Here is a 141,923-nt window from a genome sequence, read left to right as displayed (position 1 = left end):
AAACAAATACCGTATGCTAACACATATATATGGAATCTAAAAAAAAGAAAAAATGGTTATGAAGAACCTAGGGGCAGGAGAGGAATAAAGACACAGATGTAGAGAATGGACTTGAGGACATGGGGAGGGGGAGGGGTAAGCTGGGACGAAGTGAGAGAGTGGCATGGACTTATATATACAGCCAAATATAAAATAGGTAGCTAGTGGGAAGCAGCTGCAGAGCACAGGGAGATCAGTTCAGTGCTTTGTGACCACCTAGAGGAGTGGGATATGGAGGGTGGGAGGGAGAGGCAAGAGGGAGGAGATATGGGGATATATGTATATGTATAGCTGATTCACTTTGTTATAAAGCAGAAACTAACACACCATTGTAAAGCAATTATACTCCGATTAAGATGTTAAAAAAATAAAAACTTAATAGATGCCTGTGGAATACAGAATTAATGAAACTTTAAAAACACCATTACGTGTCAAAAAATGGTCCACTTAGACCAGTATTCTATCTCGGAGAAGAGCATTTTTTTTTTCCTTTTATGATGGTAGTCTCAAAAGCCAAGGGAGGTACCACTTCATCTACAATTCCCAAGATTTCCCTATAATGACCCTCTTAACAGAATGTGCATATAAATTTGGTTATTGACTGGATCATACATAATTTTCCAAATATAATTGGAAGACAGTTTTTTTAAAAGCTGTCATAGAGGGGTTTGATTTGTGGTAAAATAATTTAGCTATCTTGGGGATGTTCACCTTCTAGGCAAGCTTCTTAGTTGTACTCATATTGATTTGGCGACCTTTTGCTTGAAGGCAGTACTTATATCCTACTGTATGAACTGAAGGAGATATGTCTCCTTTCTCTTTTCATACCAGTAAAATCAGATGGTAAAGCTAAGACACAGGCCTGGCCAACAGGTATTATCTTGTAGGACTTTGAATCTTGAGAATGTGATAGCACAATATGACTGTTAACGTTGTGTGACCTTCCCTGGTTATCTTCTGCGTAGCCCTCCAGAACTCACTTGGTACCTGTCAAGTTTTCAAGCCTGTTCCTCCAATCTTCTAATATCATTCCAATATATTCTCTTTCTGCTTCAGATTATTATGTAATTTTCTATTGTTTGCAACCACATGCAACAGATGATATAGTGTTGTTAAAGATGTAAGAAAACATGTTACTCTTTATCCTCATTCAAAACTGATTGTTTTAAAGAAGTACAAATATTAATATAAAGTGGAATTTTGACCCAAAGGAAAAAAAAAAAACTACCATACGACCCAGCAATCCCACTCCTGGGCATATACCCTGAGAAAACCATAACTCAAAAACAGTCATGTACCACAATGTTCATTGCAGCTCTATTTACAATAGCCAGGACATTGAACCAACCTAAGTGTCCATTGACAGATGAATGGATAAAGAAGATGTGGCACATATATGCAATGGAATATTACTCAGCCATAAAAAGAAACAAAATTGAGTTATTTGTAGAGACGTGGATGGGTCTAGAGACTGTCATACAGAGTGAAGTAAGCCAGAAAGAGAAAAACAAATATCGTATATTAACGCATATATGTGGAACCTAGAAAAATGTTACAGATGAACCAGTTTGCAGGGCAGAAATAGAGACACAGATGTAGAGAACAAACGTATGGACACCAAGGGGGAAAAGTGGTGGGGGTGGGGTGGGGGGGTGGTGGGATGAATTGGGAGATTGGGATTGACATGTATACACTGATGTGTATAAAATTGATAAAAAATAAGAACCTGCTGTATAAAAAAATAAATAAAATTCAAAAATTCAATTAAAAAAAAGGGAGGAGAGGGCTTCCCTGGTGGCACAGTGGCTAAGAATCTGCCTGCCAATGCAAGGGACACAGGTTCGAGCCCTGGCCTGGGAAGATCCCACATGCCGCAGAGCAACTAAGCCCGTGCACCACAACTACTGAGGCTGAGCTCTAGAGCCCGCAAGCCACAACTACTGAGCCCACGTGCCACAACTACTGAAGCCTGCGTGCCTAGAGCCCGTGCTCTGCAACAAGAGAAGCCACGACAACGAGAAGCCCGCGCACCACAACGAAGAGTAGCCCCCGCTCACCGCAACTAGAGAAAGCCAGTGCGCAGCAACGAAGACCCAACGCAGCCAAAAATAAATTAATTAATTAATTTAAAAAAAAAAAAAAGGGAGGAGATATGGGGACATATGTATATGTATAGCTGATTCACTTTGTTATAAAGCAGAAACTAGCACACCATTGTAAAGCAATTATACTCCAATAAAGATGTTAAAAAAAATTTTTTTAAACAGGCAAAATTAAACAATTATAATATTTAGAAATGCATTTATAGATGGTAAAGCTATTTAATTTAAACCATGGGGTGATTGACACAAAATTTGGGATAGCGCTTACCTCTTGTTGGGGAGAAAAATGGGGGTGAAATTAGGGAGAGGCACACAGGAGCCTTCTTAGGTCATGCTATTCAAGATGTAATTTGTGGACCACCACCTTCTGCGTCACCTGGGAGATGGTTAGAAACGCAGAATCTCAGGCTCTTCCCCAAACCTACTGAATCAGAATCTGCATTTTAACATGATCCCCAGGTGATTCATAAGCACATTAAAGATACTTGTAAAGTTCTATTTTTAAGGTAGATAGTGCATACCTAGGTGTTTATTTTAGCAATATTCTTTAAATGCTGTAGATTTTATACACTTTTGCGTGTGTATTTTGTAATTAATAACATTTTTAAATATATAGTTTGAATAAAGTTTTAAAATATTTTTAAGTATACATATAGAAACAAAGACAAAAAGGAAGACCACAAAGATGGCAAAGAACTGAAACCAAACCCAGATATTTAGACTCAAAATCCAATGCTATTTCCACTCTTCCATGCCTTTGCCCCAAGGCAATAAATGAACTGACTCCAAGGAATTGATCCATTTCCAAATCATGCTGCAACTGGATGAGCCAAAGGCCATGATAAAAATAGAAAACTCTTGGAAACTTTGGTGACTCGATCATTTTTATTTAGATATTCTGGGATGGGATAGGAAAGTTATTTTTGTATTCAGATAATCCCTGCCTCTCCTGGAAATACTTTCCTGAAAAATGTTTTGGAGAGTGGAACGCCTGAAATTTGAACCTTGTACTTATATGCTTTATATGTCTGGAAGGAAAGGAAGGAGAGAAGGGATACAATTCAGAGAGTTAATAAAATTATGAAGTCTCAAATATGATATAAACGCTTAATTTGATTTCGTACCTGAATGTTATACACTGTATACGTGAATATTTAAATTATTAACAATAGATTATACTTTAAATACTAACAATCAAATTTAATTTTTCTTCCTTTTTTTTTTTTTTTGGCCGGGCTGAGGCTTGCAGGATCTTAGTTCCCCAACCAGGGATCGAAGCCAGACCCCTGTCAGTTAAAGCGCCAGGTTGTAACCACTGGACCACCAGGGGACTCCCTCAAATTTTATCTTCTGCTGTAACTTTGCAATTCAAAAATCCTTATTCATTTGGTTTATTTGAAAGGAGATTTAATTTCATTGTTGAATACAAAGATCTGCTAATAGTAATTATGCAAATGATGGAGTTAGAAATCGTGTAACTATGAAAATGACTTATCAATGCTCTTTTAAATTTTGTAAAGAGAAGGGACTTCCCTGGTGGCACAGTGGTTAAGAATCCGCCTGCTAATGCAGGGGTCACGGGTTCGATCCCTGGTCCAGGAAGATCCCACATGCGGTAGAGCAACTAAGCCCATGCACTACAACTACTGAGCCTGCGCTCTAGAGCCCACGAGCCACAACTACTGAGCCCATGTGCCACAACTACTGAAGTCCATGCTCCATAGCAAGAGAAGCCACCACAGTGAGAAGCCTGTGCAACAAAGAGTAGCCCCCACTCGCCACAACTAGAGAAAGCCCGTGTGCAGCAATGAAGACCCAAAGCAGCCATAAAATTAATTTTAAAAAATTAAATTAAATTAAAATTAAAGAAAAAATGTGTAAAGAGAAAATGTGACACTGATCGTCTTTCTCCCTTCATAAAGAAGACTGCAACAAACTAAATCATGGTCCACAGCTTTGTGGACTGTGAACTTCCCTCTGTGAAGTGTTAGCTGATGCTGATTCTCAGTTCCTCTAGAATAGGTGCTTATCCAATGCTCCAAACTCACCTGTACGAAATGTATGACTTAATTTTTTTCTTGGCAAGGTCTTTTGAGTTCCTCTTCTGCCAGATGGCAAAAACATTCTCTCTGTCAATTCTGGGCAATCACAGTCAGTTTAACAGGACCCCCTGACCTTTGCCCAACACCCACCCATACACACACTCCTTCCCTTTCCCAGGGCTGAGAGTACCAAGGAGTAAGGATGGGATAGATAGAGATATTGCCTGGTCCTCTGTCATTGTCTCTCCATGCTGGTATTTACTGTGACATCCTATTCCCACCTGGTTTCCAATTGCCAGACCATGAAGTCATGGTCATAACTCTATGTCCAAAAGGAAAGCCACTCTAGACTCTCCACTACTCCTTGTACCCTCTCAGAGGGGATCGGATGCATTCACCCTCTCCCACACCACGCCGGGTCTCTGGCCGGCCTGCCATACAGGCATTTCTTTCCATTGCTCCTACACCTCAAGAGGTACGGAAGCTCTGGAGACTGGCTCACAGGATTCCTTCCGGATTCACCAGCCTCTAAGCTCACTACTGCTCTTTCTTCACCTTACAAGTCTAGGGAATTTTTATTTGGTCTTGGAGAAAAAGAAAGGCACTGGAAAAAGCTGGCTCTGACTGAGCACCTATTCTTATATGCCTGTGGTTTAAGGCATGAGTTTATGCCCTGGGTTATTGATGACTCTAGCTTTTGGAGTTCAAAACCTTTTAATCACAAAAGTTTTATCTCTGCCTTGAGTTTACAAAACAGATTTTAAGCCTCAAAGGCCAGGGATTGACTTTTTTGGTATCTGCACTATGTTGCACCAACACTACACCAAGATGTGTCTGCCAAGAGGTCTAGTGTGAAGGGGGAAGGATCAGCGATTTTTTTTTAATTATTTTTTAAAAATCACGTGTATCAAAATAAGATTCCACTACATCTAATTGTAAAGATCCACACATTTGCTCCACCACTACAACTTACCTTTTAGCAACAAACTTTGCAAATGTATGTACAGCCTTTTGTACATGTGTTTTAAATTTTGTTGTTCTCCTTATTGAAACAGTCGTCAGACTTGCTTAAATTCAATAAGCATGAAATTTACTGTTTTTGGCGTACCAAATGATATCTTCCTTTGTCTCAATTGTAAAATCATTAACATCATCATTTTATTTTTCCATTTTCCACTCTACTTTTATAAAGAAGGGCAAATACGCAATAAAACGTTCAAGTAGTTATACAAACATTGCCATATTTAGATGACAACACTGCTAAAATGAAACTATTAGCTGGCAGACAGCAGTACTCTGAGGTAACATAAAATGGTTATTTGTCTACTGAAATAGAAAAGTCAAATTTGGTAGAAGAAGGTTGTTTAGAGGTGTGGCTATATAACATATGAAAGGGCCACTTGTTCAAAAGTTAATGATTACCTGAATTTTGATTCATTAAATTTTTGCTCACCCTTACCTATCTTCACATCTCTAAGTGGAAACAATGAAAACAATTTTACTTATAACGACTTTATCAAGATATAATTCCCATACCCTACAATTCATCCAAGTAAGAAAAAACCCACACCTCTCATATTCCTTTGCCTCTCCTTTACCCTCACACTACCACCACACTCACAAAACTTCTGATACCAGATGTTTGGGGTTTTCCCCCCACACCAAGCAATTCTCTGTGATACCAGCAAGGTGTTCTACAATTCAGTTCAATCTGACAGTAACCAAAGTTAGCACAGACCCCACAGGTAAGGGTTCAGTCCCACAAGACTGCTCCCCACTTCAGACACCAAACCAAGCAGTAGGTCCCTAGGTTATCACAACTGCAGTCTGACTTGGCTGCAAATTGGAGGTTCCACGACCACCATCACCTCACTATTGGATTCAGTTATTTGCTAGAACAGCTCATAGAACTCAGGGAAACACTTACCAACATTTATCAGTTTATCATAAAATGAAAGGTATGATAAAGGTTACAGATGAACAGCCAAAGGAAGAGATACATAAGGCAAAATCCAGCAGGGTGCCAAGTACAGGAGCGTCAATCCCCGTAGAGTTGGGGTATACTACCCTCCCAGGATGTAGATGTGTTTACCAACCCAGAAGCTCTCCAAACCCCATATTATTGAAATTTTTATGGCGGTTTCATCATGTAGGCATGATCAATTATTCATTCAATTTCCAGCCCGTCTCCCCTCTTGGAGTATTGGGCAGTGGAGTATGGGCATTCCTTTTCATGGCTGAATAATATTCCATTGGATCTACAACATTTTATTTATCCATTCATCAGTTAATAGACATTTGGATTGTTTCCACCTTTTAACTATTATGAATAATGCTGCTAGGAACATTCACGTACAAGTTTTGTATGAACACATATTTGCAATTCTCTAGGAATAGAATTGCTGGGTTATACAGAAGCTCTATGTTTAATCTTTTGAGGAACTACCAGAATGTTTTCCAAAGTGTCTGCATCATTTTACGTTCCCACCAGCAGTATATGAGGATTCCAGTTTCCTCCTGTCCTCACTAATACTTGTTAATATCCATCTTTTATCATTAAAAACATCTTAGTGAATGTGAAGTGGTATATCTCACTGCAGTTTTGATTTGCATTTTCCTGATGACCAAAAATGTCAAACATCTTTTCATGTGCTTATTGACCACTTGTATATCTTTTTTGGAGAAAATGTGTATTTAGACTGAGTGCCCATTATTAATTGGGTTATTTTTGTTTTTATTATTGAGTTTATGTGTTCTTTATATATTCTAGATACAAGTCCTTTAGCAGATAATATGATTTGTAAGCATTTCTTCCATTCAATAAGTTGTCTTTTCCTTCTTTTGATAGTGTCTTTTGATGCATCAAAAGACACTTTTTTAAATTTTTATGAAGTCTAATTTATCTATTGATATGGACTGATTTTTTTGTCACCCCTACCGCCTCTCAGAAAATTTATATGTTGAAGCCCTAACCCTTAATATGATAGTATTAGGAGATGGGGTCTTTAGGAGATAATTAGATCTAGGTGAGGTCATGAGAGAAGGGCCCTCATGGTGAGATTAATGTGCTTGTAAGAAGAAACACCAGAGAGTTTTCTTCCTTCCTTCCTTCCTTCCCTCCTTCCTCCCTCCCTCCCTCTCTCTCTCTCTCTCTCTCTCTCTCTCTCTCTCTCTCTTTCTTTCTTTCTTTCTTTCTTTCCTTCTTTCTTTCTTTCTTTCTTTCTTTCTTTCTTTCTTCCTTTCACTGTGCTGGCACTGTGATCTCAGACTTCCAGCCTCCAGAACTGTGAGAAATAAATTTCTATTGTTGAAACCACCCAGTCCATGGTATTTTGTTATGGCAGCCTGAGCTAAGAAATTTATTTTTTCTTTTGTTGTGCATACTTGTGGTGTCTTATCTAAGAATCCATGACCAAATCCAAGGTCATGAAGTTTTACCTCTGTGTTTTCTTCTAACAGTTTTTAGGTTTTAGCTCTTACATTTGGATCTTTGATCCATTTTTGGTCCATTTTGTATATGGCGTGAGGTAGGGATCGAACTTCATTCTTTTGGATGTGGATATCCATTTGTCTCAGCACCATTTATTGAAGAGACTGTTCTCTCTCTATTAAATGCTCTTGGTACTCTTGTCAAAAATCAATTGGTCAGGGGCTTCCTTGGTGGTGCAGTGGTTAAGAATCTGCCACAAATTCAGGGGACACGGGTTCAAGCCCTGGTACAGGAAGATCCCACATGCCACAGAGCAACTAAGCCCATGTGCCACACTACTGAGCCTGTGCTCTAGAGGCCACGAGCCACAACTACCGAAGCCCGCATGCCTAGAGCCCATGCTCTGCAACAAGAGAAGCCACCGCAATGAGAAGCCTGTGCACAGCAATGAAGAGTAGCCCCAGCTCACCACAACTAGAGAAAGCCCGTGTACAGCAACAAAGACCCAACACAGCCAAAAATAAATTAAATAAAATAAATTAATTTTTTTTAAAAAAAGCTCTTTTAAAAGTTGTGAGAGCAGACATACTTTTCTCTTTCCTTATTCTAGGGGAAAATCATTTAGTCTTTCACCATTAAGTATTGTGTTAACCATGAGTTTTTCTTAGATACCCTTTATCAGATTGAGGAAATTTCCTTCTATTCCTAATTTGTTGAATGTTTTTATAAAGAAAGTGTGTTGGATTTTTCTCACATGTTTCTTTCTGCATCTATTTATTTATATTATGTCAGTAATAATGTCCCCTCTCTTATTCTTGATTATAGTAATATGAGTCTTCTCTCCTTTTTTCTTGGTCAGTCTAGCTAACAGGTTTGTCAATTTTGTTGATCTTTTCAAGGAGCCAACTTTTGGTTTGTTTATTTTTCTCTGTAGTTTTTCTATTCTGAGTTTAATTTCCACTTTAATCTTTATTATTTCCTTTCTTTTGCTTGCTTTAGTTTTGGTTTGCTCTTCTTTTTCCTCAAATATCATAAGGTGGAAGGTTAGGTTATTGATTTGAGATCATTCTTCTTTTATAATACAGGTGCTGATAGCTATAAATTTCCCTCAGATCACTGTTTTAGCTGTCGCCCATAAATTTTGTTATATTGTGTCTTCAATTTTTCTCTTTTCTCTTGTGATTTCTTCTTTGACTCACTGATTATTGAGTGTGTTAATTCCACCTATCTGTTAATTTCCAAAATTTCTTTCAGTTATTGATTTCTAATTTCATTTCATTGCAGCTGAAGAACACTGAATAATTTCAATCCTTCCAAATCTATTGAATAAACAGTTTTCCATATATTTATTAATTCTATAACCTTTCTAATGGTTAATTTGCTCAAGTCTTCTGACCATATATTGTATGAACTTTTTGTATAAGAAACACATTAACCATTTGTCATCTTTGCTGTATTTTTCACATTTTGCGTGTATCTCATTTTATCTTGGTTACTTATGTAGAGAAATTTTAAATGTCTGTGTAGTCGAATATGTGTTTTCCTTTTTTAATTTATTCTATTACTTAAAAGTTTGTAAGTTAAAAAAAGATTAAGACAGGCCACAGACTGAAAGAAAATATTTGCAAGACACTTATCTGAAGAAAGATTATTATCCAAACTATATGAAGAAATCTTAAACCTCAACAATAAGAAAACAAACAGCCCAATTTAACAATGGGCGAAAAATCTGATCAGACACCTTACAAAGAAGTTATACAAGTGGCAGATAAGGATATGAAAAGATAAGCATTTAAGGAATTACAACTTAAAACAACAGTGAGATACCACTACACAGCTGTTAGAATGAGTAAAATCCAAAAGACTGATAACACCAAATGGTGGTGAGGACGTGGAACAACAGGAACTCTCTCACTCATTGTGATGGTAATGCAAAATGGTACAGAGACTTTGGAAGGCAGTTTGGCAGTTTTTTACAAAACTAAACATACTCTTACCATACGTTTCAATAAACACACTCTTTGGTATTTACCCAAATGACTTGAAAACTTATGTCTACATAAAACTTGCATGAACGTTTATAGCAGCTTTATTCGGAATTGTTAAAACTTGAAAGCAACTAGAACAAATAATTCTAAAATTTGTATGGAAACATAAAAGACCCCGAATAGCCAAAGCAATCTTGAGAAAGAAGAACAAACCTGGAGGTATCATGTGTTCTGATTTCAACTGTACAACAAAACCATAGTAATCTAAACAGTATTGTACTGGCACAAAAGCAGACACATAGATCAATGGATCAGAATAGAGAGCCCAGAAAGAAACCATATACAAAAGTAAACTCAAAATGGATTAAAGACTTAAATGTAAGACCTGAAATCATAAAACTCCTAGAAGAATACATAGTCAGTACACTCTTTGACAATGGTCTTAGCAATTTGGGGTGGGGGGGTGGGGGTTGGTTCTGTCTCCTCAGGAAGGGAAACAAAAGTGAAAATAAATAAATGGAACTACATCAAACTAAAAAGTTTTCACAGCAAAGAAAACTATCAAAACAAAAAGGCAGCCTACTGAATGGGAGAAGATATTTGCAAATTATATATCCAATAAGAGGTTAATATCCAAAATATACAAAGAACTCATAAAACTCAACATCAGGGAATTCCCTGGTGGTCCAATGGTTAGGACTCTGTGCTTTCACTTCTGAGGGCCCGGGTTTGATCCCTGGTCAGGGAACTAAGATCCCACAAGCTGCAAGGTGTGGCCAGAAAAACAAAAAATCAAAAAAAACCTCAACATCAAAAAAAAACTGATTTTAAAATGGGCAGGGGTCCTGAATAGACATTTCTCCAAAGAAGACATACAGATGGCCAAAGACACATGAAAAGATGCTCAACATGACTAATCATCAGGGGAATGAAAATCAAAACGACGTGAGATAACACCTCACACTTGTCAGAATGGCTATCATCAAAAGGACAACAACTAGTGAGTGTTGGTGAGCACGTAGAGAAGAGGGAACCCTCATGCACTGTTGGTGGGATTGTAAATTGGTACAGCCAGTATGGAAAACAGTTTGAAGATTCCTCAAAAAATTAAAAAGAGCCGCCATTTGATCCAGCAATTTCACTTCTGGATATTTTCCCAAGAAAAGAAAAAACGAATTTGAAAGTTATATACACACCAATATTCATTGCAGCATTATTTACAGTAGCCAAGATATGGAAGCAACTTAAGTGTCCATGGATAGATGAATGGAAAAAGAAGATGTGAAATATTACTCAGTCACCAAAAAAAAAAAAAAAAACTTGCCATTTTCAACAACATGGATGGATCTAGAGGGCATTATGCTAAGTGAAATAAGTCAGAGAAAGAAAAATACTGCATGATGTCACTTGTATGTGGAATCTAAAAAAACAAAACAAACAAAAGAAAATAAAAACAGATGCATAGATACAAAGAACAAATGGGTAGTTGCCAGAGGGGAAGGGGATGGGGTGGGGCAAAATAGGTGAAGGGGACTGAGAGGTATGAACCTCCAGTTGTACAATAAATGAGCCACAGGGTTGTAATATACAGCATAAGGCATATGGGCAATAATATTTTACTAACTTTGCATGGGAACACATGGCTACTAGACTTGCCACACTGACCATTTCATAATGTATGCAAATGTCAAATCACTATGTAGTACACTGGAAACTAACATAATATTGTATGTCAACCATATGTCAATTTTTTAAAAAGGCTTATAATCTATCTGTACTTTTTAAATGTGTAAAATTATTAGAGACTAATGTGAAAGTACAGTTGACGCTTAAACAACATGGGTTTGAACTGAGCCAGTCCACTTTTTTTTTTCACTTCTTAATCTATATTTTACTTATTTATTTTTTGGCTGCACCGTAAGGCTTGTGGGATTTTAGATCCCTGACCAGGGATCTAACTCAGGCCCAAGACAGTGAGAGCACCGAGTCCTAACCACTGGACTGCCAGGGAATTCCCAGCTGGTCCACTTCTAAGCAATTTTTTTCTGACAAAGCACAGGTGAGATTGTTTCAAGATGGCAGAGTAGAAGGACGTGTTCTCACTTCCTCTTGTGAGAGCACTGGAATCACAAGTAACTGCTCAACAATCATCAACAGGAAGACACTGGAACTCACCAAAAAAGATACCTCACATCCAAAGACAAAGGAGAAGCCACAATGAGACAGTAGGAGGGGTGCAATCACAACAAAATCAAATCCCATAACTGCTGGGTGGGTGACTCACAAACTGGAGAACACTTATACCACAGAAGTCCACCCACTGGAGTGAAGGTTCTGAGCCCCATGTCAGGCTTCCCAACCTGGGGGTCTGGCAACGGGAGGAGGAATTCCTAGAGAATCAGAATTTGAAGGCTAGCGGGATTTGACTGCAGGACTTCTACAGGACTGGGAGAAACGAGACTCCAATCTTTGAGGGCACACACAAAGTAGTGTGCGCATCGGGACCCAGGGGAAGGAGCAGTGACCCCATAGGAGACTGAACCAGACCTACCTGCCAGTGTTGGAGGGTCTCCTGCAGAGGCGGGAGGTGGCTGTGTCTCACCGTGAGGACAAGGACACTGACCGCAGAAGTTCTGGGAAGTACTCCTTGGCGTGAGCCCTCCCAGAGTCCGCCATTAGACCCACCAAAGAGCCTGGGTAGGCTCCAGTGTTGCGTTGCCTCAGGCCACATAACCAACAAGGAGGGAACCCAGCCCCACCCATCAGCAGACAAGCAGATTAAAGTTTTACTGAGCTCTGCCACCAGAGCAACAGTCAGCTCTACCCACCACCAGTCCCTCCCATCAGGAAACTTGCACAAGCTTCTTAGATAGCCTCATCCACCAGAGGGCAGACAGCAGAAGCAAGAAGAACTACAGTCCTGCAGCCTGTGGAACAAAAACCACATTCACAGAAAGATAGACAAGATGAAAAGGCAGGGGGCTATGTACCACATGAAGGAACAAGATAAAACCCCAGAAAAACAACTAAATGAAGTGGAGATAGGCAACCTTCCAGAAAAAGAATTCAGAATAATGATAGTGAAGATGATCCAGGACCTCGGAAAAAGAATGGAGGCAAAGATAGAGAAGATGCAAGAAATGTTTAACAAAGACCTAGAAGAATTAAACAACAAACAAACAGAGATGAACAATACAATAACTGAAATGAAAACTACACTAGAAGGAATCAATAACAGAATAACTGAGGCAGAAGAACGGATAAGTGACCTGGAAGACAGAATGGTGGAATTCACAGCTGCGGAACAGAATAAAGAAAAAAGAATGAAAAGAAATGAAGACAGCCTAAGAGACCTCTGTGACAACATTAAACGCACTAACATTCACATTATAGGGGTCCCAGAAGGAGAAGAGAGAGAGAAAGGACCCAAGAAAATATTTGAAGAGATTATAGTTAAAAACTTCCCTAACATGGGAAAGGAATAGCCACCCAAGTCCAGGAAGTGCAGAGAGTCCCATACAGGATAAACCCAAGGAGAAAAATGCCGAGACACATAATAATCAAATTGGCAAAAATTAAAGACAAAGAAAAATTATTGAAAGCAGCAAGGGAAAAACGACAAATAACATACAAGGGAACTCTCATAAGGTTAACAGCTGATTTCTCAGCAGAAACTCTACAAGCCAGAAGTGAGTGGCATGACATATTTCAAGTGATGAAAGGGAAGAACCTACAACTAAGATTACTCTACCCGGCAAGGAGCTCATTCAGATTCGATGGAGAACTCAAAAGCTTTACAGACAAAAAGCTAAGAGAATTCAGCACCACCAAACCAGCTCTACAACAAATGCTAAAGGAACTTCTCTAAGTGGGAAACACAAGAGAAGAAAAGGACCTACAAAAACAAACCCAAAACAATTAAGAAAATGGTCATAGGAACATACATATCGACAATTACCTTAAACGTGAATGGATTAAATGCTCCAACCAAAAGACACAGACTTGCTGAATGGATACAAAAACAAGACCCATCTATATGCTGTCTACAAGAGACCCACTTCAGACCTAGGGAAACATACAGACTGAAAGTGAGGGGATGGAAAAAGATATTCCACGCAAATGGAAATCAAAAGAAAGCTGGAGTAGCAATACTCATATCAGATAAAATAGACTTTAAAATAAAGAATGTTACAAGAGACAAGGAAGGACACTACATAATGATCAAGGGATCAATCCAAGAAGAAGATATAACAATTATAAATATATATTCACCCAACATAGGAGCACCTCAAAACATAAGGCACCTGCTAACAGCTATGAAAGAGGAAGTCGACAGTAACACAATCATAGTGGGGGAGTTTAACACCTCACTTACATCAATGGACAGATCATCCAGACAGAAAATTAATAAGGAAACACAAGCTTTAAATGACACAAGAGACCAGATAGATTTAATTGATATTTCTAGGACAGTCCATCCAAAAACAGCAGATTATATTTTCTTCTCAAGTGCACACAGAACATTCTCCAGGATAGATCACATCTTGGGGCAGAAATCAAGCCTCAGTAAATTTAAGAAAATTGAAATCATATCAAGCATCTGTTCTGACCACAGCACTGTGATATTAGAAATCAATTACAGGGGAAAAAATGTAAAAAACACAAACAAATGGAGGCTAAACAATACGTTACTAAATAACCAAGAAATCACTGAAGAAATCAAAGAGGAAATCAGAAAATACTTAGAGACAAATGACAATGAAAACATGACGATCCAAAACCTGTGGGATGCAGGAAAAATAGTTCAAAGAGGGAAGCTTATAGCAATACAAGCCTACCTCAAGAAACAAGAAAAATCTCAAATAAACAATCCAACCTTACACCTAAAGGAACTAGAGAAAGAAGAACAAACAAAACCCAAAGTTAGCAGAAGGAAAGAAATCATAAAGATCAGAGCAGAAATAAATGAAAATAGAAACAAAGAAAACAGTAGCAAATATCAATAAAACTAAAAGCTGGTTCTTTGAGAAAATAAACAAAATTGATAAACCATTAGCCAGATTCATCAAGAAAATGAGGGAGAGGACTCAAAACAATAAAATTAGAAGTGAAAAAGGAGAAGTTACAACAGACACTGCAGAAATACAAAGCATCCTAAGAGACTACTACAAGCAACTCTATGTCAATAAAATGGACAACCTGGAAGAAATGGACACATTCTTAGAAAGGTATAACCTTCCAAGACTGAACCAGGAAGAAATAGATAATATAAACAGACCAATCACAAGTAATGAAATTGAAACTGTGATTAAAAATCTTCCAACAAACAAAAGTCCAGGACCAGATGGCTTCACAGGTGAATTCTATCAAACGTTTAGAAAAGAGCTAACACCCATCCTTCTCAAACTCTTCCAAAAACTTGCAGAGGAAGGCACACTCCCAAACTCATTCTACGAGGCCACCATCACCCTGATACCAAAACCAGACAAAGATACTACAAAAAAAGAAAACTACAGACCAATATCACTGATGAACATAGATGCAAAAATCCTCAACAAAATACTCGCAAACAGAATCCAGCAACACATTAAAAGGATCATACACCATGATCAAGTGGGATTTATCCCAGGAATGCAAGGATTCTTCAATATACGCAAATCAATCAATGTGATACACCATATTAACAAATTGAAGAATAAAAGCCATATGATCATCTCAATAGATGCAGAAAAAACTTTTGACAAAATTCAACACCGATTTATGATAAAAACTCTCCAGAAAGTGGGCATAGAGGGAACCTACCTCAACTTAATAAAGACCATATACAACAAAGCCACAGCAAACATCATTCTCAATGGTGAAAAATTGAAAGCATTTCCTCTAAGATCAGGAACAAGACAAGGATGTCCACCCTCACCACTATTATTCAACATAGTTTTGGAAGTCCTAGCCACAGCAATCAGAGAAGACAAAGAAATAAAAGGAATACAAATTGGAAAAGAAGAAGTAAAGCTGTCACTGTTTGCAGATGACATGATACTATACATAGAGAATCCTAAAGATGCCACCAGAAAACTACTAGAGCTAATCAATGAATTTGGTAAAGTTTCAGGATACAAAATTAATGCACAGAAATCTCTTGCATTCCTATACACTAATGATGAAAAATCTGAAAAAGAAATTAAGGAAACACTCCCATTTACCATTGCAACAAAAAGAATAAAATACCTAGGAATAAACCTACCTAGCGAGACAAAAGACCTGTATGCAGAAAACTATAAGACACTGATGAAAGAAATTAAAGACGATACAAACAGATGGAGAGGTATACCATGTTCTTGGATTGGAAGAATCGGCACTGTGAAAATGACTATACTACCCAAAGCAATCTACAGATTCAGTGCAATCCCTATCAAATTACCAATGGCATTTTTTACAGAACTAGAAGAAAAAATCTAAAATTTGCATGGAGACACAGAAGACCCCGAATAACCAAAGTAGTCTTGAGGGAAAAAAATGGAGCTGGAGGAATCAGACTCCCTGACTTCAGACTATACTACAAAGCTACAGTAATCAAGACAATATGGTACTGGCACAAAAGCAGAAACATAGATAAATGGAACAAGATAGAAAGCCCAGAGATAAACCCACGCACCTATGGTCAACTAATCTATGACAAACGAGGCAAGGATATACAATGGAGAAAAGACAGTCTCTTCAATAAGTGGTGCTGTGAAAACTGGACAGCTAAATGTAAAAGAATGAAATTAGAACACTCCCTAACACCATACACAAAAATAAACTCAAAAGGGATTAGAGACCCAAATGTAAGACCAGACATCATAAAACTCTTAGAGGAAAACATAGGAAGAACACTCTTTGACATAAATCACAGCAAGATCTTTTTTGATCCACCTCCTAGAGTAATGGAAATAAAAGCAAAAATAAACAAATGGGACCTAATGAAACTTAAAATCTTTTGCACAGCAAAGGAAACCATAAACAAGATGAAAAGACAACCCTGAGAATGGAAGAAAATATTTGCAAACGAATCAATGGACAAAGGATTAATCTCCAAAATATATAAACAGCTCATGCAGCTCAATATTAAAAAAAAACAAACAACCCAATCCAAAAATGGCCAGAAGACCTAAATAGACATTTATCCAAAGAAGACATACAGATGGCCAAGAAGCACATGAAAATCTGCTCAACATCACTAAATATTAGAGAAATGCAAATCAAAACTACAATGAGGTATCACCTCACACCAGTTAGAATGGGCTTCATCAGAAAATCTACAAACAACAAATGCTGGAGAGGGTGTGGAGAAAAGGGAACCCTCTTACACTGTTGGTGGGAATGTAAATTGATACAGCCACTATGGAGAACAGTATGGAGGTTCCTTAAAAAACTAAAAATAGAATTACCATATGATCCAGCAATCCCACTACTGGGCATATACCAGAGAAAACCATAATTCAAAAAGACACATGCACCCCAATGTTCACTGCAGCACTATTTACAATAGCCAGGTCATGGAAGCAACCTAAATGCCCATCGACAGACAAATGGATAAAGAAGATGTGGTACATATATACAATGGAATATTACTCAGCCATAAAAAGGAATGAAATTCGGTCATTTGTTGAGATGTTGATGGATCTAGAGACTGTCATACAGAGTGAAGTAAGTCAGAAAGAGAAAAACAAATATCGTATATTAATGCATATGTGTGGAACCTAGAAAAATGGTGCAGATGAACTGGTTTTCAGGGTGGAAGTTGAGACACAGATGTAGAGAACAAACGTATGGACACCAAGGGAGGAAAGCGGCGGAGGGGTGGGGGTGGTGTTGTGATGAATTGGGCGATTGGGATTGACATGGATGTGTATAAAATTGATGACTAATAAGAACCTGCTGTATAAAAAAATAAATAAAATTAAATTAAAAACAAAACAAAACAAAAAAAATAAAATCTTATTCAGTAATATTTTTTTTTTTAAACATCTTTATTGAAGTATAATTGCCTTACAATGGTGTGTTAGCTTCTGCTTTATAACAAAGTTAATCAGTTATACATATACAATATGTTCCCATATCTCTTCCCTCTTGCATCTCCCTCCCTCCCACCCTCCCCATCCCACCCCTCTAGGTGGTCACAAAGCACCGAGCTGATCTCCCTGTGCTATGCGGCTGCTTCCCACTAGCTATCTATTTTACATTTGGTAGTGTATATATGTCCATGACACTCTCTCACCCTGTCACATCTCACCCCACCCCCTCCCCATATCCTCAAGTCCATTCTCTAGTAGGTCTGTGTCTTTATTCCCATCTTGCCACTAGGTTCTTCATGGCTTTTTTTTTTCCTTAGATTCCGTATATATGTGTTAGCATACTGTATTTGTTTTTCTCTTTCTGACTTACTTCACTCTGTATGACAGACTCTAACTCCATCCACCTCATTACAAATACCTCCATTTCATTTCTTTTTATGGCTGAGTAATATTCCATTGTATATATGTGCCACATCTTCTTTATCCATTCATCTGTCGATGGACATTTAGGTTGCTTCCATGTCCTGGCTATTGTAAATAGAGCTGCAATGAACATTTTGGTACATGACTCTTTTTGAACTATGGTTTTCTCAGGGTTTGATAGAATTCACCTGTGAAGCCATCTGGTCCTGGGCTTTTGTTTGTTGGAAGGTTTTTAATCACAGTTTCAATTTCAGTGCTTGTGATTGGTCTGTTCATATTTTCTATTTCTTCCTGGTTCAGTCTCGGCAGTTTGTGCATTTCTAAGAATCTGTCCATTTCTTCCAGGTTGTCCATTTTATTGGCGTAGAGTTGCTTGTAGTAATCTCTCATGATCTTTTGTATTTCTGCAGTGTCAGTGGTAACTTCTCCTTTTTCATTTCTAATTCTATTGATTTGAGTCTTCTCCCTTTTTCTCTTGATGATCTTATTCAGTAATATTTTTAAAAAAGCTATCAAGCCATTAAAAGACATGAAGGAACCTTAAATGCATATTGCTAAGCGAAATAAGACAATCTGAAAAAGTTACATTAATGTATGATTCCAACTATAAACATTCTGAAAGAGGCAAAATTATGGAGACATTAAAAAAAAAACAGGGGTTAGGAAGGAGGAAGGGATTAATTAGAGGAAGACAGAAGATTTTTAAAGTAGTGAAACCATTCTGTATGACACTGTAATGGTGGAAACATTACACATTTTTCAAAACCCACAGAAAGAGAAACTCACACAAAGAGTGATCCCTAATGTAAACTATGGATGTCAATTAATAACAATGTATCAACCAATGTTGGCTCACAAATACACCATATCAATAACAGGGGAACTGGTTCGGGGGTGGTTAGGGAGACACTAAGTAAGGGGATATATGGAAACTCTCTGTACTTTCCACTCAATTTTTTTGTAACTGCACCAAAAAAATATAACTTTTTTCAAAGAGTTTGCAAGCTCTTCTCCCTAAAACCTAATATTCACTTGTTTTTCTCCCCCTTTTAAATATAATTTTTAAAATCTAAATAAATGTAGTATGTGGTATGGGAGGAAAAAAATCTTCTTAGATTTTTCTTTTCCTACTTGTTAACTCCATCATCCCAACACCATCTACCGACTTTTCTTCCCTCTTTGATTTGTGATGCTTTATCATAGTCTTATGTAGAAGGACCTATTTCTGTGCTAACCCATATAACATTTTGAATTACAAATGATCTACTCATCACCCAATAAGTTTATCTTTATTCTTAGCTTTCTGTGTCTCTTGTTTCTGCAGTGAACTTTAAAAAAACAACTCTATTTCCTTTCAGATCATAGACTATCAGAGTTGACAGAAACCTAAATATGACAATACCCAAATGACTCATTTTATAGATGAGGAAATTGGGGCCCAGAGAGTACATAGACTACCCTGTGGTCATGCAACTGGTTAAAGGAAGAAATAGGACTAGTACCCAAGTGTTTTTCACCTATGTCAGAAGATAATCTAAATCTAATCTTCCCATTTTTCAAATGGTTTAACGTTAGAAAATTTCAGAGATGTGTTCATTTATTAACTGGGGAAGGGGGACCCAGTGTGCAAGTGAACCTCAGGAAATCTAGGATAAGACAGAACACTGGAGCTCTATTTGCATGAGATGCTTCCCCAGCCCAGTCTCTGGGGAACATGTTTCAAGTTCTTGAATGGAGGGAACTGTAAGAAATTGAAAGAGTGGGTAAAGCCACTCTTGAGCAGGGGTGGGAGGGTGGCGGGTGGTCACTAGAGCTGAGGATCCAGAGCTGGCCCACAAGGACTTCTACTTATCAAAGGAAGAAAGTTTTGTTCCAATTTCAAGGCAGGAACAGCACAGGAAAAAGACAGCAGTAGTCTTAGCAGAGGCGCCAAAGGGGAAATAACAGTAGCCACAGCAGAAAGAACAAGAACAAAGGAGGCAAATCTCCTGAGAGTTTAGAATACCAATGGCAAACTGGGTTGGGGTTCATAGTCCAAAACTCTGTCATAATATTTACTCAAGCCTGAAGTCTCTGAGAGGATGTGGTACAGGATTTTGCTCTAGTATTAACAAAACAGACCTCCTCCTCCTCAGGGGAGAAAAGGAGTCGCTTCCATTGACCCTCTCCTCTCAATCCTATTTACCCACACTTCATTGTAATAGCTTGCTTGTGTGCAAACCCTTTGAAGTACTTTTGTTATGTAGTGCAACTTCTACATGTGGTAAGACATTCCCATTGAGCTAACCTTTCTTGAAAATAGTTCGGTACAGTATATCAAAAGCCTCAAAAATGTTCTTAAAAAAAAAATGTTCTTAACTTTTGACCTCTTCTAAGGAAATAATTCAGATGACAAAGATTTATGCACAAAGATGTTTATTACAGCATATTTATAATACCATACATAAGTAGTATACCTAAGTATCCAACAACTGAGCAAAAGTTAAATAAATAATGTTATATCCATTTGATTAAATATCATGCAGCCATGAAAAAAAAATTATGGTCTTGAAGAATTAACTGGGAAATGTTATAAACCAATGTTAGAAAAGAGAAGCAGGTAACTATGTTGTTTGTATTGTATAAGCTCTATTATGTTTTTTTTTTAATAGGAAAATACTAGATGGAAGGATGCCAAAATGTTACTAGTAGTTGCCTCTGGATGACAGGACCCAGGATTATAATTGACTTATCTTCTGCTTTAAAAAAAACAAACAAAAAAACTGTACTTCTGTACTTGCTAAGTTGTTTTCAGTTATTACATCTAAAAAAATGCTTATAGCCAGTAAAAAGAATCAATTAAAAAGAAGTTACTCAGTGACCTTCTCTACTCTGTCATCAGTTTGGAACCTCAAGGATGTACCTGGACCTGTTAGCATTTAGATTTAACCCCACAAACCTGTTTACTGTATCCTTCTATCCCAATTACAAGGCCCTCTAACTCTGAACCACTGGCTATCCACAGGACTAATACACGTGAGATGAGGCAAACATGCAGAAGCACAAGACATCTTGCTTTGGGTGGGAATCTGTGTCTCCAGTAGGAGGGAGTTTCCACTCTGGATTGGGGAAAGTGAATACATAAAGAATGGATGCAGGATGGATCAAAGGAAGGGGGGAAATGTGGCTCTCTTAGACATGACTTGGCTCTCTAAATTTAGAACTATGCCTGGAAATGAAAGAGACCTAACCCCATTGTCAGACTCTAGAGTTTCTCCAACAGGGGGCTTCACTATAGCCCTAGAGGACCAGGACTCCAGAGTTTGAACCATAGTTAAGTGGCTGGGAGGGGAAGATGAGATAGACTGCGAAGATAAACTGAGTCTTTATAGCACCCTTTCTTAAATTTTAGTGTACTTATAAATCAACCAGGGAGATTGTTTACATTGTTGATTCCGAGGCTCTACCGCCAGAAATTCTGATTTAATAGGTCTGGGGTAGAGCCAAAGAACATTGCGCTTTTATCAAGCAATCCCACCATCACCACCAAAAGGCTTCCTGATGCATTGAGCACAGCTTTAAAAATCTAGAGACTTTGAAATTATAGGCAAAATACTGTGTGTGTGTGCTTTTCTGGAGAAAGTCCATTACTATCATCAGATTCTCAAGGAGTTCCATAATTCAAGACGGCTAAGAACGGTCTTGATGAGCACAAAGAGAACTAGAGAAGCTTCACTCAAGCAACGAGTCAGGGGGGCAGGGGCAAGGTTTTCAAAGAACAAAAACCTACAACTTCTGAGAAACCAAGCAGAACCAAGGCAGAGTGAAGTGAAAGCCAGTAAGGTGGAGAACCCTGAGGAGGTACCTAAATCATTTTCACCTATAAGTCTAGAATGTTAATAGCTTATTTTTATTAGCCACAGGAACTTGGTGGATGGATGCGTGGCTTAAAGGCACAGGGGTCAGGGAGACATCAGCTCCAGGGGACAGTAATAGGAGCGAAGGTCAGTGGATTTTCCTAGGCAGATAGACTCCAAGGTTGTGGAGGTAAGGGAAGAAATGGTGGTTAACTGTTGGGTTTTACAATCTGGAGTTCAGCTGCTATAAGAATCTAGAGTACTGTTAGGTAGATGTGGTGGGGCATACCTGAGGCAGCTGTAGTTGAGATGGGGCAGTGATGATAGAAGTGGTCACCATTCCCTACCTCCCTATACGATCAGTCATGGTGCACAGGAGGACAAGAATAGAGACTGTGATCAAAGATGCTGAGACTGCAGCAAGGAGGACGAGTTCTCCTGGTGTTCTGCTAAGAATGGGGTAGGAGACGGAGCTGGCTTCCAGCCCGTACTCTACTAAGTGCTCAGAGAGACTGACTTTGTTAGAAGAGTGAGCCTATTTCCACACCCTCTTTGTTGTCCTTTGTGGACTGGGAAACAACTATTACAAATATTATCATAGGGACTTCCCTTGTGGCGCAGTGTTTAAGAATCTGCCTGCCAATGCAGGGGACACAGGTTGGAGCCCTGGTCCGGGAAGATCCCACATGCCGCGGAGCAACTAAGCCCGTGCGCCACAACTACTGAGCCTGGGCTCTAGAGGCCGTGAGCCACAACTACTGAGCCCACGTGCCACAACTACTGAAGCCCGTGCACCCTACAGCCCATGCTCTGCAACAAGAGAAGCCACCGCATTGAGAAGCCCGCGCACCACAACGAAGAGTAGCCCCCGCTCGCTGCAACTAGAGAAAGCCCGCGCACAGCAACGAAGACACAACGCAGCCAAAAAAAAAAAAAAAACCAAACATTTTCATAAAAGGTTTACCTCCTAGACCAAATGTTCATTAGCTACATTCTCCTCAAAACAAACTTCTCATTCGTTTGTGATATCACAACAGTCTCTTAGCTGATTTCCCTGCCTCCAATCTTCTGGACAACAGCTCAAGGGATAGTCTTTAAAATATTCAGTTGTTCCCCTAATAGTTAGTGAAAATTTTTAAAGCTTCAGAATCCTGTTTTTAAATGAAATATCACTGAGAAGTCCAGTTTAATAAAAGTTAGAAGCCAAGCTGTTCTTATTAAAATGTGTAGGCGAGCTACACAGTAGCTGTCCCCTCTGTTCAGCACCCCTCTCCCATCCTTGTGGCTGCTCTGGGGGCAACACCACGGAGCTCTAGGTGTCCTTGGTGGTTTGAATCCCACTGGCCTGCTTACGGCAGTACAAGTACTTATAACCCAAGCATTATAGTTGCTGCCACCACCCCCCTTCCTAGTCCCATACCTGGAACAATTAGCTCCCAAATTGTTTTTCACCATTTTTCAAAACTTTTGACTATGGGGAATTCCAAATATACATAAAAATCAAATCAAATATAATAATAAACCTCCATATACCCATAACCCAGCTTTAATGATTATTAGCTCACAGCCAATCTTGTTTCATTTATACCTCTCTAACCTCTCTTACCCCACACTACTTAGAAGCAAATTTCCTTATAACATTCCATCCACTAGAATTTCATCACATTGCTCAGTCTGACAAGGAATTAATTATAACCAACAATACCAGTGTCACATCTAAAATATAATAATCCCTTAGTAAAATCAAGTATCCAGTGTTCAAATTTCCAATTTTCTCATAAAATGTTATGTTTATATCAGGAACCAAATAAGACTCATGCATTGTGATTGGTTGGTGTCTTTTAATCTGTAGAGATTGACTGATATCTTTCAGTCTATAAGTATCCTTCCATCTTTTTTCTTCTTGCAATTAATTTATTTTAAAAATTAGGTCATTTGTTTTGTAATTCTTGTCCTATTTTGCTAACTGCATCCCCATAGTGTACTTTAACATTTTCCACATTCTCTGTATTTCCTATAAAATAGTAATTGGATATAGAGGTTTGATCAGACTCAGGTTTGATTTTTTTTTTTTTTTTGAAAAACCGCTTTGTAGGTGGCATCTGATTGTCTCCTTTTGTGATGTTAGCAGCTGTTGATGCTCAGTGCCTAAGATCTATTTATTAAGGATGGCAAAATGGTGATATTTCAATCACTCCATTTATTAGATGAAACGTTTTTATAAAATAAACTTCCCCTCACCTATGAGGATACCCACACCTCAATATTTTTCACATTATGCCATCTGTCCTGCATGACACATCTTCTCCAATTGATGAAATGCTAGCTATCCTTTCAAACCAACCAAAATATTACCTCTCAGTGAAGTCTTGCCCTCACTCCAAGCAGACTTCACCCTTCTTCTAATGCTAGAAACATATCATTATAATAACGCTTATCTCATTGACTCATAAATTTAATGCCTCTATCCCTGGGGCTCAAAAACAGAAATGGCCTTTGGTCCTAGCACCTGTATAAAGTATTTATTGAACAAATATGTGTAGGATTTCACTTTAGAAAAGTCAGTATCACTTAAGTGACATTATGTAAAATACAAGTTACAAAGCAACTCGCAATGAGGTAACCATCACTAGAAGAAGAGTTACCAGAATTCAAGACACTTTACAAGATGGAGTAGAGCTGAGTTACCAAGTGTCCACCATCAGACTTTAACCAGACTGAGAAGAGAGCCTGGGGCCTGACTTTTCAAAAATACAGAGAAGACATGGTGAGAATCAGGTTGAACCCGGGTCCTTCATAGGAATTCCATGAGTAAAAAGTCAGAAGCAGGCTAGATTTGAACCCTGGTGGTACATCAGTATTTAAGAAGGGAAAGGAGGTCCTGAAAAAGGGTACTAAAAGGAGGAGAGAATTTTTTTCCTAGAATGTTGGTGATGTCCCTAGGGGCATGAAACTAGAGAACTCTCTGGCTTGGGAGCAGTTTTTGTTTGTTTGTTTGTTTTGTTTTGAAGAAGCTGCATGGGGCTTCCCTGGTGGCGCAGTGGTTAAGAATCCGCCTGCCAAGGCAGGGGACATGGGTTCGAGCCCTGGTCCGGGAAGATACCACATGCCGCGAAGCAACGAAGCCCGTGCACCACAACTACTGAGCCTGCGCTCTAGAGCCCGTGAGCCACAACTACTGCGCCCGCGTGCCACAACTACTGAAGCCCACGCACCTAGAGCCCACACTCCACAACAAGAGGAGCCACCGCATGAGAAGCCCGCGCACTGCAATGCAGAGCAGCCCCCGCTCGCTGCAGCCAGAGGAAAGCCCGCGTGCAGCAACAAAGACCCAACACAGCCAAAAATAAAATAAATAAAAAATTAAATTAAAAATAAAAGGTGCATGGTTTCCTAGTGCAAAGAGAAGTAACTAGCAGCAAAGAGAGTAGGGTTTGCTTTGATGTTTCATGTTTGGATTTTTTTCTCATCTTCCTATAGTGTTTATTTGGATCTTGGTCTGGGGTCTGGGGTCTGGAAACATAGAGGGCATGGATTCAATTTTCATTTAACTCTTCTTCCTCTGATATAAAACTAAGGTTCCATATCCTGAAGGACTCCAGGAGTCAGCAATTCAGTGGGCAAGATATGAAAATATTCTGTCCTAACCTCCTATCTTTAAGTCAGGCTGACCAATTCACACACAACCCAGCAAATAATTTTTATTTAAATTTTAACTTTGCTTTAATGGAAACTATCTTGGACCTGTTCTCTCTGCCCCCTCCTACACTTCACTCACTGTTCTTTTTCTGCACACACTATGTCCCAGTACTGTGATATACAGGTAGGCTCCTCACCACTTCCTATAACTGGTACCCTGGGAGCTTAGATTGTTCTGTCAGAGGTAGTACCAGATCTGATCCCCCCCCCATCCTCCTCTTGCCTTCTTCCCTCTCTACTTGTTTGAAGGTGATATGCTCTGTTCTCTAGTGGTTATTCTAATAGGTACAGTTTCACAAAAGTCTTAAGCTAATCAATACATTCATTTTCCTCCTGAATATAAGAACATGAAAATTAGTGTTCTAGTCACCCCAAGTTACATGCTATTGTTGTCCAGTATTTTAATTCTAGCTCATATTTCCCTCCCACAAATTACAGTTTTTACACTTAATGCTTACCTACTCTTACCAACATTATTTACCAGTATCTTTGTTCAGTGTTCCTTCTTGCATCAGATTTTCCATTTAAGACCATTTTCCTTCTGCCTCAGGAATCCTGACTTACCTGTGGCAAACTCTGCTTTTGGCTGAAAATGTTTCTAATTAGCCCTCTTTCTTAAAAAAGTTTTACCAAGTGTCAATTTCCATGATAACTTCTTTTGTTAACGGGATGCAGCGAAAGAATTCCACGGTTTTCTGGCTTTCATTGTTGATGCTGACAGGTCATCCATCTAGGCTGTTTTCTAATGTTTGTCTGCATTTTATCTCTAGCTGCTCAAGATAGAGAGCATTTTACCTCAGTGTCTCTAGATATGAGTTGCTTTTTATCTTGCTTGGCGAACTCATTGGGATTCCTAAATCTGAGGTTTAGTGCCTTTCATCAAATCTGAAAATTTATCGGTGGTTACCTCCTTGGATAATGTCTCTTCCTATTGTCTCCTCCTGGAGTTGCAGATAACTTAGTACATTAGATCTTCTCATTCTCTTGTCCTCTATTGTCTGCTTCTCAACATCTTTGCCATTTTCCATTCTTCCTTTCATTCTCTTTGGACTGCATTCTGTATAATTTCTTGAGATCTTCCAATTCACTAGAACCCCTTCAATTTCTCCAATCAATTTAATCTGAGTTTTTATTTCAAATTTGTATTTTTCATTTCTAATTCAGAAAGGCTTTTTTTTCCCAAAAAAATCTACTGGGTTGTTTTTTTGTCACCTCTTAGCTTCAAACTTGTATTAGCTCATTAATCAAAAAGTTATTTCATCAGTCTGTGTGACAATGCTATCATCTGAAGTATTTAAGGATCAGCTTCTGTGACTTTTTGGCCCCTTTTCCATTTGTGGCATCTTATTTCTTTGTGCATCTTATAATTTTTAAGCAGGATTTGCTTTGGGAGTTTATATATAGGAATTGAGGCCTTCAAGGGATTGCATTTGCTTCTGGAAATCACCTGAAGGCATGACCAACTGTAAGCAGATAGAGTAGGGGGCCCAGAAAAGAACCAGATATAGCTTTCTGACGTAAGAGAAGCCGTTTTAGGCCTAAGCCATTTTATGATCTAAGCCTGGCCACAATGCCTGCCCTTGAACAGGTCTCAGTAATAATGATCTTAAGGGAACAAAAGAACAAATTGTTACTGGCCAAGAGAAGTAACAATAGCAAGGCTAATAAATGAGTTGTAGAGACTCCCAGTTCTGTTTTAACGGTAAAGATTAGTCTGAAGCACTTTCTTGAGCTGTTTTTCAGAATTTAAACACCCCCTTGGGCACTCAACCACCAGATCAACTGGAACCTAAAGATGATGATGTTGACCTTTTCTGGCTTCAATCAACTAGAGCTTGGACTCTGTCAACCTTAGCCCCAATTCTATGGTGAATTCTCCTCAGCCCAAGCTCCTTCATGAATATGCATGTAGCCTTAGCTTAAAACTTCCCCCATTTTGCTGATCTGGAGAGACACTGCTTTGGCAAAGATCCCTGGTGTTCTCCTTACTTGTTGCAAGTAATAAATCTTTCTTTCTCCTGATCTTTGGCTTGGCTGTGTCTTTGGCTTGACACCCACCAAGAGGTGAGCCCAGTTTTTGGGTAATATCAAGGTTGAGACAAAAAATTCCTTGCTGCCCTCTTCCATAGAGTTTATTTCTTGTTCACCTTTACACTGAGGGTATCCTGGCTTTACTTGGAGTCACCTTCATTTTGTTCCCCATACCCTGCATAGTCACTAAAATAGATGCTGAAAGCCTGCTGAGTTTGGCAAAAGCTGAGTAAAAGCTAGCTCTAGCAGTTGCTTACTTCCTACAATTCCAGTTTTCACTTCATTTTTGAAGATCTATGGATGCCTTACTTTTGTGCTTGTTCAGCAATATGTTTGTAACTATTTTTTAAATAAATACATTTTACCCAGCATCTTGTTTCTGCTGAAAGTACTTTTCAGAGTATCCAATCCACCACAATGCCAAAAAACAGAAGTCTGAATTAGTTCCAACTATACACACTACACTCCCCCCACCCTTGATTCTAACAGACTGGGTTGTAAAAAGGCCCAGAGTGCAAAGTTTGCAAAAGCCCAATGCTAACTTTGCCTTAAGGATGGAGCAAAAAAGAATTGAAGACAAGAGCAGTGTAAGTGCCTGGCACCTTACCGTGAATATCTCGTATTTTTTTCTTTTCCTCAGGCACAAATGCCTTATGGCATTCAGACTATTTGTCCATTAGCACTACAAATACCTGGGCAAAGACAGCAAGATAGTAATCCCTTCTGTATCCTAAATAAAAGTGGAAGAACCTGTCCTTTTCAACAATATAGAAATGTATACAGTGAGAAGCATAGCTCTTTCTCCTCAGCTAAAAATAAAACAAAATAGCTAGTTGCCACATGCTTACAATAATATTTATGGCTCCTACAATTACACTAACAGGTATAATGCTCTTGACTCAATCCATCCATGGCTACATTTCATACTACATAAAAAGCGAAAAAATATTGTCAGGATGTAATACAGACAGACCAAAATGACTATTTTCACTTATGCTTTCCCTACCTCATTTCCTCCAGCTTCCTCTCCATCCACGTCTGCCCCTAAATTCTGGGTGGATCAGCTGAAGAACTAACGCTTTAAGTGATATAGACAACAGCAAAGTCAAGAGGTCATAGGTTGGGACTTCCCTGGCAGTCCAGTGGTTAAGACTCCGTGCTTTCACTGCAGAGTGCGAGGGTTCGCTCCCTGGTCAGGGAGTTAAGATCCCACATGCTGCGCACCAAGGTCAAAAAAAAAAAAAAAAAAAAAAAAAAAGTCATAAATTTACATGAAAAAGAAATTTGCGGAGTTCCCTGGTGGCCTAGTGGTTAGGATTCCGGGCTTTCACTGCCATGGCCCAGCTTCAATCCCTGGGTGGGGAACTGAGATCCCACAATAAAAATAAATAAATTAGCTCCTACAATGTCGTGTGTGTGGGCACGCGCAGGCGCGTGCTTTCTTGGTATAGGCTGTCCCTCAGGAGTGATTTAAATTTCGACACACCTCCTTGGCTTTGGCCAATGGGGCCACTTGCCTCCCAGCTGAGGTACCCTTTGTAGCCAGAAGTGACACTTTAGTTAGAGCCATCGGCTCAAGGGAATTCTCTATTGCCCTAGAGGGCCCCATATCAAGGGCTAAGTTCACGTCTCATCAGCTTGGGCATTATATAGATGACATGATTTACAAAAGAAGTTTCTCCAACCTACATGCTACATATCAGCCTGTCACTATCATCTCAGATTCTACAGTAATCATTCATTCCTTTGAGATAAACAGTTTCCTATATGAACACTCCTTTATTGTGGTTATCACCACACCCACCATGAAACTAGTATCACTGCCAGCGGAGTTGAAGCCAGTCATCCTGGATTCTAGTTTGAGGCTGAATTCTTAAGCAAGTCTTTAGTGTCTCAAGTTGCAATTAACTCACCACAGGCATTTGAATAACCTAGGTTACGTAAGATTTCAAATTCCTGAGTCCCACGTATTTAAGCAATTTTTGGAAACTTAGCACGGAAATCTGCATTTTCAACAAGCTTCCCAGGTAATTCCTGTGTACTTGCTCAGATCTATAAGGCTGCGTGTAGTTGGTCTGTAACTCTATCTATGAAAATACCAAGATAAACCTTTACTATCCTGTACTTCAGATATAAAGACAGACAAAATGAAAAATAACGATCTAGAATAACTGGTCCTTAGTTCTTCCTGGGTGAGATACTTCTACTCTGTAACAAAGTGCATTAGTTCAGCAAGAAAGAACAAGTGGCCAAGTGAGGTCATAGCTCTGAGCTGTCAGAAAGTATGTCACAGCAAGACTCATTGCAGCTATTGCACAAACATGTTCACAAAAAAGGCTCACTGAGGCAGAAGAGTGGTTGAGCATAATCTATAACCGCCTCCAGGAAAAAAAAAAAACCAAAAAACTCAGGCTCTAAAGGATCAGGGAACAAATGGGCAAATCTTGACAAAATACACAGGATTCCTAAAGTTGGTATTAAGAGATACCAAGAGCCTTCAAAAGCATTACTAAATCAGTGTCAAGAAACGAGATACAGGGACTTTACAGATCATTCTTTTTAACACCTTGTTTTAGTTAAGGGCAGAAAAATGTTTTTAAAAGACCACAGATCTCAGCTGCATAGAATTCTCATGGATTGCATATGAGAAAGGGTCCATCTGTTTCATTCTCTAATCTAAACCTAACATACACAACAATGCCTGGCATATGGAAGATGCTGGGGAAATATTTATTGAATGAGATAAAACAAATGGACCAATCCAGAGAGAAGAGTAAGGTTTCTATGAAGCTCAATGCCCGTGCATAATTAAGAATATGACAGAAATAAACAGAAATAAAGGCTATTCACCAGTAGCCAGGTTTTTCTACATTAAAAAAAAAAAAAGTCTCAAGCAGGTCTACCAAACCTCTTTGTAAAGCAAACTCTAACAGCTTTTTGGCTCTGTGCTTCATCCTTCTAAAACTACAACTGTCAGACACAGATCAAGCTCTAAAAGGTTATCAGCTACAATGCTTAGATTTCTTGGTCTTACAAGCCCAAGAAAGTTTTCATACCCAAGACCTAGTTCAACAAAATTGAGACATGAGCATCACCAGAAGCAGCTATATATTTTTAATCTAAAGATTGGGCATACAGAAAGCATTTTACATAAATTCTCGAGTCTTAATAATGTAACAGGAAATATGGGCCCCAGAGAAATAAGCCCCTTTCTGTAGGTCTTAATCCTTGGCCTCTACAGTAAAGACAACCCCTGGTAATCCAATGAGTATTTGCTACCCACCCACATATTACTTGGGAGGACACAGAGGAAGCTAGCTATAGGCCTGCCCCTTAACATCTTTATTAAAATATTGCAGATAGCCTGAGAAGCAACATTACGGCCTAGTGAGTCTTATAATTCTACATTTTCATACTTATTAGGATGATAGCTGGAGCTGGTAGTTTCTAATCTTCTACCCATAAACGTTCAAGAGGGTCATGTATTGCAATGAGCTTTATTCAACGTTAGTTTTGTCAAATGTCGCAAAAGAATCCCAGTGACTTATTCTTTATACTTCAGTTTCCTATCTCTAAGTTAGCAATAAGCTTCCCGTGCTCTACTTAGCCACATTTAATTTTTAAGAATCTTCAGAGGAAAAACGTTTCATATATAATTAAAAAGAATGTTCCTTGTTAAGAGTTGGGATTGAGCTCAAAATAAATCAGTCCTGGTACAATCCCCTTCTAGTTGCTCTGCAGAGAAAAAGGACACTGATACATAAGAAAGTAACCAAGATGAAAAGGAGAGAAGAGATACAGCTTAAAGTGAAGAAATGACACAGACCCCCCACATACACACTTTAAAAACTTTATTTATATAAAAAAACTCATTTGTTTTTAAAAGCATTAACAAGAGAGAAAGAAAAACAGAAAAGGTATGGAGCAGAAGACATGCCCCTTAGTAGTGTTCGGTGGGAAGGTGGGATTTTTGGTTCTCTGAAATTGAACGTTTAGTGTTTTTATAAATGAAAAGGAAAAAACAAACAGTTAAAGGTCCCCAAAAGCCCATGGCTGTTCTATTACCCACACCCCACCGACAAAAAGAGCACCAGGAAAAGAGCAGAAGAAGACAAGAGAAACCAAGAGTGGAGCCACATCTGGATGGGGGCGATTTCCCCTGTGCAGTATGCTTTTAGGGTCACAGAGAGGAAAAGGCTCCTTTTTGCCAGAAAAGGAGTGGGACGAAATGTGAAGGGGAAAAGGGGTAAATAAGGAATTTTAATGCAGAGGGGAAGGGGGGTGGTGGGTTGTGCACTTTTCTCCTACCCCAAAGCCTCAATATATAAAGGAAGGGGGAGAGAGGAGGATAAAGATTTCCAGTTGCATTAAACAGAGCTTTTAGATTAAGGGGAGGAGTAAAAGGCAAGTAAGGGAAAGGGTTAAAAAAAAAAAAAAATCAACCGCATAGCAGCTGATTCCTCTAGCCCAACCTGCTAATATAGACTAAACTGAAAGGAGGAGGTATGGGGGTGGTGGGGGGTCGGGGAGGGGGATATGGACACGACTTCCCTATAACCCCTTCAGAGACGACAATCATTCTGGGCAACTAAGGAGTAAGAGCCACACCACTCACTCCTCCCACCAATCTCATTTGGAGGTTCATCAGAACAGGATTTTTGCAAAATCCCAACATACACAGTTGAGAAAAACCTTCTATGGCTAATATTAGAGGCTATTCCAATTCCCAGTGGAGAGACTGAGGTTCTCTAGGTCACCTCTCCTCTTCTTTCTGCTATTTAGGGCCAAGAAGTAGGTAAGAAAGCAACAAAATATAATTTGCAAAATCATGAGAAATGAGACTGCAGAGGCAAAGAAAGGCACATGGAAGGGAAGGAGGAGATGCACCCCAGGCCAAAGGCACAAAGAAGAGGCAAAGCCAGGGGCGAACCCCACCTTTTTAAGGGTAAAGGGGGCAGGAGTATGTACATCAAGTCCTTTAGTCAGCCAACCAATCCAGGGAGGAAGCAGGGGAGGATGGGGCTATAAGGGTGAGAAAAAGGAGAAATAAGGGCAGGGGGAAGCCAGCTTTGTAGCTTCCTGCCAGTTTCAGACTAAATGATTCATGTACATTCCTACTAGCTCCTCCTAGAGGCTCTTCTCCTCCCCGGAAGACATCTTTCTGCTCCTTCTCACCCAAAAAGTCTTCCTTGACATATTCTCCTCCTTCTACAGCCTCTTGCAAACGGCCAGGCCAAGTCAGCAGACATTATCACAGGATGGGAGAGGAGGGTTAAGGACAGCCTCAGTAAGGGGCAGCAGCTGCAGCCCAGGGCTGGCATGAGGCGTGGAGAAGAGATGGAGTCTGTAGGTCCTTGATGGTCCCTGCCCTGGAGATGAGGAGGGCAAGGTTTCTTAATCTCAGCTCTAGGAAACCTTCACTTTCTCAAGGGCCCTTGCCAAGTGGTATGTGCCAATGTTGCCGGCCTTCTTTGCTTCAAAAATAGTCATTAGAAATAAAGGAAGAGCTCACGCCCTCCATTCTCCAAAAATGTAAAGGTCCCTTCCCCACCAAGAGAAAAAAAATCTTGCTTAAGAATCATCGGTTTATCAGATTGCTGGACACTGCATATATAGCATATAACTTCCAATTCTTCCCATGGCTTCCAGTGAGGATTCCCACTCTCTCCCTCCCTCCACACAAGGTCAAGAGTTCCAGGGAGAGCTGGCAAAAAGAGCTAATCTGCAGCAGTTTCTCAAGATATGCATATAACCGAGTCAGGCTTCTTGGGAGTAATTGCAGGGGATCTGGAGGGGGGGAGGAGGGACAATTAAGCTTCACTGGAAGAAGTTAGGGAGTTGATGGAAAGAAGGCAGCCACTTAGGGCTACGAGGGCAGGAGGCAGTGTGGCAGTGGGCACAACAGTCCAGCGAAGAAAGGGAAAAATCATCAGTCCATTTCACCACCAAAAAATAAAAGTACATATATTATAAGCCCAGATGTAGCGGAGAGAGTGGTGCTAAATCTTCTGCTGTAGGGAAAAAAGAGAAAGAGATGTTAATAGGGTTGGGAATAAGGAGGACCAAAAGAGAGTTGAGCAAATCTGAAGGGAAGAAAGTAGCACATAATGGAGAATCAGATCACCAGTGGCATGTCCCAGCCTCTTAAGAGGTAACAATCACAGAAGCAGCACCCCCACGCCCCGTGTGGCTGAGACGGATCAGATCAGCATGATTGGCAAACTGCTGGCACACAGAGACCTCCTTCCACAAGGATGATCTTGGGGGTGGCTGAAGGACATACCATGGGGGCGGTAAGACATTTGGTCCCCCTCATCATCCAAAACCAACACATCCACCTCTTCCTCCAGAGATTCCTGCCCCTCGTCCTGCTGTGAACACATGCAATGTGTTAGTATGAGAGTAAGAAAATAGGAACCTCATGAATGCATGCCAGATCTAGGGAAAATCCCCAAATTTGTAAACTCAAACAAAACAAGGTAATAGTAAGTGAAGGGCAAGATATTCAAAAAAAGGCAGGAACAGAAAGAGAGTAATGTGAGAATAGATCAGTTGGTGTTAGTCACATAAGCAACACATTTATAGCCTTCTTTCTCCCATCTCAACCATCACAGAATAATGGCACAAGAAATCCCAACATGAATCAAAACTCCTACTTTTTCCCTGAAAACCCCTACAAGAAAAGGTGCTGTCTTTCAGTATGTACTTTTTTCCTATTTCACAGAACATGCAGGCTTCAAAACAGAACTAGCCTTAGAAGGACAGTAGTATATAAAGAGAATTTACCATCAGGGGCGTTCCCTTCAATGGCTCCATTTCGCCTAGATCCCCAGATCGATCCAGTGTTCTATTGTGGTCTCCTCTCTCATTCAGTGTGGAATAGTTGTTATCTAGTTTAAAACAAACAAAAAAAGAAGTACAGAGACATGATGTTCCCCTCTAGTGTAAAATATGTATTAGGCAGATAAATGTGATTTAGGCACCTCTTTGGTGAAGCATTTGAGCTTTACCAAAGGCATTAAGGGGTCAGGTGGTCCTTGACATAAAAAAACTTACATCTAACTGGGAAGGCAATATATATCATATATGATAATAAAGCTAAACTGAAGAGATCTATGAAGGGTACTGGAATTAGGAGAAGATAGTGAGGTGAGCTGCCATAGTTAGGAAGGACCTAACAAAGTAGACAGGACTTCAGCCAAGCCTTTGGGGATGAAGACCATTTACAAAGCAATTGGGAAGGACATTCCAATAGGAGGTATTACAAGAGCAAAATAAAAAAGTATAGACTGAAGAGAGGATAGCAAGTAGACTAGGTGGGCTCAAACAGAGGATATGGAGAGTAAGACAGAGCGAACCTGGCGTCAGACTGTGAAAGGCTGTGGGCAACAGTTTAGGGACACACACTTGACTCTGTATTAACGGGGGAGGCATATGAAGATTTTTTTTTTAACCTCTGAGCATTTGGGAATGTGGGAAAAGGTAGATAGATCAGGTTTTACTACATTTCCTTGAATCCTTCCAAATGGGATGTCCAGCCAGTGTTCTTCCAGGAGGTAAATAGTGCGGGTGCTGGAAAGAGCTGCAGAGCCAGATGGTTCTCCTCATCCCACATAATAATACGGATTACTCCATATCCTTAGGCAGGAATTCATCACCTACCTAATGATTTTGTGTTTGAGCCCATACTGCTCATCTGAATTTCTTCCCGATCAGGTTTCTTATCTACAGGGAGTCAGAAAGTTATCCAGGTCAAAAACCAACTCTTCAAAATCTAAACTCATAAAAATTGCTTTCTAGTCTGTCCTCCCTTCCCCCTCCCTCCCATCAAATTTTTACTAAGCACCCACCACAAGTGCTAGGCTCTAGACAAAGCCCTCAAGGGACTCAAAGAGATCCCTTTCCTACAGACTCTAACATAAGAAACGATTCACTCTAAGCCAGCAGGTTTCAAATTATCTGGTCTCAGGGCCCCTTTATATTCTTAGAAGTTATGAGGATCCAAAGAATGTTCACTGGTGTAATTACATGTATTAATAGCTACAGTGCTTTTAAATATTTATTTCATTTAAAATTTCTTTTAAATATTTATTTCATTAAAAAAAAACAATAAACTTATTCCGTTAACATAAATAATACTTTTAATTTTTTTTAAAAAAAGCATTGTTTTACATTTTTGCACATCTTTAAAGTTTGGTTTAAGAGAAGATAGCTAGATTCCCATATCTGCCTCTGTATTCAATCTGTTGTGATGTTATTTTGGATGAACATAAATGACTCACTTTGCTGTACAGCAGAAACTGACACAGCATTGTAAATCAACTATACTCCAATAAAAAAAAAAAGGATAAAAATGATTAAAAATGTTTTTTTCTCACCAGAAAAAAAAAAAAAAAAAAAAAAGAATCAAACTGATTCTTATTTAGTAGCATCACAGTGGATAGTGTACCAAATTGTTCAAGATGGCTTTATAAAACATACACACTTATTAAAAAAATAAAAAGCATTGTTTTACATTTTTGCACATCTTTAAAGAGAAGATAGCTAGATTCCCGTATCTGCCTCTGTATTCAAGCTGTTGTGATGTTATTTTGGATGAATTATATAAAGAAAATCCAGCATCACACAGATAAGAAGTTGGAAAAGGGAGGAGATCTTTATTAGTCTTTTCAGATAATTGTGGATATTCTTTGATAGTATACTAATACTCGACAAGTAGAGTTTCTTTAAGGTTAGCGCAATAAGGAATCTGAATCCAAACTAATGCTCTCTTCACAGTCTGTTAAATTAATATCTATTGGTCTGTCTTACACTTTGAATGGATCAGTTACTCATGCATGATTTTGAAAATCATGCACTGGTCACTTGGAAAATACTGGTTCACAGAGTTACGCCGATTTTCTAAATGTTAACACATTTCATGATATAATATCAAAAAAATCACATTCATTAACATCGCCACTGATTTCATTTAAAAGTATATTAACGGGGCTTCCTTGGTGGCGCAGTGGTTGAGAATCTGCCTGCCAATGCAGGGGACACGGGTTCGAGCCCTGGTCTGGGAAGATCCCACATGCCGCAGAGCAGCTGGGCCCGTGAGCCACAATTACTGAGCCTGCGCGTCTGGAGCCTGTGCTCCGCAACAAGAGAGGCCGCGATAGTGAGAGGCCCGTGCACCGCGATTAAGAGTGGCCCCCACTTGCCACAACTAGAGGAAGCCCTCGCACAGAAACGAAGACCCAACACAGCCATAAATAAATAAATTAATTAAAAAAAAAATGTATATTAACTATTGGGATGTTACCAGGCTCACAGTGACAGATACAAGTCTTCCAAAATTAAAATTTTCACTTGAAAATTCAGGCAAGTACTGTCAGTTATTTTTCCTCAAACTGACAAGCTCACTGCGTTCATTTTCAAGAAAATGTCTGCTGTTTTTTTAAGTAAAAATAGTGTTCCAAAAAAAAGTGGTTAGTGTACCTAGTAACTCCAACAACAGCACAAGTGCATTTCCTCAAGATAACCATCATGCTTTGGTATGCTACAGGGTGCTTTATGAGTACTCCCTATATCACCAACACAGGATATTAAAAAGCTGTGTACTCAAGAGCAGAAACAATAAAATTAATATTGTTACAGTTCCATCAAGTACATTCTTAAGTGAAATTGGCTCCTTCTTTTCCCCCTACCCCCCCCGAAACTGGCCCTTCTTATAACTGCAAGTACATGGCAATGAAGACTACAACAACTAGTTTGGTTTGGCGTCATCGCCCTGGTTTACACTCAGCCCCCAGCAATAAAGCACCACTGCTGCTTTTGCACCATCAGCACAAACGTCAACAGATTTGGCGATCCTCAGACTACACTTTAAGGACCCGGACTGAGGCAAAACCCAAGTGTCATTAAGATAATAAGGGTTATAATGAGCACTTAATATATGATTTGTCTTTTGAAGAAAAATGTATTTGCTCACATGGCAGTGTTTAAAAGATACAGAATAGCAGTGGTTATCTCTGGATAACAGAAGTAAGTGACTTTTTTTGTTGTCATTTTTCTGGTTTGTCTGTATTTTCTAATTTTTCAACAGTAAACACATACTACTTGGTATTATATGAAAATATAAAAGGGAAAAATAATCATTTTGCAATATACAGATCTTCCTCGGACTTACAATGGGGTTACATCCTGATAAATCTATCATACGTTGAAAATATAAGTTGAAAATGCCTCTTAATACACCTAACCCACCAATCATAGCTTAGCCCAGCCTACCTTAAACGTGCTCACAATACTTACATCAGCCTACACCTGGACAAAAACATCTAACACATCGCCTACTTTATAATCAAGTGTTGAATATCTCATAATATAATTTATTGAATACTGTACTAAAAGCGAAAAACAGAACGGTTGTAAGTGTATCGGCTGTCCACCCTCATGACTGCACGGCTAACTGGGAGCTGCAGCCGATGCCGCTGCTGCCCAGCGTGAGACACTGTCCCACCATGTATCGCTAGCCAGGGAAAAAAGCAAAACTCAGAATGTGAAATACAGTTTCTACTGAATGCATATCACTTTTGCAATACCACAAAGTCAAAAAATCATAAGCCAAACCATCATTAAGTCAGGCACTATCTATATACATATGTCAAATCATTATGTTGTACATCTTAAATTTATACAATGTTATGTGCCAACTATATCTTAAATAGAGAAAACAGAGTAGGGTTCACTCCCTGGTCATTTTAAGTCCACAAGCAAAGATGGGGGAATCACACGCAGGCTAACTGCCTGTCTTATTTTCTAATGCTCAGGTCTACCAGCTTCTGGGTTATAATCCTGAGGTGAAGTACTACTCTTCCTCCACCAAAAGACAAGCTCATTCAGAAATAAATATATATCCTATTTCATTAGATGGTAAGCCATCTAACGAAAGAATAGCAGAAGAAGAGCAGAAGTGGAATAAAAGCAGAGGGGTATGTCCCCCAGTTACTGTACCTGATTTCTGGTTCCGGTCAATGAGAGGGAGAGTGCTATCATCATATGAATGAGTGCTCTGGCTTCGAGAAGCATTGTTTAGATTCACCTGGAGGCAAACATAAAACACAATAATGTCACAGAGTACTGAATTCACCCTTATCTTATTCCTTAATGGGCTCAGACTTTTAGGTCCTTATTCTCAAATACAATTCTTACCAAAAGGTAACTCGTAAGGGTTAAATAAACACCTATATAGTGAAACAGAACTAGGATATTAGGCTTCTATTTGTGTTCTGAACAGATTACAAAGGTATCAAACACTCACGCTATCAAGGAGATACAGTCTCAGAAAATGACAGTCTCAGAAAATGGCAAACTCCTTCAAAGGGCTAAGGCAGATTTGGAGAAAAGTCAAAAAGGCCATCATCCTTCATTACCACTGGTATTTATTTACACTATGCTATGACACAGAGGAAGACCAGAGCTATTTTAGCAGCAAATGAACTACAGGCACCATTTTGGGGGAAAAGTTAATAAATGATTTCTTTACACACAGAGACTTGGGGCAAAAGTAGACTCAGGGGAAGTTCTCTGGTGGCCTAGTGGTTAGGATTCAGCGTTTTCACTGCAGAGGCCCAGGTTCAATCCCTGGTTGGGGAACCATCCCACATGCCGCCAAAAGAAAAAAAAAGAAAAAAGTAGACTCAGTGTGACAGTGAAATAGAAGAAACAAAGACAAAAGCATTACCTGAGACCAAGGGGAAAAAAAGGTGAAAGTCGTGGTCCCAAGAGTTATTCTACCTGAAAGTCTGACTTCTTCCATCCTTCTTTTTCCAGTGGCTTCCGCAGTTCCTTATATCCCCAGATTGTCTGTAATACAAGCGCTGCTGCTCGAACTTCTTTTTCTGAGCGGTTCCTTTTGAGAAAGTAACACCAGATGGAATTTGGATGTAGGACGAGGGAAGAAGCTGAGAACTTGTACTCTCTAATGTAATGTAACGTAAGAATATAAATCCCAAAACGGGCAAGATCAAGTATTCACCAAGTCCCATATTTTAACTCAAACGGTGACACAAAAAAATGTTTGATGTAAGAGTCTTATCAATTTATGGATCAACATTAAGACAGAAAAAAGAGCAATACCTCTTCATACTTTCCATGTAAGTAAGGGAAAATAACCTTAAAGAGCAAAAGGGGAAAGCCCCTTCCCAGCAACCCCTCTCTCATATTCAAATTTTTCCAGTTGTAATTTTAAGTGTTAATCTCACCCTGATTTGTTGATCAAAACCAGCTTCTCAATACCCTGTGTCTCTCGAAGCTTTTTGGCAGCCTCCAAGTTCTCAGCAATAACTTCATTGATGGTATTCAAAACAGAGACCACAGTGTCCTCAGAGAAATTCTGGGAAGAGCTCTGTTGCCCTCCTGGCAGATTCTTTACCAAGTTAGGAATAGCATGTTTACCTATAGCGGTAAGACAGGAGCAATGTGTGCAGGGAGAACAAGCTGAGTCAGGTTCTGAGGAGCCTAACACTACACTTAGTCGCGCTGATCATATCAAGTATAGATACTACCCATATGAATCAACTTCATTCTCCTGTAGGATTATCATTTCAAAAGAGCAAAGGACCTGGAATAGCCATGGATGTATTGTCCTTCCTGTTCTTTTATTTATTCTTTCAGTCACATTAAAACAATCTGAATACTTTATATCAAATATGCTACACAGTCCATTCAGATAGTCTAATGAAAATAGTACACTGAATACTATACTACTGAATATTATACTACTATTATAGCTTAATAGAACAGTCATTGTGAATTTAAAAAAAAACAAAAACTGGGCTCTGTCACTTATGAGCTATATTAACTCTGGACAAATTACTTAACTTCCCTGACCCTCAGTTTACTTATTCTAATAAAAAATTTTTTAAAAATTTTAAAAAAAGACCCTTGTAAAGTGGTGACATTTAAATGAGAATATACAGACATGCTTAACAATCCCTAGTAACAAAGTACATGCTCAATAAATAGATATTATTCGATTTTTGAAGAGTCAGCACCTCTTGTCTTTCCAAGAACCATTAAACTATAACCTTCTCCAACCCCCAGATTCACAAACTATGGAGGACTAGGATTCTTCCTCAGCCCTTTCAACAAATAAATTATTTAGCACCTGCTGGATTAAAGGTGCTGTACTAGATGCTAAGGTAACGGCTAACATCCAGCTCCTCACCAATTAATTCTTTGTTGCGAGCATCCACAGCCAGATTTCTCAGTGCTCCAGAGGCAGCTTTCACGACCCGCTCATGTTCATTGGTCAGGAGGTCAGCAATGGCAGAAAGAGCCTTCTCTTGACGCAGAGCTGAGCGGATATATCGACCATACTACAAGTAGCACATGGAAAGAAGTAAACAGATTACAAATGGTAGCAAACTAGTGAGGTAAGTCCTCCCATCTCCAAATCCATTTTGTAAAAGGTACTCACCGTCCAGCGCCCAGCACACAGGTTCTGGATGGCCCCAGCTGAGGCTTCTAGGATGGCAGGATTCTTGCTCTCCTTGAGGAGTGAGATGTATATCCGAACCACCTCTGGCTGAAATAAGAGTTCGTAGCCTGCACGAGGAAGGACAAGAAAGCAGAGGATGCTGATCAGCACCTACAAACCAGGCTCTGGCTGGCTGAAGTCCAGCGTTAGTACTCTGGATTCATGGGCTTATGCTCCTATACCAGTAGACTCTCTAAACCCTCCCACCCACCCAACAGCAAACTCAAGAGATCTGACTACTACATCTGATACAGTCAGATGTAGCCTTAAGAATGTAGCCTTAAGAATAAATCAACCGGGGCTTCCCTGGTGGCACAGTGGTTGAGAATCTGCCTGCTAATGCAGGGGACACGGGTTCGAGCCCTGGTCTGGGAAGATCCCACATGCCGCGGAGCGGCTGGGCCCGTGAGCCACAACTACTGAGCCTGCGCGTCTGGAGCCTGTGCCCCGCAACGGGAGGGGCCGCGATAGTGAAAGGCCCGCGCACCGCGATGAAGAGCGGTCCCCGCACCGCGATGAAGAGTGGCCCCCACTTGCCTCAACTAGAGAAAGCCCTCGCATGAACCGAAGACCCAACACAGCCAAAAATAAAATAAAATAAATAAATAAAGTAGCTATAAAAAAGTTCCACAGGTTGGAAGAAAATTTGAAAAAAAAAAAAAAAAAAAAAAAAAAAAAAAAAAAAAAAAAGAATAAATCAACCATGGCAAGAACAAAACAGATATCAACTCATATGCAACTCCTGTCTCTCCCTCCTCCTAGCCTCTTCTCTCCCACAGTTTACTTTGACCTTGCTTGGCACTCAAGGGATTCATTTACTCATTGATAGCACTCAGAGTTAAAGATTCCTCATCTCAAATGAATTATTTCTAACTTAATTGAGTCATTCTGCCCACCTGAACTATGATTAAGTGAAAGGGGCTCTCACAGATTTAATAACATCTGAATTTTTATATCCACGGAGAGCTGTGAATTTTGGACTCACCATATTGATGAATATAAAGATCCAAACTGTGATAAAGAGACTTCTTATAACAAGTAAAGTTTGAGTCCCAAGAACTAGTGGCTACTTAGGGTACTTAAGTTTCTGGTCTAGACTACCATCAGGTCCTTATCCTCAAGTAATCTGAATAGTTGCCATAACAAGAAGTCCTTTGAAAGTTACTGTTATTAGTTTCCAAATACTTTTGTCATCACTTCAAATCCTTAAGTCCGAGAAGACAGAACAGTGAACATACTGTATAGCCTGTTAGGCTGCCAAACACCTATCTGTGGACTATGGAGCCTGAGAAGAAAAAGATAACTTACCTCGAGCAGGACTAGTTCTTTTAGGGAAATCCACTGTATCATTTGTTGGATCCTCTGTGGGTTTTTTCCCTTTGGAAATTAAAAAAAGGGGGAAGGGGTAAAAAGTTTAAGAAAGGGAAGAGTCCACCCAGTATATTTTTTTATTCTTCAGTCAAAATCTTTGGATCAGAGATGCATCAAGAGGGGCGTAAAACAAGAAAACAGACAAACAAACAAAAAACCAGGATCCCCAGCTTGTCCCAGATACAAGAACAGAAAACAGGCAGCACATGAGTAAGATAAGGATAACCACTACTGTTGCTGCTGTCCTGAGTTCTGATAACTGGGGCTGCTGTCCAGAAATAGCATGCCATGAGCCATTAGCTCAGAAGAGCTAAACTTGTTTCAGTGGCCATCCTCAACTGAATTTTCCTACATGCATCCACAGGGAAGTGTTAGGCAAAGAAATACCAGGGAAGCTAAAACCAAAACATGCAAATTAGAAGTAGGTAAGCGCCTTAAAAGATTCCACTCACCTCTGGAGAACCACTCATCTTCCAGTGCATCACCCAAGGTGGAAAGTACAGGAGAGAAATGAAGGAAGAAAAATGCGGCAGAGAGATGTCAACAGGATCATGGGAAAATAAGCAGGAAAGCGGAGAGGAAAAGAAAAACACAGGAAACACAAAGGAGGAATGGGGGAGAAGGCCCCAGATTAGTTGAGTTCTCGGCCTTCACTGCCCAATTACTGATAATAATACCACCACCACCACCACCACCACCACCACCGTCACCACCATGAAGCACACGACACAGGGGAAGCAGCAGCAGAGCAAAAAGACATCCCTGACTAGGCTGATTCCTGTACTGCTCAGCAAATATTTTGTTCACTTAAAGCTAAAAGTGTTCCTTCCTCTCCCCATCCTACATTAAAGAGCAAGGAACAAGGAACCAAGACTCACCTTTGCCCTTCTTGGCCCCAAAGCAACTGGCAGCATGTGGCCCAGTATTGTTGGCAACATTGGGAGGTGCCTCTTGGTAACGTTCTGCTTGTGGGATTTCTCGGTGAACTTGATAGGACAAGTTCCGAAGGAGGCAAACACAGTTCTCCACAAGCTTGGGATCACAAAATACAAGGTTCAATGAGAGAAGAGAATGACTAGAGTGATTTTCTAGCAAGTACAGGCTTCCATGATTCATGTATTAAAATATTGATCCTCAAAAGCACAGCCCAATTCATCATCTCTCACAGTACCTCAAGTGCCCACGCTTCTCAAAATTCTTGTAGCCTCAGGCTAACAGAAGGTTTCTGCTACCTTTTGGTGTGTTAACACAAAACTCAGGCTCACTCTTTTTTCCTAATTAGAAAAAAATGGAAGTATGGCTAAACAGCTTTAAAATATATAGGTGAAGGAAATTCTAAAGGAAAACAGTTTTCGTCTATGGTGAACACCCACTTTAAGGAGTAGGGGCTGGTACAGGTATCTAATGTTATTTGAAAGCCTGAGATGATAGGTCTGCACTATGGGTACCTCATGGTTGTTGTGAATGGAATTCTCACCCATTAACCTACCTTGCTGTCTGAATCTTTCTGTCCAATCTCAGCCTGAACAATGAAAATGAGAGCATCCACCAAACCATCACATTCCCGAAGTTTCCGGCGAGCTTCACTCCTCTCCGAGCTGACATTCCTGAGGGAAAAAGGAGAGGCTTCAAGGTGACTAAAATCCAGAAACCCTCTCTTAATATCCTTAACATCTACAAGCCTCCTTAATATCTTTTCTTTTCACTGTAGCAAATAACGAGTACCTGTTATAAGGAAGGCACTGGAGTTGAGAGAAAGTTGAATAAAACAGTTCCTGCTTTCAGGACATTTATAACCAGGCCAGGGAGGGGGGTGTATAAATAAAGTATACCAACAACAATAATTTAAGACAGAATAGATTCTTCTTGTATGGAAGTACAAATGAAGAATAGGGGCAGAGCACATAGGGGTATATTCCAAAGAGAGAAAGAATATATTGCACATTTACAGGGTATTAGAAAAAGAAATCAGGAAAACTTACATGAAATAAAAGCACTTGAGTTTAGCTTCAAAAGATAAATAAGCAGAGAAAGGCATTGCAGACAGAGGAAGAGCTCTTCCTCACTCTATCCTTCTAGTAGTTTGTACTCCATTTGTTGCATTTATCGCAGCCTGACTTGAAATACAAATAATTGAAGGCAAGAACACAGGTACACACAAGCCTAGGACTAGACGACTGCCTTACGTGCAGTAGGTATTGAACAAATGTTTACCAAATTATATGAACAAAGTCAAAGAGGCATAGAAGTGAGGAAGATATGCGGTTTACTTGCCGTTCCCCACACAAGGCATATATGGTATGCAAGGGAGTAGTGACAAAGGTAGAAAAACAGGTTGAAGTCATAGTATGCAATTCAAATAGGAATGGAGGCTGAATGACAGGCTAAGGAATTTAAACTTTTTTTAAAAGCAATTTAAGTTAGTCTTCAAAAATTCAATCTTCATACTCTCAGAACCCTTATGTTACCTAAGGCAGCCAGCTGTGTTGGTGAGCACAGACTCCCACTCAATATGGCGCGGCTTACAATCTTCATTAGGTTCCCGCTCCCAACCAGAATGCGGAATGATCACTTCATCTGTCAAGGCATGCAGTGCATGGTCCACAATCTCCATTTTGATTGAGTCATGGGATGAGAGATTCCACAGGGTTCCTGGCAGAGACAACTCATCAGACAGCTCTCCAGCACCCAAGACAGTATGCTTGAAGAATGCCAAAGAGAATCCCCTATTCCAACATTTCTCAGTCTTCCCCAATGACCAAATACCTTGTAATGATATTCAAGCTTTAGTCTGTGACCCACAATAAGAAATATATTGTACATTATGGCTCAGTACAAACATACATAGCATGAAGTAAGATTTCATAAAACAATACTTATTATAAGCCATACCCTCTAGGCTATCTACACCCACTTCTCAATCCCAGCACCACTGACACTTTGGGCCAGATAATTCTTTGTTGTGGGGAGCTGTCCTGCCCAACATTAAATGTTTAGTGTATGTCCAGCGTTTACTCATTTGATGCTAATAGCACTCCCTCCCAACCTCCCCAAGTTATGACAAACAGAAACACCGCCAGACATTGCAAATGTCCTCTGGGGGGCAAGATCACCCCCAATTGAGAACTAATGATCTATGCTACTTCTTTTTTTTCTTTCTTTCTCTTGGAACGCTGATTGTGATCCACAAAGTTGTGTTCAATACACACTAATGGAGTATGACCCACAATCTGAAAAACCACTCTTCTAAAGCAAGGACCACAAGCATAAACGCCTATACATGCCAGGCAGGTGAGTCAGGACAAGCAGATATTTAAAAGAAATTACAAGAATATGGGTTAAGTGCCAGCTGACACTCAGCTTCAATTTTGGGGAGACAACTTCCTAGGTGCTGGCAGTTGGTCTGAGATAACATGTTGGAAATTATTGCGAACTGGAGAGCACATGCCCCAGTCAGCTCAGACCAACTACTGCCAGGTAGCAAAATAGATCCATTGTTACCAGTTCCCGCACGTTTAAAATAGAAGGCAAGAATCTGGAATTTTAAATGAAATCTTCTGCATTTAAAACATTAGCAAACAATGCTTTAAAATCTGGAAAACCTTGCATGATCCAAATCTGCGAGATGGATTTGACCCAAAGGCCACAGCCTTTAATCAAAAGTCAAAGGACTAGAAATCCTTCTAGCTCTCAATATGTCTAAGGGGTAACAGTGACCCTAACCTAGCAGTTTCCCTTAGAACTCACCAGTAATCACTTCGGTGAGGTCCATATCACGAGCCTTTCGGAGTAATCGCACAAGAGCAGGAACACCATCACAGTTTTTTATAGCAATCTTGTTATCCTGGTCGCGCCCAAAAGAGAGATTCTTGAGAGCGCCACAGGCTCCAAGGTGCACTTCCTTTTTGGGGTGGTCTAACAACCCCACCAGTGCTGGGATGCCCTTGAGCTTCCGAACGTCAGTCTTCACCTTGTCATTGCGGTAGCACAAGTGTTGCAGGTATGCCGCTGCATTGGACTTGACAGCATCCAAACGGAATCCTAGCATGGCTATCACCTCTGGCAGCTCTGGCTGTCTCCAATTCGGGGGTGGAGGCCCTCCCTTGCGCAGGCTATCCAAGCTTGCTAAACTTCCCCGTTCGTGTTGGGCCAAAGGAGCCCAATAGTACTGGTCTGATGGCACCTCCTCACCAATCATGTCTTCATAGCTCCTGCAGTGTTGGAAGAACCAAAAAGAAAAAAGGAATACATTAAGTTGTTAAGCCTGGTTTCTTGGAGGGCTCCCATTACCCCTCATCTTCAAGGAATGAGTAACCCCAGCTCTAGTACACTAGATCTTATCTCTCCTTTGCATAAAAAATATACTGATCAATTTTTCTTAATGAGATAAGACAATAATCTTAAAGGCATCTGCAATTAGATTAAAACTGCCATTTTTTTCTGTGAAGTTTACTAGCTTGGAGGAGCAACAAGCGTTCGGATAGTTAATCACAAAAAAGAACCAAATCCTGACTGCTTAGCGTTTGAATGATACCTGACACCTATTAAACTTCTCCGAATAGAGATTGAAATAAACCTTCAGACAGCAGAGTTAATGAAACCAACTGACTTGGTACCACAGAAATTAGCGAACAATATCTGAGAACAGCCCTCATAAGGCCTTAGGCTAAAGGGAAAATAAGGCATTTACACACAGGAAAGAGCTGGTGGAATAAGACCCTTAAACACATTTCACATTTAAGTCTCTCCTTACCCTATTTTGGAAATTATTAAAAAAGAGATGGTAGAGTAAAAGCAGTAAAGGATGTCTCAGTACCTCATGTGAGGACTTGGCTTTGGTATTGATGAGGTATAAGCTTGAACATTAGTTTGCACTAGTTCATCCCAAGGTCATCTCTGCTACTCAACAAATGTGTTTGAGACATAATTTCTAGTCTCCAATTTCTAAAGACAATACTTCCAATTCTGTCAAAATAGACACTACTGACCACCATCACATTTGGGATACCCAGTCACTATGAAAAGGAATAGACAGAGCAATTGAAGGTAAAGAAAAACATCTAACCAGAGATATTGCTTCCTATTTCAGTACTACCAACAACCACTAGAGGGTGAGTCTGTCACACTGTTATTTATTCATAACCACCAGGAAGGAAGAGACCCATTATCTGTGAGCTCATCTCACTCTGTGGCTCCCACAGGAGAGAGGAGAATCCATTGTGTGGAACTCTCCAAATAAGCCAGTCGTTTGTTCCGCAAAACCACTCCCACTGTCACCAAACCCTCAAGGTTAGCCTGAGCAGAGGGCCTGCCTCATAGCTGTCAACATCAACCACTCAAAAATGACTTAAATGGACAAAGCAGTTAGTAAAAAATCACTATTTTTTAATATCAGTGAAACAAAATAAACAGGTTATATAGCTGAGTTTTAAAAGTAGGCAACTAAACAGCATATTAAGTAAGATTCCATTTCAGTAGGGAAAAAAATAAAGTCAGACTGTGTTTACATGTATAAGAAAAAGAACTCAAAGGAAAAGCATCAAAATGTTAACAGTTAGTTCTTTATCAATGGATGGTGTGCTTATCTAGTTTTGTAGTGATGATGTTTTTACTTTTATTATTATTTTAATACAAGCAATTACAAAACAATTACCATAACAGAAGATTTTGGTCACTCAAGATATTTTTACAAGTGGATCATGACATTCTTTCCTTTGTCTTACAAATAACAAAGCTGTGCCCAGAAAGATTAAATGACTTGCTTAAGGCTACGTAGCTAGTGGCAAAGGCACAACTAGAACCAAGGTCTTCTGGTTCAGTGCTTTTTCTACAAATCATTCTGCCTTACTGTTTTCGTTTGACCTTGTATTACTCTCCTAGCCCCAGAACAGGAAGCAGCAAATGTTCTTGCTAGTCAAGCAGGTTTCCAAGTCCAGTATCACCCTGGAATAAACCCAAGAAGCAAGCCCAAACCCTCTTTCTTTATGTCAATTGCCACAGCAAGGGACAACAGAGAATGACCTGGCCACCAGCACCCACCTAGATCCAATCCCTCTAGTAATGAGGAAGTCAGAAAAAGCAGACTTGTCAACAAAGAGAAGAAGCCAACACCCTAGGCAGACTCCTTTGGTGATTGCTGTTATCTACCACTGCTCCAAGTTGCACCAACTAAGGCCTGGTGTGCCCCCTCACCTCCACCCCAGGAATAAAAGGTGAGTCACATGGGAGTTGGATTTGCTGTCCAAAAGATACCTGAAAGGTGAGTGACTCAGGCTTGGATAATGAGGCCTCTACCCCTGGGCCCAGCCCAGTCTACTGTTCACCAAAGCTACCTAATATGAGTAAAATGAGCACCAAGGCATTTGTTTTAGAAAGTCATGACCTCATACAGAAATTCAGCAACAGCTGTTAGGATATCCTTACCATTAAGACATCCATAAATCTTCTCCCTTGATTCTTATCATTTCTCTTTGCCTGGAAAACACTGTCTCTGATTTATTCTAAAGCAGGATTGGCAGCCCATGGGCCAAACCTGTTTTTTGTACAGTCCCAAAACTAAGAATGGTTTTTATATTTTTAAAAGGTTGTAAAAAGAAGAACAATGACATACAACAAAAATGATATACTGTTTGCAAAGTCTAAATTAGTTCTATTTGGTCCTTTACAGAAAAGGTTTGCCAACTCGAGTTCTAAAGCATTTTTTCAAGGCAAACCATCTACCAGTCCAAACGTCAATTACTACCCTTTTTCACATCACCAAAGAATCCCCAGGGATAAACAGTAAAGTCAGAATTAGTGACCTTTCAGAGTGTCAATAATGTACCACCCTCTAAGGAAGCCACCCCCATTTCACTTTACAATCAAAGGTAAGAACCTAAGCACAAAGTGTCAGGGTTTTTGTGAGATCAAGGTTTGTTTTTACTCGAGATTAAAACCATCACAGCGAAGGTTCTTATATATACCCTTAACTATCTATTCTGGCCTAAAACCCTCAACCTTGTTCTTAACACCAAACCAGAAGCTGAAGAAATTCACAAGAACAAATATTCCATAGCCTCAGACACCAGGCTCCAAAAGGGGGTCAAATCTTAGGCAGAAAATATAGAAACTCTTGGCACAGAAACAAAGGCCGCTCTTCAGAACACAGACCAATAGCCATCACAAGTTCTTTTCTATAATTAGAATATATGATTTCTACAACGAAAAAGAGACAAAAAAGCACATCAATACTTAGTAAAATCAGAAAAGGGAAGAAAAGGGTGGTCTTCCACAAAAACAGGCAGAGGAGGGGGCCACAACTACCCCTGATCCCAAAAAGCACTTAGACGGAGAAGGAAGAGCTACCCCTTTTTGCTGTCTTTGAAAGACCCTTTTCTTCCCTTTTTCTTGCCTACCTGAGGCGTCGCCGAGGGTCAGAGGGTGTCCCAGTCCGACGGCCAGTGCCGTAATCAGACATCATGCCGTAATCCACGTCGTCGTAGCCCATGCTACGCTGGTCATCCTCAAGCCCATAAGGCTCTGGATGGAAACGATGCAGATCCACGCTGCTCCCACCTCCCCGAACCTGGGGCTGCGGCCCATAGACATCCTGTCTACTGGGTGCCCGGTAACCTTCCATGCTGGGCCTATACCGCTCCTCAATGCGGGTCACCCGGGACAGACTGCCATAGTTGTCACTGCTACTTGGATAACCATCTTCATAGTGGCGGCTATATCCATCCGGAGGGTAGTGGAAGTTCCTGGGAAGGGTAGCAGTGCCTGCTTGCCCCACATAGGGGCCAGGTCCCCCATTGCCATTCTTGCGGAAGTCACGACCCAGAGTCTGGATATAGCTGTTCGAAACTGATGAGGCATCTGCAGGCAGCCCGTCTGGTCCCATAGAGACTGGCTGGACCGTCCGTGTTGTCACCGTCTTCACCACTTTCTTGACCTTCAAGTAAAGAGAGAGAAAAGAAAAATTAATGGAGTGAACAAATTAAGCTTAAATTCTAGACCACTCTAAGAAAAGAAACAAACCTCTACCCCCGGCTCGCTTTACCTAGAAATGCCATGCAATCTACCATCTACCTTTCTCTCCATCTTACAGGAATTCTCCAGGCAGGAAAATTGCGCTGGCAGTTAACCATGCCTCTAAGGGAAGCTACTGCAGACTCTCTTCCTCATTCCATTAGATTTTCCCATATCTCTTCTATCTTCTCTGTCTACCCAGAGATCACTTTCTTTATGCCTTTACCACAGATCAGTGGCTCCTCATCCACCCTAATTAAGTGCTTAGCCCCTCCCCTTAATAAAGACCATAGGAAGAACTCCTCCATCATCCCAGACCTTACACAAGTCTTAGCTTACTGTGGTCTCTGTGCGCCGAGTGGTTCCATCATCCGAGGTCTCCACAGAGACAACAGACATGGCTCCCTCAGGGTCCTCCTCCGTGTAGGTCTCCACAATCTGCCCTGGCTCCTGCATCCTGGGGATGGTGCTATACAAAAGGTGACTGTGATCCTACATGGAAAAGAGAAAAAAGAAAGAGCTATTATTAAGCCATATATACTAACAATCCATCCCAATCAGAGGCACTGTCTCCCTAAAGACACTGCATCTTCTATGGGCCCCGGGATTTTTAGTGGGGTGCCTGTCCCCACTTTTGAACTTGTACAAAAGGGCAGAAGACATAATTTCCCAGTTCTAGTCATTTAACAAACAGGAACTGAGTTAACTGTCGCTACATCAACACCCAAGTGACAGAGACAGCAGATATAACTTCCCAGTTCTAGTCATCTAAGTGAATATGAACTGTGTTAAACTGCAGCTACATCTACATCTGAGGGATCCTTCAAAAAAAAGTTCACCCAATGAGAACTTTTAAGATGAACCAGAAAACCCCAATAAGAGCTATCTTCTGAATAGCTCTATGCTATTCTTCAGATATGCCTAAGGCTCAAGACCAGCCAGATTTTAGGCATGGTTTTCTGCAAAGTAGAACCATGCCCATTCTAGAAAAGGGATGCAGTAATTGAGAGGTCAAATACTGGATCAATGGTCATTACAATTAATTCCAAAATAAAACTACATTTATGGTGTATAAAATTGATGCCTAATAAGAACCTGCAGTATAAAAAAACAAACAAAACAACTAATACTAAACTTCATTGGGTTATTTGTATGGAAATATGTTAATATACATGTTTCAGACATTACGTGAAATTTCTAAAAATCTTATATGTTCTGGTATAATGTTATAAGTCGTAATTCTAGTTATTACTTTAAAATGTATAGCTCAGAAATAACTAAAAAAAAAAAATAATTCCTAATGTTCAGCATTTTTCCATGCCTTTTTCTTTTCTGTTAAAAAAAAAAAAAAAGAAAAATTATGTGAGTACAATTAAAAAAAAAAAAAAACCTACATTTATACTTTGAAACTCCATTTTTTAATTTTCCTAAATGAAAGAAACTAACGGGAGCTTACAATGTGCCAGGCACTTTAGAAGACACCAATATTCTCTTAAGCTGAGGAAGCAAGAAAGATATGAATAAGCAACCCAGACCTTGAGCCAAAAGAATTACCTGGGGTCCGTTGAGTTTTAGATCTGAAAATTTCTGTCGCTCAAGGTCAACATCGCCCACAAACCGGCCGTTCTGAAACATAGCCCACAAGAAGACAATTCATTTTGTGGCCTTCTTTTGCTCTATCAAACACAAATGATTTTTTTTCCAAACAGGAAAAGGCCTTTCAAGAAGACATTTGTGGCCTGGAGTCCTTCTGTCAGTACAGATAAAAGAAGCACATCACTCTTTAGACTTAACACCTCAAAACTGGAACCGGGCCTAGAACTCTGGCAGACTGGGTCTCTGGAACATAGGAACGTAAGCTCTATGAGGGCAGAGGTTTATTGTGTGTTTTGTTTTTGGTCAGTTTTGTTCACTGTCTCCCTAGTGCCTTGATCAGTGCCTGGCACATAATAGGTACGCAAAACCTATTTTCTGAATAAATAGCAGAGACTCAGATAAGTTCCCCACGAAATCTTTTTGGAAAGCCACAAGAACATAAGGAAACTTGGAAAGCCTAGGTTGGGGGGTTTCCAAAAGCCTTCTTTATTGTTTCATGCATCTTCATGCTCTACAACCACTGGAAACTCCCATACCAGGAAACTTTTTAAAGAAAGAGGCAAGAAATATGAGTTTCTCTTTCCAAGTAGAAAGAAAACAAGTATCTCAACTCCCCTCAAGCAGATGTCTCAGTATCTTCATCACCAATTATTAGAGCCACAGAACACGTTAAAAAATGTCATTCTTAAGTTCCTCTGTCTTAAACAGCAGGAAATAATCTAATAACATTATACTACGTAAAAAAACATTTGTCTACTCTCCTTCAAAAAGAATACAGTGAGATTCAGCCACCTTGGGAGACTCTTCCCCCACCCTACTCCCATTACATAGGGAGTGTAGTGCTGTAGGGAAAGGAAGTTAAACATTACTTTCAGGAAGAAGGAAGGGTGTGGTTTCATTGCTGAGCAGAAGTTAAAAATAAAAGAGAAAGAGAGAGAGAGAGAGAATCCATGTACTAAGTCCTGGAATTCCCCACCACCGCCAAGGCTGAGCAGTCCTGCTCTCCTTTTCCATACATACCCCTCCCTCAACCCTAACCCTCTATTCTTGTTCCTATAAAAATCCTAGGAACACCGCAAACACACTGCTTCCAAATTCCTGATCATCCCCAATTGGAATTATATCCTCTCACTCAACATGCTCCTTAGCATGAGGGACCTTCTCCATCTTAAAAAATAAGTAAGTAATCAATGAAAGGACTTATTGGAGCATGAGCACTGTTCTTAGTTCCCATCAGAGATCTCTTAAAATGAAGTCTATCAGGCAATGCCTACTACACACACACACACACACACACACAAACACACACACACACAAAACCTCAGACAGATTACATCACAGCGAAGTCAGACTACAGAAACCATAGGAAACACAAGATACTTCTCATTTCTAACACCAACTCTCCCAAGTCACATCAGAGTCAGCCAACCCAGAGACCACTGGCTCCTGTGGTTGGTTATCTGGGTTAGACAGCAGCACGATGCTCCCTCTCCAACTCTGACCAAAAGAATTAACAGTGACCCCTTCCTCCACGAAGTGATTTGCACAGCCAACAAAAAGAGTATGGAGCAGGAGTACACAACTGATGAACACTGCCACACCTTCTGAGCAAACTGTTCTCTGAGGGAGAATACAAGATGCCCAACTTCCCCAACCACTAAGCAGGCATTTAATTTCCTGAATTTCTGATATGGGGGGGTGGGGGACACACAAGAAAAAAAACAAGTAACCTGAGTACAGCTTCAAATTATATGATCTGCCATTACTAGAACTGCATCCCAACCCAGAAACCCCACTCCAGCAAACAAGAAGTCAGATGGATGCTTCTAGAGATAAGTCCACCCAACTCAGCACAGCAGCAATATTCCCTATCTCTTAATCAGTATTTATCACCCCTGTAAAGGTTATCATGAGGCATGGGCACTGGACAGCCCATAACCACGAGGAGAGTAGTTTCCCAAGAAGGATCATAGTCTCTCTATGACCATGCCAAAGTCCTACCTGCAGGTCTGATGGAGAGAGGGGTTACCTGATGCCGGCGGGTGAGGGTGCCGTTGGCCATGAGCGGGTTGGCATCTTGTGGTGAGACCCGGACGCGTTCCAGTTGCGCCGAGACGTGGCGCCGTTCCTCCTCCAGCGCCCGGGTCAGCTTCTCAAACTGGGCCTCTTGTTCCTTCACAGAGGCCAAGATGCTGGCGGTCGACTCCACCTCTGAGTCGTCCATGAAGGTAAGGGGCAGAGCCGCCGCAGGGCAGGGTAAAAAGGGAAGGTGGATCACAGGGGGAGGAGGAAGGAGGGAGAAGGCCCCCCTCACTTCACACTACCGGGAAAAGGTAAGAGAGAGGAGAGAAAAGGTCACAGGTCAGAGAAGACAGATGAATTATTAATCCCAGAGCCAAAGATGCCCTCTCGTGGTTTTACTGCAGCGCAGAAAGAGAGCCACCACCAAGCCTGGACCCACCACCAGTGTGTCTGTTCAAGCAGGATCCTTTGCCCATTACCCTCTTTAACACCCCACCAGAAATAACTATTGAAAGGAAAAGTGCAACTAGATCCAAGAGAGAATGTGCCTAAGGGCTGTAGTCATGACATGAGTTTAAAATTAGGTTATTCTCCCCTGGAAAAATTTGCTGGCATCAACTCAATGAAAGATGTAACTCCACAGTATAGACAAGCACACACTGTCCTGCAGGGGCAAGCCACCTCTGAGATAAGGGGGCAGTACAGATCTTACTTAACCTCTCCCAAATCTGAACACTGAAATTGCTGGAGTGGTGGCAAAATATACTAAATGAATATGCTAAATTAAAATGCTGATAAGAAATGGATGCAGTAAAAAGAATTCCCACCATCAAAGGCAGGAAAACTAAGGCCCTCAAATTGAATACATTTATAAAGGGACTTTTCTACTTTTAAAAACTATACTACAATATTGAGGGCAGAATGTGTGCCTTGGCTAACAGAGGCAAGAAAGCAACAGAATAAAAAAGTCTATGTGCAAAAAGGCAATATTTTCAGTGACCTTCACATCTCTTTGTGGAGTAGGAAAAGGAGCATTATATTAAGTTACAAAGTTAACCCTTGAAGTAGTTCGTATTCTAACCTTCAATAAATAGCTGGAACTTCCTACATCTCTGTTAATCCTGCAGGAAGCTCTGAACAGGCTACATTTTTACCTCTTTACATATTCCAACTAAGGGTAAATATCCAAGAATCTACAGGGTTTACGTGTACCACTTCCACAATAAATGATATTCAGAAGCGAAGAGTTCCCCATACCCTATTACATAAACTGCAAGTTGGCTAGTAAGTGGAGGGGCATTGTAGTCATACTGTTGGACTTAGTAGGGTTTCTCTCTTATAACTTGGCTATAAGAGACTTTCTGGTCAGCCCAAGATATACCATGTTGAAAGGCAGGTTTTAGAATAAACCCTCTCCCCTATTCCCCACCCTCTCCTCAACCCCTCCAGAAAAAAGGCAAATTTTTTTTTATTCTTAATAAACATATTTACATACACACCTGTTAAGAGAAGGTCGTAATTGATTGGTTTAACAGAGAACAGCCCAGTCTAGATTCAAAATATCATGGGAGAAGCATCCCAGCCACCACAGCAAGGAGGAAGCAGGAAGAAGAGAGCTGTAGAAATATTTGGAGGAAAAATAGGAATGAGAGGAAAATAAAATATACCTAATACATTTAAAAAAAAAAAAAAAAAGGAGCAGCAAGGGCAGGTGTTGGGAAAAAAACAATCTGGGAATGGAAGGGAGTAATTTAAAATATGACTTGGAATTGCTTAATGTGACAAATGCCCTTTGGACTTTGCTCTGTTTTCAAATACACTTGGACCTTGGTTGTAGTTTTCATTAAAACCTGGATTCCACTGTCATGTCAGAGTTCCTCTACATGTATTTCTGTAGAGAACCAGGAGCAGGTCATAATATGGATATAAATTCACTTACCCCCTGTTCCCAGCAACCAAATTGGGAAGGAAAAAAAAAAATTGCTGTTGGAATGCCCTTCCCCCTCCTTCCCACCCCTAAGGCAGAAACCTCAAAGCCCAGTCCCAGCATGCCCACAAAGATATTGAGAAACCAATGCAATAGTCGTCGTGGGGAAGACATGTGGGGACTAGCCTAGGCTAAGCCTTTTGCTTCAGTTCCCTTTCCCACGCTCCCCAGAGCCCTACCAAGCACAATCGCTTGGGCCTGTTTGCTTTAGAGTATGTGCAGTATTCAGCAAGCAAGAGTACCCAGAGGAATTGATAAATAGGTGCCCAATAAACTCCCTAATTAATTCTCCATCACCAAGACTCCTTCCAGTGGATCTAAATCCAAGAATGTGGCAGTCTTTTTTCCAAAGTCCTCCTACCCAGGCTCTGGGCTCCTGCAGTCACTTATCAACTCCTGTTCTTCCTTTAGGTCCAAAGCCCATTGTCACTTTCTCAATTCCCACCCTACATTCCAACAGGCCACTCAAAGGTCTTTAATAAGTAGCCTTATTTTTTTTTTAATGTTGCTCCCTTTTCATCTCTATTACTTCATTTGCACTTGCCCTCATCTGCTATGTACAATGACCTATGAACCTTCCACACCAAGAGGACCCTGAGCTGGGGAGATTCTTCCAGTTCTGGGTTTCAACAGGGTCTGTCCGAACTGTAGTTAGCACTCTGGCAGTCTCCGCCCTGTAATCTTCTTTGTTAATAAAAGACCAAACTACCACTACTATCAGGCATACAGTGCCAACACTCCCTGTTGCACAGAGAAACTGTCACCCTTCCATAAAATTGCCACTTTCTGCCCCCACAGCTTTAGCTAATACAATACAGGGAGTTAGGAAGGGTAGCAGGGCCTCTACCCAGGGCTCTAGGTCGGGAAGCAATATCTGGAAAAACATCAGCTTCTCCCATCTTCGTGGCTTTAAAAGCTGACCACCTGGCTCTAATTTGGAGAAGAAGGCAGAAAAGTTAAGAAAAAGAAGATCAGATTCCTAGGCCTAACAGCATGGGGGAAATTTTCTGCCTTAAAGAGGGCAGAAGCAGAGCTCTGTAGGACAGAACTGGACTCAGAAGACAGGTCCCAGTCCTGGCTCTGCCACTAGCCAACAACGGCAGTAAGTCACCGCCACGTTCTCATCTGTAAGATGCCAATACCACCAGCCCCGTCTAACTCAGAGTTGCTGTGAGGATCGGCTGAGAATTCAATGCTATACAAATGTGAGGTATTAAGTTGTTTCAAGAGTTAGTTTCTATCTTCCAATTACATTACTTAATAGTAATGCCTCAGCCCAAAACTATTTTGTGAACTAGTAGACAAAATTAACTGGATCAAGTGCATAACTGGGTTCTAAGGAGTGGATGAGCTGGTTTCCCTACTCCAACACTATTTACTAGGAGGGAGGTCCCACCTAGACCAGTGTTCCTGGGACACAGGGTGCTTTTCTAAGTGCCTGGCATTTATCACAGAATTACACATCTGCTATAATGAGCTCTCGATTCCCTATTTGAGGCCTTCGCAGTTTATTACTAAGGAGAAAGGGAGGGTGAAAAGAACTAGCAATTACTGAATGTTTTACATTTATTATCCTGGCAATCCTTACAGCAACTCTATGGAAGTTTACTGCAAATGAGAAAACAGGCTATAGGTGTAGAAATTACCCAAGGTCTCAGTTAATGGCAAATTTTGAACTTAAGTCCAATATAAAATGGACAGTCCAGCACCTCTCTCTTACAACTCTTAAGAGCTTTCTACCCAAACATCACAGGAAAAAGGGAAAAGAAAAAGTTTCCATTTATCTTTAGGTTAAAGGGTTATCCATAATGTCTACAAATAAGAAATAAGTGGGAGAAAAGAAATAAATGGGAGGAAAAAGCAAGCATATGTGGGGGAAGAGAACGAAGCAGTTAGGCAAGATATATAGTACACCACCTCACAACTCAGAGACTTGAGTCTTCTCCATGCCAAACATACACATCATAAGAAAATCATACTATAGACCAGAATCTGCAAACTATTAACTGATTTTGGCAGTTAGAATCAGGAAAGCCTTAAGACTACAGGCCAACATCTTTACAGGTTGGCCACTTATTATTTTCAATGGATACACTTGTTCTCACTTAAAAAAAGTTCATTGGGAATTCCCTGGTGGTCCAGTGGTTAGGACTTGGGGCTTTCACTGTCATGGTCCCGGGTTCAATCCCTGGTCAGGGAACTAAGATCCCGCAAGCCGAGCTGCACAGCCAAAAAATTTAAAAAATTAAAAATGATGATCAAGGAATTGCCAAAGTGGGGGAGAGGAGCAAAGTGAACAAGTGAACCTTGCAATTCCCCTAACACTAGATTTTCTCAGAGTAACTGGTTTTACTCTTTTTTTATTAAAATAAATTTATTTTATTTATTTTTTATTTTTGGCTGCGTTTGGGTCTTCGTTGCTATGCGCAGGCTTTCTCCAGTTGCGATGAGCAGGGGCTACTCTTTGCTGCGGTTCGCAGGCTTCTCGTTGCGGTGGCTTCTCCTGTTGCAGAGCATGGGCTCTAGGCGCATGGGCTTCAGTAGTTGCGGCGTGCGGGCTTCAGTAGTTGTGGCACGAGGGCTCGGTAGCTGTGGCTCACAGGCTCTAGAGTGCAGGCTCCGTAGTTGTGGCACAGGGGCTTAGTTGCTCCACGGCATGTGGGATCTTCCCGGACCAGGGATCGAACCTGTGTCCCCTGCATTGGCAGGTGGATTCTTAACCACTGCGCCACCAGGGAAGCCCTGGTTTTACTCTTAACAAGCCATAGGTCCTACAGACCTACGAGTCTACAACAAAGCTCCCACATTCAAGCAATGACAACAGTAAATATTCAATCTCTTCTGTAAGAATTCTGAACCAGAAGAAGTTGAATTAAATCAAATACCCAGAAAGACCAAACAGCTTGACAATGCCAACCAGGTAAAAGGGGAAAAGAAGAAAGGCACTTGCCAATAGCACAATCCCCACAATGACTTGTTCTACTGTAAATTGGCCATAGAAATATAATTTGAAATTATAATTTTTAGAGGTTAAGAACATAAACTTTGGAATCACACTGACTGCGTTCAAATCCCAGCTCCATTGCTTCTTAGCTATATGACTTTGGGCAAATCTCTCTAATCCTCAGGTTTCTTTTCTGTAAAATGGGAAAAATAAAATACATAGGGTGGTTGTGAGGATTAAACGAGACAATCCATGGAAAGTACTTAGAAAATGTCTTGACGCACAGAAAGCTACTGCTACCAATACAATACTATTACAAATAGTTAACACAAGAGACTAGGGTTTTGGTCGTGTTGTTAGGGCTTTTGAATAAACCACACGTCTCCACATGTTCCCCTCTCCCACTTACTGTAGCTCTGTAAACTACAGGAATCCTTCACACTCTTAAAGGGAAAAAAAAAAAAAATTAAACTCCAGGCCAGGGGTCAAAAGACCCGGAGTTCAAGTCCTGGCTCCGCCAAAAACAAATTGTGAGACCTTGGAGAAGTTATAAATAACCCCTGTAAGCTTTACTTTTTATTACTTTTCAGAGTTTAGCTTTAATGGGCTAATACATGTAAAACTATAGGCTGGGTAACTCTGAACCTCTCTCCCACCTCCATGCACTTCAGGTAAGTATATCCAAAGAGATGACCAGAATCAGGCATATAAGCCTCTGCGGAAAGCAGAAAAATTATTTGTCTTCAGATGGAGAACTCTAAACCCCGTAAAACAGTCTTTGGGTTCTTAGGAAAGAACTGTTATCTTCTGTAGAGCCAGGTCCAAATGCAGCCCTCTTCCCTTCTTCCTATTTCTTCATTATGAAATCAAAACCAATGTCATAAAGTTATCCCTTCCCTCTAAATGCAACGATAAGCAAAATTCCTCTTCTACATCACCCTAGGGATTTCAAACTGCTTTTTTAAAAAGCACACTGAGCCTTCTATTGAAGAATACCAATCAATAAAATATAGCACCTGTAACACTACAGAACTGTATTACATAACATTCAAACCAAAAAAGGTAGGTCTTCCAAACACCTAAAAGGCATTTATTTGCCTTAACTGGCATTTGCCCCAAGTTCAAAGCAATTAATGCTGTTCAACCACAAACAGAAAATTGGCACCTTATTTTTAAATCAAAAGGAACATATTTTGTCAATAGTTTTTCTATGGCTTCTTATCACAGAGTGCTTATACCAAAGTCCAAAGTCTTAGTACTCCACCCACCACTTGATGTTCCACCATCCAAAGCTTAGAACAATTCAAAGCTCAGTCAGAACAATTCTCATATTTCTCCCTGCTGGAAAGACTCACTCCCACACTAACCCCAAGTCTCTGAAAGTGACTTGAAATAAGATGGAGAAAGGACTCTGCTCGCTTCACAATCTCATGTCAACTGGGCACTTCTCAGAATTACAAAACTGACATTCCAGAAATGGCATTGTCTTAGGTGTTTAGCAGTTTCTGTGCTTCCCTGGGGATCTGCTTTATGCTAGGCTCAGCTTCTCCACTTAAGAGCACTCAAAAGGCTGAATGAAGGAGTCTCAGTTTTACAAGTAAGGACTAGGTCTCACTGTGTCCAACACAAATCTGATGAATTAAGGGAGTCTCTGGCAAATCACCCTCCTCTTAGGAAAGAGTGATCATTCTATCTCACTGGAGTTTCAGGGAAAATAAATATTTGAAAGGTTTGTGTTGGTTTTCTTTTTTTAAAGAAATACTCCTTGTTAAAAGGCAGCTGAGCTAGCAATCTCTACAGGTCACTAGGACACCTTTAACATTCTAGTTACCTGTCAGGATTTAAAGTTTTTACTGTGACTTTAAAAGGAAAAAAAAAAAAAAAATCACCTCCACCATCTTGACCCTAAATTCAGAAACCAGATGGAACATTCTTCTTGCTCTCTTTTCCCCTCCCAAGTATTCTGGGAACCCCCCAAACCATAAGATACTAAAATGTCTAAATGTTAGACTGGCTTTGAAGCAAAGGAAGGGTGTGGCTCTCGGCTCGTGAGGGGGCCCAGGACTGAAAGGGTATGGAAAGAAACAAAACCTGCTTCTCTCTGGAGCGTGTATGACACACACACAGGACTGGTCTAACAAGTCCTTCTGATCTCTCAGGCCAGGCCACCTCCTTCTCCTCCCCCACCACCCACGTGCCTCTCCAAGGCCTTCCACTGGGACAGATAACACTGAATTTTCTCTCAATCCTGAGAGTCTGAGACACATCAAGTTACTTACCTGTATCCCTGTTGCAACCCTGCCAAAGGCACCTCACGCAGCCTTATAAGGAGAAAGCAGAGCTTTAGGGAGAGGCCAATAAGGAAACAAAGACAAGAAGGAGGGGCAAAAAACAGAGGGAGGTGTCAGACTGGAGGAAGGGGAGAGGCCAAATGCCTTTCTCCATTCTACAAAAGGAGGGGAAAAGAGAGGAGGTCAGGTATACAATGGGAAATTAGAAAAAGTCTAGTCAAAATGGAACAGTATTGTTTAACTCCTGTGTCATAAAAGAGAAATCCTAAAATTAACTAGGACACCTTACACTCTTCCCTACCCTAGGCTAGAGGAAAAAAAATTCATGGAAAAAAAGCTTAACCTTAAGGTTTACTAGAGGCCACCCCACTGTTTGAGCTCCCAGTTCTTTTTTAAAGTGGCAGCTTCTCATCAAACCTCCTAACTTTCTATCTCTGGCATTCCCACCATCTCTCTGCCCATCATTTGAAGATGACCTGGAAAAGCTGAAAGCATGTAACTGAATCATATTTACAGTCCAGCTTCCTAAGAAAGCCCTGAGCCCTGAAAAGAGCAACAAGACACCCCTTCCATTAGGTTTAGAGTATGCCTCCCTTTTGAGACAAGCAAGAGAGAGAAGGTGTGAGTCTATGAAGAGATCATAGGAAATATGAAGGTCCTATTTCAGCTCAGGGCAGATAGCTGAAGGAAATGTTTCTCCCTATCTAAAAGAAGAAAATCTGACCTTACAGGGGGAGAAAAGTTGTGAGTCATTAATTACTGACCTCTCCCTATAAATTATCACAGATACTCTTCCCAACAACCTTTGAGGCAATGTTGGCCCCTTTTATAGATGAGTAAACTGTGCATCAGAAGTACTGGCTTCCCTGGTGGCGCAGTGGTTAAGAATCCGCCTGCCAATGCAGGGGACACAGATTCAAGCCCTGGTCCGGGAAGATCCCACATGCCGCGGAGCAACGAAGCCCGTGCACCACAACTATTGAGCCTGCGCTCTAGAGCCCACAAGCCACAACTACTGAGCCTGCGTGCCACAACTAATGAAGCCCCTGTGCCTAGAGCCAGTGCTCTGCAACAAGAGAAGCCACTGCAAATGAGAAGCCCGCGTGCCGCAACTAGAGAAAGCCCGTGTGCAGCAACAAAGACCCAATGCAGCCAAAAATAAATTAATTAAATTAATTTTTTAAAAAAAGTATTCACTATCCTGCTCAAGGTCATCATATAACTAGTAAGGGCTAGAAACGCATCTCTTCTACTCCAAGTCCGTGTTCCTTCTCCTTGATAGAGTGAAATGAGTATGAACTTTCTATGCTTCCTGTGGTTAAAAGTTATTCTAACTCAAATAGAGAAGGTGACCAAAAGTAAACTTTGGGGGGAGGAGGGGAGGGTAGTGAGAAAGGATGAGGTGGAAGCACCTAGACCTTTGGGTATTGCCTTCATTTTAAAGAGCAAGCCCTCACTCAATTCTGGAGAAGAATGGCCAGAATTGAGAAATACCTTAGATTTCCCATTTTAAAAGGAAAAAGAACTCAGGAGAAAAGGTGAGAGGAGCAAAAGTAATAGTATTACTTGGTACACAGTCACCTACTTTTCCACTGAAAGGCCCGCTATAGAAATCTGGCTACTTGCCACATTCTCTAATCACAGCTCAAGAAAGAAATCTAATCACAAATATCCCTACTCTCATTTTTAACGTGACATCTCACTAAACCAAAAGCAAAGATCAGATCAGAGGTGGGGTGGGAAACAGAAGGAACTAGAAGCAGGGAAGACAGTGCTAGCCAGCATCAGAACAGAGGGAAGGGATTGTTCTAGCGGAAGGTTAGCAATCTGCCTCTAGGGCAGCTGTCCTCCTGGGTAATCAAAGGCCGGCTTGTGTGTGTGCTCAGGGACTAGCCAGCCTGGCAAGAAGCTGAGGACTCAGCCACCCCATCCACAAAGTGAGAAGAGATGCCTGTTCCACAGCTGGAACGGAGGGCAGGGAAAACACAAAACAAGAGGAAAAGGCGGCGGGAGGGGGTGGGGGGCGGGGACAGAGAGTGCTACAGGTGCTACTCCAGTCTAGACAGAGGGGAAAAAAAAATCCTAGGAAACTACCAACCATTCCCTAGTTAAGCGCAAACAGAGAATTGCCAGTACCTCTCAATACTAAAATAAAAAATGGGTAGGTTTCTCCAGCTCTGTACATAGTAAGATGTCAACTGGAAGGATGAGACCTAAAATGTAGGGCCCCGGCATTGCCTGTTTCTCTCTATCCCTTTCAGACTCAACAAGGTATCTGCAATATACACAGTGAATAAACATAATATAAATAAACATCTATCTCCTTCTAAAATTCCTTTCTTAATTAAATCCTAGAGATATATAAATAATAGTAGCACACATAAAAGTCAGTGAGATCCCCAATACTAAGAGATCGAAGCCATTTATATAACTCAAGTGCTAAAATGCAAAAGGCCACAGTCAGAATTCACACTCCCTAATCCCTCGGAGTAGCTAGATGCTCTGAGACCCATTAGACACACAAAGGCTGCTCTCTTCTCAGTAGAGCCCTGTAGCAGGGCTGCTCTCCAGGGACAAAGAGATTTCACAGGAGAACCACAAAGACATCGCCCCTCTCCATTCCCCCACTCCCAGCTTTCTCACTTCCTGTCACAGTAGCACCAGACCACAGTCTCCCAGAAACAAACAAATACAAAGTGCTGGATTCTGGGCTTCAAGCCAACTGCATTCCAGGGCATCCTGTCTACCAATCACCAGCCAGAGCTCCCACTTTGCCCTGCTCAATTCCTTATCATGTTCAGGGAAAACAACCCTCCTCCCTGCCCCAAGCCAACACTACACAGGACAAAGCTCAGGCCTTTAAGAATCAGCAGAAAGATACTGTGTGAAGATCTAAGGGTTCAGAGGGGCTGAGGGGATTTTCAAGATTCCTACTTAGCTAGTTTCTTCACTTTGGAGGCTGTGGATCTTAAAACTGGTATTATACTCAGCTCAGCTACGTGTGATACATCTCATAGAAAGCTTCATCATGGCAATCTGATAACCAACCTGAATTCAGTCAATGGAATATTCCCACCTGGAAAAACTACTTTAGGACACATCCTCTGTCAACTTCACTATCACCCATTTCTACTGTTTTCAAAGTCTTTCAAACTCTTTTCCCCACAAACATAAAGCTGATTTTTTTAAGAGGCCCCAAATAGAACAAACAAAGGCAGCAGACTCCACCCTACAAAGAGGCAGAATAGGTATCAGCAGATGCTAGGAGAAAAGTTCTCTACTTCCCTAGGGAATGAAAGGAGGCCCACTAGGAATTGCACAGTAGTGCTTGCAGCAAAAAAGGTCAACACAACAAACAGCTTTTCCTGCTCACTGCTCCCCCTGGAGTGGATCAGGGGCTGCAGATTTGGAACCTCATCAGAAGAGAAAGCCTCCCTTCCTGGTAAGGGTCCACAGCTGACACCAAGAATGGGATAAATGATACATTTTTCTGTTATCTTAAACAAGCCCACTAGACGTTAGCGCTAAACTTTAGAAGCAAAGATGCAGATAGATCAAGCTCTATTTAGCCAAAGATTCTTGAAATCCAAAACAACACCCTTTGCCCCCAGGGCTCAATTCTTGCATAAAGCGTAGTATAAGGCTCAGCACAGAGGTCTCAAACCAGAGGGACATTCCAGGCAACTAACTAGTAATACACTATCATTTCTCATCTTTTCTCCTCCCTTTATCCTACACTCCTTTCCCCTTCTTCTTGGATCTGCTAGAAGTACTCTGTGCAGAAGCCTGATTCGGATAGTACATGCTGATGCAAAAGGAGATAAGTCTAAAACAGCACAATTAGAAGGAATTAGTCCATATCTGGCTATGATATAACCAGATGGAAGGAAATGGGGCAGGTATATACACAATAGTCAGCCATTCTAGGACTGGACAGAAAAAAGAATATTTAGCAACACTACGTTTTAGAACAGAACTTAACAGCAGGGCCTAGCCACTGCAAACTCTATCACTGAAGTACACACACAAAAAAGTTACAGATCTCTTACCTAGCACTAAATCGGACTCCCGTTTTCACTCAAGAATAATTTTAAAAATTAGTTACAATTGTTGGTATTCTTATCCAATTCTCCCTTATTCATAGCCCAGGCCAAATAAATCAGTCAATTAAGTACTACTGTGTGAGATGGTTATATAAAAAGCAGATAAAAATAGTAGAGTAGAAGAGTTTTCTGAGATACTTAAAAAAAAAAAAAGAGGGTTATAAAAGACACACCCCAGACAGAACTGGACACACCCGTATCAGTGCTGCTACTGCTACTCCAAAAGGATGCTTAGCAGGTTCTCTGCCTCAAATTGAGTAGGTGAGACAGAAACTGCAAGCTGACTCAGAAATATAGAAACCCCACAATGGAAAGGAGGGAAGGAGACCAGTATAGCCAACTGATCGCAATTCAGCACAACTTCATCAAAAGTCCTGGTCTAGGGGCTTCCCTGGTGGCGCAGTGGTTGAGAATCTGCCTGCCAATGCAGGGGACACGGGTTCGAGCCCTGGTCTGGGAAGATCCCACATGCCGCGGAGCAACTAGGCCCGTGAGCCACAATTACTGAGCCTGCGCGTCTGGAGCCTGTGCTCCGCAACAAGAGAGGCCGCGATAGTGAGAGGCCCGCGCACCGCGATGAAGAGGGGCCCCCACTTGCCGCAATTTGAGAAAGCCCTCGCACAGAAACGAAGACCCAACACAGCCATAAATAAATAAATTAAATTTAAAAATTAAAAAAAAAAAAAGTCCTGGTCTACTTGTATCTCTGGCTGTTTGCAGACATTTAGAAAACCCAACCAAGGGAATAACAAATGGGTAAGGAGAAAGTCAATGGAAGGGCCCAAGACTTAAGCTGAATACTCAATGGTTGGAAAAGTATGAATCTGTTTTGCTATATAACTTCCCACATACCCCTTTCTCTCCAAGTCAGGGCCAAAGCTGAAAGAACTGGAGGGAGGGGAGGCAGAGAAAAGAATGCGATTGGGAAAAAGGTTTTGCTACATTCCAACTAGCCGACATCCCACATAGCATTAAGAGTGCCCAAGAATCCAATCCCACTACTGAGAGTTGCTAGGACTCCGCTAACACACATCCAATTCCTCTACCACCCTCCCCCTAAACACCCTGAAAAGCAGCATAATTGAGATAGCTTGATGAAGTCACCAGCTGTTTCCACCACTCTCCCTCCCCCCAACCCCAGAGACCACAGTTCAAACTCACATCAAACACGTAATACAATTGGCCAGTAGGAAGGAGAAGCCAGAACTAAAATAGCAGGAAGAGTGCCAACTGGCCCCACTTAGAAGGAATGCTTTCTTGGCTCAATTTAAAATAAGAAACTTTTGTCATCCACTCCCCTCTGCCCAATTATGTTCTCCTTTCCACAACCCACCCCTCAGTGTCAAATGGATTTCAGTTTCTTCCCTACAACTCCTTGATCTATTTTCAAATGTCAGGGAATACAGGGGAGGTATAAGGTTGAATGTAAAATAACGTCTGGGAGATTGGAAGCCTTCCTGGACTGCAACAGCCAAACCTAGCACAGGGCTATCACATAAGGGCAAGTAGACAGGAGCCCACACAGCACCCATCACCACGTTTCAAGCAAGGAAAGAAGGGAGCAAATGCTTCTGCTACTGAACATTGATGATAACCCTATTTCCCATGGAACGGACAGCCAGCTGAAGTAGTAACGCGATCAGCCCCTCCCCCACCCATATTCTAAGTTGACCAGCATTAGCCAAGGAGGAAGGGAAGGAAGCCAGCACTTCCTTTTCAGACAGGAAGTAACATTGGCCCTTCCTGTCGAGTTTTAAACAAATTGTCCAGCTGAGTTTCAATGTTAACATCCTCTCCTGAATTTGTTCCACAATTTCAAAATGGAGATATGGTCTAAAAGTTTCCCTTCCCCCTAAGAGGCAAGTCCTCAATTCCATACTAAGTGCTGGCAGAATCCCCAAATCAGGCGGTGACATCTGTAATTCCAAAACAATACAGGATACAGAGGTAGAAAACTTCAAATTAGCAACCTTCTTACCATGTCTACTACCATGAGCTATTCTTCTCTACTTCTTATACTAAGTAAATAACCACCCATCTGAGAAATCATATAGACATGTAGCTTAACTCAAATGTTCAGATTTTGTGGTCCTCAAGCCTAAGTGATCAGAATCACCTGGGAAGCTTTTTTAAAAATACAGTCTCCCAAATCTACCTCCCCATCCCTCATACCTCAATTTCTGAAGGGAATGCCTCAGAATTCATGTTTGCAAAAAGCCCTCAAAGTGATTCTGAGAGTCAGCTATTGGGAACCACCGTACCGACCTATCCCAGGCAACCTTCTGACCACCACATTCCTCTCCCAAAAAGGGCATTAGTTATAAAATACATTTTTTTGGACCTGCTTTACTATTCAGCAGACAGCTCATTATTCAGTCTGGATTTGAAAGCATGGATTTAAATATATAAATGGCCAGAATGACACAATCCTAAATGCTATATTCTAGACTCAGAACCTAAAAGAAAGAACTGTCTCACTTTGGAATCCTGAGTTGCTACAGTGGTGGACATCCCTATTTACACTGCAGATTGGACAACCCAACTTTTTTTTTTTTTAATTTAACATACAGAGCTGGAATTTTTATTTAAAAATACGAAAATCCAATCAAATCTTATTAAATATTTTTATAAAAATGAAACTATACACAATTCTAGGATTCAACGTTCATCTAGTTACCAATATAAGAAATAATTTCATACTGCATGCATGTTGTGTCACATATGTACATATTTAAGAGTAATACGAGTTATTAATAATCTAAAATGTTCTGTGCCACCATGTAACCTGCAACTGTTGTGAAGACAATGTGAGTACCAACTTGTAAACCCAGTTATTTTCTAAATGACTCAGTTTAACTTTCCTCCAAGGAACAAAGAGTTGTGCCACATTTTCAAAGACTGTTCCACATTCCATCCCCGAAGAAGTCCGAAGTCCTAAATCTAGCATTCAAGACCCTAGATAATTTTAGCCCAGCTGACAAAAGAAGTAACCAGAAGCTCTGGATTCAAGTGTTACCTCTGACACTTATCCAAGTCACTTTAACTTCTGGTTTGAGTAAGGGCAAGTGAGTAGCAAGATGTTTTTAAAAGAGGCATAAAGAGAAATATTTCCACAAAGAAGCATGTCACTGAAGACTTAGGAAAGAAGAATGGCATTGAAAGACATACTTTCAAGACAACTGCAAACATCTACAAATGCTGAAGTAATACACATCAAGCAGTTATTTAAAGCAACTTCAAAATTTGGGGGAACCTGATTGCCTAGAGTATTTCCTGCAAGATGATATACAGTTACCTGACCAAAGGAGAAGAGGATGGAAGGGGGAAAAATGTTTCCTGATTGAGGTCATCGCCCAAGGATGATATTAAGTAACAGAATGACAACTAGATAGTTATAATTAAAGAGAAGAATAGAGGGTAACCAGGTCAAGTTCTAGGGCTACACTCCAAACAGAGAGAGACAGAGAAATTCTTTCACTGAAGGACAGGCTAGCTAAACCAGAAATCTTGAGAGGGAAAGTAAGAATGGGTGATTCAAGACACAGCTACTCTGGTAATCAAATATCCTTTTACTTTCCATTATGGGGTTGCCACAGAACATCAATCACTAAACAGCTGGTGCTTCTTCTTCAATCCCACCAAAGCCAACCAGGCCAAGTGGTTCAGCAGTATGCTTTAACAACCATTACTGCTTAAACACACATATAGAAAGGAAAAAGAGACAGTTAGTTATCAGGATTGATCATGTCCCCTGATGTGCAAGACAGAAATATGGATATGGTGACCTATAAAATGGTACCTGAAGCCATTTAATCCCAATGATTAGGGCTGCGGGGAAGCAGGAGCTTTTTAGTCTAATGAGCAAAACGAAAAGCAGCAGATAAGCGGGGTAGGCATAATATTTGGTCATAAACCAAATCAACAAATGTACTCAAAAGGAAACTCAATCTACTCAAAAAGAAGGCTGTCACTTCTACTATTCATAGAAATTTGAATCTGTAGATAAGAAGGTGGAGGAGAAAAAAAAAAAAAAGAAGGTGGAGAAATAGATTTCTCTAGGGAAGAAAATTTTGATCTCACGTCCCAAACACATACAAGCTCATTCTAAGTAGTTGCCTTACTTTTATCATTCTCCAAGACAAGGGTCATCAACCTATGCAAATTCTGCTACTTTGCAAATTATGTGCTGACTATACTCACATGCAACTTCTGCAATGGGACAAAGATGGAGGCTGGGCCAGGTGTTCCCTCAACTCCTTACAAAGGCTACACAAAAAACTGTTAACAGCTGTTGTCTCTGGGGTCTGAAGTGAGGAGACTTTTCTTTGTACCGTATAGTGCAGGAGGAGGTCCTATACTGTGTCTCCCCTTATCTCCAACACACACCCATTGGACCTCTCTGAACACGTCTACTGCCCCCATCTCTCTTGCTTGCTGGTAACAACCAGCCTCAGGGCCTTTGCACTTTGTACCCATATCTATGTGACTTCACTCTCTAATTTCTTTTAAGTCTCTTTCAAACATACCTTGTAAGTGAGGCCCTCCCTGACCACTCTGTATTAAACAACCTCACTCCCACCCTTGCACTTCTTATTCACCACCCTACATATTCTGATTTATTTTTTCCTCAATAGTGTTATCACACTCTGACTTACTATATATTTACTTGCTTACTTAATATCTATCTCTTCCAACTAGAATGTAAGCTCTGTGAGGTCTATTTGGTGTACAGCAGGCTCTCAAATTTCTTTTGAATGAATGAATGAAGATGTTTTACTTTTGTAATGAAAACAAAAAGTTAAATTTTAGAAAAATAAATCAGTATTATTTCATTTTTCTTTCTATACATTTTTTCTAATTGTGACCTTAGGCCCATCAGTTGGGGTCTCCAGTAGCCTTACCAGCAGATTTGGCTGACCTTCAGCGGGGCAGACATTCAAATGGCCAATTCTGCCCTGGTTTACAAAGTAGTCAACAGAGAAGAGAACAACAGAGAGGTTACAGAACTTCCCCCATTCCAACAAAGAAACAGTGGAAAGAAATCAGATTGGCACCAATTTCTCCATTAAAATAGACCACTCTGTTTTTAAAAGTGTACTGAATATACACCAGCTACTTTATTTCAATGAGATTTACTTCACTTGCAATGAAATGGGAACTGTAGGTGCCTTGATAAAAGTACTGAGAAGTTGACTTAGTTTCTATAACAATGTCTTATATCCTCAACCACCAGAATATATTTTGGTTTTTCAAATATAAGCTCCCTAAAACAAAAATCTTTTCACTCCACAAAGAGACCTCTCATTATGAGACCACATTCCAATATAGAACATGGGAAGCACACACAAAATTGACAATTTACTTTGGGAAAAGTAAGTATCTTTTGCTCTACTGTCAACTGAACCAAAATGAGTAATTAACTAGTAAATGTGGATGAGATTTGAAAATCGAAAAAATAAAACCTAATCTTAATTACTAGAAGAAATCAATCTTCTTGAATCATAACAATTAATCCTAATCTAGACCTAACTGAAATAAACCAAAAGCAGTATCCTAATACTTGTACCTTCACCACATGAAGTACAATTTATTCTATTTTAAGAACTAGAAATTTCTTCCAGGACTTCCCTGGTGGCACAGTGGTTAAGAATCCGCCTGCCAATGCAGGAGACACGGGTTCGAGCCCTGGTCCGGGAAGATCCCACATGCCGTGGAGCAACTAAGCCCATGCGCCACAACTACTGAGCCTGCGCTCTAGAACCCACGAGCCACAACTACTCAGCCCATGTGCCACAACTACTGAAGCCCACACGCCTAGAGCCCATGCTCCGCAACAAGAGAAGCCACCGCAATGAGAAGCCCGTGCACCGCAACGAAGAGAAGCCCCCACTCGCCACAACTAGAGAAAGCCTGCGCTCAGCAACACCCAACGCAGCCAAAAATAAATAAATGAATAAATAAATCTAAAAAAAAAAAGAAATTTCTTTCATATTACGTGTTAGTGAGGCAAAGTGATGCCCGTGAAGACCACCAATCTAAGGGGAAAAAAAGACAGGGGAGGCAAAAAGACAAAGGGAGACACCAAATAGAAAGGCGAAAGCAAACGAAAAGAAGAAAATGTAGGAGAATCAGTAGAGGGAAATGGGGGTTTAAAAAAATTATGGAGAGCTGGGTGAAGGAGTTATGATAGGAAGCTACGGAGTGCCAATAGAAATTAAGTTTAAATACTATTCAGAACACTAGTTTCATGGGTTATTTAGTATGAGGGAAGGAAAAAAAGAAGGAAAATCTTAGGCTGGAAGAAACCAAGTTTCCAGGCAAGGCTGCATCTAACACACGTGTATTTCCCACGGGCCACAGTTCAGCTTTTCCACATAGAAGAGCAGACCTTCTTCTTAGAGGCACACTTCTCACAGGAAGCACTGATGAACTCAAAATTTCTACAAGTCTCAGTTTAAATAAAGGTTGAAAATAGAAAATGATGTTTCCTGAACATAAAAAAGGGAGGTTTATTTCAAGAAAAGACATAGTAAAAAAAACTGCCTTCATTGCTATGTAACTGTTTCCTGTACATTCAAAACTAACGTTATCCTACAAAATCCTGGTTGGACAAGTGAGACGGCAAGGAAAAGAATCTGGTTCAAAGTCAAGAATAATAAACCCAAACAGAGCTTTTTCAACCCACTCTCTGCCAAAATTAAAGGAAGTTTATCCTTGGGTGCTAGAGTTCTGTCTCTTGTAGATACAAAAAGGTGGGAGAAACTTGTATTGCTGTTTTTTCCCCTAAAGTATCCAAGTCTCCTAAGAAATTACTGCAAGAGATTCAAGCTTTGCCACCAGCTTCTCTTCCCTCACTCACACCTTACTTTACTTTATTAAGGGTTACCCATTCCCCTAGCACCCATATTTTGGACAAACCTGCCCTGTAACTCCCCAAACCTGCCTATTGCTAAAGGCACTTGTTTCCCCATTAAAGAAAAATAGTTAGGCTATCCATCCAGGATGCCCATTTATTCTGTAATATAAGCATCTATATCCACCATAGTCTCAGGTTTTAAGACACCTTAGAGGGAACTTAGTCCAACAGACAAATGATGTTTGAGTTCACTTAAAGTATCCATTCTAATAGCAAACACAAGGTGTTCCCATGAGCTGGGCAACATCCTATGAATTTTGCACGTATTAAGTCACTTCATCATCACAACAATCCTATGAGATGGTTAATATTATTGTCCTTATTTTACAAACAAGGAGATCAAGGCAGAGAGCAATTAAACAATTTTCCCAATTTTGGCTAGTTAAGTGGTAGAAGTGGTAGAACCCAGGCAGTCTGGCTCTGGCATCCATGCTCTTAACCCTGCAAAGCTGCCTTGCCTCTCTAAATTTATGGAACACTGAGATTGGAAATTCCCTGTTTAGTCAGCATATTGATCAAAAAATACAGAATAATTAAGCATTTGTGGCAAAATTTTAACAATTGGTGTCAAGGTGAATGAAGGGTATATAGGAGTTATTGTGCTACTCTTCCAACTTTTCTGTAAGCTTGAAATGTTTTCAAAATAAAAAGTTAAAGTTTCTTTTATCATCACACAACGGCACAAGTTTTGTGAAAGTGATGCCCAAATTATCTGTTAGCCATCAAAGAAGGCTTTAAGAAAACTCTGGATCCTTATAATGTTCCCACTACATGCCTGATTTAAATTGCCCACACCGGGACTTCCCTGGTGGTGCAGTGGTTGTGGTGCAGTGGTTTAAGAATCCGCCTACCAATGCAGGCAAGACGGGTTCGAGCCCTTGTCCAGGAAGATTCCACATGCCACGGAGCAACTAAGCCCATGAGCCACAACTACTGAGCCTGTGTTCTACAGCCCGCGAACGACAACTACTGAGCCCACGTGCCACAACTACTGAAGCCCGCGCGCCTAGAGCCCATGCTCCATAACAAGAGAAGCCACCGCAATGAGAAGCCCACGCACCGCAATAAAGAGTAGCCCCCGCTCGCCTCAACTAGAGAAAGCCTGCGCACAGCAACGAAGACCCAACGCAGCCAAAATTAAATAAATAAATTTTTTAAAAATAAAATAAGGGCTTCCCTGGTGGCGCAGTGGTTGAGAATCTGCCTGCCAATGCAGGGGACACGGGTTCGAGCCCTGGTCTGGGAAGATCCCCCATGCCGCGGAGCAACTGGGCCCGTGAGCCACAATTACTGAGCCTGCGCGTCTGGAGCCTGTGCTCCACAACAAGAGAGGCCACGATAGTGAGAGGCCCGCGCACCGCGATGAGGAGTGGCCCCCGCTTGCCACAACTAGAGAAGGGCCTCGTACAGAAACGAAGACCCACCCAACACAGCCATAAATAAATAAATAAATACTTTAAAAATAAATAAATAAATAAATAAAATTTAAAAAAAATAAAATAAAATAAAATAAATTGCCCACACCACTCCAGAAAGGCTTAAGGACTCACTGGAGAGGAAATGGCCTTAAAAATGGGGAACACTGTCCCTGAACCAGAATAGTAAATGTGGGCCCTGTTCTCAATACTTAATATTTAATAATCAATAACATGCAATTCCAAGTAGACTTAGTGGGAAAAAATTACTTCCAAAAATACATTATACAATATAACTAAATACAAATTAATCCATACCCTTATATCCCACTTGTTAGTTCTAACCAGAACAGTTTTTCTTCCCTGCCTTCACAATCTCCCTGCCAGGCTATATCAATGCCCTCTATCGCAAACCTTGGAGGCAGCTGCATTTAGGCAGAGCAATCCCTATTTCAGCTTCTCAAAGCATTTAACCCCTTTTGCAAGGGAAGAGAACATGAAATCGCATACTGATAACCTATGGCTTGTTCCTTTAGGCAAATTTCTTGTTACTATTATTCCAAATTTCCCATGAAAATTAATTTGGGTTCTTAAACTCACAAACTTCCCACTTTGTGAACAAAATCTCCTGAAGTTTCACAGTGAAAGCAGTGAAAAAAGTACAATGATGCCCCAACATACTTTCTTTGAAGCACTGATGTTCAAAACTATGTTCCCAAGCTTTTTGTTTTTATTAACAAGTATAAAAACCATTCACTTCCAACACGGCTGAAAGCAATATTTCCCTGCTGCGGCCCTAATATGTTCTGGGTAACGAGTTCCTCTCCCCAAGAAAATGGCTGCATTTAAGGTTTCAATGGTTGAAGTTAACAGCTGCCTATAGTATGAAATGAACTGACTAGGACCCTTACTTTTTTCTTTTTTTTAAAATTTATTTATTGATTTATTTTTGGCTGCGTTAGGTCTTCGTTGCTGCACGCGGGCTTTCTCTAGTTGCGGCGAGCAGGGGCTACTCTGTTGGGGTGCTTGGGCTTCTCACTGCGGTGGCTTCTCTTGTTGTGGAGCACAGGCTCTAGGCGCGCGGGCTTCAGTAGTTGTGACACACGGGCTCAGTAGTTGTGATTTGCGGGCTCTAGAGCACAGGCTCAGTAGTTGTGGCGCACGGGCTTAGTTGCTCCGCGGCATGTGGGATCTTCCTGGATGAGGGCTCGAACCCGTGTCCCCTGCATTGGCAGGCGGATTCTTAACCACTGTGCCACCAGGGAAGTCCCGGACCCTTACTTTTTACACTATTATTTGTACCGTCTGCCCAGAAAGAAAACAGGACTAAAGAGAAATTAAAATTTTAAATCTTCAATTATTTCCAGAAACTTTATTTAAAAATGGAAGGTGGGAGATGTGTAAAAGGTTGAAACTACAGACTAAAGTTTCAAAATTACATTGCAATTTTATTAATCTTTGTTGAATTGCTTCCTATTTCAACTTCCTTTCAGCCTTCCCCACAAAAGTCCCTCACTGATTCCCATAGTGCCTATTTAACCAAAGCTTACTGAGCACCTCAATATATCCCAGACACTAAGATAGGTGCTAAGAGGATACAGAGGTAAGACAGTACCTACACTCAAGCAGGTCAGTACAGAGGCAAAGACAAAAATAAATAGATAATTTAATAGAGACACAGATGTAGAGAACAAATGTATGGACACCAAAGGAGGAAAGCGGGGGAAGGGGGGTGGCATGAACTGGGAGATTGAGATTGACAATATACACACTAATATGTATAAAATAGATAACTAATAAGAACATGCTGTATAAAAAATAAATTAAATAAAATTCAAAAATTCAAAAAATAAATAGACCATTTTAATACAGTGTGATAAACATTATTTGAACTACCTGCTACAAACCTCTCCCTGCAAGTTGGCAGTATCATTCCAAACCACATGCCAGAAAATTCTCTGGAAGAAGAAATTTCACTGCCAATCAAATGAAGTTTGAGACATTTCCAGTAAGTTTAAGAAATTAGAGGATGGGAATAGTGTGCATATGGAAAAACTCCTGTTCTAAAGATTGAAATAATATCCATTCTAACATATCTAGCTCCCCACCTCCCCACAGGCTTTATGGAAAATGGATTTTTTTACGTACATTACTCTAACACGGAGGGGGTTGGAAATCTAAATGAGCACTGACCTTCAGGCAAGATGAAACACTCCTGCCTCTAGCAAGGGCTCATTTTAGTTCTGGCTCGTTTCTATTCTCTGTGGAGAATGGCAGTGTTTTAGTGGTTAAGTCCACTAACTTTGTAGTTAGTCAGACCAGGGTTTAATCCTGGCCTTGGTCACTTACAAGCCCTGAAATTTTCAGCAAACCTCAGCTTCTCTGAGGCTCAAATTCCTTAAAAAACAAAAAATAAACCAAAAAACAAACAAACAAAAAGTTGTTGTAGGAAATTAAGTAAATACAATAGTTTATGCAAAATGCTTAGCACTCAGTAAAAAAACAAGGAGGGGGGTGGGGGAGGGAGGGTGGGCAGTTAGTAACAGGGGACCACCAGGTGCCAAAATAGAAAGCAATAAATTATTACAGAGCTAATCATTTTGCTATTCCAATTGAAGAGTGATCTATGCTTAATTTATTTGCATCCATCCTCTCTCACTCATCCTTAGAGAGCAACTACCTCATAAACCCAAGGCTGAATTGCAATTACTTGGAGGTTTTTTTTTTTTTTTTAAGATTTCCAATAGTCCCCATTTTTATCCTAGCTGAAAGAACATGTTCTAACCCCTCTAACTCTCCATAACTGGAACCCTAAGAAAGGCACTAGGACTCTAAGCACCCAAAGGAGGCCCCCACCTGGAACACTGCATACCTTAGTCATATAACAAAGAAACCAACAGCATACAGGAGTCAGACAAGGAAAGAAAAATCTGCACAACTCTTACTTACTTGTCTTTTTTTACCCCCAAACCAAAATGGGGAGCAAAACAAAAAATAAAAGATTTACTTATTTACACCCCTTATTATATTTCCTGGAAGAACTAGGAGAGGTGAGGTAAAAGACAAATCTTCCATCTTATCATCCAAAAGGCTCTAATAGTACACACCAGTCAAAACAATGCCTCAGTTCGTGAAATAGTCCTGGACGCTAGTTAACTAGGATGTTCACTGCAGCTACACAAAGCCCAGCATTTAAAGCTGGACCCAAACCACCACCACTCAGTCATCCAGAACCTATTTTCAAACTGCCTTTGTACTCCTTCTTCAGATTCCCTCATCCCTCCCCCTAAAGGTTGAGTGGGAAACTGACACTCTGGTAGCAACACGACCAATCCTCCAAAGATCCACCAAGAAACCCCTAGGCTGGGGTCAAGGCAGAAAGAGCATTTGAAAATTTGTTAATGAAATAAGAACTACAGCCCAACAAACTGTACACGTTGTCCTTTTTCTTTCTTTTTAACTGCACTTGCTATAATTAGGAGATCCAGACATTAAAATCTTACTGTAGCCCTTGCATAAATTATATTAAAAGAAGGAACAAAGTTCCATTTCCTCTGAAGCCACAACGTCACAAGAATGAAATCAGCTTTCAAGAAATACTCATGTCTGGAAAAGAAATTCAAGGAAGTGTTCTAGTCTAAAAAGAATTAAGGGGTGGGGGGTACAAAATCAGAGGATTATTATAGATACATACCAGTTTAAAGCTAATGAGCAGCTTACATATTAAGGCCCATCTTGTTACAATTAGGGCAGTATCTACTGCAGTTATAATTTTCAAATGATTCACATTTTCAAAGGGAGAAGGAAGAGAACATCCAGTTTTCAGCCACTGATGAGTTGGTTATATGGTTATCTAGCATCAGTATTTTTACAAGAATGTGTTTGCAAAACAAAAACAAATCTTGAAACTAAATATAAGATATGAAAGCACAGTCATGGGCCTTCAGATCTTAAAGGCTTCTGATTTCACGGCAAATTAACCAAATAAAAACCTCACCTCCAAAAAATAACTTTGTTTGGTTTAAAAATAAGAATTCCCCTTGTGCTTTCTCAAATGCATCCTAAACACTAAAGTTTGTGTAAGTGTTTTACCCTTAGCCTAACCTTATTTTAATCCAAGGCCCTTTCAGAGAGCACAAAGCTGGAAATATTTTCACATGTGCCACTTTACTCAGGTGAACTAAAAAGCATGATTAGAATTTCCTTATTCCTTTAAGCACATAAACCAAACGTTATCGTATATGCAGACTGAACATACGATACCTCCACAAATCTTTGCTAGCAAAGGTAGTTTTAGAAGGAAAGGGATGGCAATTCGGTTACCATGGATCCATTTATTTTCTTTTATGAGGCAAAGCAGGGAGGCGAAGTCTAGAAGGAGAATGAGGCTCCTGCCCACCACACCTGGAAAAGTAAAAAAAGGATCCACCCAGCAACAGCAGGGCTGAAACCGATCTGGGCCGTTCAAACTCTCTATGGGAAAAAATATCACCATTTAAGCTGCAAAGTTCCCTGCAAGTTTCCACTTCCACAAATCTAATGATAAAAAGGAGAAAGAAAAGTTTTGAAACATATGAAGAACCATCTGTATAACTAGCTTCCGACCCGGACAAATTCCTTTCCCAACCCACACGCAACATGCCAAAAAAACCAACTTCTGGTTTGGGCTCTGAAAACAGAAGTTTGTTAGCCTAACCTAGAAAAACATACATAAAATCAAAGAACACACCAAAATGTACATTTATGGATGCTCTCACCGTCCTGATACTATTCATCTCCCTATATTAGAGAGACCAGAAGTTTGTTTCTGGGTCTTGAACATTTTACTTTGCTTTAAATATGATAAAATACCAAAATTCCCCGAAATAAGTAGAAAGAAAAATTAACTGCTTAAAAGTTACCCGTCAGCATAACAGACTCTCCCGGTTTTAAATTCCCTCGGTTACCGTAAGACAAAAATTCAACTTGGCTTATTCTCCTTTACCCGTCTATACACATATTTTTTAAAAAGGCACACACCTCAAATGTGGACTTCTAAAAACCAGTCCTTTAAGAAAGAAAACCAAGGCTTCGTCAATGTTCTGAGAAAGACAAATCCAGCAAGGTAGTTGATTTTTCGCCACCTCTTCCTCCTTTCAGGATCTTTCCTGCTCTTCTTTCTCTCTCTCCCTCTTTTTTTTTCTCTCAGATCCAACACCTAAAATGGAAGTTGCACCCAGCCAAAGGCTAGGGAGCCTGGGTGGTGACAAACTGATCTGGCAGCCCTACCCCCTCGCTTTCCTAAGTGATGTCAGCCCCTGAGAACTTCCAATAGGAGCCGGGCATAAATCAGGGAGCTGATTTTATCCAATAGGAAACTTTATTATAGGAAATTAAAAAAAAAAAAAAAAAGGGGGGGGAAGAGCAAGAGGAGGAGAAAAAGAGACAGGGGGAAGTTTTATATATATATTTATATTTAAAGTGGAGACCTATATAATCTCTGAGGAATTACTGCAGAGCTGGGAGGGGTCGGGGAAGGGGGCTGAAGGAATAAGGGGTTTTTAGAATGGCATAACTAAGAACCTCGGTTCTCTTTGACGGTGGGGTTCTTGCTCCCTCCTTCCTTTCCGGGTGGGGAAGCAAAAAAGAGCTGATTTTATTTGCCTGCTGCTATTTGGTTTGTTGCTTTCTACCCCAAAGCATTTCCCCAAAGGAAGACAGGAAGGGAAGGAGCGTGAAATGCTAGAAACAGGACTACAATGTGTTGATTGGGACGGTAGGGGATATCTGAGGTAAACTCTCAATTTTATTGTTTTGGTTTAAATGCATTAGAGTTAATTAGAAAACCTAATGCTTGGACTTGTTAACAATTTTCAGTGTCTATACTTTCAACTAGAAGGAAGCTGAATCCACTAGGCTGTTGAGGAAAATCACTGTCTTCCCATTTGTCCCCAAATCAAAATAATGTGGGTTTGAGGGGGAGAGTAAATGATATCCAATAAATAATATATTTGGAGGAGACGAGAGCATGTGTAAGGAAAAGAAAATCTCATACCTAGAAAATTCAATTTATTTGTTAACTTTGAGCTTAAGACTGTCTAGTTCATACATTGTTTATGCTTGACCTAAATAAAGGATTATAGCAAGTATTCTTTTTCTGAATTAAGAGTTATCTTTAATATGTTCTTAGACTATTAGGCCATGAAGGACAGAGATTGAATTTTTTTTTTTACATGCTTGACAAAGACTAGTATTTTATGGTCATTCGGGGATTAGCTATGTGAAAATCATACTGATAAATTGAAACTTTTCTTTCTTACTGAAAAATCTATCCTGTAAACTGCTACCAAATGAATCTTCATAAAGTTTTCATAATCTAAAATAGTTAAGAGCATAGGTTCTGCAGTCAGACTGACTGGCTTCAAATCTTTCTCTGCTGTAAGTATACTTAATCAAGTAAATGTACTACATACTTTGTGACCTTGTAAAAGTTATATAATCTCTCTGTGACTCAGTTTCTTAACTATAAAATGGAGATAATAGCTATATCTCTTTCACAGGACTGTTGTGAGAATTAAAATACACATAAGGTTCTTAAAATAATGCATGGCATATAGTACAAACTCAATAAGAATGAGTTATTATTACCAATATCTACCCTACCGAAAAACTTTCAGTAATTCACCATTGCCCAATAATAGCAACCAATAAACGAAGCATCTATCACATGAGGGCACTTTGCACTCACTGTCCCTAACTTCTAAAACACCACCATGGAGATAGCATCACCACCGTTTAGAGACGAGAAAATCAAGGCTCAGCAAGGTTAAGAAACTAACCTGAGCTCATCTGGCTAAGGAGTAAGCCCCTCATCAGTCTGACTCCAAGGCCCATGCTCTTTCCATTACCTTACACTGTCTGTCCTCGTCTGTTTTCAAGATGCCATATTTACTCATCCAATACATTAAAGTAACACTTATTAAGCATAATCTGACCTTTCCTTATCTTTCTAAACTGGAATTCTGCTCCTCCTCAGGATGAAAGTGCCCTTCTAATCAGGTTTATCTGATCGTTACCCACCCCCTCGTATTTGGTCTATGGTCTCATATACCCTCATATTTGGTCTAATGTGGCCAAAAAGGACTTCTCTCAGAAGTGCTGGAAGATGTAACAGACATCACAGCACTTGTCTGATGGGGTTTAAACAAACTATAATAGAATAGGAAATGAATACATTTGACAGAGAAACAAACAGCCTTTAACTCTCATTGTCTAAGAATCTTTTCCTGTTACCTTATCACATCTTCTACCTCTACTTTCCATCTATTCCTAGTCCTACATAGCAAGTTTAAAAGCCAAAGATTAAAAGAAAAAAAAAAAGCCAAAAATGATTGTCAAAGGAAAACAATCAACACATATGTTTGTTGATTCACTGGTTCCTAGGTCAGAGCCATTATCTAGAATATGCTATGATTTTCTAGAGATGGACTAGTCTTGTTTCCTTCACACCACCACTAACTTGCAAGTATTTTGCCTTCCTTTTTTCGTGTGTATGTATGTGTGTGTGTGTTTTCCTGTCTCCCCCACCAGAAGATAAGCTCCATGAAGGCATAAAAAATGTCTTTCTAGTTTATGGTGTATCCCCAGAGCTCAGCCTTGTATCTCATATTTAGCAACAGATGAATAAATGAATGAAGTCTGTTGGCTTACTAGTTATATAATCCTGGACAAGCCATTTAACATTAATGAATTTGTAGATAACATTCAAAATAAAATTATATACAAGTCAAAAAAGTTAACTCAGTGGTGAAAAAGTTGTTAAATTTTAAATTTATCTCAAACAGCCATCTCCAAATAAAGAATCACAAGGATTAATACTCACTGAGGGAAAAACTGTTTATACTCAGTGAACAGAAAAAAGACTAGTTCCTTCTGGGTTATTTTGAGCACCATCCCACTCTTCCAGACGTCAAGGATAATGAAATAGACAAGTTTCCTGCTCTCAAGTTTACATTCTAGTTGGGGTGGGGTGGGGGGGATGCGGTTGCAGAAGATTAACAGATGTCAGATGAAACATTATGCAGAGATCAAAACAGACTGATGAGAATGACTTGGGGCTTGTTCTAGACTGGATGTCAGGGACAGTCTCTCTGGACAGGTGACATTTAAGTTGAAATCTGAATGGTAAGAAGCAGCCAACCATGAGAAAATATAAGCAATGGCAACTACTAATGCCAAAGCCCTAAAGTGTGGGGCTGAAACATACTGGATCCAGCAGAGCATGTTGGAAATGAGGAGGGAGGGATAGGTGGGAATCAGAATGTGAAGGGTTCTATAGGTTAGAGAAAGGAGTTTTGATTTTATTCTTAGGTGGAAGAAAGCCTGTGGGGATTTTAAACAGCAGAGTGACGTAATCCAGTCCACATTTTGAAAAGATCTGGCTGCTTATGTGCCAAATGGATTAAAGTAGGGGCAAGAGGACTTCGCTGGTGGTACAGTGGTTAAGAGTCCGCCTGCCAATGCAGGGGACACGGGTTCAAGCCCTGGTCCGGGAAGATCCCACATGCCGCGGAGCAACTAAGCCCGTGCGCCACAACTACTGAGCCTGCGCTCTAGCGCCCGTGAGCCACAACTACTGAGCCCATGAGCCACAACTACTGAAGCCCACGCACCAAGAGCCAGTGCTCCGCAACAAGAGGAGCCACCGCAATGAGAAGCCCGTGCGCAGCAACGAAGACCCGACACAGCCAAAAATAAATAAAAATTTAAAAAAATAATAATAATTTTAAAAAGTAGGGGCAGGAGCGAAAGCAAGGAAATTAGTTTGAAGGTCAAGTTGCAGTGATATGGAGTTGACTACAGTGATAGCAGTAAAAATGGAGAGAAGTCAATGGATTGAGGATGTGTTCAGAGATACAGGGTTGTTTTTGTTTGGGGCTTTTTTTTCTTTCCTTTTTTGCTTTTTGGTTTTGTTTTGTTTTGTTTTTTATGCATGGAAGACTACAGTCAGTGCTCACTCTTACAACTCTCAAAGTTTAACTGCTCCACCAACAACCATCATCACCACGTACACACAAAGAAAAGATACCATAAAATGGTGAAAGATTAGGGAAGAGCCGTGAAATAAAATTATACTTAAAAAAGAAGTGTTAAAATTATTATGTAGGGCAGAGCACTGTGCTGTGATGGCTCTACTTCTAAAACAGATTAAAACTATAAATGCCAAGGAGAAGAAATTTTTAAAACTCCAACTCCAAAAAAAAAACTGGCTATCCATACAAAGGAAAACAAAACATTTTTACTCCTTTCTACCCTCTGATGACAACACATTACCATCCAAAGTTTGTCATTTTTGAAGCCCTGCGTAGGATGGCCATTTATCATTCCCTTTAGAAAATCTACTAACACAAGATTTAACTAAAATTGGATTAAAAAAAAAAAAAAACCGAACATAAAACCAAGAAGTGAGTCCTCGCTACCTCTTGAAAATTAATCTAATCCTGATAACAATATATTCATGAGGGGATGTAATACTTATATTTTCTTTACAACCCCGAAGAATCACCTATAGTGGTATTGCACCTGCATAATCTAGTCTTGATTCCACAGTAACAGAGGCGCGAACAAGTATTGTCCTGCCTTTTTTTCCTTGCTTGCTCGCTTTGTGTGTGTGTGTGTGTGTGTGCGCTGACAACATCTAAAACCTGTCCTTCTGCTAAGTTTTATGTCCTTTCACGAACTGCTACCTCTTCAAAATATGACGGCAACCAAAAATGTCTTCTGTTCCTTGTTTCTTTCTTCGTCTTAAAAGCAGGAGCCTCAAACTAGGGAAAATATTACCTGACTTGGAAATCCACCCCCACCCCCCATATTTCAATCAACCACCTCAAATCCTTTTTGAAAAGGTGCAAAATATCAGTAAAGATACACTTGAGCGCCCTGTACTACTCACCCCTCTACGTTTTGTCCGTGGGCAGGTTCCCCTTCTCTTAGACATCGTCCTTCCTGCCTCCAGTTGGCCTCCGCGGGGGCTGCTCCGGGCGAATTCACCACACTTTGTCCCCAGTGGTGTTGGATTCAGCCGGCGCCGTCCAGTGCTGGACATCACCTGGCAGCGACCCGAAGCCGGAACCCGCGTCCTAACGCGCACAGGGCAGAGAGAAGCTGTCCAGATTTCTAAAGTGGCTTGGCATTCTCTCTAAATGTTTAATCTCGAGATCTTTTAATTTTTGATATCATCCCTGAGAACAGCTGTTTCCAGTCGGGAAGTGTGCGAAGGAAATCAACACCGGTGACCCCCCCTCCAGACGGAAAGTTCTGCCACCCCCTGGGTCACGAGGTCTCCGAGATGTGGGGCTGGAGTGGAATCTGTGAAAAACTTGAATTCAGAAACTAGCCCGAGGACCTTGTTCCAGAACATTCCTGGCCTTAGGAGACATCTAGTGAGAGACATGGGGGACAAGGTGCGACTGGAGCCATCCAGAGGCCTTCTCGTCCATTACGGCTGGGGTGCTCTTAGTGGGGCCGAGGCCATTCGCAGCCTCCTCAAAGGGAAGCCGCAGGTGCCCTTCTACCACCTTGGAGCCTGCCCCGTTGGGAGTCCTGAGCCTCTTTTCCGTGTGTTTTCATCGGGTACAGAGGACGAGGCCGGCTTCCAGAAGAATTCCTTCCGAGCGGGCCCTTCCCCCTTCCTCTCGCAGCCCTGCCGCCTTCCCGCAGCCTCCAAGTCCCTCGAGACTTAGCCTCCCGCCCAAAGCGCTCCTCGTCCTGTGATTGGCTCTTTGAGGAGCCTCTGCCAATGGGGATAACGTATTCGGGCAGACGTAAGCCCGCGAGCTGGGGGAGGAGGAAGGACGTCGGGGCCGCGACGTGCGGTGAGCGGAAACGTGGTGCGAGGTGTGTGGCACCGGCCGCGTGGCCTCAGGCCCTCGCTGTCACCACTTCCCAGTGCATAAGGATCCCCGGGCCTGCGGCAGGACGAGGGCACCAGGGAGTGGCTGCAAAGCCCGTGCGGCCGGAGGTGACGGTGTTGGGTGAGCCTTGAATTAGGGCCTCCGCGATCCCCACGCTCCATTCCCAGAAACCTTTGCGCCGAGAGCTCTGTCTTCAAAGGAGTTGGGCCGAGGCGCCCAGCTTTGCAGGGCCTTCCCTGAAGCCCTGCTTGCCCCCGCCAACCCCGATTCCCTTGGTTCTGGACGGGGAGAACCCTCAGGACGTTGTGCAGCTTTGCTAAACCCCACCCCCACCCCCACCCCCAGCCCCGTCCCGCGCCAGCCTGGACCTTGGGAGGAAGCAAGGCAGGCTGGACCGAGGACCCAAGCGCGGAGAGGACAGCAGGAGCACCTCCTGCCGCAGAGCTCTTCCAGGTTGGGTCTGGGGACAAGGCCCAGGGCTGGTGGATTGGGAAGCTTCCCCAGGGCCTACCTCTGGGCCCTTGCAATAGCTGCCATCCTCCATCCCCATCTCCCTGGCTGGGATGGAATTGAGCCTACAGTTTCTTAATTTACCTTTCCACTCTTTTCTTTCCTGATAGTTTGACGTGAACTGTTCGGAGCTTCAGTGCCACCTGACAGAAAACTGCGTGCCAGGGAAGGAGCACCGGCTGTGCAGTGAGTGTGGGGATCTCAGTGCAAAAAAGCTGGAAACGTAGTGAGCCTGAAGTCAGAATACCCAGCTTGTGTTGGGAGGGGTAGAACGCTTAATTATCCTTGCTTTATTGTTAGCCAGAGAACTGACCAGATTGACAAACCGAAAGGCCAGATTCTTTGCCAATTTCCAGGTGGAATCAGGCTCACTTCGGTCAAGAACATCTGAACCCACGGTGGCAATATTCTTACTGCTGTGAGAGACCTTCCCACCAAGTCCAACAGCTTCTTTTCTTTACTGTGCACCCTCTGCTGGTTAGTGTGATAGAGTGAGCTCAGGGAAAAGAAGGTGTGTACGACTTCCTAGAGGTCATTTAATACTCCGTGGTGTTTTGTTAAAATGTGTTAAATTGGGGAAGTATACCCATGAAACGGTGCTCAGGAAGAATATGAGTAGTGAGCAGTATAGGAGTTGGGTTTCTGGCAAATGTGAATGAGGAAGGTTTAAGGATAAGAACAACTCCATTTTTGGAGTGCTAGTTTCGTGTCAGACACTCACAGTACTAAGCAATTTGGTAAAATTGACTCATTAAATCTCTAAAACAGCCTTATGAGGTAAGTACAGTACTGTTATAATTCCCATTTCCTAGATGAGAAAAGTAAGACTCAGAGAAGTTAGGTCATTTACCTGAAATTATACATCTAAGCTAATAAATAACAGAGCTGAGATTCAAATCTAGGCTGTTTCTGAGCTCCCACCTGTAACCACTAGGATATTCTTTCTTAAGATACCCTTGGCACAGTTCCTGGACTTATGGTTCCTCAACTCATGCTTTTGTCTCCCACTTTCAAAATTTCCCTGTCATTTCAAAGACAAAAAAAAAAAAATAGGTATAATCGTGCTTCTGAAAGGTATTATTTCACCCACAGGAATCTGATCCATGAAAACCTAGGTTTGTTAAGAGACCAACATGTGCTCTTCTGCCAGTCCCAAAATCCTATACAGGAATCCCCGGTTCCTCCGGCTAGCTTTTCTGCAGCTTCATCACCAGCAACAGAGTGGTGTGTTCTGTGATGTCCTTCTGCAGGCAGAAGGTAAGAGACCAGTAGGGACTCAATTGAAAACTCACCATAGACTAAGATAAAATGACTTCAGGGCCAAGCAGTGCAGGAAAAAACCAGGAAAGTGTGTAATTATCGCCTTTGAGTACTGTAAGCTATTTGGTAAAGAGCTTGGCTCTTTCTAGGACAGGTACATTTTTCAAGAGTGAAAGTGAGATTATGCTCCTTCGCTTAAAAAATGAAACTAAAAAAAAAAAAAAAAACTATAAAAAAAAAAAAAATGAAACTAATTACAAAGTTTTGTAAGCATAGAAATTCGGTAAAACATGGATACACCGTAGTGGGATGGTTGTGAACATTGAGTTAACATACGTAGAGCACTTAGAACAGTACTTTTAATGTACTAGGCACAATGTAACTATTAGATGATACTATTACATATTTTCCTTTTTTCTTGTTTTCAAATTGATGGCTTTTATTGTTTTGTTGTTAAACCTAAAAACATATAGCTTATTTCCACCCCTTCCCTTTACACTTGAAATGTTAAATCAACTTGGGGTAGAGCCTGGTATAGTGTAAAAGGCCTAAGACTAGGAGTCCGAGTTTAAGTCCTAGTTTTGTTACTAACAGTAACAAATGAGCAAGTAACTTCACCTCTTTCCAGTTCACTTTCTTCATTTATCAAAAGGGATTATGACAGCCAACATTGTGTAACACTCTACAGTTTGCAGAGTACATATAGCACAGTTTAGTGTCTCATTTGATTCTTATAACAGCCTTGTGAGATGGGGAACGTTACATGGTTCCAGCTCATGGTTCCAGATGAGCGAATTGAGGCCTAGAGAGTTAAGTGACTTGTCTCTTGGTTCTCTTAGGAAGTGCAGAGTTGGGATGCATTCCTTAATTCAAAATAAACATAAAAAGTATCAACTGCCTGGTGTATGCTAGTATACTTTACTAGCATGGCATGTAGTATATATGAAGATAAGTCCATCCTCGTAAGGAAACCGTGTAAAGGGGAGACGTTCCAATAACCAGTGCATCCAGGTAACTGGGCAGTATAATAAATAACATTGGGGTAAGTATAAGCTGATACAGGAGCACAAAAGAGGAGCATCCTTCACAGACTTGAGTAGGTTGGGGGATGGGTGTTAGGGAGAATTTCTTGGAGGAAATAACCCCATAGGGGACTTCCCTGGTGGCGCAGTGGTTAAGAATCTGCCTGCCAATGTCGGGGACACGGGTTCAAGCCCTGGTCCGGGAAGATCCCACATGTCGTGGAGCAACTAAGCCCGTGCGCGACAACTACTGAGCCTGTGCTCTAGAGCCCGCACGCCACAACTACTGAAGCAGGCGCGCCTAGAGCCCGCACTCCGCAACAAGAGAAGCCACCGCAATGGGAAGCCCCCGCACCGGAATGAAGAGTAGCCCCCGCTCGCCACAACTAGAGAAAAGCCCCTGCGCAGCAACGAAGACCCAATGCAGCCAAAAAATAAATTAAAAAAAAAAATCAACTGTTAAAAATAAATAAATAACCCCATAGGTGAGTTGTGAAGGACAAATAGAAGTAGGAGGAAATGGGGTAAGATTTTCCCAGGCAGAGAAAACAGCATGTAGAGATGTACACGTGACCAGGGATTTGCGAGTGGTTCATTATGGCTAGAGCACAGACTATAGGTGTATTGATCAGAGGTGTGGCTAGAGAGGTCAGCAGGTCTGAAGTGTTACACCAAGGAAGTTGGTCTTATCCTAAGAACGCTGGGAAATGTATTTAAAGGTTTCAAGAAGGTCCTAACTGCTTTAGAAACAGCACTCGGGCTGCAATGAGAAGAATCATTAGATTGTTACTGAGCCCAGATAGGAGGCTATTTTGGAATCCAGGAGAGAGGGAATGGTGGCCTGAACTAAGGCACTGAGAATAGAAAGAAATACATAGTTTATGAGCTATTCAAGAAAATTTACAAAACTTGCTGCAGTTAAGAGCATAGACTGTAGCCCTGGGTTCAAATCTTGTCCCTGCTCCTTAACTGTAATTGTGGGCATGTTACTTCACTATGCCACAGTTTACTCATCTGTAATGACAGCTACCCCACAAGGTTGCAGCGAAGATTAAATGAATTAATGCTGCTAAAATCCGTAGATGCCTTTCACATAATAAGGACTCAGAAAGTATTAGCTTTTTTAAAAAACTTAATGTTTGACTAGATGCAGTGGGTAAGAGAAAAGAATCAAATATGACTTCTGGTTTTCAGGCCTGGGCAATTGGATGAATGTGCTATCTTATTTTGAAGTAAAAACTGGGACGTTTTGGAGTGTGGGGAATGGTGAGTTCACTTTCTAGAAAGGTTGCGTTGGAGGTACTTGTGGGACCTCCGTGTAGTCATGCAGGCTACGGCATGCTTAATATCTCAGAAAAGATACCTGGGCAGATGTAGAATCTGGGAAGCCTCAGCAAGCCTTTGCTAACTGAAGCCATTGGAGAGACAGAAATTGCCCATGAAGTGCCCATAAAATGAGAAGGTTGTTCAGGACAGTGGATACCAGGCAGTGGAGAGAGCTCAGGAGAGAACTGAGCCCTGATTATCCATATCCAGAGCTCATGATCTTTCTGTTAGACCACAAGCAGCTTCTATACAGTTTTAAACTCTTGTGTGAGTCAAAAACATTTACTCAGCAAGTATTTGATCCCCTACTTTGTGTCAAGCACTGGCTATACTTCAGTGAGCAAGACAGACACGGTCTCTGTCCTCTCAGAGCTTACAGTTTAGTGAAGGAGATGGACGGTTACAGCGCAGATGGCTGAATGCTATGATAGCTACAGAGCATCTAACCCAGACAGGGGGTAGGGTGGGGGAAGGCTTTCTGAAAGCCTAAAATAGATAAAAACTGAGTTAGCTAGGTAATGGCACAATGTTCCAGGCAGGCAGAAGAAATAAATTTATCCTTCTACTTGAACTTCTGTGGAGGGAAATTGAGAGAAGAGGCAGCACATTTAGGTAGTCATGTCTGTGCTTAACCCATGAACATGCCAGTCGGCATGAGACAGATAACAAAGTGTTTGGGTTTCCCTCCAGGCGAGGCAGTCCCAGCCCATTGCTGCATCCTTTCGGCCTGCAGCCCCTTCTTCACAGAGCGCCTGGAGCGGGAGAGGCCAGCTCAGGGTCGGAAGGTGGTGCTCGAGCTGGGGGGCCTGAAGATCAGGACACTTAGGAAGCTGGTGGACTTCCTGTATACCTCAGAGATGGAAGTATCTCGAGAAGAAGCCCAGGATGTGCTTTCTGCTGCCCGTCAGCTCCGTGTATCTGAGCTAGAATCCCTTCAGCTAGAGGGTGGGAAGTTGGTGAAGGCCCCTCAGGGTCGAAGACTGAACAGGGAGTGCCTACAACCTCCAAGTGCTGCTGCCATCTCTGCCAGGGTGGTGGCATCCATCCGCCGCCCTCGAACTCCACTGCCTGTTACCCAGACTCCCTGTCCTCTTGGGGCAGTGAGACTGAAGTCCTCGGGGAAGGAGGAGGGGGCCCAGGAGAAGAACAACCGACAGAACACAGAGAACTTGTCTGGCACTCTTCTGCTCAAGAGGAAGGCCAGAGCCTGCCCAACTCCACAGGAGAAAAGCTCTTCACCGTCAAGCCACAGTCAGGGACCTAAAGAGAACAAAAGTTACCCTGCCCTTGGTCCTACAGCACTTTCCCCACCCAGCTTGTACCCCTCTGTGGACGAGCGACTATTGCCCAGAAAGATCAGGCTGAGCCGCGCAAAGCTGTCTCCTGATGTCTGTACCTCCGAGCCTGCCAGCCTTTTAAGTGGACCCAGCTCAGTACCCCCAGCCCCTGGCCGGCGTCTTTGGCGGCAGAAGAGTATAAATAAAGAAGCACCAGAAGACGAGCAGAAAACAGGGCGAACTAGTCCTCTACATAGTACCCCGAGCCAATCTGGTCTTGGAAAGTCGGGTGGGAACAAGAAGCGGAGCCCTGAAGTCAGGGCGTCTAACTCCGACTCTGCAGAGGAGGGGCAGGTTGGCAGAGTGAAACTTCGCAAGATTGTCAACGGGACCTGCTGGGAGGTAGTTCAAGAGCCTCCCCTCAAAAGCTCTCAAGACAGCCCTCAGATCCCAGAACCTGAAGACTCGGAAGAGCCTCCAGGGACTCAGCCGTCCTCAGGTAACGAGCAGGAAGTGTCATCTGCTAGCACAGACCTGTGTGAGGACTTCCCCACGTGCTCTAGGCTACAAGGCATTCTCCTCTCTGCTGGCCACTCCCCATACAACCCAGTGGTGAAGTCCGAGTTCGGGTCCAGTCCAGAGCTGATAGGGGAGGCACCGGGATTGGATATTGACTGCAGAGAGCCCTATGCATCTGACACAGCCCTGCTCGGGCAGCCGTGTGAGGCTGAGGAGTACCGAATCACGAGTGCTGCTGCCGCCAGTGAGCTGGAGGAAATCCTGGACTTCATGCTCTGTGGCTCAGACATCGAGCCACCCATAAGGTCTCTGGAGAGTCCCCGGGCTGAGGGCTGCAGGACCCCTAGTTATCACCTGACAGAAACAGGAAAGAACTGGATTGAAGGGGAAGAATGGTGTTTGCCAGATGTGGAGCTCTGGCCCAGGGAAATCACAGGATTGGAAAAGGAACCTGCTGGTGAGAACAAAGGGCCAATTGAGCCTTTTAGCCCCCTTGTCATGCCCTCTGAGAACAGAGAGCCAATTGAACCCCGCAGCCCCCTTGTCATGCCCTCTGAGGTGAGTGAAGGGGAGGTGCTTTCAGTGGGAGGCTCCTGGACTGCAGACCTGGAAATTCCCAGCTCCCAGCCACTGGATGGTCAGAGAGACAAACTTCTCCACCTCAACTCCCTTAACCTTCCCCAAAGGTCCTATGGGGACCTCTCACCTCCCTGTTCAAGCTGGTTGGAGACTGGGCTGGAAGTGTCCCTAACTACGGATGAAGTATTATACCCTGCTCCAGAGGCAAGCAAGGAGGGATTTGGCAACTCTGAGTTGTTGGATCCACTTCCTGCTAGCCCTGAAGAGGAAGAGATTGATGTGGTGGACTCGATGTCAGAGGGGATTGTGCCCATGAGTATTCCCTCCGTGTGGCCCGACCCTTCCTCAGAGTCAGAAACAGAGGTGGACATACTAACGTAGTGGAGTGGGGAGGGCAGGTTAGAGGGAGTGGGCGGGTGGGAAATGTTGGCTAACAGAAGGTACACGGGCGGGCTAGCACATGCCCTGTCCTCTTAGCACAAGAGGCAGATATACCCCAGCTCTCCTTCCCTCCCCAGGCTTTTGGAGGCAGGCAAAAATCGTTCCATGAGTAGAAAATTATGAACTTGAACCACCTTACCTCTTTATAATCTATTTTGCAGTTAGTGACAAGTGAAACAATAAACTGTGTGTCACAACTCTAGTGGGTCATAGGTAACAGCCAAAGCCAGGTCTCCCAGGTCAAGAGGCATCTAATAACTGATTGAGGAAGAGCTGAGAAAGACCAGCCTCTGTGGTGGGGGTTCTGTGGGAGAGAAAATGTTCCAGGAGGAGGTGTGAAGCAATGCTGGGCTGGAACACTAAGTGGGTGGGAGTGACAGGGTATTGTCTAGTACCTGATGTGCGTGGCTTAGTCACTGCCAGTATGGTTAGTCTAGCCAGAACCTCCACAGGGGCCAGGAAGATGTACTTCCATCATCACTTCGGAGAATTGAGTTGAAAAAGATACAGTTGCTTTTTTAAAAAGAAATTATTTTGTTTTTCCCCATAGTTTTTACAAGTATTTCACATGCTCTAACAGGGACCATAGGAGTTCCAGGTTAATTGGTGACCTTAGGCTATGAAAAACACAAGGGGGACCAATCCCATAAGGCTGGTTTAGGGCATCCCTTACCTTAAGATTAAGTTTTACTTCATCACTCATAGTTTATATCAAACCCAAATACTCTAATTTTTATTAAACCAATCCAAGAACTTTTCAGTGCCTTACTAGAGGATTGCCTCACAACTGAACCACCGTTTCTGGAGGAGAAGAAACCACAGCTTCAGGCACATGACTGAAGTTTGGCCATGTCCCGTCATAAATGCTCCAACATCACCAGGGACAGAGGCTGTGAAAATGAGAGTGGGAAAAAAGTTAGAGAAGGGCTCCAGGCAATCATATAGCCAGCCCTCCTCCCTTGAACCCACAAACCCAGGAGAGCTCAAGGACTGCATCCTCCCCCCACATCTCACTCAACGTATCAAGTGCCTGACAACATGCCAAAGCACTCTATGAAGCACTAGGGATAAAGACAAGGTCAAATCCTGTGACCAGGAGTGAGAACTACAATGCAGGGTTATTACACGGGGTGGTAACAGAAACAACATACCAGTAACAAAAAACACAGGAGGACAGGAGTAGGCATACCTGAAGTTACACAAAGATTTGATCAGGAAAGGGGAGAATCATAACTTACCAATAAATAAGGGAACCGGTGGGATTTACAGGAAAATGAGTTTTTTTAAACAAATATATAAAACTGGTCTACACCCCAAGGGCAACAATTAACTGCATCCTCTAAGGACACAATTTGCATTTTTATAATCATTTACATTACCATCGGTATTCCACGACTTAGCTCAAAGACAATGAAATGAAACATGGAGTTAGCAAAGGGCACACTGGATAGAAATCATTTTTTGCGGACTTCAGTTTTTCCCACCAGTAAGGGGAAGAGGTATTCCCACTAGAGGAAATCCTGAGAGCAGAAAAGAGTTATGAAAATGTAGGTCCTGTGTGAAATAAGGGGTTTAACAGTAAGGGCTGCTTCGCCAAAAGCCACACCAAGATCAGTCCACTCTCCCCCATTTCCCATTTCAAACCTCAGCGTGAGGACTTCTGCCCAAACCTCCCTACGAAAGGTACTTCTTCAGCTCGTTCACCACCTCTTGAGGCTCAGGGAACTTGAGTTTGCGTGGGGGCCCCTTCTTAATCCCAGTCCAGAGCTCCGCACCTGGGAAAAGTCCACGAAATCATCAGGTGGCGGCGGTTTGAGACCCGCGCTTCCTCGCCTCGGATCCATGCCCCCCAACGCCCCACCCCGGGCCCTCACTCACTGCTGCCGTCGGGTCGCAGCAGTGTCACCTCGAAGCTGCCCCTCCGGGGCTTGGTAGGGTTCACCTTCACTGGAAGCTCCGGGGCCTCCAGGCGCAGCGCCTGGCTCAGGGCCGCGGCGTTGCGCCCGTAGACGCGTCAGCTCATGCTAAGGAGAGATGGGGAAGGTCAAAGACTGGGACCCTTGGTCTGCGGCGCCCTTGCCCGCCCCCCATTACTCCCCAGACCCCCTCACCAATGCTCGATAACGACGCTCGCCTCCTCCACTCCCTTCTGGCTGCTAGCCGGCTTCTCCCGCTTCTCGGCCGCTGCGGCCAGCGCCGCCTCGGCCTTCCGCTTCCTCCCGCGGGAAGCCATGGCGCCTGGAGCCCGGCTGGGAACCCAGCCGACCTGGGGCGGGAATAGGGTGGAGATTCGGCCACCGAGGAGGCCAGCCAAGCTCCGCGATCCAAACCGCAACCCACTCAGCTCTCCAAACAAAACCTCTCTTAAACTGCAGAAAGCGTGGCGCTGGGCGCACACGTGGCCTGGGGGCGGGGCCTTCGGGCAGAGCCACTCTGCACGCGGAGACGGGGGAGGTAGGCTCCAGACCGAACCACCAGTGCTTGGGGGGGCGGGCAGCTCTGACAACGAGCCCGGCCTCACACAGGCTTTTCTGTAACCGCGAGACCAGCTAAATGGTGTGCATCACGATCCCTACCCAAAACCGCCTTCCGGGGACCCGCGGACCAATCCCAAACCAAGACAAATTAACTCTAGGGTTAGGGAATCTAAACCTTCTCCAGCTCTCCGCAATCGTGGGGACCGATGTACAGCATTTGGTGAAACTGATCAGTATGCCCTTTGCAATTAAGATGGACAATTCCTCTGCAGTTGCCTCGCTTTTCTAACACGTGAATAACACACAAAGGCGCAATCAAAAGTAAATCCCAGTCTCTTTATTATGGAAAACCATCAACTGGGTGTGGGGAGGATGTAGGAGGGTAAGTGAGACCCTGCCCAGGGGCTTTCTCCTCCAGGGCCCACCACACAAAGGCAGTCTCAAACTTCTATTCCCCTTCCTCCCAATTTCCATAAAATAGGGAGCTTATTCAATACTATCTTCAATGAGAAAACTCTGTGGTTAAAGATTTCTCCTTGGGACCAGTGACAGGCTTATACTTTTTAAATATAGGCCACAGACCAAGCCAAAATGGCTTAAAGCAGCAAGCGTCTTGAGGGAAAAATCTTAGCACTTGGCCTGTTATGTTAGGGTTTAATCGAATCTAAGCAGGCTGTGTAGATCCATTATGAGGAATAATGAAACCAGAGTGTGATGGAGATGTGTGGGCAGCACACAGCAGTCGACACACTGGCCGAAGGTTGGAAGGAAAGCATTTCCCCCTCCACCATATAAGATCTTTCCCTCCTTCCAGTGAAATAGCAGACCACAGCAGTAGAGGCCTTCCTGGAGGATACCTGTCATTTCCCTGGATGCCTCTTAAAAATCAGAAGCAATCTCCTGCCCCTCCTAGGCAGAGCCACACAGGGAAAACATAAAAAAACGGCCAAGGCCTCAGGCAACGCTTGTGGCTACAGAAAGGGTAGGGCCTCAGAGGTGCCTGGGATTGACAGGAGAGGAAGTACTGAAGGCAGGGATCCTATTTGTCCTTCTTGCTCTCCTCATCTGGCACTGCAGTGGGCACTGGGGCCACAGGGTGCTCCTCGGGGATATTATCTCCAGCCTTTGATAGCTTCTTGGCCCGTTGATATAGCTCATTCAAGTTGAATTCTCGGATCACATTCTCCTGCGCAAAAGAGGTGCACACATCAGGGTTCAGGTTGGAAGGGGGTGTTATGTCTGGGAAGTTAAGTACACTTGACTCTTAAACAAAGGTGTGGGGTTAGGGGCGCCAACCCTTCTTGCAGTCAAATATCCACCTATAACTTATAGTCAGCCTTCCGTATCCACAGTTCCTCTGAATCCGTGGTTCCACACGTGCGGCGGATTCAACCAACCTCATGGATCGTGTAGTGCTGTAGTTACTATTGAAAAATGCCCACATAAGCGGACCGACACAGTTCTAACCCATTTGTTCAAGGGTCAATTGTATTTAGACACAGTCTAGGAAAGGAGGAAGCAAAGGACAGGAATCTACTCTAACCCAGCTGTCCTTTTTTGGGTACCTGGAAAAGTCAACTAATATTTACGTATTATGTGCCGGTCGCTGTGCCAAGAATTATGGTTACATTATTTAATGTAACCTGCAAAACAAAACCTGTGAGCCAAGTGCTACCGTCTCCAATGTACTGCCAAGGAAAAAAGACTATAGGTACAAGAGCCATTGAGACTAAATCTTAACTAATAATTGTTGCCCAGTACTAGCATGTCTGGCACATGGTAGAAACAGTATAAATCTGCTAAGTGAATTCATGAATGAGGTCTAATAACTAGTCCACACTCTCAAAGCTTATGGGCAAGTAGCAGAACTAGGAAATTAAACCCAGGTTGGGCTCTAAAACCTACCTACTGTTCCACACCCTCCTCCAAAACTTGCCCACTCTTTCCTATACCTCAGAGAAAGTCCAGGAGGCAGCTCGTCCTTTTTTGTCGATCTGTGGCCGCCGCATGACCTCCTTTCCGCCTTGGAAGAGGATCAGGGTAGGGAGCTGCTTGGTGAGGGGTGACATGCTCACTTTGTACCTACAGGGCCCAGAAGGTACTCTGTAAATGCATCTGTGTATATATCACTCTGAATGATCCCCTGCCCAGGCCCTTACATACCGTGTACTAACATCAGTGTAGCGTCCAACGTCCACCTTCCCAAAATTTAGCCCTGTACAGTTGTACCTGAGAAGAATATATTATTTAACATGGTGAAAGAAGATAGAATGAATCAATGAAGTAGAAGTACAGATATTTGGGGGTGGGGGTGGGAGTGCCTTTGGTTGCAATATGCAAAAATCAAGGCCAAAAACAATGAGAGGGAAGGTATAATTTCTGTCATCCCTCCCGTTGTCCTACTCACTTGAGGGAGAGATCAGCGTAGATAGGAGCAAATGACTGGCAGTCATTAGACCAATTGGCAAAGAACTCCACGATCCAAGTGACCCTCTTGTCCTGCTCCAGCTCTTCCTGTCACACACAGAACAAACAGTGAACCGGCTTACACAGGCTCCTGGAAAGATTCAGACCTTAGCACCTAATTCCTCATCCTGGCTTCCCTACACCTCTCCTCTAGATCCCACAGTGAACGAGTGCCCTTGACTTGCATTCTGAAGCACTGCTGTTCCTCCTAGTGAGGGGAGAGCACAACTACAAAATCACCCACAAGGGACCCAAGAAACAGAGGGAGAAAGAGTACTCACATCAATGGTTTTATCATTGAAGTACTTGATGTACTCAGGGCCCATATACAATGGGGGTTTGCATGTCATCAGGAACACTAAACACAGAAAAAAGTTGTCACAGGAAACATATAAGGCCTTGGGCAGGGGATTTACTTTCAAAGCAACTCAAAGATTTCAAGCACCAAAGAGTGCATTTTGTGGACATACATAGACACATTCCCTTCCTCTTAAAATCTCTGTAGATTCTCATCATCTGAGGCTCACACATAATTAATTAGGTATAAGATATGGCAGAAGGGTATGGAGAACCTGGTTTGGGGATGGAATTTGGTTCCCACAACCAAGTCTTGCAGTCTCCTTACCTATGCAGAGTGTGAGATAAAGCAGGCCCATGCGAATATCCAGGCGGAAGAAAAGAATTGCATTGGCCACTTTACTAAACATGAAGATGTTGCCTATATGTTGCTCCACGGTGACTGAAACACAGAGATGTCACAGGTCAGGCTGGGCTGCATGCTCCTATGACCTATTATCTGCCCCTCTTCCTGGAGTACTTTGAAATGGGAGAGGGGGAAGAGGATAAAAGTCCAAGATCAAATTCAGCCTTGGCACGGAATGAGGGACAAGTTCACCAAATAACGCCCCTCTCATAACATGGATGAAAGCACCTCAGAGGTCACTAGTCCTAATCTTGAGAGACAGAGAAGCAGGCTACACTTACTGGATCTGCGGTTCTTCATCATTACAATGGCACTAAGGAACATCAGGATCTCTACTTCTCTCTGGAACAGAATCAGAGTGACAGGAATGCCATGAACAGAAATGATTTGGGTGAGCAAGGGAGCCAAGTATGTAATAAAAACCAACAGAGATCCAAACTGGGAATGGTAACAATAGAGAAATAACTGGAGTCAGCGAAGGTGTAGTGGGGAAAACACCAGTCAGAAGGTCTAGATTCCAGCTCTGTCCCTGCCACAAACTGGCTGGTGCCCTTCAGCAAAGCACTTAACCTCTGAGCTTTGGTTTCTTTGACTGAATATTTCAAAATGGTGTTGTGAGGATTAAATGAGTATGAAAGAGTTATATGAAGTATATAGTATAAAACTGTAGATATTACAATCAACTCAGTGTGACCCTGGTAAAATAACTTTTCCAGGTAAACTTTCTCAGTAATATTCCATTAATACAACATATGGTTATTCCATTTGTTTGTTTTCATGTAAGTTAAATCATTCCTCTCCACCTAATATTCATAGTGATAATCCATGCACCTTTAATATAATTTGAGAGCTGAAGGAGGCCTTTCAAAGCTCTCAAAGATCCTTTTCAGTACCCTTGGCTTACTGTTCTTTCTCACCTTCTAGAATGTAAGCTCCGTGTGAATGAGTGAGACAGACACTAAACATGACATAATTTCAAAGAGTAAAGACTGCAATGAAGAATAACAAGGACTTTGTGAGAGAAAGTATAGGGGGAGGGTCTGAGGCTTTCCATACCTTTCTGTTTATAATACAGGGATCCAAATCTTTACTTCAGACAGAACCAATTAACTGCGATTTACAGCTAGCAATCAGGGACTTAGGTTTTTAGCCTCAATCTCCAACAAAAAGCAACTGACTGGATTTAGAAATGGACATGTGAAGTGGGGGGTAGGGAATGTGACAGACCTTACTAAATATTATATCCGAGTAGAAATTAGGAAGAGTTTTCAAGAATGAAGCTGGATTAGAATTGGCACTTATAATTATGGAAAGATGAATTTAAAAAGGGAAGTATGGCCAATCAGGAGACCAGAGATAGGACTAAAAGGAATATACTCTAAAGACAGAGAATGGGTCTGTGGTAAAGCCTGGCCATGTATACTCCAAACCTTATTTCCTTTTTCTCCTGGGCATACTGCAGGTAGACTCTCTCCTTGCATCCAGGGAGAACTGTGTGACTAGTACTTCTAAATGGAATGTGAATGGAAGTGATGTGCCACTTCTGTGCCCAGGTGGTTAAGAAAGGGTATGTATGCCCTTGCAGTCCACCTTTCTTTCTTCATCTGCTGGCTTGATGATGCTGGGATGATCTTAAGGCCATCAGTTGAAGACAGCATGAGACAGGGTTCCAGAATAACTATATAAACCTGAGCCCCCTTGGTTGTTCACTTGTTTATTCATTGTTTTCAAACTTTTTATTAAGGACATTTTCAAACATACACAAAAGCAGAGAGGATACTGAGGGTAGCAAAATATGCTACCCCAAAATATGCCACTTTGACATAAGGATTATTTTGAGTCTAAAGGCAATTCAGAAGTAGAATAAAGAAAGGCTCAGTGCCCTCTACCTATTTGTCAAAAGGTAGGACATAAATTCTCAAAGGTGTCCCTCCAACCTCTACCAAGAACAAAGCTAATCAGGGGAGATAACTTTAGACCCTATCAGCCTGGAGACAGCACCAGGGGAATCTACATAACAAACTAGCCTTTATCTACCATTAGTTTACCTTTCCACAGTTTTCTGCTCTTGCAAGCCTAAAACTCCTTCCTTCATCCCGTCATTTCTCCACAAATTTATTGTTCTTTGTTGAAGATGCCATATAAGCTGGAAGCCACCTCTTTGAGTTACTGATTTTTCCCTGGGTATCTCCCGTGTATACAAGTTATACATGCTAATAAACTTCTGTTTGTATTTTAATTGTCTTTAATCTGTCTTTTATTAGAGGGGTCTCAGGCAAGACCTCAGAAGGGTAAAGGGAAAATTCTTTTCTGACCCCTACAATACCTTAATAAACCCCTATTACTCAGCTTCAATAGTAATATTTTGCCAATATGGTTCAATTTCATCTATGCTACCCATTTCTTTTGCTGGAGAAACTTAAAGCAAATTCCAACTATATCATTTCACCTGTAAATACTTCAGTATGTACTGCTTACAGATAAGAACTTTTTTTTTTTTAATTTTTATTCATTTATTTATTTATTTTTGGCTGCATTGGGTCTTCGTTGCTGCACACGCGCTTCCTCTAGTTGCAGCAAGTGGGGGCCACTCTTCGTTGCGGTGCGTGGGCTTCTCATTGCGGTGGCTTCTCTTGTTGTGGAGCACAGGCTCTAGGCGCGCGGGCTTCAGTAGTTGTGGCATGCGGGCTTCAGCAGTTGTGGCGTGTGGGCTCAGTAGTTGTGGTGCACGGGCTTAGCTGCTCCGCGGCATGTGGGATCTTCCCGGACCAGGGATTGAACCCGTGTCCCCTGCATTGGCTCGTGGATTCTTAACCACTGCACCACCAGGTGAGTCCCAAGAACTTCTTTTTTAAAACAAACCAAAATACCATTATCATACCTAACAAAATTAACAATAATTACTTATTGTTATCTAATACCTGGCCCTTATTCAAATTCAAAGAACAAAGTATTAGATTTTGTACAACTTTGTACAGTTGTTTGTTCAAGTCAGGAACAAGCAAGCAAGAACCGCAAATTGCATTTGGCCAATGTGTTTCTTTCGTCTTCTTTAATTTCTAAAGGATACCTGCTCTTCCTTTTTACCCCAGGCTATTTATCTGTTGAAGACCTTGAGTCATTTGCACTGTCAACCTTCTGACTTTCTTGGATTTGGCTGCTTGCATACTCGTGGTATGTGTTCTGACGATGATGATCCTCTATTTCCCATATTTCTTGTAAAATGGTAATGAAATCTAGAGATGTGAATACAATGAAATCCAAATCTTTTGCCAAAAATACATCATAGGAGGTACTAGGTACTCCCTACTGAATCACTTCAGAGGACATAGCAACCTTTCATCTGATGGCTTTAGATGATCATTGTCTAGATTTATTATTTCATTAGAGAATGCTACATGACTTTTAAATGCTATCACTCCTTCTGTAAGCTCAAATTTTTCTATATCAATTATTTGGTTACTCTGACAGTATGTAAAGGAAAAGCAAAATACTTGATTCTTTCTTTTTATTTAATAAAATAGAAATAAACTTTTATTCTGTTAAGCCACTGAAATTTTGAAGTTTACCTGTTATTGCTAACATTATTTACCTTATATTCTAACTTCCAAATCACCAGGGTAAATCAGCAAAACACAGATTTTCCAGGAAAACAAACACTGGCTATAAACCCTACATAGTTTAAAAACAAAAAACATAACAGAGTAATATGAAAATATAAAACCTCACAGTATTTTGCACGTAATTAAGACAAGAGTATACAGAGAAATTAATTGCATAAAAGGTCCCTCCTTTTATTAAAATCTTTATTACTATCCACTTATATGTTTGAATCTCATTTTGGTTAAAGTGGTATAGATAAAAATAGGATCTTTTGAAGTAGCATGGCTACATTTGAGCTAACTAACAACAATGGGAAAGGACAGAGGAAGTATGAAAAAGTAAACAAGGGATAGAGAATAAAAGTAAGGAAGTGGGTTCTGTTCAAGGTCAAGACTCATTTTGGGGCCTTGAAAAAAGGACAAAAACTCAGGTGATCCTCCTTTCTCAGAACACAGATGCGGCTATACAGCAGAGGTCAGAGAGGTTCAACTTATTTTTCTGAGTGGTCCCTCCACTCCAGCTCAGGGAATACTGCAAGAGGCTTGAGATAGATTTCTTTGCAATGTATTTTTTACAATTCCATTTCAATAGCCCTAACAATTTTATTCATTTTTACATCCCCAGGATGCAGCACAATGCCTAGCATTAACAGTCCTCACTCAGTAATTGTTAACTGAATTAAGCAATGGCTGACAGAGCGTGCTGGTGCCATGGCCGAAGAGTGGTTTCAAGTCCTAGTCACTCACTAGTTGTGTGACCTTGGACAAGTCGCCTAACCACACCTAGATCAACTTCTTCATCAATAAAACGAGAATACTACTTGCCTTGTTTAACTCACTGGTTCCTCAAAAGGCTTTACATAATGAGCAGCACTGGAAAACAATGTACTTGCCTAGTTTGGGTAGGTCTGTTGCCGAGTATGAACTTTGAGATGGAAAGGAGCTTGGACTCAAAAGGCAGAAGACTTAGGCTGTTGTGCAGGCTAACCGGATGTTTTCCCATCCCAAACAAGAGGCTTAGGCTCGATGACGATCCACGCCCTACACTCCTAATAGTCTGTTAAGTCCGCTAGAGGCTCGGAACCTCAGATGTTCTCAAAAAGGTAAACCTCGGGGCTCCCGGATGCAATCACAGGGGCAGGGGCAGGGACAGTCAAGGTCGCGGGGTCCTAAGGCGGGGGTCGCTCACCCAGTCAAAGTCACACGGGTTACCGTCTTCGCGTTGCGTAGGGAGACTGTGGCAGACAGGGGGCAGCTTCCTCACGAGTAGAAAGGCAGCAGAGAGCAGGGCTGACAGAAGGTAGTAAGGTCGGGCCAGCCATCGTGAAAGTCGCGGCACTGAATACACTAGAGCAATTAAAGGTGCCAGGACCGCCATCTTTCCGGCCCTAAGGGCGCCGACCGCTCTTCGGCGTCCGTAGGTCTGGTCCCGCCTCTCCCACCATTGAGGCTGCCATTGGGCCCAGTGTCGGATGCACCGCCTCTGGACCCGGAATTAGATCTCTGATTGGCCTCTACGGCAGGTAAAAACTGAGAGAGGGATTTGATACTTTCTTGGCTAACCTAGCTGTCGCTTTTTCTACGTGTCATATTATTGAATATACGACTGTGGCGAACGGAGGTATCGGAGGAGAATTTAATAAAGGTAGGTAATACTTCCGGAACGTTCTCAGAAGGCGCCGGAAGTAGTAACCGGAAGAGGGTAGGCAGGGCCCGAGGCAATCCAATGGTAAGAGGCTCCTGAAGGAAGGGGGCGGTAGCCCGGGAAAAGATTGACCAATGAAAATCATTAACGCCAGACACCGGGACAGCGCCGGGGCAGAGGGGACGATGGAGAATTTCACGGCGCTGTTCGGGGCTCAGGCTGACCCACCGCCGCCCCCAACCGCCCTCGGCTTCGGAGCTGGAAAACCTCCACCCCCACCGCCTCCTCCTCCGGGTGGAGGGCCCGGCCCGGCCGCGCCCCCAACCGCGGCCTCGGCCCCTTCCGGCGCTGACAAGTCAGCGGCAGGTTGTGGCCCCTTCTACCTAATGCGGGAACTGCCAGGTGAGTACGAGGCCTGGCCAAAGCCAGCCAGTCAGATCATAGCGAGGAGGGGATGGGCGTGGCTCTCAGCCGGCTGGCGGAGGTTAGGGGTAAAGTAGGTAACGCGTGCGGGGATTCCAGAGCTGTATATCGGAGAGGACTCTGAGACTCTGAGGATTCACAAGCAAAGGGATTGCATGAATTCTTGGGATGGATTGGGAATGAGAAGAGTAGATATTCGTGACCACCTTTCATGCTCTATCGTGCCCCTGTCCCTGACAGTGGTTTATGGCTCCCTAAAAATTATCCAGAGTTTGAGTTTGCAGCTTGAGAGTTCTGATTTAATATCCTTGCGAACTTAGTTTCAAATCTGCCTCAAACTTCCTGTTGGTTTGGAGCGTGTTGCCTTCCTTCCTTCTCTGGGCCTCGGCGTTTCCTCATCTGTTGGAAGTGATTAGAATTTTTTAAAAATAAATTTATTTATTTAATTTATTTATTTTACTTATTTATTTTTGTCTGCGTTGGGTCTTCGTTGCTGCGCGCGGGCTTTCTCTAGTTGCGGCGAGCGAGGGCTACTCTTCATTGAGGTGCGCGGGCTTCTCATTGCGGTGGTTTCTCTTGTTGCGGAGCACGGGCTCTAGGCGCGTGGGCTTCAGTAGTTGTGGCACGCGGGCTCAGTAGTTGTAGCTCGCGGGCTTTAGAGCTCAGGCTCAGTAGTTGTGGCGCACGGGCTTAGTTGCTGCGCGGCATGTGGGATCTTCCCAGACCAGGGATCGAACCCGTGTCCCCTGCATTGGCAGGCGGATTCTTAACCACTGCGCCACCAGGGAGGTCCTCAAGAGTCATTCTGGACGTGTTTTAAGTCTCCAGGATGCCTTTCAGTTCATCCCAAGTCCTACTGCTACATCAAGAGCTGAGGGAAATAATAATATTGTTACAGACTTTAAGGTTCACAGTGCAGTTATTTATATTATAGTATTGAATACTTAAATAGTCCCTTGCGATAGGCATTGTTATCTGCATTTTATAGTTGAAAAAACTGAAGCAAGGACTTACCTGCTGGTCCAGTGGTTAAGAATCCGCCTTCCAATGCAGGGGATGCAGGTTCAATCCCTAGTCGGGAAACTAAGATCCCGCATGCTGCAGGGCAACTAAGCCCATGCGCCGCAATTCCTGAGGCCCGCGCACCACAACGAAGAATCCCGCCTGCCGCAACTAAGACCCGACACAGCCAAATAAATAAATAAATAAATATTTTATAAATCTTAAAAAAAAAAAACCACTGAAGCATAGCGAGGTTGACTTGATTTTAGTTAATTAGTGGTTGATATCTACCAGCAGTTTCTATAACCTTAACCTGTTCTGATTGTACCTATATACATCAATCACTTGATAGATATTGACTATCCGTTCTGGGCAAATACTGGGTGCGTAAAAAGGGAACATGTGATGAGAAGGGGAGAGAGATCAGTAAGCCTGGTCCTTGCTTTGTTTTTTTTTTTTTTGGCTGCGTTGGGTCTTCGTTTCTGTGCGAGGGCTTTCTCCAGTTGCCGCAAGCGGGGGCCACTCTTCATCGCGGTGCGCGGGCCTCTCACTATCGCGGCCTCTTGTTGCGGAGCACAGGCTCCAGACGCGCAGGCTCAGCAATTGTGGCTCACGGGCCCAGCTGCTCCGCGGCATGTGGGATCCTCCCAGACCAGGGCTCGAACCCGTGTCCCCTGCATTGGCAGGCAGATTCTCAACCACTGCGCCACCAGGGAAGCCCCGTGGTCCTTGCTTTTAAGCAGCTAATTTTACTTAAGAATGAAAAGTATGTCGTTTAAAGATAAAGTAGTGACTGTTATTTCTTGTCAGGATCAATGTCATTATTTTCTGGTCATGCCTCACATACAACTACTAAGAACTGCGTAATGGTTTTCAAAATGTGTTTCTTGTCGTTCAACATGACAGCAAGAATAAGTTGTCACTTTAGGTGGACTTTGAAGAATTCATACTGGTGAGGAAAATCAGGAAGAATTTTCCTATAATTAGGTCAGTTTTTCTAAAAGGAAACAATATGAGGGGTATTTTTTTCAGGAGATGATGGATACCTGTTTGGATGGATCAGAAATTTTACATAGGGGAGTAGCAGTTGGTCAGGCCCTGAAGCTAAGTTACAGTAAGATGTGTTTAACCGTGAGTGACAGTCAAAGGAATTTGAGCGTTTTCCTGAGGGAATAGGAAACCATTGAGATTTTTGAACTGAGTACTGCTTCTAAAGATATCTGGAGAATGTGGGTGCCATGTACTAGAATAAAGGAACCATGAGTGAGGTGGGGAAGATTTGGAGTTAAAAAAAATTAAATCTGCAGTGAATTAACTAAGACAATGTTGGAAATGGAAGATTAGTTTTCAGGAGAGGAAACTGAAGAAGAGAGATTTATAAGTCATCTTCATAGAACTGATGGGCAAAACAAAGTTGGATGGACTCTTAAGTTAAAGAATTTACAAAAAAGCACAGAGTGCCTTTTCACCTGAGCCTTGAGAATAATCATCTGGAAGGAGAGCTGACAGGAAAAAAATCAGGATACTCTTAATGGCAGGAAGCAGTGCTGAGTTATGAGAAGTACCGGGGCACTGAGTCTCCTGCCATTACCGTGGACCACTCTTCTGAGATATTTGGCTTGAGAAGACAAAGGAAAAGAATAACGTAAGGCCTGAAGGTGGGGAGGAAAAATACATTGTTCATTTAATGTGTGCTGAGCACCAGTGGTACATGAATGAACAAGGCATTTTCTCTGCCCTCAGTGGGCTCATAGCTCAGAACCTGAGTTTTATCAAGTGAATGATTATAAACAAGTCACTTTTGTCATTTGTACCCTGAGTGTTCATCATAACTATACATGAAATTGTAGGCTAGATATTTCTGCCCTCGCCCCTGGACCCTAGTTAAATTACTCATAAGTTTTTATTCTTTCAAAAAAGCCAGCCGTGAAATGTTTATACTAATAATGCCTTCCATTTATATAATACTTTATACTTTTCAATATGTTTTCATTTGAACCTTAAAAAAAATTGTGTAATTAAGGTAGCTTTTACCCCATTCCATAGATAAGCGGAAACTGAGGCATAGAGGACGGCTAGGATTAGAAGTCTAGTTGCCCAGCTTCTAATCAAACATTTCTTTCTTCTAGGCAAAGCTATCATATTTGGTATTATTAGGAAGACTAAAGATGGTGGTAACAAAAGTTATGCAGCAGTAGCTAGAAAAATCTCCCGTTTTTCTCTGTAAAGGTGATTAGTGTTTCTTGCTATTTAAAAAAAAAAAAAGGAAGCAAGACACTCAAGCCACTGGGTCATATTTGACCCTAAGTTTGGCTGTAGCTGAGCTGTGAGGTTATATTATTCTGGTCATGGCCAAAAGTATAATTTCTCATTAGTACATTTATGAAACACAGAGCAGTGCACAGTACTTAGCGCAGAGTATAAGCATCATGTAAGTTATTACTCTGGTTAGTCTGAGTGTATCCTTTATTGGGTTAAAGCAGTTTCCACTGCTGCCTTATTTGGATTTTTGCCTATTTTTTCTCCTTCTCATTCCAACCTACCATTCTATAGTATTATATTTTTAGTGTTTATTGTATGTTATTTACTTTTGCTATTTCTTTTTAAATAAAGTTATTTATTTATTTATTTATTTTTGGCTGCGTTGGGTCTTCATTGCTGCACGTGGGCTTTTCTCTAGTTGTGGTGAGCGGGGCTACTCTTCGTTGCGGTGCGCGGGCTTCTCATTGCAGTGGCTTGTCGCGGAGCACGAGCTCTAGGCGCGTGGGCTTCAGTAGTTGTGGCGTGCAGGTTCAGTAGTTGTGGCGCACGGGCTTAGTTGCTCCGCAGCATGTGGGATCTTCCTGGACCAGGGATCGAACCCGTGTCCCCCCCCCCTGCTCATTGGCAGGCGGATTCTTAACCACTGCGCCACCAGGGAAGCCCTACTTTTGCTATTTCTTACTTTAAAAATAACTTTTTTTTATTATTATTTTTTTTTTGGTAATTCTCACTTAAAAGATTCATTTACTTTCCCTTCTGGGTCAATGACGTAAAAAAAAAATTCTCTCCTCTTGGGACTAATTTTTCTTATTATTATTCTCCCTGTATCTTCTAGGCAGCACAGAGCTGACAGGCAGCACTAATCTGATCACACACTACAACCTGGAACATGCCTATAATAAATTCTGTGGGAAGAAAGTGAAGGAGAAGCTAAGTAACTTCCTGCCTGACCTGCCAGGGATGATTGATCTGCCTGGTTCCCATGACAACAGCAGCCTCCGCTCCCTCATTGAGAAGCCCCCTATTCTTGGTGGCTCTTTTAATCCTATCACAGGGACCATGCTGGCTGGCTTCCGCCTCCACACAGGCCCGGTGAGTCCCCTCGTGGGGAGGCCTGAAAGGCACGGAGGTGGTTTTTCTGTCTACCTCTGTTCCTTCATAACTTACTGAGCAGAACAGGTGATGGGAGCAGGGGATTTCCTCCCTCTACTCACCTGGACCTTCCTTTGGTTCCTTCAGTTGCCAGAGCAGTGTCGTCTGATGCATATTCAGCCTCCCAAGAAGAAGAATAAGCAGAAGCACAAACAGAGCCGTACCCAGGATCCGGTCCCCCCAGGTAAGAAGTGGTTCTCTTCAAAGCCAGAAAATCGGACATTCTGAATCTGTTTTGACCTTCCTCAGTTAAAAACCCAGTCAAATTCCTTATGAGCCCTGGACTCCCAGATTCTCCTTAAAGAAGAAACTGACATAATGTGGGTCTCCTGGGCAAGTAGGAACTTGGGACAGGAGCTTAAGCAGTGCCTCCGAATCCTTTCTGGTCATTTGAAGAAAAGCAGTTGCCCTCGACTAGGAGTTTTCCTCTAGTCTTCAGACTTACGGCAGTGGAGACTTTTGAGCTCGACAGGTAATAGGCTCCTCATCTCTCCTACAGAAACACCATCTGATTCAGATCACAAGAAGAAGAAAAAGAAAAAAGAAGAGGATCCTGAACGGAAACGGAAGAAGAAAGAGAAGAAGAAAAAGAAGGTATGGGAGCGGCTGGTGTCTGCAGCCCGGTGAGTTTTCCCGTCTCACTCGTCCTGGGTGGAGTCTGGCTCTCTTACTCTTGCTCGCTTTTCTTCCCCAGAACCGACACAGCCCCGACCACCCAGGCGTGGGCAGCTCTCAGGCCAGCAGCAGCAGCAGCCTCCGCTAGCAGGACCAGGGGACTCTGCCAGGAGGACCTTTCTGCTGTACGGAACCCGCTGACAAAAGCTGCCTTCCAGGCTCTTGGTCACTGCCTTGGGAGCATCCCCTGCAGCTGGGACAGAAGCCAGCTCCTGCTGTGCTCAGTTAAGATGAACCCATTGGAAGAGAGAAGGGCTATGCTTTTGTAAGCCTCAGCCCAGTTTGCTTTCTCATGGACATCTCTTCCTCTCCCAGGAAGCTTTCATCTCTTTTGTGCCATTTGTCTGATTTAGGACTTTATCTGATTTTTTAGGATTTTTAATTTTCTTAAAATTGCATTTATCAAACTGGCTGAAGTGTGGCTGCCTGTTAAGAGGTAAGTGCCTTTCTAGGAGAGTCAGGGTTTAAGCCAAGGCATGCTAAGATCTGAGGGGATTTGGGTCTTGTATTACATTATCTCATCAGCAGGCAGGGAAACAACCAAAATGAGATAGGGGAACATGGTCCAAAGGCGAGGCAGAGCTTGCTAATACCTTTCCACAGCAGGCACATAACACTCTGCCTGTAATGCTGAGAACCAGTAACCTGGATGATCTTCAGGCTCTGTCTCAAGGAGCGGATTCACTTAGGTCTCAGCTGTGTTCTGGGTCAATTCTGTGTTGAAACAGAGTAGCCAACGGAAAAAGCACCCACAGTCACCAACATAATTCAGCAAGGTTGCTTCTTGGTCAAGCCTATCATTTTTTGAAATAAACCTCTGGCAAGCAAAGGTAAATGCTTCTCTTTATAATAAGAACTTTTGACCTGCCTCATTCCTTAAGACAATGAAATTATTTGGCCGATGTGAAAACATTTCTAAGCTTCTAAGACAGCAAAAAAAAAAGATAGCCTAAACTAGCAAAATGTAAAATAAATCCCTTCAGTCTTTGCAGCAGGCCAGATAACCAGAAACATCCATGCGAAAACAAGCTAATGTAATCTGACTTTAAGCTCAGTTTGACACAGAACAGTTAAAATCTGTTGCAGTGAGCCAAGATTGTTCACCTAGATCAGCAGGTGGAAAACCACTCATTCAGCTCGTTTTAACTAGGATTTCAGAGCAAGAGAGTTTATATACTTAAGTTATGGACAGTGAAAATAAAGGGTTCTGGCCAGTTTTCTGAGATTTAGTATCTGAGGGTGCCTTTTTAAAATTAGGGCACAGCCTTTTGCTTTTGACAAACGGAAGAGACATATGAGATGTCAGACTGCCACCCATATATCCCTCTAGTCTGTCTGCCTTTAACAGGCCTTCATACTGTGATCATCCACCGGCTCACCTTTGACTACATCCAAAATGAGCTTTATTTTCCAGAGACAAAATTCTGTATTAAGGAACAACTGTGGCAAAAGTCAAGAGCTCTCTAAGCTTTGAAATGACAAGTTTTGGTGGTTACAAAAGACCTTTTTCTGAAACATTTAAGTCACTGAAATAAAAACAGGACCTCTTGTTTTAAGTGGTTATTTTCACTATAGTCCTGCTTAAAGATGGACCAGGACCAGAGACACTTATGAGGTTTTCCTTGTAACTGACTTCCCATCAGAGATCATTCACCCTGCCTTAACCACACAAAATAACGCAAGTCAGGGGGAGCTGGTTAGATCAGGATTTCTTTTTATTCCTTGTTGGTTTAAAATGGCTAATCAGAATAAAAAATAAAAGGGCTTCTGTTTAGAGGCTGGGGTCTCCCCTATTTAAAGGTTAGAACCCAGGTAGGTATCCCCTCTACCCAGCACCATACTGAGGTGGGCTGAGGGGTCATCCCCAGGGGACAACTGGAGGGGCCGAGGCCTGCCACTCCTTCTCTCTATCCCGTTTTTGGCATGTGATGAGAAATATTGCTTTTTGGATTCTTCTCTCCCGGCCTTGAATTTAAAAATAATGTCAACCGTGTGAGTTGGGGGAAGGCTTTGAGGGGCCAGTTGAAGAAGCCCACAATAATCCCTCTCCCCCAAGAAGGGGGGATTATCCAATATTGTTTCTGGAGCTCAGCCAAGCTCTTTTCCTGATCTCCCCACCACCACCACCAAAGTCATGGGGCTTTGACCCCTTCCCTGGGGAAACTAAGTGCCAGTGAGCCTAGAAAACTAACTCTCCTCTCCAGGTCCTTCCCTCCTCCGACCAAAACTCCACCCAGACGCGCCTCTCCCTGGGTTTCTTTCCTGGTCACTTAGCACCAACAACAGGGGGTGCTGTTTCCTTAGATGGTAAGTGGGACAAAGAGAGGGAACCACGGGGAAAAGGAAGACTTCAATCGATGTCTCCCCTCTTTTCCTGCTGGTCTGAGGAACAGGAAGAGTAAAATGCCCCTCCTTATACATATCCCTCCCTCATTTTCCCATCCCAGGATAGATATATAATTTCTTTGATATTTATTTTATATATATATATATATATATATATATATATATATATATATATATATATGTACACACACACCTGGTAACGCAGAAGAGGAAAAAAATAGAATCCGTAACAATAATAAAAAAAATTATTTCTGGTTTAAAAATGATCTGGTTCCCTCCAGGGCGAGCAATTGCACAAATGTCCACTGAGTCTGGTCCAGGGGTTAAGGAAGGGAAAGGTCTTAAAAGGTGAAGGGGGTTGCTACCCCAGTCTCAGGGCCCCAACTCTCCAACTCCCCAACCCCACTGCATTTTATAAAATGTCCTCATCCTCTTGGAATCGGTTGTTTAAAAAATGTCCATGCAGGGGAGGGGAGCCCCTTGAGGAAAGGAAGGTGGCCACCTGGGGCCCTTTGGTGTAGGCGCAGAGGTGTGGGGGAGGGGAGCTGCCCAAGGCTCACACCGAAATCTCATAGGTGGTGCCACCCACCCCTGACACCTTCTTGACTCCTCCCCTTGTGGGGCTACTGAGAGGTGGCTGGCCTGGGCCAGGGGAGGCTGAGCCTATATTCTTGGGCTGCCCGTTGGTTTTGCTGTAGGCGGTCTTGAGCTGTACTTCATCTCTGGGAAGAAAAGAAGAGAGAGGTGTCAGAAGTGGGACACACAACACCGAAAAGGGAGGTAGTTTAAAAAGTTAAGAGAAAAAAATGTGCTTTCTACATATATACTTTCTTATACAAAGATTCCCTTTTATTTTACTGCCCTGCTTACAAGCATCCTGATTCCCTCTCTCCTCTACTTATTCCTTTCACTCTCAGGCAAATAAATTACATTTTAGGAAGACAGAACTAAGAAAAAAGTATTAATCCTCAGTCTCTTAACAGGAATAGCCCATGAAGGCAGCTGGAGTAAAAGTGAAAATGAAGGGCTATCTTACAAGCAGGATAACCCTGGGTCCACTTGCACTAAAATGTACAAGTGAAGCCCTGATACCTTCTGCAGGGCAGTACGCTACTTTTAAGTCCATTGGGGGCCAGGATGGACTAATACTTACTTGGGTGTCAGTAATGGCTGCAAGGCCACTTCCTCTGTCTCAGAGACACCAGATGGGGCTTTTTGGCTGCTGTAAGACATAGATCGGCCCACGTAGGGGGCAGTTGGGCCTGGTTCAGGGGACCCTAGTCCCCGGCCCCTTAGCCCATCTGGCTTGCCAAAACGGGGGGCAGCTGGGCGTCCCAGTGGAGTCTTGCCCAAGGGTGATCTCTTCGAATCATCTGAGGAGGAACTAGTACGAGGGGCATGGCCTGAGCCTGGTGTTGACTGGATGCCTGAGTCCCCCAAGCCTGGTTCTTCCTCGCGGCTTGGGAGTGGGGGTGACTGGCGTAGCAGCTTCTCTCGTTCCTGGAGGGAGGCCACAATATGGCGCGACAGGTTGTCGTACCGGACTGGTGAGGGCTCTCGGTGCGTTGGGCCGGTTGGCACCAAACGTGGGTGCCTCTCGGCTTCCCGTTGCTGGGCCAGCCGGGCTGACAGGAAGGGAGAGGTGTAGCCTAAAGGTGGGTCTGGCTCAGGCCCTGCCTGCACGGACTCAAAATCAGGGCTGTCTGAAGGAGTGAGCAGACTGTCGTAAGATAGGCTTCCATTACGTGTCTGGTTGGCCAAACTCTTATAGGAGGTGGAGGTTGTGCCCTCTGAACGGATGGACTGCAGCTGGCCCAGCTCAAAGCCTGTGCCCTGGGCTGACTTGAGGCTGGAGGAGCGAGAGCCACTGGACAGTGGATCAAAGTGAAAGCTTTTGCCAAAGGTGGGAGAACGGAAGCTCTCTGGCTCCAGGCTCGGCTCTGAACGGTAGCTGGGATGACGGCTGCTCTCCGCAATTGAGGTTGGCTCCTTCAGGCTGTCCCCACGACTCAACTGAGGGAGAAAAGCAAAGCAGGTTCTTAGTGCTCCTCCTCTTGTCCCCTCTTGGGACACTAGGCCCCAGAGCCCAAGGAGGCAGTCAAAAACAGTATTTGTTATGTGCCAGCAATATGCTTAGAATTTTCACATGCATTATCCTGTTTAACCCCTAAAGTAAATCTGTAAGTAGGAACAAATAGTATCTCATTTTAAGATGCAGGAAATGGGGCTTAGAGAGGTTAAGGAACTTCTCTGTGATGGCACAACTGGGTTTTGAACTCAGATCTGACGCTGTAATCAATGCTTTTATCTATTATGTTACCGTGACCTCTCTTGGATGAAGGACAAACTGTCAACGCTATTACTAAGCCAACAATTAGTAAAATGCCTTTGGTTTTCTTCTCTTCCCTCTGCTTCTTCCTTCCCTTCTCCCAATCTTCTTTTTCCCAGAACAGCTGGCACACATGACAACCCTACTTCTCAGAGAGCACTCAGTACCTTGGCGCTGGAAGAATGAGGCATGGCGGCTGATGTACTGCTGCTACTGTAGCCCGGCCGGTACTTGTACATGGTAGGGGTTGGGGGGCTGTCCTTGCCCAAGAGGCTGCTCTCTGCAGGAAAAAAGGCCCAGGGGGCACCACTTTACAAGCTGTTCTCTTAACCTGGCTAGAGTTCGTTAAAGTACAGGGGGAGAACAAGGTAGGAAAAGATATACCAAGCAAAGGAACATAATGATTTTGCTGAAATCAAGACTACAGACTCATACCAACCCAGAACACAGAGTGAGTGACTGTACCAAACAGATCCCAGAATGTTCTCTGGTCTGTCCGGATGCTGACAGTACACACAGACACACAGACATGTCCAACTCACTGCCAATAGCTAACTGTCATCCCCTTTCTCCCGCTGTCCAAAGAAGTGGTTCAAGTACCACTTGCTGGGTTTTCTCAGTCACAACATAAGCATCATCTCCCAGCCCTTGCCTGTGTCATCTCCACAGCTAACAAATAACATTCTCACTCCTGCTTCTGCCCTTACCCTCATTAGTAGCCAGGCTGAGGTGTGTCCGTAGCCCCGCGTAACGGCTCAGGTCCGGCTTAGGAGGGGGTGGAGGTTCAGCATCTGCAGACTGGCTTTCTGTTATCTCCAAGCTTCCTTTAGACTGGATAAATGAGGGAAAATCAGATTTGGAGAACTGAGCGTTAGGGCAACTCAAAGTATGAAACTGGTGTAAGAGGGGCACTGGGGAGTCATCACATACTTCTGAACTGGAATTGGAAGACAGGACACAGATCAGTCTGGGGACGGTTTTGGAGAAAGAAAAGCTTTCAACAAGGGTTTCATTCTGTCACTTACTTATTTCCACCAACAACTACTTGTTGAGCTCCTACCATCTATAAGCTGCTATGTTAAGTCCTATGAAGACATGCAAATGAATGGACTAAATTTCTACTGTCAATGAACTTACAATCTAATGGGAAAAAGAAGATATGTGTTTAAGTAACTTTAACACAAATCAGAAAGTGATAAATACTATAAGAGAGATGTAAACAAAGCAAGTTTCCATCTCTTTGCCATGGGTGAGATTCCCCAAGTTACCTAGCTTTACTTCCCTAAATTCCTCACCTTAGTTCTCCTCAGCTCTCCCTGGATGCCATTGTCCATGATCTTCACAGTTATCTGCCCATCTGACACTTCTGGCCGAAGGAAGGGTGGTCTGATTACAACTGTCTTCTCTTTCTTTGGTCTCCCCAAATACCTGAGTGTCAAGAGTGAGAGGGCTTTCATTCATTCATTCATTCGTTCGTTCCAAAATATCTAATGGTTGCCTACCTTGTGTAGAGCAGTTTTACAAATACAAGAAACAGTCCTACCAGGCCAGGGAAAAGATCAGCATTGAACTGATTTCTTTGATTCTATGAAGAACAAGAACAACAGCAAGACCAGGCCTATGGGCAGATACACCTAGCTCAAGGTACTCTGGAGTAAATCTCATCCTCAGTTCTCCAAAGAGAGTAACATAATATCTAAAGAATACAACTGAACTCACAGGGTCCATTAGAGTGCCTCTCCCTTGTAGGCACTTCCCATTCTAAGAGAACCCTCCCTAAAAGGCAGCCAGAATAAACCCAAAGAAGACAAAAGTTTTAACCAAGGGTGAACACTAGAGCAAAGGGGTAGGTGTACCTGGGTGCTGGGGAACTGCAGAGTACACGGCTGACATTGTTACAGCAGCCATTAGTGAAGGGGTTCACACCTCCCCGGAATTTACCCGTAACCTAGAGGGAGGGAAAAAGGACCAGGTCAGTCAAAAAATGGGACCTTGACCTCCAAAAGCCAAAACACAAATCAATGACAAATTATTGTGCACCCACTGTCTGGGAGATATAAAAATGAGTAAAATACAGTCCTACCATAAGGAAGCTTATACTTGTGACGACTAAGAATGGGAACTCCAGAGTCAGGGTCATCAGTTCAAATTCTGGGTCCACTTCATGGTAGCTATCTGACCCTAAACATCAGTTTCCTTATGTAAAATGGGGATAAATAGCTCTCTAAATATTGAAAACTAAGATAACATACGTAAGAATAAGTAAGGTTAGCTATTGTTATGGGCACAAAAATAAATGTTTTCCTTTAAGCAGGACTGTAAGCTTCTTGAGGGCTGGCCCAGGTCTTTCACTGTTTCTATTAGCTCAGAGCCTAAATCGACCAGTATACAGCAGACATTCTATAAATGTTTGTTAACTAAGAAGTGGCCCGTCCTCATGCTTACGTGAGGAACTTGGACACCTCATCATAAAAAGCAGACACTAACTAGAGGGCCAAGAGACACATGCCCTGCTCTCCAGGGATCTCCCGTCACTTCTCCCCATACCTGTTCATTGGTTGTGCGTCCCCTAGCCACCAGCACCACGTGAAATCCCGTGAGGCCAGCTACTGGGATGAAGAATAAGCCAGCCACACACATCACTGCCATTCTGAAGCCAGACAATCAAGGAGAGCAGAGCAACGTGGTCTCGCCTTCCCCAGCCCATGCTGTAGCCGCCTTCCCTCTGACCCTCACTGCCACCGGACTCAACTTTCTCCATTCTTCCCCCTCCCAGTCCCGCAACCCACAGGCCTTGAAGGATACGTGACAGCCGTGCGGACCCCTGAGAGTTCCTCCATGTGGTAGAGGACATAAAGGAGGCCAAAGCCAAACACACCCATAATGTGGGCTGTCAGGGAAAGGAGGAAGAGGAAGAAATAACGGTAGTTCCGGCGACCAATACAGTTGTTCACCCAGGGGCAGTGATGATCAAATTCCTAGGAGCAAAATGAGACAGACTGAGCGGCATCCTTGGACCATGGCACTAGATCATTTCTGTCAAGCAGAACAAACAGCAGAACTTAAGTGTTTCTTTTAATAATCTGTCATCATGTTCACCATTTAGTTACAAAATTTAAAAACAGTTCATGCAGTTTATCTTGCTCTATCAATCTATAAGGAAGACGTTCCAGAGGCTGGTCGAAGGCCAAGGCCACCTCTCAAAGTTTATCCTATGTGACCAAGGAACTCTGAGACGTACAAATGTAAGAGGCTTTGCAGAAACATTAAGATTCATGAAAAAAGAGGCTTGGAAGAAAAATCTGGCAGGCAACTGCTTACAGTTAAGTAAAAATGCACTGAAAAAAGGGTTAAAAATAAAAGACAAGGAATGCAGAAGAAAGCAATATAATTGTAAAATTTGAATGCAACAGCATGATGAAGTGGAAGGAGTGGAGAACACTAAGCAGGTCAAATAACCGAAAAGATGAGCCAAGGGATGGAAGGCTGGAGCTATGACTAACGGTGCTGGGAAAGCCTATGCCTACCCACTTGGGCTCCCTCCTGTAACAGAGTATTTATGCTCTACCTCTCATGTGTACCTCGTTGCTAACACTTTGTGCCAGAGCTAGAACACAGCCCAGGTAGTCAGGGCTATATTTTCATCCATGGCCAAGAATCCACTGGATTCAATTCTTATTCTGTGGGTAGGAAGAAGGTAACTTAGGTTCAGCTTACCCCACCCAGAGTTCTTACCTCCACACAGTTGTCACAGACGCTGCAGTGGGAACATCGAGGAGGACGGTAGAAGCGGCAGGTGGCACACCATTTCATGCGCACCTGGATGCCCTTGATCTCCACTGTTTTGTAAAGGGGAGCTCTGAAGTCATCTTCCTTGTCTTCATCCTCTTCAGCTGTAGAGAGTAAAAGTTAATGAAAAAATGACTATGCTAGAACTGTACTAGGCACTAGGGATGCAGTGATATTTAAAATATGGCCTCTGCCTTCGAGGAATTCACAGTCTAATGGTGAGAGAGACTAGGAACTAGTAACTCTAATACGGTGAGATCAGCTCTATATACAACACTATGGAAACGCAGATGAGGAAGCAATTTATTCTACACTGGGAAATGAGGTTTAAGAATATGACTCAGAGGTGGCTCTGATATGGATATGCTGATATTCTTGGTTTACATATTATATTTCAAAAGAAATAGACACTTTATATATCAAAGTACATCTATAATGAGTTTGCATAATAGTTCAGTATCTACAAGTACACGACTGAACTACAACAATCCGAAAGAGGAAGTAACGAACTAACATCAACCTTTTTTCCACACACAGACACCCTTGCCCAAAAGATCTTCCCCTAGTTCCCTATATACATTACAGTACTGTTTCTTGGCTGCAGACATTCTCTTTACCTGAATGCCCTTTCAATTTTCAGCTATCAGAAACTCACCACCCCACTTCAAAACTTAAAGGACATAATTTGCCTTCTCATCTATATAGTGTGCAATTTTCATTTTTTATTATTAATCTAAAAAAAATACCCATGAGAAGGAAAAATTAAGTAAGTGATGGTATAGGAATTAAAAGTTTTCAAATGTACTGACTTAGGGAAATGCTAACAATGTAAGTGAAAAAGTACAAGGTAAAGAACTGTACAAACAAAAAGATCCCATTTTGAAAACAGAAATAAAAACAGACACACATATATGTGCTACAGATTTATGGTATATATAAATAATATTGTATGTATAAATCTTCACAATATTGATTGGAAGGAAATATACCACAATATAACAGTAGTCATCTCTGGGCTGGGAAATTATAGGTGATATTTACCTTTTTTATACTTTCTATATAATGAATATTCACTACTTATTAAAATCTTTTTTTTTTTTTTTGGCGGATTCTTTTTTTTTTTTTTTTTAGAAATTTAGAAATTCACGTTCTTTTATTTATTTATTTATTTATTTATGACTGTTGGGTCTTCGTTTCTGTGCGAGGGCTTTCTCTAGTTGTGGCAAGTGGGGACCACTCTTCATCGCGGTGCGCGGGCCTCTCACCATCGCGACCTCTCTTGTTGCGGAGCACAGGCTCCAGACGCGCAGGCTCAGTAATTGTGGCTCACGGGCCCAGTTGCTCCGTGGCATGTGGGATCTTCCCAGACCAGGGCTCGAATCCGTGTCCCCTGCATTGGCAGGCAGATTCTCAACCACTGCGCCACCAGGGAAGCCCCTAAAATCTTTTTTTTAAAAAGTTTTTTAAAGGAAAAAAATTCAAATGCTACTTATATTGAAATATCTGATTCTTCCACACTATCATGTATCAGAAGTGAGCTCTTTCTCTTCTTAAAGTACTACAGTTCTTTGATTACTCTTTAAAGTTACCACAGTGTATTTATGTAAATGTCTTCTCTATCTTCCCTTCAAGACCGAGCTATTTGACCATCATAATAATCATCCCAAATGACCATATCATAATAATAAATATTTGATAAATGAACATTAAACGCTCATTAAAATAGCATCTTCCTTGGCTTTAGGGACTCAAAGCGCCTTTTGTTAATCTAAGCTTTGAAACAAAAGTCACCACGCACAGTGACACAGGCTTTGTGAGCACAATGAATTTCAGAAAAACCTCATCTCACTGAAGTTGCTATCCCAATCCCACCTGCCTCACTCTTACAAGGTAACTTCACATTTGAGAGAAAAATGAGATGTCATCAGTAACAACCATCATCAATTCTCTATCTCTTATCCCAGTAATGCTGGTTGGTCCTCACTCTCACCTCCTATTCCAGAAACAGCCTACTTCTGTAAGCATAACCCTTCCAGCACGCAGAGGAAAGCATCTCCTTCTTCCAGATGGTCACTCTTCAATTACTCTTTCATCACCTTCTGCTTGTCTCTTTTCTGGTTCCACCTCCTCATGCTATCAACATGCTAAAGTCTTCTGTATCATTAAACAAACAAACAAAACTCCTCCCTCTGCCCTAAGATATTCCATCTTCTTCCTTCTCTGCTTAACTTCCTGAAAGAATAATCTTAATACTCATTGACTCTGCTTCCTCATTTCCTATTCACTGCCTTCCAAACCGTTATAGTTTTGGTAATTTAACTGTCTCTCTCCCACATACATACATAAACACACTATTAAAGCCATTCTTGTTGGGAATTCCCTGGCAGTCCACTGGTTAGGACTCTGGTCTTTCACTGCTGGGGCCTGGGTTCAATCCCTGGTCGGGGACTAAGATCCTGCAAGCCATGTGGCCAAAAAAAAAACAACAATGAAAACAAAAACAAAAAACAACTAGTCTTGTGTGTGTGTTTTTTTGTTTTGTTTTGCTTTTTTGGCCGCACCACGCAGCACATGGGATCGTATTAGTTCTCAACCAGGGATGAACCCATGCCCCCTGCAGTGGAAGCGCAGAGTCTTAACCACTGGAACACCAGGGATGTCGCAAACTGTTCTTGTTAAGATCACTAATTTCTTAGTCACTAAAACAACGGGCAACTTTGAGTTTCCATACTATTGGACCTAATTTCTGATATTGCCAACCATCAGCTACTTCATGAACTTTCCTTGGTTCCCACTTTGTCCGGTTTATCCTCCTACTAACTTTTCTTGCTCAATCCCTCTTCAGTGGCTCCTCCTCCTCATTATTAAAATGTCAATACTGGTCAGGCTGACTTTCGTTCTTTCCTAATCTCATTCTACTTTCTCTAGAAAATCTTAACGCCTGTTGGCTTCAAATACTACATGGCTGAGGACTCTGCCATGAGTCTGACTACTCAACTGCCCACGGGTAACTACCTGAATGATCCATTAAGTATCTCAAATTCAACGTGTCTAAGATGCTCTGTCTTCCCTCCAAACCCACTCAACAGTCCTATAACTTGGGTCTTGGTTTATAAAGAACCAGCATACAACCTATCTTTCAGGTGAGGAACCTTGGAACTACCCTAGACAATTCCTTCACCCTCTCACTCTCCCCTAGTAAGCAATTAGTAATGAAAAATTCTGCTGGGTCTACTAATGAAAAATCTGTAAACCCAGCTTTGAATTCAAGTTCTCATCTGGTCTGCATTATTGCAATAGCCTCCCAAAAGGTATCTGTACATTCTTATAAGAATTATTATTGTAAAAGGAAATGTGATCCTGTGATTCCCCCAATTAAAGACGTCTTGCTGTCCGAAGGAAGAATTATAATCTATCTAATTTCGCACATAAAGTCTTTTACACTTGGCTCTGGTTTATCTCTTGCCCCTTCTGGCCCCACCATGCATTCTAACTTCCACCCACTGAATTCTGCATTTCACAGCTACAATTCTGTATATGCTGCTTCCTCTTCCTAGAACGCCTTTCCCTTCCATCCTCTACTCGATAAAGTCCTTCCTACCTATCTTCAGCAGCATTTCCCCAATTTATCTGGGCAGATATAAGTGCCCCTTTTTCTAAGGTCTCAGAGAACCTTTTTCATGCTTCCATTACAGTTTGTTATCACACTGTCACTCTCTAATTCATCTTAGATAGTATCAAAACTAGCAACAATGCCCAACCCATGTGCTCGAAATAAATTTCTGCTGAATGAGTAACTGAAAATCAAAGAGTTGGGCCAAAGTGGATCAGATGCCTAGAAGTTATGACATATATTCCTAAGATCCTGACTTGCTTTTCATCATTAGACTATAAAAGTATCCCCAAACCCAAGACTCCTAAGGCCCCAGACCAAATGTATAAATGTCCAAAAATCATTCTTTTTCAAAGGCAGTAAGATATTTCCAAGAGAGAGGAGGGAGATCTTACCTCGAGGGAAAATCCCTGGGTCCATGAAGGTGGCCATGCTGAAGTTGGCCAGCACAAAGAGAAAAACAATCGCATTGTAGATGGGCACTGCAGGTGACACGTAGAGGCTTAGTCCTGGACAGCTGCACAGATAATAAAGAAAATGAGGGGCTGCCTCTAACACTTTGGACACCAACCATATAAAAAAATCTATAAAGATTCAGGGACTTCCCTGGTGGTGCAGTGGTTAAGACTCCATGCTCCCAATGCAGGGGGCCCGGGTTCAATCCCTGGTCAGGAAACTAGATCCCACATGCATGCCGCAACTGAGAGTTCGCATGCCACAACTAGGGAGCCAGCGAGCTGCAACTAAAGACCCAGTGCAACCAAATAAATAAATATTAAAAAAAAAAAAAGATTCAGTCCCCATACCTATATATAAATCTTGTGTGGTTCACCTTTGAAGTCTCAAATTATCTTTATCCTTCCCAACAAGTGGGTCTAGTTTCCCACAGAAATACTCATTTTAGGACTTCCCTGGTGGTCCAGTGGTTAAAAATCCGCCTGCCAATGCAGGGGACACACAGGTTCGATCCCTCGTTCAGGAAGATCCCATATGCCGTGGAGCAACTAAGCCCGTGCGCCACAACTACTGAAGCCCGCGTGCCTAGAGCCTGTGCTCCGCAACTAGAGAAGCCACCGCAATGAGAAGCCCGTGCACCACAATGAAGAGTAGACCCCGCTCGCCGCAACTAGAGGAAGCCCGCATGCAGCTACAAAGACCCAGCGCAGCCCAAAATAAATAAATAAATACTCATTTTTGATCAAGGTACAAGACTCATAACCCTTTGCACTAAAGTCTGTGTTCCTCAAATTCATTCTTACCTCGTGGATCTTTCCACATGTTTTGGACTCTGTCCTTACCTCCTTTTAACCAGGCACAAGAGCTAGGGACTAAGTATGTAACTGACACCAGCTGCATTCCCTTCTCTGGAACAGCCTGAGGCTTCTGGACCCCAGCCATGCCCCACTGACCTGCACATTCACCCAAAGCATGGGACACCACCTGCCTCTCTGGCTTCTCTTCCCTCCTCCCAGCTGGCTCTGAACTACTCTCAACTGCCTAAAGTCTCTCCAGATACATTATACATCAGAAACTCCTGAGAATTTTATTCAACTAGAGGCTAGTTCTCAAGGTAAAGAAAAGGAAACCACTCACAGGTAAGGAAGGATACCAAGACACAGGACTAGACCCCAAGATGAATAAATGAAGCAGAAGAGTGGAGGAGGAAAAAAAAGGGAAGATATCAGACCAAAGCAGCCCCAAATCCTGCAGGAAGAAGAAACTGGCCACACATATCCAATATTCCACAGGGTTCAAATCAAGAGATATGCTTTAGGTAACTTTTCCTTGACAAAATAGTGACCTAGTCCAGGATTAAGCTCAGTTTCTGTCAGGATATATGTCTCAGGAATGCTGCAAGAGCTCTCCCTTTCTCTGAAGATGGTTCCTGGGAGCTGGAAGTGTCAAAAGAACATCTGATGTGCTGCTTGCTTGGTCAGTGGTATCAAACACCCTCTCTCCTGTCTCAGCTCAGGAAGAACTTCCCATAACAAGACAGTGGCTAAATACCCTAATCTGCTTTGTGGCTGAGAACTTAATCTCCAGAATTAGGCCAGCATCTGTCCTTGTTCCCTTTATCTAGACCAGCGGAAGGAAAGGAAGAGTTCCCTGAAGGAAAGGAAGAAGGGGCCAGGAGAACAAGACAGCAAATGACTCCGGAGAATTAATCCACAGCAGTCCTGGATTCTGTTGAGAGGTGATCTGTCTCCATCAAAATAAAAAGCACAGGGCTTCCCTGGTGGCGCAGTGCTTAAGAATCCACCTGCCAATTCAGGAGACACGCACGGGTTTGAGCCCTGGTCCGGGAAGATCCCACGTGCCGCGGAGCAACTAAGCCCGTGCGCCACAACTACTGAGCCTGTGCTCTAGAGCCCACGCGCCCAGAGCCTGTGCTCCGTAGCGGGAGAGGCCACCACAATGAGAAGCCCGCACACTGCAGCGAGGAGTAGCCCCTGCTCGCCGCAACTAGAAAAAGCCCACACGCAGCCACGAAGACACAGTGCAGCCAAAAATAAATAAATTTTAAAAAATAAAAAGCACAGCCCTGAATAGTGATTCAGGACAATTCAAAAGAACTGAGCTCCTCAATGAAAAATAAACTAATGATAAAAGGTAAAACTGATTGTCACAAAGCATCTCACAAGTCTTTACCAGCACCATCTATTTATTCAAATTCCATTTAGCCGTTCATTAAAAAAAAAAAATTTAAGTAAATATTTATGATGTGCCAGGCTTTTTAGATAGTAATTATCAATTAACTCTGCTTCTCTTTATGGGTCAGTACATAATTGGGAGACAAAATAATGAAGCTAGAGCGCAGGGAGTGATTTCAAGGAAAAAACAGACCTTCAGTCACAGCTCTAGTTTTATTCTACCAAAGTCTCCTATGGAAGCCTCTTCCTCTGGGGGTTCTTTCATTCAAAAAAGATGTCCCCGTACCTTGGCAGGGTTTGGGGTGGAATACAAGCAAGAAGGCAAGAGCCTTTACACAGCCCCACCCAAAGCCTCCTTGCGAGGGAGGGAGAGAAACTGAAACCCAGTCATCCAGGTCAGAGCGCCTCCCTAGTACTTAGCTGTCACTTCAATTTCCACCCAGGGACGAGGAGAAAGGGTGACTCACTTGACTCCTACAGCCTGGGAAGATAATTAGAAGGGAAAAAGAAATGAAATCCTTAGAACACTGAGGTGTCCGTGATTTAAATGTCTCATTCCTAGAATTGGCTACGTGGCCTCTTGAGCTTCTGAAAAAATAAGGGTGCCTCCATCTCTGAGGGAAGCTAAGGTGAATGAGAATGAGACATCAGCCCCCTTGCAGGCCCAGATGTCAATCTTTCTGACCCCATTCTTTCTCCAGTTTCTGCACTTCCAAACAAAGCAAATCACTCCATTTCTTGGAAAACCTGCCAATGACCTGCCCCTGGATAATGAACTTTACCCCTACAACCTTCTTGATATCAACCCATCCCAGCTGAAGTGTGTAACTCTAGAATCAAGTTCCAGTATCTGTTGCCAAAATAAAGCCTACCCTCACAGTGGCAGTATCTGGAAATAATGCAAATAACTCAACTTCACAGGCAACAGCCGCTCCTAGATTCAAGTCAAAGACCATTGCTTCCAACCTGAGCACTCTGAGGGAACATCCCACCAAGGAGAGGCCTGTGAGATCAAAGCCTGCTCCTGCCGTATCCCACATTCTGCTTGGCTTCAGGAGAGGCTTGCCGTTGCTACAGTACTTTGCCAGATTCCTAAGTGACCACCCCAAGTGGCCCATCTGAATCTGTGGCCTTTGATGGACGGAGACGCGGGCGGAGCTGAGGAGCTGCTGGGGCTCGTCCTTAGCCTATGGGAATAATCACAGAGCTCCAAAGCAGAGGGCGTGGCTGTAGCCCAGAAGGCTGGCTGACTCACCGACGAGACTCCCAAACCTACACCATCCCAGGGAGAACAGGTTCTTCTGCCCGTCCCTTTAGCACTCCTGTTTTCAAGGCCAAATAAAATTGGGAGAGTGGGTTTCAATACCCACACTCCTGCACATCTGTTTCCTAGCCCTCTCTAACTCTGCCCATTATTAAAAAATGGATAAGTTCCTGGTAAGAAAAATAAAGTAGGAGTCAAGAAGCTTTGGATTTTAACCCTGTCCTGATCAATGCTTTGCTATTGTAGCCTTAGGTAATTCACAGGAAACTCTCCAAGCTTGTTAGGTCAGCTACCTAATACAGGTACGAGAATGGAGGAGACAATGTCTGAAATGAGCCTAGAATTCTTTTTAAACCAGCTGGTTTAATACTGAGCATTCATGGGATAGAAGAAACAAAAAAACCCACATTATTAACTATCTCCATCATCATCAATTATCATTCCAGCTCCACCTTCATCGCTAACTCCACTTCCTCTCCTCTGAACTACTAGATTCAAGAATATTTAACAACAGAGGCACTTCGCTCCTAAAGAACAGGTCTATGCATTCCTCCCATGCCTAGCACATACTTTGACTATGTGTATGAACATGTGTGACTAGTGTTCTTTGGTGATGAGGCAAGGCTAGAATGAATATCCCACTTCTTGCCCCTGGGGATCCTCAAGATTCCACAGGAAAACAATCTCTCCCCTTCTAGTGGATAAATTTCTCGTAAAAGACTTGATTTGTCCTGTCTTACCAGACTTTCAAGCAGCTGAGTACAAGATATAGGACTTGGGCACTTATTCCTGGGTGAGAATACAACGTGGGAAAGAAAAGAACAAACACTGCTCAATTAATGCCCCAAATCATGAGGCTGCTCCCACTCAAATCAGGTGCTAGCACCTCTGCAGTCATGAAAAAAAAGGGCCAGAAGGGAGAGTCACTGAGGTTGCCCAACTCTGTGGATGAAATGCTTGAGAGGGGATAGAGGCAGAAACTGTAAAGGAGAAAGCTCTTTCATGGATGGGACACTGGAAAGACCATCATGGATTTCTGGACAACCCTGACTTATCCTTCCCACAGAGGATCACTTGCAGCGGAGACTTCACCCCCATGTCCTCCCCATCAATTTTATTTTAAGATTTTTTTTTTTCGATGTGGACCATTTTTAAAGTCTTTATTGAATTTGTTACAATATTGCTTCTGTTTTATGTTTTAGTTTTTTGGTCGCGAGGCATGTGGGATCTTAGCTCCCCAACCAGGGATCGAACCCGCACCCCCTGCATTGGAAGGCAAAGTCCTAACCACTGGACCGCCAGGGAAGTCCCCACCTCATCAGTTTTAGAAACAGATATATGGGAAGCTAGCTGACTTAACTCACAGCTCAAGGAGACTTTAGGGGATACAATTCTGCGATTTATTTCAAATGGTATTGCCAGGAGCCCTAAGAAGGTCTCAGGGGTCCCCAGGAAGGCAAAGAGGAGATACCCAGTGTCTGGGCCTCTATGCACCAGCCTCACTTGAACCAGAGCAGCCCTACTCTGACATTTTAAATATTGGGGTTCCCCAGAAGATCTCATTTGGAAAAAAAAAGGTCATATTGCTTAAATCAACTGCTCTAGGTCAACTTCCTCATTACACACAGAAGAAAGAGGTCCACAAAGGTTAACAGACTTTACCAAAATCAGCTTGCCCCAAACTGCTTATTCCTCTCACCTGGCACTGCCCCCCCCCTGCCAATCACAAAAGGAGACTAAACTAAGCCAGATGAGGGTCCAGGCCCGTTATCTTAAATGCAGTGTCTATTACCTAATGGGGACCAGGAGAGTTACTTTAGCACTCTCCTTCCCAAATAGTGAAAAGAGAGAAGAATTAACACAGGTTCCCCAATAACTCCTGCCTAGTTTTAATACTGGACAAATCCTATAAATGAGAGGGACGGGGTCAGAGGGGGAGACCTCAACTGTTCTATTCGAGTTTCTCTGGGGCAGAGGAGGATCACCATTTTTTTGATGACGAAACCCAACTGATAATTTCTGCTCGTAGCCTTCCCTACTTGACAAAGAAACACGGAGGGTAAATTGCTTCTAATTAGTGGAAGCCCACATGCCTCCACTAATTATGTCTGCCAGCCCAAAGGGCTCCTCCTCCTCCTCCCAGCCCTATGGGTCCCAAAGTAATTCTCACCCGGGGTTTATACTGACGTAAGAACAGACAGTTGTAGCCTAGTGAAGAGAACAGGAGGATGACAAAGTAGCTACAGATTTAAGGCCCCAAATAGGAGCTGGTTCAAAAAGAGCCTTCCTCTTGTCTCTATTTGAAACCAGTCATTCTTTTTTAGGTGGTGTATGGTTTTAAACAGAGAACTGAACATCAAAAGGGACAGAACAGCTCTGGAGAACTGTGGTACCTCAGCCCAGGTGTATACTTGCAGAGGAACTGATACGGTCAGATGGCGAGGAAGAGATGAGAATTTCAGAGGTACCAAGAGCTAGGTAAGATAAACAGGGTATTTATGTTTCCCCAGAGTGGACAGGGGAAAGCCCAGGGAGGAAAAGACAGCCCAGAAACGTGTCCTGAGGAAACTGCCAGGGAGAACTCTAGCTAAGACTTAAGGCTCTTCTACCTTTGGGTTAGAGGCAGTAATTCCAAGTAAGAGTCAATACTGTCCTCCAAAATTCTTTGTCCTAGGGCTGAGAGACCATGGAATAAGGAGGGCCCCATACTCTTCTAGCATCAGGCAATGGGGAAGTAGGTTAAATAGCTTCAACTATCAGTTGAGAAAATGTCTATGTCAGGACAACTCTTTGTGGCAAAACTGGTATAACCAGCCAAACACTTCAGTGGTTCCAGATTAGCAAATTAAGAACAAGGTTTCTGCTTGTCCAAACTCAAGAACAGATGGGTTGAAAGAAAAACCACTTAGCCAGTTCCCCAAATTTCCTAACTTCCCGAAGGCTTTGCCTCTTAAAGGAAAACAGACCCTCCCCAATTAAGCAGGTCTAAGGGTGTCAAATTGGTGTTGTACTTATCCCTCCTGACACAGCACCACAACAGCTACAAAGATACTAAGATCCCATGTAAATGTCCCTTGGTTAAAATGCTGATTCCACTTAGTGGTCATAAGAGCAGAAACCAAAACAAGTCTGACACTGAAGACTCACTCCTCCTTAAGGGTAGGAGTGGAATCCTTGAGGGTTTCAACAGGTATGCTCAAGCTGAAGAGCTGGGGGCCAAAGGATCTATGACTTCTACTCTTTAGAGGAAGAGGTGGGAAGCAGGATGATGCCCATACCTTAGATAATAGATTCACTCTTGCCTTGTTTAAAAACTAAATAGGAAAACATCGTATTTACTTTACTTTTGCGTTATTACTCTTTTGGCCAAACGACCCATAGTTTTTAGAATTCCTTCTGGCATCAGAAGCTCTGTTTGGGTGGAGGTGGCGGGTGCCCCTTCCCTCCTATCTCAGAGTTAATTTCTGCCTGTACCACAGCAACTCCTGCTCATTCATCCTTCAGTGACTCCAAACTGCTTCTATTCCCTACCACGTCAATTCATTCTCTTCCTCTTGCCGGCAACCTCACACTGGCTCTAAACAGCACCCACCATTAGGTCTGAGCCTGAATCACAGCAAAGTGAACTCCCCAGAAAATCTAGCCTGCTCTGATTGTTCCAAGAGCTACAACTGGAACACTAACTCAATGACTCAACAGTTTAAGGCTCAGAAGCCTGGTACTTGTTAATTTATAAACAGGTAACGGCAAAGACGCTTGCCAGATAGTCGACAGCTGAAATACCAGGGAAAAGGAAAAAGATGTAAATCACTCACGTCTCCTCCAGTAACAAGCAGCTGAACAAAGGCTGAATATCCTAAGTGGGAAATCTTTCGACACCAACTGTTTTTCCTAATAGGACCAGGGAATGGGAGAAATGACTGTCATTCCCTTCAGCAGGAACTAACGTAAAGGAAGCCTTCTAGAACTCTCTTCCTAAATAAAACTTGCCCTTTCCCAGTGGCCTTCACTTCTCCAGCCTTCGGCTCTTAAGAATACAGAGAAAACCATCTGAGTAACACTAAGAGCCAAAAGCATCTCATTGGTATACCTTGGAAATCAATTCTGAAATTCTCTAGTACTCCCAGTTCCCACAGTCTCAAATCTAAGCTTCAGATATCCTGGGGAACAGCCACTACTTTTTGAAAAACCTTTCATCTAGTCCACTTCTCTCACAGAACTGACTGCTTAGGCTGCTGCAAGACTCTCCGGTGATTCCCTCCCGTTTCCTTCCTAGTGCAGAATCATCTAACGATGAAGCTGGGTAGGAAAATACGAAGACATCTGTGATTTCACAGGAAGGGAGGCAGGGGAAAGTAGAGGAGTCAGCAGAGTAAAATTCCTAACAAGGTCGAGAGGGTAGGCCTGTTCTTACGCTTCTTGCCACATCTCTGGGATCTGGATTTACCTGTATCAGACCTCAAACTCTCCCAGTCCCTTGCCTTTGCAAGTAAGTAGCCAAACTCAAGAGGAAAAATACCCCCTCGCCTCCCATGGAGCTCCTCCACCCCCGCCCATAGCACCACTGGGAGAAAACTCACGTAAAGGCAAAGAAGAGGGTCGTAGCTCCCACTAAGAAGATGGCGGCTGCCGAGACTGGAACATACTTGCTGGGTTTGAATCTCTTTCCAGACTCCGCGGGCATGTTGGAGCTCTGATGGAAGATCTGCCCTGCCGCATAGCCCAGGCCCACACAGCGGCAGAACAGACAAGAAAATGGGATGAGGGAGACAACGGCCAGAAGAGTACAGAAGGAAACCAGGGAAGCAGAAAATTTAGAATTATCACCCTTCCCCCTCCCAAATAAAACCAAAGGTCAAAAGATCTCAAATGAAGGAAAGCACATGGGAGGGGGAAAGGTGATTCCAAATGATGAATAACTACCTCCCCAGAACAAGGCAGAAGGAGAGATTAAGAACCACAACTTGTACAGTTTAAAAACTGGAGACAAACAGTAGGCCGTACACATGAAAATGGCTGCAGGTAGAGAACATGGGCAGTCAGACAGATCAAGGAACAGCTCATGGAGGGAGGAGAGTCTTCAAAAGGAAAGAAGGGGAGGATATCAGGGTAGGACGGAACACTCCAAGCAAGGAAAAATTCTTCGGAGGAGATACTACAGAACCTCCACGACTACCACACTTCCACAAAATGTGAGCGGCACCTAAAGGAGGTGTTTCTATTTCAATCCAAGAAGGAAACTGGTGCCCCTTCCAGCTTTAAGGAGAAGCCGTTTTTACTGCAGTCTTTGTCCCTTTCAGGCAGTTTTCTCAATGCCACCACTCCCACACCTTGACTTCAGGGCTTGTAGTCTGGCAATGGTGGTTTAATTTTATTTACTTTCTCTTGATGGTTAAAGCTGGGCAGCAGCTGTTACAAGGTTGAGTTGTAAATCCTTTTCTTTGAAGCGGGAGGGAAAACAGAGAGAGAGAGAGAGCACACGCAAGCTTGCCTGTCTTCAGTCTCTTGTTATTCCCAAACCCTTTAAGGGCTCCTTTTCCTATGGAGTTCATGCAAAACTAAAGGGAAACATAAAATCCCTGAAGCCATGTTCTTCCCAATAAGCAAAATAAGATGAAGAAATCAATTCCACTCGATGATACTTTTAAAAGCCACTGCGGATGAAAGCAAAGTTCCAAAGAGGTCCCTGTTTCCAGGTCAGTCAATGTCTCTGATCTTTCTTCTTCAATCTTGGGCTTTCTGGATGCAGAGTTCAGCTGTGTTACAGTGCCTCACCTGGAGAAAAACAAATACCTTTATCAGAGAAATTTTTTCATGGCATTTCTTAAGACCAGCAAGGCTAAAACCCCACAAGCTACTCTGTTAAAAAGTGCCTTTTGAAAGAAAGATGGTTTTCTACTTCATTATGTGTATGTGGGAAAGGACTGTGAATTAGGAGGACAATGGGTTCAGAATTCTTCACTCTTCTAAGTCCTCTTCATATTGAAAAGAGAAAAACATGGCTTCAGCTGGCCTAAGGTCATCAAAGAACTAGCTCTTGACACAGATGGGGCCCATCTCACCTGACACATATAGGCAGTAACAAATACCAAGAATATCAAAATCTAAAAACAAACAAAGGCACAGCAGTGAAGGGCAGTCCTAGAAAAGAGACTTGTCTTTGAACAAAGAGAATATTTATTGCTACAATGAAAAAAGAAAAAAGTAGGACAAAATTAGGACAGTCTCATTTCCTTTCTGTGTATGTCTCTCTCACTCTTACCCTTCTATACTTTTTAGTTATAACCTTAAAGAGGCAAAAGCTGAATTTTTGGTCTTCTGAAATAACTGATGAAAGGACCTGGATGAGAAATGTCCCTGCACTGAAAGGTGAGATGCCCTCTATGAGAAACTGAGTCAACAAGGGGAGGGCTGGTCTTTTTCTTCCCAATTCAACAGTTCTCTATTCCTACATTGGCCTATTAGGAAGTCAACTGAGCCCCACCTTCCCTGATATGATTAAAAATAACAATTATTTCTGTTGATGGTAGTAGCAAAATAACATTAGCACTTTGGATTTTATAGGATGCTTTTCTTCCAGTGATCGCAAAGCATTTAACTCATTATCTGGTGACACAGTTCCTTATCCTACTCGGTAAAATTGAAGGCTAGAGAACGCCTGAGGCCATTCCACTGAATGACTTGAGCAGTCAGGTTCAGAACCCAAGAGTTCACAGGCCCCTTTGCCGACACAAACCCTTTCTACCTCTTTCTCATCCACTACACTACCTGCTCAGTGATGACAGCTTGGAATCTGCAGACCAAAAATTTTACTTAAGGTTTTTTTCCACCTAAGAGGAGTAATAGCTTCCTTAATTCCAAAGGCTGAAATTAAAATACCAGAAGTTTTGAATAGTGAAATATGAATGTACCCTGGAATTTAGCACTTCCTCTCTTTTCTGTGGCATGAAAGGCTAAGGTGCCTTCCTTCAAGATTCATTCATTCTCTCTCTCTCAAAAAAAAAAAAAAAAAAAAAAAGTTTTAGAGAGCCAAACAGCATTATTAGAATAGATTGATTCCTACAGGAATCAAAGCCCAACTTTCTGAATTTAGGCTTAAGTAACTTTGTTAACAATGCGAAGCAAATTCTTGCTTTACAGACAACACTATTAAAGTAAACTTGCCCCTCAAAACCCCAAAGATTAGAGAAGATGGAAAATTGCACTGCTTATATTTTATCTAGCGTAGGATATCATTTAAACACCATATATGATTTCAGATTATATTTTCTGACAGGAGAAAAGTCACATGGGCTAATACTGCCAAAGTAATTCAGAGTCATAAAAGGCCACAGCATCTAGGGAGTACAATACTGGGAAACAAAAGATATCAGTGTCTCAGATGTTTAGGGGATATGCATTAGAAGTGACAAGACAAAACCTAAGAATGTATTGGGTATAATAAAGATGCACCAAGGCTTAGCAGAAGGATGTACTGTGGGTAGTAGGGATGAGACTGCAGGGTGAGCGGGGTTCATCAGAGCCAGCAGTCGGGATTCATACCAGTAGGAGAAAGGTGTACAAGGATGTGTCTGACACATTTCAGGCTTAATCTATGCAACAGGAATATGTATATATAAAACAAACTACAGAATATGTGGTTTCAAGCTTTAACAAAGGTTCAATACAAGTACCTCCTTAAAGGGATAAATGGACATGGCAGCATGACTGAGAGCAAAAGTACTGTTTGTTGAAATAAAGTGGTATAATAGTATAATACAGTAAATCTGAACACAGTTATCAACGTTTCATGGAATAATCCACATGTCAAGATACTGGCTGAAGAGTCAAACAGAAGCTTAATATGGGTATTATCATCTTATACCAAGGTACCGAAGTACATGGCAATATAAATCTTGTAAGTATTTAAAGAACGGGTGATAATGAATACTCTGAAGAGATTTAATATAGTACAAAGGGATACTGGGATAAAAGGATAGAGATGCGAATATAAGGTCAACCTAGACAAGATGGCATTAACCAGTAAACGAAAAATCCAAGGCAGAAAAATGGTCTAGAGTATAACGTATAAGTGATCCTACACCTTTCATAACGTTGTCACTTTCTTACTTCTCATTTCAATGTTTTCATGCGGCCAAGTGGGTAAAACACTTTCTGCCCTGTCCCATAACAGATTCCTATAGGTAAAAAAATGGCAAATATATTCGAGTTCCCACTTGTAAAAAGTACGAAGTACTAAAAGCGTGGAGCTCCCGGCTGGTGGGAGTAGGGGAGGAAGAGGACGGATGCGAAAGAACAGGTAACAGCATGAGGCTTGAGCCAAAATAAGTATCAGAAAAATGGGGCGAGGGGACCTGAAACGCAGGGAGGGAACAGCACCCAGTCCCCAGCCCGGAGCCGGGGCACTGAGAAACACCGTATGGGGCAGGGCTGGCCGAGACAGAGAAGACGGAATCCGCGGCAGCAGGGCCCACTGGGGCTGCGGGAGCAGGCTGCGGGAGGCGGCAGAGCCTCGGGGTGCAGGGCCGGGGGCGGAAGGGGCGGCGGCTGGGCGCCGGGAGCGGAGGGACCGGGGTCCCGAGCTAGGATCCGGCGGCCCGACACTAACCCGTTCTGAGCCCCGGCAGCCGTGGATCCCCGGCCTCTACTCGTCGTCCGTTTCCGGGGCCCAAGGGTCCCGCCGCAGTTGGATGACCCGGCCCGGGGGAGGAATGGGGCCTCAAGCCACCTCCCCCTCCTTGGTCCCCCTTCCCTAGAGGTCACTCTCCCCTCCCACCTTCCTGGCCCGGCACTTCCGGTTCCGCAAGGACCCGTGTCCCCGGCACTCACCCCCGGCACGGTTCCCGTTACCGCTGCCGTCGTAGTCGCCGCCGCCTCTCAGCAGCGCCGTCCGGCCTCTGAGAGGCAGCGCGCGGCCCCCGCACGCTCCACGCCCGCCCCGCTCCGCGCGCTCCCGCCCGGCGTCGCTCGTCTTCGAGCCGGCGCGCGGCCGCTGCCCTCAGTGCCGGGTCTCGAGCCCTCCCAGCGTTCTCATTGGCTCCCTGTCCCGGGCGCGCGCGACATCTCGCGCGGGGCACGTTTCTCTCATTCATGCGGCTCGCGCCGCCGCGCCCGCCCCCGCTCACTCTCCCATTCACCCATAGCCCCCACCCCAACGCCGCTCTAGGGCGTGCGCGCGCACCCCGGCGACCGCGGCGACCTCGCGGCCTGATTGGCTGCAGGAGCACAGCGCCGTACCACGCAAGAAAACGAGAACGCGCGCGCAGGGCCGTCTGGCTCCGCAGGCAACCGGGAGAAGAGTGTGGGCGTACTGCGCAGGAGTTGGAACTGGGGAAATGGCCGAGCGAATATTCCTTTTTCCTGCCTCCTGCTTTCTACCCGTCCTGAATCGATGCAGAAATCCTCAGAAGTAAAAAATAATTATATGTGTTTACTGAAAGTACTCAAGAACAAGCAGCTACCCTTCCGAATTCGCCAACCCCCCCCTCCAATAAGTATGGTACAGTCTAGACAGGCTTCTGGCGTAACCAATTATCCACTGGCCCCAGCGTCTTCCTGCTTCAGCCCCTTCATGCATTGGCCAACGGTTTGGCCACTAAATAGCCCTCCCCCAATCCCTCCCCCCTTTTTGGATGGCGAAAACTTTATTTAAAACCATCTTTATGGAGCAGTTCTCAGTCCGACGAGTTCCCTGGTACCAGCAGAATCCCAGGATAATGGAAATGTCTGGGCTGTGGCTTCCGCAGGGAGGGGCCGCAGGGACTAGAAGAGTCAGTTGGGGGCCGAAGCTCCTGCCTAAGGCACGGGAGGAATGGGAAGGAGAGCGGCCGCGAGCCGTAGTGCCAACCGTGGAAGGAGGCGCAGGGAATGCGCGCTGAGGCGGTGGCAGCCCCCTGGAGTGAGAGCCGGCTGTTGGCTCCGCTTAATTCCCTTAGTGTTTCACCGCAACACAAAGGCTGGACGCCCCCAAGCCTAACCTCTCCCAATCCGGGAATACAGACAGGAAGGAAAAGTTTCTCTAGAAGCTCCAGTCCCTGGCGAGCTGCTGGCCAGGTCTACGTAGATCACAGCGCCACATTTTGCCCTAATTAGCCCAACATAGCTGCGAACCCAAGAGCAAGGCCCAGTGTTCTTTCATTTCGCTCAAGGCCATTTCTCTTTTGACAGCTGCTCTGGCTATTACATAATAGTCTTTCAAAAAAGTGTTCCACCAGCCACTTCTCTGAAGCCAAGGTGTCTCACTTGTAAAGTGTGATTCTAAATCCTGTGGTCTGTCCTCGGCTTTGGTGTCAAATGTTGATGGTTTAACTGTGCCCTGATAAGTTAGCGCTAAGCAGGAAGGGAAAGGAGAAAGTCTACCTTCTGTTTTCTGAGGTCTAGTCTAGTTCCTTCTCTGACATGGCATATATAACAGGTTCTAGTTCATTCTTGCTAAGGGCTTCAATCTGCCATTTATTGCATCACACTGGAGCGTTCTCTTTTAATGACAGTGTTCATTTAAAAAATGAAAAATTTAAAAACTTTAGACCTTATAGAAGGTAAAGGTAAGGTATTGGAGATACAATATTTGTTTTATTTATAGAGGATTTTCTATTTGTAAATCAGGTTGTTTCCTTAGGAAGAAATCAAATGTCATTTTCCTATTGTATATTTTTCTTGGATTTTAAGACTTCATTTCCCCAACTTCACAGATTAGGGATCTTTCTCTTCCCGCTTTCAACAGTCTAAGAACCTGTAAATTGTTTTATCTCTTGGCTAGACAGTGCTAAATAGGAACGAGTATCCTACATTCCGCCAACCAACCACATATACCAAACTCCGCTAGGATACTGGATTACCGTATGCCACGCTCTTAGATAGGTGAGCACTAATGGTGGCTTAATCACTATCCCAAGGTTTAGAGAGAGATTCCATTTTCTTATCCAGTTTTCCTTAGGATCGTGCAAGATATTTCCTGGAAAGGATGTTTAATAGAACATAAGGTTTAAACTGACAGCCACTTCTGAAAAGTACTGCACGGTAAAAACCAGACCAGGGGTCCCCAACCCCGTTAGGAACCGGGCCGCACAGCAGGAGGGGAGAGCGGCAGGCAAGCGAGCAAAGCTTCATCTGCCGCTCGTCATCGCTAGCATCCCCGCCTAAATAGCCCGCCCCACCCCACCCCCTCCCTCCGTTCTGTGGAAAAATTGTCTTCCACGGAACCGGTCCCTGGTGCCAAAAAGGTTGGGGACCGCTGATCTAGATTAAAACAATGAGATATCCAGACCACCGAACTTCAAATAAATTACTTTGCTATATATGTCAAGTAATACCTTATAGTTGTTTTTTTTTTTCTAGTGTAGTTTATCTATACTTCTTCAAATCCTCTCCACTTGCATTTCCTCATGTCTATAGGTGGCAAACTACAGGGTCATTTTTTTTTTTTTTTTTTTAGTTCAACTCACTGTATTTACAGGCAGACAAGAACAAAATGCTACGCTTGGATTTAGGTGCAAAGAAGAATGCCCATTCAGAACCAAAACCACCAAAGACCTTTTTATGTTTAAATACTGCTGCCTTCCCTCCTGTCCTTCTGAAATGTCTTTGCTTGTGTTAAGGCACAGTTTCCCCTCTTGTGCTCTGGATCCCACACCCTTTTCTTCTGAATTTTTTGACATTTTATTTGAAAAATGAAAAACACATCCATGTAAAGAACACACCCATACCCATCATTAAATTCTCTCCCTCTAGAATCTGTTGATATGCTGAGGCATCCTATCTAAAAACCTAACAACAAACCCTCCCTTGACTCCATAACCCCACCCCCACTTCCTTTCTAAGCAAAGCTTCTTGAGAGTTCTCTATAGCTGTCATCTTCACTTCTGTTTATCTATCTCAATATGTTTCAACAGGATTTCATCCCCACCATTCCAAAACAACACCCTTCAAGGTCAACACCGACATCCATGCTTCCAGATCAATAGCCAAGTCTCCTTTGCTAGCTCCCATTATAATTTACCTGTTATGTTTGGAATGCCCTGAAAGTCCATTATTCTGCCTCCTTCTGATTTCCATTTACACAGTCCCTAAGTGACTTCATCCAATGCCATTGCTTTAAATGCCCTCTGTAGGCCAAAAGCTCCCACGAACCTTCAATCCTAACTCTCCCCAACCCTCCAGACTCATGTTTCCAACTGTCTATGTGGCATCCCCTATGGATGACTAATAGTTCAAACTTAACCCTGCCGAAGTAGAACTCCTGCTGTTTCCTTATCCCCTCTCCCAGAGTTTCCCCAATCTCAGATGGGATCTAGTTGCTCAAGTAAAAAATGTAGGAATCAGGGACTTCCCTGGTGGCACAGTGGTTAAGAATCCGCCTGCCAATGCAGGGGACATGGGTTCAGTCCCTGGTCCAGGAAGATCCCACATGCCACGGAGCAACTAAGCCTGTGCGCCACAACAACTGAGCCTGCGCTCTCGAGCCTGTGAGCCACAACTACTGAAGCCCGCACGCCTAGAGCCCGTGCTCCACAACAAGAGAAGCCACCCCAGTGAGAAGCCCACGCACCGCAACGAAGAGTAGCCCCCACTCACCGCAACTAGAGAAAGCCCAGGCACAGAAATGAAGACCCAACACAGCCAAAAATAAATAAATAATAAATAAATTTATTTAAAAAAAAAATGTAGGAATCATCTTTGATTCCACTTGCTTTTCCTCACCTCTCCCATCAGCAAGTCCTATCAATTTTACCTCCAAAATATCCCAAGGCAATCTACTCACCAACTCTACCTCTGCTGCCCTCTTCTAATCCATTCTCACATTGAAGCTACCACAAGTCTCCTAACTCGTGTCCTTGCTTCTTCTCTCGCCTCTATAACCCATTTTCCACACAGCAGCGATCTTTTCAATGTAAATTATTGATAAATCATGTCATTCGTCTGTTTAACCACCTGCTATGGTCTGAATTTTTGTGCCCCCCCATCCCAATTCTTATGCTGAAATCCCCAAAGATGATGGTATTAGCGGATGGAATCTTTGAAAGATGCTTGTCATGAATGTAGAACCTTCGTGAATGGGATTAGTGCCTTTATAAAAGAGGCTCCAGAGAGCTTCCTGCCCCTTTCACTATGTGAGGACACAGTTGAGACAGGCAATCTGCAACTTGGAAGACAGCCCTTAGCAGAACGTGACCATGCTTGGTGCCTTGATTTTGGCCATTCCAGCCGTCAAAAATGTGAAAAATTTCTGACGTTTATAAGCTACCCAGTTTGTGGTATTTTTTTTTTTTTTTTAATAAAGTTGGGCTTATCCTTTTTTATTTATTTATTTATTTATTTATTTATTTATTTATGGCTGTGTTGGGTCTTCGTTTCTGTGCTAGGGCTTTCTCTAGTTATGGCAAGCGGGGGCCACTCTTCATCGCGGTGCGCGGACCTCTCACTATCGCGGCCTCTCTTGTTGCGGAGCACAGGCTCCAGACGCGCAGGCTCAGCAATCGTGGCTCACGGGCCCAGTTGCTCCGCGGCATGTGGGATCTTCCCAGACCAGGGCTCGAACCCGTGTCCCCTGCATTGGCAGGCAGACTCTCAACCACTGCACCACCAGGGAAGCCCTGTGGTATTTTTTTACAGCGGCCCGAAGGGACTAAGACATTACCCCTCTCCCATCATTTCCCACTACTCTTGGATTATAAAAGCCCTACATTATCTGGTCTTTGCTGCCTCCCTCCTCCCAACCCCAGCCTCAACATTTACCGCTCTCCCCCTGATTCACTACACTCCAACGACATTGGCCTCTCCCTTCATCCAAAACATTAAGTTTTTTTTTTCCTTTCTTAGGGTTTTGCACTGTTTCCTCCACCAGGAAGATTTTGCCCCGATTTCACACAGCCATTCAGGTCCTAACTCAAAATGTGTGCTCAGAAGAGGCCTTTCCTGACCACCCAATCTAAAAAGCCTCCCAGCCACTCTCTCCTATCACCCAATCTTAAGTCTCTGCACAGCACTTACCTTTTTATGTTTAGTGTAAGCTCTGTAAGACTTTGTCTATCTTGTTCCCCGCCCCCATCTAGAATGGTACCTGTCACACAGTAGGTGCATGATGAAAATGTGTGGAAAGAATGAATGGACGAAAGGCATCACGATGCTTATTCAATAATGCAAGTCCAAACCAGGTATGACAATCATTTGCAAGAGATCAAAGAGAATGGGCTCTCCCAGCTTACCACCTGAAAGCTCAATTTACATTTTGACTTACGGTCTGGTTCCAATTAAACAACAGATTTAGCATCTATTTACCTAAGTGCAAAGGAAAGGGGACCCATCATAAAAGTTCACCTGCTTAGCTCACAGGTGGGCTCTTGGCTTTCCTCTCCTCTAGGCATTCAGCAATAAATCATTCCAATAATGTTTCTATAATCCTTAGGGGAAAAACAAAAATTTTAAAAATTACACCAACTTCTGTGATATGGCAAAAATGTTTATTAAAATTTTTTTTTTTTTCCCCAAGTATGAACTTTATTGGAAGGAGTCCTTTGAATTCGCTCTCTCATCCTGGACAAAGAAGATAACAAGTACTATATACAGAATATAAAAAGCAGTAATAAATTAGTCCACATAGTAGCAGAGTGAAAAAAATGGGACTTCTCTGGAACTCAGATCATTCAAAGTGGCAATTCAGCTGATCTAAGAAACCAATTATATTCTCATGGTTCTCCTTCTGGTTCAAGATCAGAAGAGTTAGGTTACCACCACCTGTTTTAAGAGGTAGAATATACGCTTCCGAGTAGTCCACCATATACTGGTCAGCCTGGCCTCAAGAGATCCTCATACCTCAGCCCATGTGCCTTAGGTGATGGCCAGATCTCTACGCCCCAGGCAGCAAGGCTTCCTGCTCATCTCTACTTAAGATCCATGAACCGGATATCCATGATGAGAAGGAAGTTCTTAGGCAGTGGGCGGGGGGCTGGAGAGAGAACAGTGAACACCTGATGCTCTAGGTCCACACTGGTCACCACGATGAAGCCAGCCACACTTGTTTCAGAAAGGTTCTCCTCTGTGCCCTCAGCGGTGCTGACACTCAGGAGGTGGTGCACCATATCTCGGCCAGGGGTGACGGGGACTAGCTTGAGCTGATTGTCCTCCTGAGACATGCCCAAAGGCAGACAGGAGTCTGGGATGGTGGGTGCCCCAACTTTGTAGATTTTCACATCTGAAAATTTGACATTGAAGGCATGGGGATAGAAACAGCCCCGGAATCCATAGAAATACTCACGGATACGCTCATCCCTACATTCCCGCCGGAAGTCCTTGGAGCGCTCAACCACACCCCCAGATTTAGGGAGCAGCACAGTGCGTACAAAGTGAGGTAGGTCCCGTTTCAGTTCATTGTACAGTCGTTCTTGATCCAGAACCACAACTACATCCACCTCGAAGGCTGAGGCTGCATGCACCAGTGCCTGGTAACCAGAGCCCTTGACCCAGCCACAGGTGTTAATGACACAGCCACTCACAGAGGCCCTTCGGTTCACTTCACACCTTTGGTTGAACACATCTGCTAAACGAGATGTAATCTGCAGAAGAAAGGATCGAGGTGAGGGGAAAAAAAACCCAGAAAAACAAACCAATCTACAGCTCTTTTACCCTTCTTTAGAATAAGTGGAATCAGATATAAAAAAACAGACACTCTTAATGGCTGTGGTTGTGACCCCATAACGTGGACTTAATTTTTATTTTATGTTGCTTCTTCTGCCTCTTGTGTTTCATGTCCTAAGTAGAAATTTAATAAATCACTTAAGAATAGGTCCATAGAAACGTTTAACAATCTGAGGTTGACTTATTTTTGAAACTGTCTTTTCCAAAATCATGTGGCAATAATACCAGCTGAGAGGGAGCAAAGAATTTTAACTGGCAAACTTCTGCACAGCTTCCAACCCTGACAGCAGCCCTTCCCTCCACCCCACCTTGGCCCTGGCTCTGACCTTATTATAAAGCTTGATATTGGTGCCAGGAGTGGTGGAGCCAAAATGATACACCAGAGGGGCCTGGATAGAGAATCCCTCTTCAACATCTGCTGGCCGCTCAATGTAGAGGGCCCCCATGGTACCAGGGATGGACACAGAGCCCTGGCCCACATCCAACTCCACGTAAGTGGGCCGGCGGCCCAAACGCACTGCGTAGTTGAGCAGGAGACGGCACACTGTGGACTTGCCCACATCAGTGGGGCCCACTACCATCACCCGGGGCCCTCGCTCTTCTTCCTTCTCCGCCTGCCTCCGCATCTGCTCCAAGGCTGTATGAGTGTTGAGATAAAGCAACATAGGGGTGTCCTTGGAGACATACGCCACCTCGGTGCGGCCACTGAGCTGTAGAGCACAGCCATGCCAAGTGAAAACAGCCACCTTGGCACCAGCATCAAAGGTGAATTTCTTGTTTCGGGTCAGCTCTGTGCCAAAGATTTCTGCCATGCCAGCGAGCAGCTCCAACTGAACTGACTGAGAGGCCTCCACCTCAAAGCGAAGTTCTGTTTCTCGCTCTAGTTCAAATTTAGTAGTTGGCTTCTTGTCATCATTGGCCTCCTCTCCCATCTTTTCTGTGTGGCTGCTGTGCCTAGAACACAAATATCAGATATAAACAGAAGCCAGGACTCACTTCAAATTCCTCCAGTGGACGTTTCTCCTTACCTTGCTTCATACTTCTTCTTACCTCTGATCACCATCTGTCTCACTATATATTTGTTTATTGTCTGTCTACCCTCACTAGAACGTAAGGGGGGGTATTTTTGTTTGCTGCTGTAACTCTAGTACATAGAATACAGCTTGACAACCCAAAGGCACCTCTATAAAAACACCCAGTGAATACACGACTCGGAGTAAGAAAAAAACGGTATCTACAGATTGAACGAAGACTTGATTACATCACCTTCATCGCCGTACTGGGATATAACAGACTTAAAAAGGCAATAGAGGGCTTCCCTGGTGGCGCAGTGGTTGAGAGTCCGCCTGCCAGTGCGGGGGACACGGGTTCGAGCCCTGGTCTGGGAAGATCCCACATGCTGCGGAGCAACTAAGCCCGTGTGCCACAACTACTGAGCCTGCGCGTCTGGAGCCTGTGCTCCGCAACGGGAGAGGCCGCGACAGTGAGAGGCCCGCGCACCGTGATGAAGAGTGGCCCCCACTCGCCACAACTGGAGAAAGCCCTCGCACAGAAACGAAGACCCAACACAGCCAAAAAAAAAAAATAAATAAATAAATAAATAAATTTATTAAAAAAAAAAAAAAGGCAATAGATGCCCAATCCCTAACCCTCTTAGTCAACAAGAAAGGGAGCCAGCAATCCGGATGCAAAGCAGAGAATACCGGGTTCGAACTCAAAACAGCAATAAGAAAACAGCTCAGCAACCACTAGTAGTGTCTTTAGACAAATAAATCACTTAACTTCTCTGTACCTTTTCCTCAGTTGTCAACTGGAGGAACTTACACTTCCTCACACAAAGTGTTGTTCTGGGGATTAACAGCGATTGCTAGAGGGGGGGAAAAAATCACTACATAAACTAGAAAACGCCGAGGAACAGCGAAGAATTATCTCCGATCCCGGGATCGCAGCTCTAGGTCCAGCATCTGTCCCAGCCTCCCCAGGCACCGAAATCTGCCCAGGCTCCAAGGAAGCGACGGTTGCGTTCCTGAGCTTATTACCTTACCTGTACAGCCACGAGCCCAAACTTGTAAACCAAAAAGCCCTCACTAACTAGGACCTAAGCCCAACGGCTAGCCACGCTCGCCTAGACCCACGCCGGAAATCCAGGCATTTCCGCACTTGCGCAGTGGAGAAGCCGCGGCCGCGCGATGCCCCCTGGGATATGTAGTAGTGCCAGAACAGCCGCGAGCGATCGCGTTC

At 42.7% G+C, this 141,923-nt stretch overlaps 7 protein-coding genes across 20 annotated transcripts; 2 read left to right on the top strand and 5 right to left on the bottom strand.

The window, feature by feature from the left end:
- Positions 1–33,117: 33,117 nt before the first annotated feature.
- Positions 33,118–79,059, bottom strand: CTNND1 (catenin delta 1). 6 transcript variants are annotated; one of them, XM_036862518.1, is made up of 21 exons: positions 78,844–79,059; positions 55,668–55,784; positions 54,176–54,466; positions 52,105–52,176; positions 50,890–51,042; positions 49,938–50,473; positions 46,291–46,754; positions 45,012–45,195; positions 44,033–44,150; positions 43,422–43,575; positions 42,996–43,013; positions 42,481–42,549; positions 41,113–41,240; positions 40,861–41,011; positions 39,896–40,088; positions 39,429–39,543; positions 38,646–38,733; positions 35,310–35,372; positions 34,434–34,537; positions 33,931–34,018; positions 33,118–33,658 (listed from the first exon to the last, which is right to left on the bottom strand). In XM_036862518.1, the coding sequence occupies exons 3-21, from the start codon at positions 54,368–54,370 to the stop codon at positions 33,615–33,617; spliced, it is 2,937 nt and encodes a 978-aa protein (XP_036718413.1). In that variant the 5' UTR covers positions 54,371–54,466; positions 55,668–55,784; positions 78,844–79,059; the 3' UTR covers positions 33,118–33,614. The 6 variants fall into 6 exon arrangements, with proteins under 6 accessions (XP_036718413.1, XP_036718415.1, XP_036718416.1 ...); XM_036862520.1 differs by lacking the exon at positions 33,931–34,018; XM_036862521.1 differs by lacking the exon at positions 33,931–34,018 and having other exon boundaries at positions 33,118–33,655.
- Positions 79,060–85,084: 6,025 nt separating this feature from the next.
- On the top strand, positions 85,085–91,590 carry BTBD18 (BTB domain containing 18). The gene is made up of 4 exons (XM_036862524.1): positions 85,085–85,169; positions 85,337–85,412; positions 86,319–86,483; positions 89,525–91,590. Exons 3-4 carry the CDS (start codon positions 86,360–86,362, stop codon positions 91,588–91,590), a joined length of 2,190 nt encoding a protein of 729 aa, XP_036718419.1. The 5' UTR covers positions 85,085–85,169; positions 85,337–85,412; positions 86,319–86,359.
- A 765-nt stretch (positions 91,591–92,355) lies between these two features.
- SELENOH (selenoprotein H) lies at positions 92,356–94,069 on the bottom strand. Of its 2 annotated transcripts, XR_005020965.1 has the most exons (5): positions 93,762–94,058; positions 93,529–93,674; positions 93,295–93,425; positions 92,802–92,839; positions 92,356–92,540 (listed from the first exon to the last, which is right to left on the bottom strand). XR_005020965.1 is itself a non-coding variant. In XM_036861415.1 (4 exons), the coding sequence occupies exons 1-3, from the start codon at positions 93,881–93,883 to the stop codon at positions 93,325–93,327; spliced, it is 369 nt and encodes a 122-aa protein (XP_036717310.1). In that variant the 5' UTR covers positions 93,884–94,069; the 3' UTR covers positions 92,356–92,540; positions 93,295–93,324. The 2 variants fall into 2 exon arrangements, 1 of the variants encoding a protein (XP_036717310.1); XM_036861415.1 differs by lacking the exon at positions 92,802–92,839 and having other exon boundaries at positions 93,762–94,069.
- A 373-nt stretch (positions 94,070–94,442) lies between these two features.
- Positions 94,443–102,397, bottom strand: TMX2 (thioredoxin related transmembrane protein 2). Of its 2 annotated transcripts, XM_036861413.1 has the most exons (8): positions 102,088–102,397; positions 97,578–97,638; positions 97,219–97,332; positions 96,875–96,951; positions 96,535–96,641; positions 96,291–96,356; positions 96,080–96,209; positions 94,443–95,313 (listed from the first exon to the last, which is right to left on the bottom strand). In XM_036861413.1, exons 1-8 carry the CDS (start codon positions 102,274–102,276, stop codon positions 95,167–95,169), a joined length of 891 nt encoding a protein of 296 aa, XP_036717308.1. In that variant the 5' UTR covers positions 102,277–102,397; the 3' UTR covers positions 94,443–95,166. The 2 variants fall into 2 exon arrangements, with proteins under 2 accessions (XP_036717308.1, XP_036717309.1); XM_036861414.1 differs by lacking the exon at positions 97,219–97,332 and having other exon boundaries at positions 95,167–95,313; positions 102,088–102,276.
- A 283-nt stretch (positions 102,398–102,680) lies between these two features.
- MED19 (mediator complex subunit 19) lies at positions 102,681–109,613 on the top strand. Its single transcript, XM_036859775.1, has 5 exons — positions 102,681–102,945; positions 107,066–107,322; positions 107,470–107,566; positions 107,882–107,976; positions 108,077–109,613. The coding sequence occupies exons 1-5, from the start codon at positions 102,729–102,731 to the stop codon at positions 108,143–108,145; spliced, it is 735 nt and encodes a 244-aa protein (XP_036715670.1). The 5' UTR covers positions 102,681–102,728; the 3' UTR covers positions 108,146–109,613.
- Positions 109,614–110,630: 1,017 nt separating this feature from the next.
- On the bottom strand, positions 110,631–133,153 carry ZDHHC5 (zinc finger DHHC-type palmitoyltransferase 5). Of its 5 annotated transcripts, none has more exons than XM_036859772.1 (13): positions 132,879–133,153; positions 132,133–132,226; positions 128,630–129,824; positions 120,530–120,651; positions 116,468–116,625; positions 115,538–115,710; positions 115,280–115,382; positions 114,589–114,680; positions 114,028–114,160; positions 113,440–113,563; positions 112,900–113,012; positions 111,557–112,416; positions 110,631–111,125 (listed from the first exon to the last, which is right to left on the bottom strand). In XM_036859772.1, exons 3-13 carry the CDS (start codon positions 128,731–128,733, stop codon positions 110,960–110,962), a joined length of 2,148 nt encoding a protein of 715 aa, XP_036715667.1. In that variant the 5' UTR covers positions 128,734–129,824; positions 132,133–132,226; positions 132,879–133,153; the 3' UTR covers positions 110,631–110,959. The 5 variants fall into 5 exon arrangements, with proteins under 5 accessions (XP_036715667.1, XP_036715668.1, XP_036715663.1 ...); XM_036859773.1 differs by lacking the exon at positions 132,133–132,226 and adding an exon at positions 127,865–127,940; XM_036859768.1 differs by lacking the exon at positions 132,133–132,226.
- Positions 133,154–138,494: 5,341 nt separating this feature from the next.
- CLP1 (cleavage factor polyribonucleotide kinase subunit 1) lies at positions 138,495–141,832 on the bottom strand. Of its 3 annotated transcripts, none has more exons than XM_036862563.1 (3): positions 141,727–141,832; positions 140,009–140,636; positions 138,495–139,600 (listed from the first exon to the last, which is right to left on the bottom strand). In XM_036862563.1, the coding sequence occupies exons 2-3, from the start codon at positions 140,612–140,614 to the stop codon at positions 138,929–138,931; spliced, it is 1,278 nt and encodes a 425-aa protein (XP_036718458.1). In that variant the 5' UTR covers positions 140,615–140,636; positions 141,727–141,832; the 3' UTR covers positions 138,495–138,928. The 3 variants fall into 3 exon arrangements, with proteins under 3 accessions (XP_036718458.1, XP_036718460.1, XP_036718457.1); XM_036862565.1 differs by having other exon boundaries at positions 138,503–139,600; positions 141,475–141,812; XM_036862562.1 differs by lacking the exon at positions 141,727–141,832 and adding an exon at positions 140,711–141,047 and having other exon boundaries at positions 138,503–139,600.
- Positions 141,833–141,923: the final 91 nt, after the last annotated feature.

The sequence above is a fragment of the Balaenoptera musculus genome, chromosome 8, assembly GCF_009873245.2.
Source record: "Balaenoptera musculus isolate JJ_BM4_2016_0621 chromosome 8, mBalMus1.pri.v3, whole genome shotgun sequence".
In the NCBI taxonomy this organism is placed as follows: Eukaryota; Metazoa; Chordata; class Mammalia; order Artiodactyla; family Balaenopteridae; genus Balaenoptera; species Balaenoptera musculus.
The sequence above is the reverse complement of the archived record's forward strand: the minus strand, read 5'-3'. Positions and strand labels throughout refer to the sequence as shown.

Coding starts and splice junctions, on each gene's coding strand:
- CTNND1 (XM_036862518.1), bottom strand. CDS start 54,370: ATGGACGACTCAGAGGTGGAGTCGACCGCCAGCATCTTGGCCTCTGTG. Junction 41,012..41,112: donor TGTGTGCTGGGCGCTGGACG/GTGAGTACCTTT, acceptor TGCTACTTGTAG/TATGGTCGATATATCCGCTC. Junction 34,538..35,309: donor CTCAAACACAAAATCATTAG/GTAGGTGATGAA, acceptor GTTTTAAACTAG/ATAACAACTATTCCACACTG.
- BTBD18 (XM_036862524.1), top strand. CDS start 86,360: ATGTGCTCTTCTGCCAGTCCCAAAATCCTATACAGGAATCCCCGGTTC. Junction 86,484..89,524: donor TGTCCTTCTGCAGGCAGAAG/GTAAGAGACCAG, acceptor GTTTCCCTCCAG/GCGAGGCAGTCCCAGCCCAT.
- TMX2 (XM_036861413.1), bottom strand. CDS start 102,276: ATGGCGGTCCTGGCACCTTTAATTGCTCTAGTGTATTCAGTGCCGCGA. Junction 97,639..102,087: donor ACCCGTGTGACTTTGACTGG/GTGAGCGACCCC, acceptor ATTCTGTTCCAG/AGAGAAGTAGAGATCCTGAT. Junction 96,952..97,218: donor TTATCTCACACTCTGCATAG/GTAAGGAGACTG, acceptor TTCTGTGTTTAG/TGTTCCTGATGACATGCAAA.
- MED19 (XM_036859775.1), top strand. CDS start 102,729: ATGGAGAATTTCACGGCGCTGTTCGGGGCTCAGGCTGACCCACCGCCG. Junction 107,567..107,881: donor CCAGGATCCGGTCCCCCCAG/GTAAGAAGTGGT, acceptor TCTCTCCTACAG/AAACACCATCTGATTCAGAT. Junction 107,977..108,076: donor AAGAGAAGAAGAAAAAGAAG/GTATGGGAGCGG, acceptor TTTCTTCCCCAG/AACCGACACAGCCCCGACCA.
- ZDHHC5 (XM_036859772.1), bottom strand. CDS start 128,733: ATGCCCGCGGAGTCTGGAAAGAGATTCAAACCCAGCAAGTATGTTCCA. Junction 116,626..120,529: donor CCCAGGGATTTTCCCTCGAG/GTAAGATCTCCC, acceptor TACTCTCTACAG/CTGAAGAGGATGAAGACAAG. Junction 114,161..114,588: donor TGCAGTTCCCCAGCACCCAG/GTACACCTACCC, acceptor CTTGACACTCAG/GTATTTGGGGAGACCAAAGA.
- CLP1 (XM_036862562.1), bottom strand. CDS start 140,745: ATGGTGATCAGAGGTAAGAAGAAGTATGAAGCAAG. Junction 140,637..140,710: donor AAGAAGAAGTATGAAGCAAG/GTAAGGAGAAAC, acceptor TTTGTGTTCTAG/GCACAGCAGCCACACAGAAA. Junction 139,601..140,008: donor ATATCAAGCTTTATAATAAG/GTCAGAGCCAGG, acceptor TTTCTTCTGCAG/ATTACATCTCGTTTAGCAGA.